At 38.1% G+C, this 144,179-nt stretch overlaps 8 protein-coding genes across 12 annotated transcripts; 4 read left to right on the forward strand and 4 right to left on the reverse strand.

Annotated features, from left to right (window-relative positions):
- The first annotated feature begins 8,998 nt into the window (after positions 1–8,998).
- On the forward strand, positions 8,999–15,546 carry LOC135082364 (zinc finger protein 845-like). The gene is made up of 5 exons (XM_063977156.1): positions 8,999–9,213; positions 9,392–9,538; positions 9,858–9,947; positions 14,519–14,644; positions 15,025–15,546. Exons 1-5 carry the CDS (start codon positions 9,094–9,096, stop codon positions 15,289–15,291), a joined length of 750 nt encoding a protein of 249 aa, XP_063833226.1. The 5' UTR covers positions 8,999–9,093; the 3' UTR covers positions 15,292–15,546.
- A 3,213-nt stretch (positions 15,547–18,759) lies between these two features.
- Positions 18,760–29,878, reverse strand: LOC135082368 (Golgi SNAP receptor complex member 1). Its single transcript, XM_063977166.1, has 6 exons — positions 29,719–29,878; positions 29,122–29,297; positions 28,795–28,884; positions 22,007–22,158; positions 20,030–20,146; positions 18,760–19,566 (listed from the first exon to the last, which is right to left on the reverse strand). Exons 1-6 carry the CDS (start codon positions 29,747–29,749, stop codon positions 19,446–19,448), a joined length of 687 nt encoding a protein of 228 aa, XP_063833236.1. The 5' UTR covers positions 29,750–29,878; the 3' UTR covers positions 18,760–19,445.
- Positions 29,879–33,367: 3,489 nt separating this feature from the next.
- LOC135082358 (zinc finger protein ZFP2-like) lies at positions 33,368–45,577 on the forward strand. Of its 4 annotated transcripts, none has more exons than XM_063977146.1 (15): positions 33,368–33,763; positions 34,935–35,096; positions 35,712–35,870; positions 36,183–36,428; positions 36,686–36,961; positions 38,471–38,660; positions 40,557–40,734; positions 41,178–41,371; positions 41,669–41,817; positions 42,491–42,649; positions 43,353–43,592; positions 44,295–44,372; positions 44,601–44,669; positions 44,867–44,950; positions 45,401–45,577. In XM_063977146.1, the coding sequence occupies exons 1-15, from the start codon at positions 33,632–33,634 to the stop codon at positions 45,533–45,535; spliced, it is 2,451 nt and encodes an 816-aa protein (XP_063833216.1). In that variant the 5' UTR covers positions 33,368–33,631; the 3' UTR covers positions 45,536–45,577. The 4 variants fall into 4 exon arrangements, with proteins under 4 accessions (XP_063833216.1, XP_063833219.1, XP_063833218.1 ...); XM_063977149.1 differs by having other exon boundaries at positions 44,295–44,363; XM_063977148.1 differs by having other exon boundaries at positions 43,353–43,586.
- Positions 37,129–38,247, reverse strand: LOC135082362 (dnaJ homolog subfamily B member 13-like). The gene has a single exon (XM_063977155.1). It carries the CDS (start codon positions 38,201–38,203, stop codon positions 37,187–37,189), a length of 1,017 nt encoding a protein of 338 aa, XP_063833225.1. The 5' UTR covers positions 38,204–38,247; the 3' UTR covers positions 37,129–37,186.
- Positions 45,578–49,415: 3,838 nt separating the features above from the next.
- LOC135082350 (cyclin-dependent kinase 1) lies at positions 49,416–53,832 on the reverse strand. Its single transcript, XM_063977137.1, has 7 exons — positions 53,437–53,832; positions 53,139–53,283; positions 52,431–52,565; positions 51,720–51,829; positions 50,915–51,028; positions 50,532–50,634; positions 49,416–50,022 (listed from the first exon to the last, which is right to left on the reverse strand). The coding sequence occupies exons 1-7, from the start codon at positions 53,583–53,585 to the stop codon at positions 49,822–49,824; spliced, it is 957 nt and encodes a 318-aa protein (XP_063833207.1). The 5' UTR covers positions 53,586–53,832; the 3' UTR covers positions 49,416–49,821.
- Positions 53,833–54,287: 455 nt separating this feature from the next.
- Positions 54,288–58,522, forward strand: LOC135082352 (aldo-keto reductase AKR2E4-like). Its single transcript, XM_063977140.1, has 6 exons — positions 54,288–54,395; positions 54,644–54,817; positions 55,185–55,301; positions 55,632–55,799; positions 56,167–56,370; positions 56,679–58,522. The coding sequence occupies exons 1-6, from the start codon at positions 54,321–54,323 to the stop codon at positions 56,856–56,858; spliced, it is 918 nt and encodes a 305-aa protein (XP_063833210.1). The 5' UTR covers positions 54,288–54,320; the 3' UTR covers positions 56,859–58,522.
- Positions 57,153–68,048, reverse strand: LOC135082351 (putative tricarboxylate transport protein, mitochondrial). Its single transcript, XM_063977139.1, has 5 exons — positions 67,762–68,048; positions 65,921–66,047; positions 61,294–61,517; positions 59,306–59,470; positions 57,153–59,043 (listed from the first exon to the last, which is right to left on the reverse strand). Exons 1-5 carry the CDS (start codon positions 67,958–67,960, stop codon positions 58,805–58,807), a joined length of 954 nt encoding a protein of 317 aa, XP_063833209.1. The 5' UTR covers positions 67,961–68,048; the 3' UTR covers positions 57,153–58,804.
- Positions 68,049–68,320: 272 nt separating this feature from the next.
- Positions 68,321–77,030, forward strand: LOC135082353 (SWI/SNF-related matrix-associated actin-dependent regulator of chromatin subfamily B member 1-A). Of its 2 annotated transcripts, XM_063977141.1 has the most exons (8): positions 68,321–68,496; positions 68,570–68,760; positions 68,866–69,028; positions 69,300–69,447; positions 69,855–70,066; positions 70,407–70,583; positions 71,232–71,370; positions 75,977–77,030. In XM_063977141.1, exons 1-8 carry the CDS (start codon positions 68,416–68,418, stop codon positions 76,066–76,068), a joined length of 1,203 nt encoding a protein of 400 aa, XP_063833211.1. In that variant the 5' UTR covers positions 68,321–68,415; the 3' UTR covers positions 76,069–77,030. The 2 variants fall into 2 exon arrangements, with proteins under 2 accessions (XP_063833211.1, XP_063833212.1); XM_063977142.1 differs by lacking the exon at positions 75,977–77,030 and having other exon boundaries at positions 71,232–75,710.
- The last annotated feature ends 67,149 nt before the right edge of the window (positions 77,031–144,179 follow it).

Genomic DNA, 144,179 nt, shown 5'->3' on the forward strand with positions numbered 1-144,179 from the left:
GATTCACGAAGAACTTATTGTCGACAGCATATTGATTGGATATGGCTACTATTAATCTGATTTTGATCATCTATCTATATAAATAAAAATGAATTGTTGTTCGTTAGTCTGATTAAAACTCGAGAACGGCTGGGCCGATTGAGCTGATTTTGGTTTTAAAATGTTTGTCGTAGTCCAGGGTAGGTCTAAACGGTGAGCAAATACGCGCGAGATATTGTTTTTCTGTGACAGACAAAATTCCACCCGGGCGAAGCAGCGGGCGGAAAGCTAGTTTTTAATAAAAGCAAGGTTTGAGTGACTGACTTTGAGGTTAACTGTAGGTAGGACTACTAAAAATAAGTTCAGTTCTATCATACTTCGGAGAACTTTAATTGCCTTTTTATACAAGGAACAAAGCTGGTGCTATGAAAGAAGCTTCCATACAGCTGTTAATTTCGAAGCATACTTTTTTTAATAAGTCAAGTCATCAAAGTCATGGTTCCCACCGCACGTTAAGTCGGTATACTCGCCGCCAAAAGTTGCTAACACTAAGCGGCTGCTATTATTATGCAAAAACACCGAAGTATGGCAGTTATCACACTGCGCCGCGCTCCTCCGCACAGTAGTTTGATTTTAAAAATAGGTGGACATACGATCGAAAGTCGTAATTTCACCGAAACAAAAATTGTTTTGAATAGCATTTTGAATGCTGATCAACATTTGTCATTATGCATTTTTCGATAAAACGAGCCTTTCATGCTTAAAAAAAATATGACAAGAACTGTAGCGGTCAAACCTTATGTAGTCGTAAGTACCTATGGTGCCTAACATTACTACATAAATACTTTTTGCGGGCACGCGCGGCCAAGCGAGTAATGGACATGCAAAATTTTAAATATTTTTATTTATTCATTATTGATTTTAATGCACTTAAAGTAATTATTAATAGATAAATATACTTAGTCTAACTTACAATAGCCCCCTATTACCTCATTTCACGCTAAAACCTTTCAAACTAGAACCTAAGTTTGTAGGTACTAGGTAGTCTAAGTTGTTTTTATTGTCATTATAATATTCACTACTGGTCTACTGGTTATCGTGTAAGATAGATTAGGTAGATATCAACCCTTTACCTAAGTATATACCTACTTCTTGGCACTATACTACAACCATACACTACCACTACAACCATATAGTAAACAATAAATTTTTATGGCTCTCCATTCAGTTAGTCAAATAATTCCATCATAAATGGAAATATCCGTAACCCTCTTCTACACATTATTCATCATCCATCATCATTTCAACCATAGAACGTCCACTGCTGAACATAGGCCTCCCCCAATGATTTCCACAATGGCCGCTTGGTGGTGCCCTGCATCCAGCGCCTTCCTGCTACCTTTATGAGGTCGTCGGTCCACCTTGTGGCTGGACGTCCTACGCTGCGCTTTCCGGTACGTGGCCTCCACTCCAGAACCTTGCTGCCCCATCGGCCATTAGTTCTGCGTACTATGTGCCCTGCCCATTGTCACTTTAGCTTGCTAATCCGTTGGGCTATGTCAACGACTTTGGTTCGTTTACGGATCTCCTCCTCATTTGTGATTCGATCTTGTAAAGAAACACCGAGCATAGCCCTATCCATAGCACGTTGTGCAATTTTGAGCTTATTTATAAGGCCTATATTGAGAGGCCACGTTTCCGAGCCGTATTGTCACACATTATTGCAGATCCATTATGTACACCTCTCCTATAGTTTTATATGCCATCTAACGTACACAAAAACTGCTGTTACATGGTGCAGATAATGTGATAACATTTTGGTGTACTGCAAACCTGCCTATTGGATTCTTTCGGAAAAAGTAAGTATGTGAGTGACTTTGATTATTTTAAACACTCTGATCAAAATAAGTGAATAGGCTAAAATATCTTTTTTTGATTGTTTTTCGAACGAAGATAATAATTGAAGACATGAATGGAAGAAGGTGATAAATAAATGTTGGATTTCAGATTTTTCTCAGTTCGATGATTGGGTAAAATGGGTAAAGGTATGCTGTATGCTTTATGTTTGAGGCTACTTATAAAGGTGTTATGTACGTTATCTTTTTAGACGAAGTGAAAGAAACTTACACCTCTTTAAAGGTGCCAAAAAAAAAGAATATTTTTGCGAAAGTATAAGACTATTCAACAGACGAACTGGAAATTACAGTTTCGCTACCTACTGTAATCGATTATGACAGTCAAAATGATTTAAGGATCTATTTAGGACTACTCTAGAAAGTTAAAAAACTTGAAGTCAAGGGTTCTTGCTTGAAGACTTTTTTTAATCATGTATGTCGGTATTATAAGTGCCAAGAAGTAGGTATATACCTAGGTAAATGGTTGATATCTACCTAATCTATCTTACACGATAACCAGTAGACCAGTAGTGAATATTATAATGACAATAAAAACAACTTAGACTACCTAGTACCTACAAACTTAGGTTCTAGTTTGAAAGGTTTTAGCGTGAAATGAGGTAATAGGGGGCTGTAGTAAGTTAGACTAAGTATATTTATCTATTAATAATTACTTTAAGTGCATTAAAATCAATAATGAATAAATAAAAATATTTAAAATTTTGCATGTCCATTACTCGCTTGGCCGCGCGTGCCCGCAAAAAGCGTTTATTCCCGATGTCCCCCACTATTTGTCCACCACTGGTGGACATCGAGAAAAAAAGTTCCAATGTCCACCAGTGGGGGACAGCGCTACTGAAATCTTCCCGTTGGGCCCTACTGGTGGACACTGAGAAGAAATGTGTTGCTCTGTCCCTCAGTGGTGGACATCGAAACCAAAAAAGTTCCGTTGTCCCCCACTATTTGTTTTGTTTTCGTAATTATTAAAAAATAAACATTTTTAATTCGTATCAAATATAATTCTCAGTTTTTTAACATAATGTGAAGGTTGACCTATTATGCTTTCTTTTTAAAGTGTATTGATGGCCTGCAAGCAAAAGAACTTTCTCACCTTTCCTATTTATGTAAACTTTTTCAATTTGTCGTGAACTAGATCCTGCAATTTCCGACATTATTACAGATAATAAGTGCAAAATAGTAACATTACATTACCGACACAATAATTTGTGATAACATGAACATTGTGGGTACTTGGAAAATTAAAAATGACAAAACCGTTCCGATTAACGCACACTTCCTAGGGGCGTCAGTATAAATTAAGGATTGTTTTAAACTATAATAAAAATGCTTTAAAAATGTGTGTAAATTATCCATACTTATAATAAATCTGTAGAGAGGTCAATTCTGTACATGAAATATATTTTCAAAATAACTATCAGGGGGTGATTAGTGATCGATACTGATGCCAAAAATGCAATCAGTAAAATTTTTGTCTGTCTGTCTGTCTGTATGTTCCTTATAGAAACAAAAACTACTCGACAGATTTTAACGAAACTTGGTACAATTATTCTTCATACTCCTGGGCAGGTTATAGGATACTTAGGAATTCCCACGGGAACGGGCATTAGCGGGAAAATCCTTTTGTATGAAAAATCTAAACCGCTTAAGTTAGAAAATTGAAATTTGGCAAGCAGGTACCTTAGTAAATTTAAAGCTTTGTTGCAACAGGATATTGCAAAATTCTCACGGGAACGGGAGTTAGCGGGAAAAAACATTTGTATGAAAAAATCTAAACCGCGTATGTTAGACGCTTAAAATTTGGCATGCAGGTACCTTAGTAAACTTAAAGCTTAGTTACAACAGGATATTGCAAAATTCCCACGGGAACTGGAATTAGCGGGAAATTCCTTTTGTATGACTGACTCACTGACATACCCACGCACAGCCTAAACGGCTAAACGTAGGCACTTGAAATTTATAAGGGACGTAGCTTAGGTACCGTAGAGGTGTACTAAGAAAGGAATTCCCGAAATTCCCACAGGAACAGGAATTACCGGGAAAATCCTTTTGTATGAAAAATCTAAACCGCTTAAGTTTGACGCTTGAAATTTGGCATGCAGGTCCCTTAGTAAACTTAAAGCTTAGTTACAACAGGTTATTGCGAAATTCCAACGGGAACGGGAGTTAGCGGTAAAAAACATTTGTATGAAAAAATCTAAACCGCGTAAGATAGATGAAGGGGGTAAAACGGGATCCACGCGTACGAAGTCGCGGGCGGCCGCTAGTAATAAATATTAGTATAAGATTTACTTAAAATGTTGGTATTCATGAACACAAATATAATAGTGGGGGACAACGGAACTTTTTTGGTTTCGATGTCCACCACTGAGGGACAGAGCAACACATTTCTTCTCAGTGTCCACCAGTAGGGCCCAACGGGAAGATTTCAGTAGCGCTGTCCCCCACTGGTGGACATTGCAACTTTTTTTCTCGATGTCCACCAGTGGTGGACAAATAGTGGGGGACATCGGGAATAAACGGCAAAAAGTATTTATGTAGTAATGTTAGGCACCATAGGTACTTACGACTACATAAGGTTTGACCGCTACAGTTTGCAACAGTAGCCAGAAAAAAAATAAAAAAGATTTTTCTCCATACAAATTTTCTTGTCATATTTTTTTTAAGCATGAAAGGCTCGTTTTATCGAAAAATGCATAATGACAAATGTTGATCAGCATTCAAAATGCTATCCAAAACAATTTTTGTTTCGGTGAAATTATGACTTTCGATCGTATGTCCACCTTTTTTTAAAATCAAACTACTGTGCTCCGCCGCGGTACGCGGTACGACAGATTTAATCATTGTATGCAAGAACCTCAGTATGTATAGAAAACTCGCGCGGCACAACACACTGACAACGCGTCTGCACTGCGCGCGGGATTTTTTATAATATGAAATCACGGCGCAGTGTGATAACCGCCTAAATGCGAATACTTGGCTACACACATTGCGATAGCGTGAATCTTTGGGTTACCGTGATGTGTGCGGCCCAGAGGTAAGGGTATTTCTCCGGAGGCAAAATTTTCGATGTCTTTGGGTATAGTTCTGTAACCAACTAACAAAATGGCATGCAATATTTTTTTTAGTATAGCTTAGGTTGATCCCTATCTGGCACAAATTACATTTTTGAAATAATTGCTGTCTTTTTACATAATAAAAATATTTGAAGTGTGATTCTCTGATTCATATGGTGTGTCCGTTAGCCATTTTCCGGAACAAAATGGTTGATGTAGCATTTTCCTTTTGATATATTAATATAAATTAAAATTATTTCGAAAGCCAATGAGTTGTCCTTCTACAAAAAAAATGTTTCATAATTTTAATTATCTTAGTGTGTTCGCAAAAAAATAAATAAGCAGTGTCCGGCGTAAAATACTGATTCATATGTCGTGAGCTGTCCTTGACCATAACTGGTCAGGTTTTAATCATAAGAGTCTGGTTTCTGGCGTGGAGGCAAGCCCATCTTGCAACGGATGAGCTAGAAGGCAGACGTGGAGCTGGTTGGCTTAGAACCCGGTGTGACGAAGGCAAATACTTGATTCATCTGTGCTTGGTTCAGGTGGCATGCTGATTACAATGCCTACTTTATAAAATTACATTATTGCATTAAAAATCTAATCTGTCTTTCTTATGATGCTTTTGGGTTATAGATTCATGTAGAAAAATGACAACGCTGTAGTCTGTATGTTTGACGAGTTTTGCTCGATTTTAGGCAAAAAACTGATTTATCTGTGCGTGATTCATATGGTCAATACCCTATATGAATCATAAAATAAATTAGTTTTTGGTCTATCAAGCACCAAAAAAGGGTTTTTTAGCTAAGAATGACATCCCAGACTGCATCTCACTTAAGACCAGGTGCGATTGCGGTCTTGTTATGAATAAAAAAAAACATTATCATTTTTATGCTAAGAATAAATTTATGTCTTTAAGCAGTAAATAAGTAGTATATCCGTTAAGCTAGAAACCATAATACAAGCATAATTTGTTGCTTATGTCGGCGCTCTATACTCGGGTAGCAGGGTTCGTAGGTTCTTATAAATAAAAGTTCACATAGACTGGTAAGACGGTAACTGTATTGTGTAAGCGCGAGGATGAGCACTTATTTTGTGGCTAAATGGCGCTGTATGAAATTGCCCAACGATTTATTTATTTTTATAATTATTTCAGCTACACTTAAGGCGTCCATAGCACATAATAATATACTGCTGAGCATAGACCTCCAATGATTTCGAGATTAACTGATTGCCATTGCCACAACCTCTATAAGCTCATCTCACCTTCTTCACCTTGTAGGTGGACGTCTTAACAACAATAGCTTGGATAAGTGATACAGCTCGGTAGAGTCATCTAAAATACCTTAGTGCCATAAGATGAAAGTCTACATCCAGTGTGTGTTATCAGTGATGACAAATTGTACTGAAAAGCGGCCTCTCACTGTAGGCTTACGAACCACAAAGTTGCATAGTGTACTATGGAGTGGACTATGCTTGTTTTTTTTTCATGCAATCGAATCTGAAATAAGGAGATCCGTAAACGATCTGAAGTCGCATGGTGGCATAGTCCGATGTTTTAGCAAGCTGAAGTGATAATGGGCAAGACACATAGTATACAGAAATGATGGCCGATGGGATAGCACGTTTCTAGAGTGGAAGCCACGTGCCGGAAAGCTCAGTGTAGAACGTCCTCCCACAGGCAACAGTCCTCATGCAGGGCGCTACCCACCGGTCATTATGGAAATCATTGGGAGAGGCTTATGTTCAGTTGAAATGATTATGATGATGACAAAATATTATGGATGTATACTAAAGTTTCAAAAAAATGTTTTTTCACGAATTATTGTGGAATCGTTGCATTTTCTCGTAACAACAGATGATTGTTTTTGTTATAATATGATTATTTTCTTAATTTAGAGCCAATTGTACATAAAGATTATAAATTTTATTTCTATTTTTGATTAATATGTAACAAATTCTGATTCATATGGGCACAAAATATTTGAACGTCGATATCATGAAAACTACTTTACAAAAACGAGTCCCTTATCCAAATATATGTTATTGGATGTACCTATTTTCATATGAGTCTATGTTACAAACCTAAAATTGAATTTGAAATTTGTCCATATGAATCAGCCGAAGAATGCGATTTCGAAGAAGTGCCCGTAACAGTTCTGATGTGCTGGCCGGAATTAACGATCTTTCTAAATATACGAGGAAACGGATTCATTATTCCGCTCGCAGTGGAAAACAGGCTTTACTGATCGTACCGTACTAAGGCTTACCTTGCCAGTCATGTTACAATTTTAATTTTTGTTGTTTATAACACTTTGAAATCCTCATTAAACTGAAATAAAACGATGGTAGTTTAAAATGTTCAGACTAGAAGAAGATTATTATTTTTAAAGCAATTTTACTATTTTTTAACTGTTTTGACTGATGATGACAACAAACTGGCATTTGGTCGCGAAATGAAAGAAAGCTATGAAAGAAAGTCATCGTTAATACAAAAAAGTTTTTAATTTATTTTTATCCGTCTATGATAGTTCTTCAAAAACCTACGCGGGCACTGCGGGCACGCGGGAGAGGCGTGAAAAAGCTTGGGTTTGGAGCACAGTTATGTGGTTTGGAGAGCGGCCGCAAGCTCGCGCGCACAAGCTCACAGACAGCGAGCCGCAAGCGCGCTGGGATGCGGACGGTGAAATGCAGCATGGTTTGTGAGCTTGTCCCGAAGCGATGTGATTACGTTACGACTCCGATAAGTGTGTATTATTTGCATTAGGGAGTTTCATACAAAAAATACTGAAAAACTCGCGCTGTTTTTATGATTATGATCCCTTTCCGAAGTGATAAGTGTGCTTCGTACTTTATTGTATTTTTTAACTAAAAGTTAAATGGCTGATTTGAAATCTTCATAGCCATAAACTGTGTAAAAGAGAACAATCTGTCAAAGTTCTCAAAGTTGTCATTTTAGTGGCTGTATGGATATATATCCAAAGCCGTAAAACCTATATAGAAAAAAAAAGAATGTCATTTTATTTAGTTGACATTGACACAGGGTATGGAAACTTCCATACAACGGTCATCGAAGTGAAACTTGCTTCCAAACAGCGACATCGGTGAATAAATTCAAATACTTTTTAACTACCCTAAAACGCTCTAGATGTCGCTGCTCCTGTTTCCTTCATATTTTCATTTTTTTCTTAATTAAAATATATTTGAGAATATTGTTAATTACAATGTGAAAACTTTTTTTAAATGAAATTAATTTGTTTTAATTTAAAACTGAACATTGACATTTTTGTTATAATTTACATAATGGAGTAGTAGAAATTACTATTTAACATATGGCAACTTTGTTTTTCCTCCAAAATGGCCGGTGTTGTTTTTGTTATGTTAAATGCACTCTTGTTTTCTTAGCCATCATTTAAGTTTTCTGTGGCCCTATTAAAGTATTGAAGAGTCGTCGAGTCAAATTCAAGTTCATTCCTTCGTACCTGCTGCTGTTCTGGTTCATCGGAGTTGTGTTCGTTCCTTCGTGAATCGCGAAGAAACTTTCTGTTATGTTGACAAGTGATCTGAGTTTTCTCAATGTGCAAATGCTTTTTTAGTGTTGTTGAAAACTTTGCGAAAAGACGCTTTTGGTGTATAATATTATGTGTGTTCATAAATAAAGTAAAATTATTAAATTCAAAAGTTTTTGTTTACTTATTTGCATTTCCATGTGCAATGTAGAATTTTTCCAAATCCATTGTTTTGAAAATAATACAATACGTACACCATAAAGATAAATATTTTCAAAATAATGGATTTGAAAAAATTCTACATTGTACATCATAAAAACAATAATTCTTTGAAGGTTATGAGGGCCTATGTGTGCGTGAACTGTGTGTATGTGTGCGTGGTCTTTATGTATGTATGTGTGCGTGTACTATGTATGCATGTGAGCGTTACGTACGTAGGTTAAGTACAGGGAATTTAACACCAGGCTGTCAATTTGTAGGCTCAAAAATTTGACAGAGAGGGTTCTCTATTTCCTATGTATTACTTTTCTCTATGCATTGACAGTTGGCATGATTTTTGCTGTTGTTTGCAAAAAATGCTATTTGCCTGTTTTCTGTTAATATTTTAAGTTTTCAAATCAAGTGTGGCTTGTAGACATGGAGTCATTTATATTGTTCTTCCAAAAATGCAGGCTTTGTCTAGATGAACCTGGCGCATACAACATATTTGCTAAAGATGAACTTCCGCAAGACATTTATTTGTGTACTGGAGTCAAAGTGAGTAAGAATCACGTTTTTTTATAGATTATGAGCATGTTCCGATAGCACTGCGAGCACTGGTCAGTGCTCCATACCCACAAGTGTGAGCACTGAGCAGTGCAGCAGTGATTTCAGTGATAAATCTGAATTCACTTAAGTCACTCATAGGTTAGAATTATACCTGTCATTGTTTCAGGTCCATCCAACAGACAACCTTCCTCAAAAAATATGTGAAAAATGTTCCAAAGTGATATCCAGTGCCAAACAACTCAGAGAAACTGCGACCCAAACAAACGAACATCTAAGGACACTCTTCCATGATGATTCTGACGATGGTGACAAAGTAAGAGCCACTTGAACTATAGTATTATCGTGTGTATCAGGCCTTTATTGTCACTTTAGCAGTAGCCTTTTCAGACAGTTCTGTTACTTTTTAAGTGAAATAAAGTAAATAATTTATTTATCTTTAAACTTGACTAGGTATAAATACTTTCATGTGTGAGCATTCTGACTGTTATTGATCTAGGTACTTATTAAAAGACTAGTGTTACAAGTTTATAATTATTATGTATTCCAATATTACCTCACTTAGGTACCATTTTATTGTTAGTACTACATTATTATTTTCTAACTTCAATATTTCATTATTTTCTCTCTTTCAGATTGATAAAAGCAATGAAAATATTATACTTGCTTCAAATAACAGTCTGTCAAGCACTAAGCAAGATGAAACTTCAGCTAAGAATAATGATGTAAGTTGTAAAATTAGAACTAAATATTTATATTTTGTACAAGCGGCCGCCCGCGACTTCGTATGCGTGGATCCCGTTTTACCCCCTTCATCTATATTACGCGGTTTAGATTTTTTCATACAAATGTTTTTTCCCGCTAACTCCCGTTCCCGTGGGAATTTTGCAATATCCTGTTGTAACTAAGCTTTAAGTTTACTAAGGTACCTGCATGCCAAATTTCAAGAGCCTAACTTAAGCGGTTTAGATTTTTCATACTAAAGGATTTTCCCGCTACTCCCGTTCCCGTGGGAATTTTGCAATATCCTGTTGTAACTAAGCTTTAAATTTACTAAGATACCTGCATGCCAAATTTCAAGCGTCTAACTTAAGCGGTTTAGATTTTTCATACTAAAGGATTTTCCCGCTAACTCCCGTTTCCGTGGGAATTCCTAAGTATACTATAACCTGCCCAGGAGTATGAAGAATAATTGTACCAAGTTTCGTTAAAATCCGTCGAGTAGTTTTTGTTTCTATAAGGAACATACAGACGGACAGACAGACAGACAGACAAAAATTTTACTGATTGCATTTTTGGCATCAGTATCGATCACTAATCACCCCCTGATAGTTATTTTGAAGATATATTTCATGTACAGAATTGACCTCTCTACAGATTTATTATAAGTATAGATTTCTTTAGGATCTCTGTTGGAGTGGCTGCATCTTTTTCTTGTTTGTAATAATAAAGTAATTTATGCCCATATTCACAAACATTACTATGAGGTCTCACAGTGTGTGTGGACACACAGGGTCACACATGAACCAATCACAGAGCTCTATTCTTTTTTTTTTTTTTTATGGCAACCAAACCTCTCTGGGAGGTTTATTTCTGCCAATGTCGAGTGAAAATTGACATAGTTATCAATAGAACGTGGGTGTTTCAGTTCTATTGATTTTTCATGGATTCCGTGGAGTTAAGTATGCCCGTAAGCAGGTTTCAAGACGCCACCGGGTCCAAAGCGGGTTGTTCATACGACAACCCACTCGACACTCGATGCGCGCTCAAACTCGAAGTATTTCAATGTTTTTTGTAATTTACCACTTCTCTGCACTTTAGAACACAAAATAACACCAAATTTGTACACTAAAGTCCATTAAATAATAAATTGAAACCATTAAAACAGATCGACCATGCTTCCCGTTCAACTACCCTCCACGGAATCCCGACCATAGACTTATTATTATAGCACATTGACAGTGTAATCAATATTCTGGCTCTACACATTATGTAAGGAAGAATTTAGTATGGGTCAATAACAAGTTATGGAGTCCTGTTTTATTAGTAACCCACTCCTTGGTTTTCAGAATACTTCAAACAAGCATGCAATAACTGTAAGAAAAGATTTGTTTGAAAGAACTGTGGTAAGAGTTACTTAATGTAAACTTATATTTAGGCTGGGTTGCACCATCTTACTTTAACTTTGACAAACGGGTATGTGAGCCGACACTAGCCCATGTTAACATGGGCATCTAAATGGTATGGTGAAGTCAGAAATTTGATATCATCATTTCATTCAGGTCAGTTCCCTACCCTGATGAAACATAGTAAAATCATACCATTATTTAAAGCAGGAGACAAAAGTGACCAATCCAACTTTAGACCTATATCGATACTACCTGCGCTCAGTAAAATATTTGAAAAAAATATTTTCAATCAACTACTGTCTCATTTTAACTTAAATAAACTGTTTCATGAAAAACAATATGGGTTCACAAAAGGGAAAAGTACGACCGATGCAGGGGTTGCTCTTATCAAACACATTTTCGATGCTTGGCAGGAGAAAAAAGATGCTACTGGTGTATTTTGTGACTTATCGAAGGCGTTTGACTGTGTTGATCATCAAACTCTGTTATTTAAGCTAGAACATTATGGCGTATCAGGCAAGGCCTTAAGCCTATTACACTCTTACCTCTCAGACAGATTACAAAAAGTAAATATTCACGGAACTAACTCTTCGGGCGCCCCCCTAAAAATGGGAGTGCCCCAAGGCTCAATACTGGGACCATTGCTCTTTCTGATTTATATAAATGATCTACCTTTCTATTCAAAGGACCTTTGTGAGATAGTATTATTTGCTGATGACACTTCTTTAATTTTTAAAACTAACAGGCGTCAGGAAATATTTGACGACGTGAATAATGGTCTTTCCAAAGTGTTAGACTGGTTTACAACTAATTATTTGCTATTAAACGCAAAAAAAACTAAATGTTTAAAATTCACTATGCCTAATGTCAAACAAGTTAATACTAATATTACAGTAAATAATGAACGTATTGAACTGATAAACTCTACTGTCTTTCTAGGTATTACCCTAGACTGTAAATTACAATGGGGCCCCCATATTGCTGCCTTGGCGGGAAGACTTAGTTCAGCTGCCTTTGCGGTGAGAAAGATCAGAAACTTGACTGATGTTGAAACAGCAAGGCTTGTATATTTTAGTTATTTTCATAGTATTATGTCTTATGACCTTTTACTGTGGGGCTCAGCAGCAGACATAGAATCAATTTTCATTTTACAGAAAAGAGCTGTTCGGGCAATATACGGTCTTAAACCACGTGACTCGCTTAGAGAAATTTTTAAAGAAATCAATATATTGACTGTGGCTTCGCAATACATATTTGATAACATTATGTATGTCCGTAAACATATACATTTATTTACTAAGAAAAGTGACGTCCACTCATTTAACACGAGACATAAGAATAAACTTGCTGTTCCATCATTTAGGTTGCATAAAATAGGTAATTCTTTCTTGGGGAAATGTATTACCATATTTAACAAAATACCACACAACCTTGTCGAATTGCCAATAAACAAATTTAAGATACATATAAAAAATACCCTTATGTCCAAAGGGTACTACCTACAAGGTTCGAGACTATATTGATGACAAGGATGCGTGGTCAGTTCAGTCTGCACATATTTGATGTACTTAAATTTGACTATTCTTACCGTTAGTAATTCCTGGCAATAAGTGGTGACTGAGTTTGTTCCGGCGTTTCTTCTCAGCACTTGCCATATGTTTGTCTCGAAGCGCTGGTAGGGCCCAAAAGATAAGGAGACATGTAAAGTGCCCCATAAGGGCTACCTTTTCTTTTTTTATTATTTTCTATTGACGTTCATAAGTGCCACTCTTGTGGTCTAAACTGAATAAATATTTATGATTTTGATTTTTTTAAATTTTCATACAAAATAAATTTATAAAATCCGATTTGTATGAACAATAAAATAATTAAAATGAAGATATCAATTTTCTGACTTCACCATACCATTTATATGACCAGGTTAACATGGGCTAGTGTCGGCTCATATACCCATTTACCTAACACCCTGTATACAGTGTGAGTCACGTTAAAGTGTACATATGAAAATAGATGAAACTAGATCTATTTTTATCGACAAAAAAGAGGTCAAAATTTTTTTGAGAATTTTTTTAATTTTTTTATAGAATTTTTTTTCTTCCAATTACTTATTGTAAAGAAAACGTAATAACTTTTAAACTAAGCGGTATATCCTGATAAAATAAAAACAGTAATAATGTTAAATAACAGGCGATACTAAAAAAATACATAAAATACACAAAAAGGCCAACAAATAATAAAAAATGATACTTTTTGAAAAAAATCTGATTTTAAATTCGTGTTTTTTTGGTTATTTGATAAATTTCTCCAAAAATGCCCCTATAACCGGTAGCTTTTATTACTTTGTATTATTCTCTATCGTATTACCTTCGTAAAACCAAAAATCGCATGTCTCTATCCCTATCACAACGTTTGCAATGATCGTTTGAACTAAGCCTCTCCGGGCGCGCCATTCAACGCTTCGTTAACAACGAAACTGAAAATGCCTCTAGATTTGTAATTTTGATAAAGACAAGTTATATTTCAAATAAAAACAAAAGATTTCGAAGTAAAATAAGCATTTTAGTTAAAATTAAAATTGTCTCTATCTGTAGCGGAGAATTATGTTGTGGCAGGCCTTTGTTCAAACGATCATAGCAAATGTTGTGATAGGGATAGAGACATGCGATTTCTGGTTTTACGAAGGTAATACGATAGAGAATAATAAAAAGTTATAAAAACTACCGGTTATAGGGGCATTTTTTGGAGAAATTTATCAAATAACCAAAAAAAACACGAATTTAAAAGCAGATTTTTTTCAAAAAGTATCATTTATTATTATTTGTTGACCTTTTTTGTTTTTTTATGTATTTTTTTAGTATTGCCTGTTATTTAACATTATTACTGTTTTTATTTTATCAGGATATACCGCTTAGTTTAAAAGTTATTACGTTTTCTTTACAATAAGTAATTATTGGAAGAAAAAAAATTCTATAAAAAATTATAAAAAAATCTCAAAAAAATTTTGACCTCTTTTTTGTCGATAAAAATAGGTCTAGTTTCATCTATTTTCATATGTACACTTTAACGTGACTCACACTGTATAGGTATTGCAATTTCAGAAAAAATATACTTGACAGGTATGTTTATTTTGTGCACCTTATTTTTATTAAGCGTTCTATTTTTTACAGATATCATCGAGCATACCTCAATTTAATTCAGAGCACAATGAATCAAGAGAAAAAAGAAAATCTACATCCAAAAGAGCTAAACTTGACAGCACTACTAGTAGCAGTGTCATAGCATTTGATTGTACTGTAAGTATTTTAAGAGTACCTATCAAGTACATAATCCTATTCCTAATAAATGTATAACAATATAAATGTGAAAGTTTGGATGTCTGGATGTTTGTTACTCTTTCACGCAAAAACTACTGAACGGATTTTGATGAAACTTTACAGTATTATTGTTTATAGCCCAGAATAACATATAGGCTATAATTATGACGATCTGTGACAAACTAAATTTCACGCGGGTGATGCCGCGGGCAAAAGCTAGTAATTATAATTTAAAATTCCATATAGCCTAACTTTCTATGAAACAGCAAACCGTACAGCGATTTTATCGAATCAAAATTGATAACGAATATTAAATTATTGTATCAATTAATAGCATTAACATTGCAATTCTGTTTCAGGAATGCTCAAAATCGTTTGAATCATGGAAAAAGTATTACCTACACAAACGCATGCACAACAAGACTATTGTGTGTCCGCTCGAAGCCTGTGGGAAAAAGTTCGCGATCAAAGGGGACCTGGAGAAACATTTCCGCACCCACACTGGAGAAAAACCTTTCAAATGCAACACTTGTTCCAGAAGCTTCTCTCAGAAATGCAGCCTTAGGAATCATATCCTCAATGTTCACGGAAGTGATGATGATGATGATGATGACGATGATGATTGACAGATAAGTGATTTATGGAACTTCAGATCTGAATCAGGAGCGATCCTAGAAAAAAGTCGAATAATATTTTTATCCGACTGCGCCAGAAGAAGTTTTTCGATTATATGTATATTTCTTTGGCACGGCCTACAGCCTAAACGGCTTGACCGATTTTAACGTGAGAGGTGTCATTTAATTCGTCTTGTGAAAGTGACACTGGCTATATTAAATTAGAAAAAATCTAAATGGTGATTTTAGGCGCATTAATCTTTGAAAACATATCAAAATAAAGGGCTTTTTAAGTAGCTTACAAAAATGTACGTTATTTAACTAAAGATTAAAATGAAATTATTATTGAATAAATGCGTAAAAATGAACTAAAAAGATAATAAAAACAAGACAACTCAGCCTTAGGTTCACAAATGCAGTCGGAGGCATCAAATACATATCACCAACAAAATAATTAGTCATTGATTTAGACGCATTTTACCAACGTGTTCTGTCAATTGAATCAAAAACTATTAATGTGACCATTAAGTTGTGAATATAAGTAAAACTTGCAATGGTAGATCAGATACAGAAGCTGAGTGAGAAATTGATATTATTTCTTTAAACCGCATCAAAATCCGTTACGTAGTTTTAAAGATCTAAGCATACAGGGACATACAGCGTAAAGCGTATACTTATAAGTTGTAAAAACAGAACGGGGGCGTGGATTCTCTTACTCTGGTTCAGTTTCTAGTATCTGTCAGAATGTATTTAGGCTGTTTATGTGATAACTGCGTCATGGACATAGTTTAAGGACAAAATATAGTTTGTACTAAAAAACCTCATGGCTGTCTAATGTGTGAAATTACTCAATGTATATTTTTATTATGTAAACGGAGTATAGGTAATTGAAGTAGGTAACTAAAGTAAAAAAAAAGTTAATTTTAGTTTGGTTTTAGCTTTTGAAAACTATCATAGCTGCATGCTAACATAATATGCCAAAAAACTACAATACGACATTGTTCTGCATGTCGTCATTACGAAATTAAATGTACAGTCATGAACAATTTTAAGCGTAGTTCCTAAATATTTTTTTTACAGTCTTATATTATTTTAGGCTTTTTTTATCTGATCATAATCACCGTCCAGTATTTCAAGTACTTAATCATCTTCTGGGTTTTGAATGAGGTTTGACTCCGATACCAGCGACAACACGCAGTAGAGACGAGAGAGCATAAAATCCAAAGGCAGATTTACCAATGGGCTATTTAAATTTAATACAATATTTTCCACTCCTAAAAAGTTACGCGTTTCACTGTCGTGCATTGCTGGTGACGGATTCAAACCTTTAGGCTTTATCATTAAACAGGAATTAAACTAGATTAGCTCTTAAGACTAGACAATAAGGTTCAAAAGGGCATGTGATAATTTCCCATTATGATTATAGTCCGTCTAGTCAGCAAAAGCTAAACCTTACTAAGGTACACTTGAATCTGTTGTGGGAAAGAGAGTTATATGTTTAACGTCTCATTTTAAGTTTTTAAATTGTCAAGCATTTTGATTATTTTGTTTAACACTAAGTAACTTCTTTATTTTTAACTTTACAGAGTGAAGTAAACGTACATCAGTACTACCTACTGTTAGATTTTTAAAGTTAAAAAACATTTTATACTTTTTAATGTGTACCAGTTTACTTAAATTTTTATGCTGATATCTGAAAAATCTAAACTTATACGAAAAACGTATATAAAAATTGTTGTATTTTAAACATGTTTAAAAATTCATATGTTTTATCAAAATATTGGTGTATCACTTTTGGACATTTGAAAATTGCATGAATTGTTCATTTTGAATATTGAAATCAAGGTACTGATAAAAATACCACCTTTAGCATAAGTTCCGTCTGATTTTATGATAGGTACTATGTATCTACCATACTCTTAAATAAAACATTTTTGTAAATAAATAAGATTTTTATTTTGGTAAATAGCAGATATAAGTATTTACAAGTTCCTTTACAATAAGTAAATTAGATAGAATTATATTACATAAATACAGGTAAGAGGAGAGGACAGTCACAATATTATTATTTATTTTTATATCTCTATCACATAACATAATATCTTAATTAAAATTTTCCTCTTCAAAATATTCTAGGTTTGTTATTGAAATCCCATCCTATGTATACGAAATAGCACAAATCGCATACGATTATATTAGATTCGTATGCGAAATGAATTCGTTTAAAAAAAATGGTCTCCGGGTGGTTTAATCTATCGTTGTCATTGCATCTCTCTCCCTCATTTCTCTGGCATACTGCCATGAGCGAGACAAACTGAGAATTAAAAATACATAACTTGCAGATGTGCCTCAAGCTAGAAATAGTGAAACGTATAAATTAGAACCTTTTGCATATTTTCACAAAATACCGTCAAATCCATTGAATAAGTAGTTGACACCATCAATATAAATAATTTCAAGGTTTTGCAAATATGTATTTAAGATTACCCCTGAAACCACAATAATTTTTCTTACCAGCTGGCGCCATTGGTGACCAAGGTCCATGTAATAAAGTAATTTATAAAAGGACTTTAATTGATTGGCGGTATCAACTACTCGATCAAACAAAATTGTTAATTTTTTGAGCTAATTTATTTTTATTCCATAACAATTTTTCTCGTCGTAATTCGTTCTATCACATTCTACCAAGTCTTTCACCGTGATTAAATAAAACTTATATTATAACTACCTACCAACTTAACATTGAAACTTTTAACAAATTAAGTTCATTACTTGGTGTTTAAAGATGAAACTGCGATTATTCTTACAGTTGAAAACATTCAAGCAAGAGCCATTTTTCTATCATTTTGTTTCTTTAAGTTGCTGTTAGCTTGAAATTGCTTCATTTGTACGAAAAAATGTTAATATATCATAGGTATTGAAAAAGTATTTTACCAAAACGACCATTTCACAGTTAAACACCTATCAAATCTATACTTATAATAAATCTGTAGAGAGGTCAATTCTGTACATGAAATATATTTTCAAAATAACTATCAGGGGGTGATTAGTGATCGATACTGATGCCAAAAATGCAATCAGTAAAATTTTTGTCTGTCTGTCTGTCTGTCTGTCTGTCTGTCTGTCTGTATGTTCCTTATAGAAACAAAAACTACTTGACGGATTTTAACGAAACTTGGTACAATTATTCTTCGTACTCCTGGGCAGGTTATAGGATACTTAGGAATTCCCACGGGCACGGGAATTAGCGGGAAAATCCTTTTGTATGAAAAATTTAAACTGCTTAAGTTAGACGCTTGAAATTTGGCATGCAGTTACCTTAGTAAACTTAAAGCTTAGTTACAACAGGATATTGCAAAATTCCCACGGGAACGGGAGTTAGCGGGAAAAAACATTTGTATGAAAAAATCTAAACCGCGTAAGATAGATGAAGGGGGTAAAACGGGATCCACGCGTACGAAGTCGCGGGCGGCCGCTAGTTATAAGTAAAAATGCAAATTATTTTAAAATTATTGAGTGTTTTTGCATTCATGAAATTCGCGAGGAATGTATTTTTCCCTTGGGTTGTCTATGACTCAAAATTATGTCAAATGAACTTAACCATGACACACTAGTAATTAATATGCAAACACTTCTGCCGTTTGACCAACCCAAAATGATTTTTCTGGATCAGCAAAAAAATTCAAATTATTGGACACAAATAGGCCACATGCACGGGCAACATATTAACAAAAAATCGGTCAAGCGCGAGTTGGATATGCGCACTAAAGGTTCCGTAACCACTCTGTTCCAGGCTTGTCTTGCAGCCTTGACTTAATCAGTTGAAAGATATTTTTTCAGTACGTCCGCGGCGACCGGACTTTAGTACTAAAAAATATATTTCTGTCGCGCTCGCACACTATACAGCGATAAGGATGGGTAGCTTGGGGTCATTGGACGAAATTCTATCTGCTCGGAATTTAACTGACTACAAAATTAAGTTTGTAATGTCAAAAATGTGGTATAACGAAAAATATTCGTCTTGGTCCTTGAGAAAAAGGGTTTTGAGAGTGCCATTTACTATTGACGTACGGACCCTTGAAATGAAGTTTAAAATCCAACATTCAAAGTTCTCCTTTATAAAAGGACCTCTTGTCGCAACTGACCAGTGTAAACCTACTTCACATCTAGTGGAAGGCGTATAGAAGGAGCAAGAAAGTACAAACTGCCACCACTATGCCGACGATCAGCGAGTCGCGCCGCTTGCGAGCGTTTATTCGGAACATCAGGCTATTCAGCATCGGGAATCTATGAACAAAATTAATTAGTTATTGAAAAACATTTACATAAACATAGGGACTTCATTACACCATATTAATTATTGTCAGTTCTTCAATCTCCAATGCATGTTGTTTTCACCTATAATTAAGTTTGCATTTAACAAGACGTGTCGTTTTTGTAAGTTTTTCTTGTGAATGCTACAATGTGACTATTATTTTGAACTCACTTTTCACTTATACAGCTAGAGGGTTTATCGGGAAAAATAAAACAATGTGCGCAAGGCACATCAAACACATAATATTCCTTTCCACATCAAAGGAGTCTACACTGCCGGCGGTAAATATTGCACATCGATGGAAAGAGACAATCGGCTAATTTTGCTTCATATACACTATTATTACCTGTGTCCACTATTATGGAAATTGGCACTCGTTTGTGTTCGGAAATTCATCATCATTATCATATTTAAAGTAAATGAATGAATGCTGACCTGTTAGTGATGTCGTTGAACCTCGTCTGCATGCGCTTGAAGGTCTGCCGCTGTGACGTGAGGTGCTCGCGCGCCTCCATGGCTATATTGATCTGCTCGTCCACGAGGATGTGAGAGCTGGAACAGATAGATATTGGTCTTTAAGTGATACAACTTTGATAGTGGTTAGTTCTTCGAACATAGCTGTACCAACACCACGCTGAACTGGAAATGTAAGTACTCATGATGGTTATTTAGTCTCCATTTTAAGGACGACCTTCTATAATATACCAGAGTGAATAGGGAGGATTTAACCTACACTTCTCTCGCTCTGGCCAGATAGGTCAGGGATTTGGTTATTTGCATATCTCTCTCTTAGTTGTCTCTTACAACATCCATGAGTAGAGTGAGGGTGGTGCCATCCTACCTCACTGAAACCACGATGAACACATACTCATGAGTATTATCATTAACATGATAATGCTAATGTAAAAAAGCTATTGTAAAAGCTAATAAAATACGTAATGCACTGTGAAAGTTAATTATGTTTCCTCTGTTTTAAACACACTCGTCTAAGTTCACAGTCACACTTAGGCAATTATCACACTACGCCGCGCTCCGCGTGATTTTATATAAAAAATCCCGCGCGCAGACGCGTTGTCAATGTGTTGTGCCGCGCGTGTATGTGGCATGTATACAAACTGAGGTACTTGCATACAATGATTAAATCTGTCGTCCCGCGTACCGCGGCGGAGCGCGGCGCAGTGTGATAATCGCCTCACCTGTGCAAGTGGTTGGCCTCCTTGGCGTACTGGTCGCGGCGGTTGAGGCCGGGCGGCGGGCTGCTGCCGCGGAGCAGCTCCTGCTGTAGTCATTGTGACTCCGCTGTAAGGACAGGCAGCCTCACCTGTGCAAGTGGTTGGCCTCCTGCTGTAGTCATTGTGGCTCGCTCCGCTGTAAGGACAGGCAGCCTCACCTGTGCAAGTGGTTGGCCTCCTGCTGTAGTCATTGTGGCTCGCTCCGCTGTAAGGACAGGCAGCCTCACCTGTGCAAGTGGTTGGCCTCCTGCTGTAGTCATTGTGACTCGCTCCGCAGTAAGGACAGGCAGCCTCACCTGTGCAAGTGGTTGGCCTCCTGCTGTAGTCATTGTGACTCGCTCCGCTGTAAGGACAGGCAGCCTCACCTGTGCAAGTGGTTGGCCTCCTTGGCGTACTGGTCGCGGCGGTTGAGGCCGGGCGGCGGGCTGCTGCCGCGGAGCAGCTCCTGCTGTAGTCATTGTGGCTCGCTCCGCTGTAAGGACAGGCAGCCTCACCTGTGCAAGTGGTTGGCCTCCTGCTGTAGTCATTGTGACTCGCTCCGCTGTAAGGACAGGCAGCCTCACCTGTGCAAGTGGTTGGCCTCCTTGGCGTACTGGTCGCGGCGGTTGAGGCCGGAGGCGGCGCCGGGCGGCGGGCTGCTGCCGCGGAGCAGCTCCTGTTGTAGTCATTGTGGCTCGCTCCGCTGTAAGGACAGGCAGCCTCACCTGTGCAAGTGGTTGGCCTCCTTGGCGTACTGGTCGCGGTGGTTGAGGCCGGGCGGCGGGCTGCTGCCGCGGAGCAGCTCCTGCTGTAGTCATTGTGACTCGCTCCGCTTTAAGGACAGGCAGCCTCACCTGTGCAAGTGGTTGGCCTCCTGCTGTAGTCATTGTGACTCGCTCCGCTGTAAGGACAGGCAGCCTCACCTGTGCAAGTGGTTGGCCTCCTTGGCGTACTGGTCGCGGCGGTTGAGGCCGGAGGCGGCGCCGGGCGGCGGGCTGCTGCCGCGGAGCAGCTCCTGCTGTAGTCATTGTGACTCCGCTGTAAGGACAGGCAGCCTCACCTGTGCAAGTGGTTGGCCTCCTTGGCGTACTGGTCGCGGCGGTTGAGGCCGGAGGCGGCGCCGGGCGGCGGGCTGCTGCCGCGGAGCAGCTCCTGCTGTAGTCATTGTGGCTCGCTCCGCTGTAAGGACAGGCAGCCTCACCTGTGCAAGTGGTTGGCCTCCTTGGCGTACTGGTCGCGGCGGTTGAGGCCGGAGGCGGCGCCGGGCGGCGGGCTGCTGCCGCGGAGCAGCTCCTCGCGCGAGCGCCGCGCCGACACCCGAGCGGAGGTCTTGGAGAACTCTTGCTGGTAGTCCTACAGTGCATGTGTGTTATAATTCTTGTATGATTTAGTTCAGTGGTTCTTAACCTTTAAGTCACGAGGGACCGTTTTACCAAATTTCTGTCTTGTCAGGGACCACTTTGCGCCGTTTGCGTTGTGTTGCTTCAACTCATCACGTCACGTCACTTGTTTATTACGATGTCTTCGCGTACCACTTGGAATGCCTCCAGGGACCACCAGTGGTCCGCGGACCACTGGTGGTCACCGGACCACCGGTTAAGAACCACTGATTTAGTTAAAGTCAAAGTCAAAGTATTTATTTGCAAAGAATAGGTACAATGGTTTAGGTGTTAAATTTAGGTAAAGTGCTACTATTCTGCTTAACAATATCAGCATGCAAATTTTGTGTCTAGGAATTCCTTTACACTATACAGGGTGTCCCGTAATGTAACGTCAAGCCGGAACTGGGTGTTGAGGCAAGTTGTGCTGGTTATCAGAAAAATATAAAAAAAAATCTATGTGGCATATTTTAAAAATAATAGGCATTTAAAAAAAATCAAAAAATTCTACACCAGGTGACGGTCCTTTTACTCGTGTTGCCACAAATCTTCACTTTTTCCAAATTTTTTTTTTGTTATGTAACCCTGAATAATGCTTCTCTAAATTGTTATCAAAATTACAAAACCAGCTGCTCCAACTTGGATGAAAAAAATACATTATTCCCAAAAAAAATATCAAAATATAAATTTTGCCTAGTTTAAACTGACTGTACTGAAAAAAAATTGTACTACGCGAGTGTGGCAAGTGACGTCATAATTTGGCGCATTTAGTAAGGATTCCAAAATGGTATAACACTTTGTAAAATCTTGCTGTAATTGTCGACAATTTTTGTTTATTGGAAATTATCCCGTTTTTAACTTTATCTACCTTGGTTAAAAATATTATTCTAATGTGCCCAAAATTCAAGTTTCTGGCTTAAGTGAGGTGGAGAAGCCATTTTAAAAGGTATGAGCGGGACGGAGAGGGCCATCTTACCAAGCAAGGATGTTATGGATATCTGTAACCGTAGCCGAAACTATCGGATATCCGAAATAAAAAAATGTCCATAACCGTAACCGAAACTGATTCAAAAGTTACGGATAGTTTCGGATTCGAAGGCCAAACTGCAAAACTCTATGAAATCTGCAGTATACACGCCGCAGCTGCAATGCCGCGCTGCCGATTTCATAGTTTTGCAGTTTGCGGTTGCAGTTTGCGGTCTGCGGCCCGTCTTGGAATTGTACCTTAAATCTTAATATTTGTTACCAACTTGTCTGGCATTCGCTGGCACCATCTAATATGCCAGCCTGTTTTACCTTTATCATACATAGGTGTCGTCTTAGTTGGTACATAAAGTAGCTATGTGGGTCACGCTCACGCAGCATCTTGCTATTTGTATTATACCTACATTTTTGAAATTCTAATAATTCCGTAACCGAAATTATCCGAGACTTTCGGATAATCTGAAATGATTTCATATCCGTGACCGTAACCGAAACCGGTATAATATTATTCTAATATCCGTAACCGTATCCATAACCGAAACTTCATATCCTTATTATCCCTGTTACCAAGTACAAGTGCAGGCAGAGCAGGTAGTAAAGGCGCGCGCACACGGGTGACTTTTATCACAGTATGTCAACTACTAATTACTGTCATGGTGACAAAAGTTTCTGTGACTGACTGTACGGTAGTCAGTCACAGAAACTTGAATTTTGGGCACATTAGAATAATAATTTTTAACCAAGGTAGATAAAGTTAAAAACGGGACTATTTCCAAAAAACCAAAAATTGTCGACAATTACAGCAAAAATTTACCAAGTGTTATACCATTTTAGAATCCTTACTAAATGCGCCAAATTATGACGTCACTTGCCACACTCGCGTAGTACATTTTTTTTTCAGTACAGTCTGTTTAAACTAGGCAAAATTTTTATTTTGAAATTTTTTTTGGGAATATATTTTTTTCATCCAAGCTGGAGCAGCTGGTTTTGTAATTTTGATAACAATTTAGAGAAGCATTATTCAGGGTTACATAACAAAAAAAAAATTTGGAAAAAGTGAAGATTTGTGGCAACACGAGCAAAAGGACCGTCACCTGGAGTAGAATTTTTTGATTTTTTTTAAATGCCTATTATTTTTAAAATATGCCACATAGATTTTTTTTTATATTTTTCTGATAACCAGCACAACTTGCCTCAACACCCAGTTCCGGCTTGACGTTACATTACGGGACACCCTGTAAATACAATTGTTTATAAGCCAGTCTTTTAAGTTCCGTGTCATGACAGTGGTTGACCCCTTCTTAAATCTATCTGGAATTTTGTTATAGATTTTTATACACATATAGTAACAGTTTTTTTTAAATAATGAAGTTTTTGGACAAAAATCTATTGCGAGTCTATCAGGGAATCTTGTGTTCCTTGGGTATATATCCTTTGCCCTCTGAAATATTTGAGGGTGTTGACTTACAAATTTAAATATTTCGAGAATGTACATGCTAGGAACAGTAAGAATACGTAATTTAGTAAAAAGTGGCCTACAAGAGTCAATCGGTCCACTTCGACAAATAGCTCGGATACATTTTTTTTGTGCAATAAATACTCTTTGGATGTCTGTGCTGTTCCCCCAAATTATAAGTCCATAATTGATGTTTGAGGCAACATATCTATACTTATAATAAATCTGTAGAGAGGTCAATTCTGTACATGAAATATATTTTCAAAATAACTATCAGGGGATGATTAGTGATCGATACTGATGCCAAAAATGCAATCAGTAAAATTTTTGTCTGTCTGTCTGTCTGTCTGTCTGTATGTTCCTTATAGAAACAAAAACTACTCGACGGATTTTAACGAAACTTGGTACAATTATTCTTCATACTCCTGGGCAGGTTATAGGATACTTAGGAATTCCCACGGGACCGGGAATTAGCGGGAAAATCTTTTTGTATGAAAAATCTAAACTGCTTTAGTTAGACGCTTGAAATTTGGCATGCAGGTACCTTAGTAAACTTTAAGCTTAGTTACAACAGGATATTGCAAAATTCCCACGGGAACGGGAGTTAGCGGGAAAAAACATTTGTATGAAAAAGTCTAAACCGCGTAAGATAGACGCTTGAAATTTGGCATGCAGGTACCTTAGTAAACTTAAAGCTTAGTTACAACAGGATATTGCAAAATTCCCACGGGAACGGGAGTTTGCGGGAAAAAACATTTGTATGAAAAAATCTTAACCGTGTAAGATAGATGAAGGGGTTAAAACGGGATCCACGCGTACGAAGTCGCGGGCGGCCGCTAGTCCGTAATATGCAGATAGCGTTACACTTAAAGAAGTTTTTACTGTCAGACGACGAAGGACGTAAGCAAATCTGTTTATCTTATTACAGACTCTTTGAACATGGCTAGAGAAATTTAAGCTCTTGTTTAAGACTATACCAAGAAATAGCATGTCATTTGATGATTTCAATATTAATATTTTGATGTCTTAACTTAAGGTTGATTTCCTTGCGTCCCTTTACATTGAATTGTACATATTTGGTTTTATTCAAGTTTATGTTTAATTTATTAGCCTCTAAGTAATCTATTGTATATTTAATTGTATTATTAATGTCAGATTCATAATTAATCACATTTTCAGATTTATTATTTATTATTATAGAAATGTCATCAGCAAACAGGATACAGTCATGTTCTATGAATTTCGGGAAGTCATTGATATATAATAGAAAAAGGATAGGGCCCAGCACGCTGCCCTGAGGGATACCTACCCCATTTATTTTGTAATTTGAACGGTAGGAAGTTTCAATGTTTCTATTGTTTACCCTATTAAGTTCAACGCATTGGCCTCTATCCGTAAGATAAGATTCGAGCCAAGAGAGTGCTGGACCACGTATCCCATATTTCTCCAGTTTTGCTAACAGAATGTCATGGGCTACACAGTCAAATGCCTTTGACATATCAAGAAAAAGTACCGTCGAGCATTGTTTTTGATCAAGGCCAAAGATTACCTTGTGCACTAGATTGAAGCATGCGAGTGTAGTGGACTTTCCCTTCTGAAACCCAAATTGTTCTGGCGCTATTAATTTAAAATTGTGACAAAAACTCATTAGTTTGTCTTTCATGGCCCTTTCAAAGACTTTTGACAAGATGGGTATTAATGTTATGGGGCGATAGTTTCCCATATCAGTTTTATCGTTTTTTTTGTAAATAGGTTTGACTACGGAGAGCTTGAGTGTTTTAGGGAAGCGACCTGTTTCGAAAGACAAGTTAATTATATGGGTCAAAACCGGGGCAATTACATGTTTGCTTAATTTTAAGATTTTAGTGCATATTTCGTCAAAGCCATATGAATTTGTATTTTTTAGTGACGTTATAATATTTATAGTTTCCGTCACAGTCAGAGGTACAAGGAATATAGAGTTTGCGGTACGATTTATTTTAGATAAGGCTTTAAGATAAATGTCGGGATCCTGAGTATTTTCTTTACTACTTACTTTAATGTAGTATTCATTAAATGCTTCTGCAATGTCTTTGGCGTTTTTTATTGTTTTGCCATTACATTGGATTTCTGAGATCACGTTTTCCTCTGTACAGCACTCTGTCTCATCTTTGATAAGTCTCCAAGAAGCCTTACAAATATTCTGGCTGCGCTGGAGGTAACGGTCATTACATAATTTTTGGGCTTTGTTTATGCACTTCCTAAGGATTTTAGAGTAGTTAATGTACCTAGTCCTATCAAGTCTTTCTTTTCCCTTGTAATATTTGAAACGTAGCAGTCTTTTTGTTTTAGTCGATATTTTCAATCCCCTAGTTATCCACTTAGGTTTTAATGAATTTGTATTTATTTTTAATTTTATTTTTGGAAAACAGGACTTAAACAATAATCCAAAGGTTTGGTGAAAATTGTCAAAAGCTTTATTTATATCATTTTCCTCCAAAACCTCTGTGAATGATAAGGATTTAAGGTAATCGCAAAACTTGTTAATATTTTCAGTACTGTATTCTCTCTTATAAACAAACTTGCAGTTTGCCTTTGGCTGTTTCTTTATTGGAAATGATAACATCTGAGCCGTGTTATGGTCAGATAAGTGCAATGGTAACAAAGTTCCTTTCGCCTTTTTTTTTGTTTCCCCGTGTCGGCTCGTCTATATGGGTGGTCAGGTTATAATTTGCAACTATGTCGTGGAGATATTGAGATGCTTTGGTCTTTTCTAAGGTATTGATGTTAAAATCCCCTGTAATAATGATTTTGTGGTTTTCAAATTTATTTGTTAGTTCATGTATTACCATTTCCAGTTTTGTCAAAAAGAAGTCGGCATACATAAAACAATGCCAGAATAACAGCTATACGTTTGATTTACCAAATCCCGTGTGGTATAACAGCAACAGGCTCATCTATCAGGAGTCAGGACTTGCCATTGCCCACAGTCAGAGAGAAAATAAAAAAACCACACACTCCGCTACAAGGATAGACTTTCAAATCATCCAAACACATCAGTCCAACAACTCATGACCATTGAAGGCTTCCTATTGCTAGTATACAGGGTGACTGGAACTGAACCCGCCATAGCTAATACGCGTATAGAGGAGGTCATTTGCTAATTATCGAACCTTACTTTCTATAACTAAAGTTTTATAGTTTAGGAGATATGTCAATTTTTATACTTTTTTCTGATTTTTCCGAAATTTGACCTAAAAACTGCTTCAATTTTTTTTCTCGCGTGATTCCAACAGTTTTTTTTATTTGATATTAATATCGAATATGTCTTTATCCAAATAAAATAAATTTCTGATCCAAATAATGATTGAATAGCTAGTTACGAGCCGCCAAAGTCTTACAAAAGTACAAACCACTATAAAAAATTCTACTTCGAATTCGATTGAAACAAAAATTAATGGTGATAATGGATTGCCAATGATCTTAAAAATATCTCTACCTTCTCTTCTTTCCAAAGGTTTATTCGATATTAGTATCAAATAAAAAAAACGGTTAAAATCATGCGAGAAAAAAAATTAAGCAGATATTAGGTCAAATTTCGGAAAATCCTAAAAAAAGTATAAAAATTGACATATCTCCTAAACTATAAAACTTTAGTCATAGAAAGTAGGGTTCAATAATTAGCAAAGACCTCCTCTATACGCGTATTAGCTATGGCGGGTTCAGTTCCAGTCACCCTGTATAAGCTAGTGTCAGGGGTCTCCTTAATAGATTCCAGGACCGTTGAGAAACAATACCGTCACTATGGACAATAGTCACTGTACTCCACCCTGCACATGACAAAGAACAGTGCAAACAGACAGGAGTGGATTATTATAGTTCCCTACAGATTTCCACTGGGACCACGGATATAAGAGAAATAAAAAATTAATAACAGCTATTGAGAACTGCTCTTATCATCATCATCATCGCCATCATGAGCCTCCTCCACATTAGTGGACGGTTTTGCCATAATCTCCACGCTTGGTAGGCAGGTTGGTGATCACAATTTAAAAGATTAATGTTTATCAGAGAGCACTTTTGCCCTTTCTCTGCTTATTGCTTTTCTAAGAATATTAGGCAAATAAAACAATATCCATAATAAGTCTTATTATTGCAAAAGAACATTTAAACCCATGCATTATTTCTTACCATTAGAATTTCTCTATGTCTCTTTATTGTGTGCATAGTGGCAGCACCTCCAGGTGCCATTTCTGCCATTTTGTCATTTATTGATGAAAGCTGAAAGACAATTTGAAAAAAGTATATGAATTAGTTATGTATAACTTTAATTAATTCCATGCAGTAACTATCTCTTCATTTTCTCTAACACTAGTTAGTGAACCTTGAACAATTAGACAACCTGATAAAAGCTCAAGGCTTTACTGCAGATCTAAAGGTCACCACCATATTTAGCTTCAATTAAAAAAATCTAACCATTCCCAATCAGATTTATTATTCTACTAAAGTGACTCTTACCTTATTCAACAACTGTTGTAACTCCATAGACATAGTATCGAACATATCTTCACTACTGATAAGTGGTGCACTCTCCGAGCTCAGGCCTGATGAGCCACTGCTCATTCCCAATTTACTGAATGCTACAAGCTTTACGTCTATGTCATTTTCCAGCATTCGAGCTTGCTTCCTCATCTCTGTAAGGATATTTTTTAGTGTTTATCATTTCAAATACATCAAGGGGTAATAATAGTAAGGACAAAGCCTATTTAACAGTGTCTTTTCTTGCAGCAATTGCTTTCTTGAGCCATATTCTCGGCTAAATTTATTTGGACAGGGGTAACAATCTATTTTGTGTGGTAGCACTATCAATAAATAAGATAGTGATCATCATGACTATTACTAATGCAATCTTGGCACTAGGTTTTGTAATTTAGAAGCAAATGTTGTTGGGTTATTACATGTGCTCTTAGGATTTAAATGAGTAAACGGGTTAAGGCGAAGTAATGGGATTATAATAAGATGTTTAGATAAATACATTAGGGAACGGTTTGAGTGTGCTACGTCATATCTTAACTCAACCGGTACTTCTTAGTTTTTACACACAAAGATACACACCTTCCCATGAAGATCCTGTAATAGACGACATGTTGATGCCTTTAACGAAAATACTGGATCGCGAATCGTTAAATTCCTTTAGCTTTTTCTCAAAACAAGAATAAAATTTACATTTCTTTCGATAAACCACCAAGCACAAAATAAAAATGACAGCATTGAATTTGACATTATTGACAGGCCATATGTTAAATTACCATTTATTTTTGTAGGAAAAGACAAAGGCGTTACACCATACAGCCAAGTTTATGAAAAGGCTATTGTTGTTAAAAAAATATTGTCTCTAAACCTTCTATAAACTAATTAAATAAAAAATGACAACCTCCTGGTCCTCCCCATGCCCATCAGTTTCAATAAAAAGATGTGGCACTTTACTACTGAGACATTGAGGCACGGACGGACGACTTGGGAGAATTTTAAAAGTGTTGTTTGTTGCACTGTATTGTTTGTCTACATTGTTATACAGGCTCACGAACACTTAATTAATGGTTTTTACTTAATCCAAAATATCCACATGAATAATAATAATTAGTTGTCGGAAAACTAGGAAATAAAACAAAACTGCTAATGCTGAATTTTCCCGCTTAAAAGTCCACGAGACCAGACGCTTTACCAGCTTTATGTTTATAGTATTTATTAGTAAAAGTTGTTAATTGAAGCTTTATAATGTAGGTATCATGTAGTAGGACATAAGGACATGAACGCATGAACCCACGACTAGAGATGTGCCGCTGAGAAAGTTCTCGTTCCCGGCAATATTCCCAGTGAGAATATTCTCGAGAACCGAGAACGCTCCCGGGAATATTCTCAGTGTTCTCGACAGAATACATTTAGTTTTAATTTTAATTTTGTTGTTTATATGTGATATTATTTGTAATGTTTCGATGTTTTATTAACTGGGCGTTAAGACTAGTCGTTATAAACAAGGCATGAAACGTGTGAGTGAGATATTGCTGTCTTGCTCACTCTTTTCGTGGCGAACGCGTACCGCGGCCTTAGGACTCGGCTACGGTATTTGAACATCAGTGTGCCTCTGAGTTTTAAGGCCCTTACCACCCTGGCGGATTGCAAGCGGATTCAAAGTGGATTTGAAGCGGAGTGGCGACGCGACGGAGAAGCAGCGTGAAAATATCGTAAAGCTTCCCAAAGGCTGCCCAGCCGAGCTGGATTCGATGATTGACCTTTTTTTCGAAGTTGGACCTACCTAACTGGACTGTTTGTCCCAGGTATATAATTATTGTCAACAACCTCGAGTGTAGAGTCTCCAACTTTTAGAGAAGTGGGTGCAACACGGTCTTTAGACATGATTTTTAAATCTTGTCCATGTTCATTTTAAGACTCACTTGTTGAGAGACTCTATTGAGGCCATCGAGCATTGTGTCTAGATCTTCCACGATCTCAGCCATGACTACGATATCGTCTGCTGTCTGGGTGATGTACTCGCCGTTGATATTTATGCTGAATCCGCTCCAGCCCAGAAGATTGAAAACATATTCCAGGGTGGTGATGATGACGTCTCCCTGTCTCACCCCTCGCTGCAACTGGATAGGTTTCGGGTTCTGATCTTAAAACGGACTGTCACTGTGGCGTGCCTTTCAACACTTTAATGTATCAATAGTCAATTTGGCACAGTTGAAGAGACTGAAGCACTGCCCATGTTTCAAACGAATCGAAGGCTTTCTCATAGTTCACAAACGCAAAGTGGCTGATTATACTCCTTGATCTTCCGTATAATCTGCTGTTGCGTATATTATTATGGTATATGGTACTAAAGCCTTTTCGGAAACCGGCTTGTTCGGGGGGCTGAAAGTCGTCGAGCCTGCTAGCGTGACAATTCGTAATGACTATCGAAAACAGCTTGTAGACATGGCTCAGAAGCGAAATGGGTCTATAATTCTTCAACAAGGTTTTGTTACCTTTTTTGAAGAGGAGTATTACCATTCTTCTAAGTGTCAGATCAATCTAGCTAGCACGTATTTTCTATAAAAATGTGTCCCTTACTAAGCGATTGTGAAATATGCCCTTAATGTCAAATAAGAATAGTTTAAAAAACTAAAAACACGCTTTTAATTATTGACACCACTAAAAAGCCAAAAATCATCAGGACCCTGGACATCATCTAGCATTAAAGTGCTCGAAAAGACAAATGCTACGAACCCAAACTCGATGAGTTTCCGCCGTTTCGTTTAGGAGTTCCTATGGCTACCTCCTGACTCCATCATTAGGACCCTGGAAATTATCTAGCACTTAAAGATCTCGAAAAGTTATCCAATGAACCCAAACTCGATGTGGTTCCGCCGTTTCGTTTAGGAGTTCTTTTGGCCACCTTCCAGTTCCATCATCAGACCAGCTGGTACCACAATATTGTATTGTCATTACTAATCTACATATAATTGCCAAGTTTCATGATGATACAAGACTTAGAAGTGCGTGTAATTCAGATTCTAAGATTCCATTACGTAGTAAGTTACATACACGACGACCTAATAAGAGCGTGTTAAAAACGAGAAAATGGACAGTTACATTATTTAATTACGTGTAAAAAGACATTTCTGTCATCTTACATATCATTAAAACGATATTTCACGACGAAAAAAATAAAATAAAATAAAGGTGCAGTTGCCAAGAATATTGCCGAGAAAGTTCCCGAGAATATTCTCGGGAACACTGAGAATATAGCCTTTCACTGCAAATAGAGTGTATTATTTAATATACACTTATCTGTTGACTTAATTTAAAACTATTTTACTTAAGAAAGTTTGTTTATTTCCATTTGATAAACATGATTCTCAACCTTTCTCACTTAGGAGAACGCTCCCGGGAACGCTCCTGAGAATATTCTCAGTTGAGAGAGCGTTCTCGGGAACGGCACATCAATACCCACGACCATACAAGTGTGAGATGAGCCGATATTGCTCTATTTCTAATTAATTTATGTTAAAATAAATAAATATTATTCTTATAAGTACGTGATTAGTAATTTATACCGAATATTTAAGTACATACTACTCGCCGTATCTACTCTCTACTTAAATACTTGGGTTCCTAAAGTTGTAGAGGTATTACTCCGGTGGTATCACTTTTAAACGCAATCAAGATAAATCGTAGTGATAGCAAGAGACTTATAGCACCTGACTAGAACTTAATTAAATACCAATGAAATTATGCAAAGCGTGGATATCGTCATGTAACTTTCTCTATCAAACAAATGAACGAAGCGAAAATGTAGAGTTCCGTGTTCGTGGCGTTAAAAAGAGAAACGAAAAATTACCTTATTGTTATTAAATTTTTATTAAATAATATTGGGTTTAAAAGTTAACTTATTACTGTAATACCCAAGTTGAAATAAGAAACCACCAATTAACTTGTAATTAAGTGCGACTGTCTCTTTTCATGGTTAATGAAATTCGGATCAATGGCCGATTATTTTTCCTCCAAATTTATTATGTAATGTTGAGATTATTAAAGTAACAAAATAATGCATGTGTTTAGCGCGAAGTTTGTTTTGATATTACATGAATAATTGCGTCTTGAGAACGTCATGCCAACTCTTTCATTTGGTATTGAGCTAACTTGTATTGAACACATTCAACAGTTATCTATCTCTGTCGCACTCGTATAATTTGCTACCTCACGCCATCGCATTCGCTCGCTCTACTCTGCAGTGAACACGGGTCACACCCCACCCATCGCATTCTTTCTTTCTTTGGTTTCGTAAGCGTACAGTGGTGTTATTATTGCTGTATTTTAGTGCTAAATACGTATTCTAAATGCCTTTAAACTGCTCAAACAAAAAACAACTTGGTGTCATTTAGTTTTCGTAAACATGTGACGTGGTAGTAATTTTATTTTGATTCTCGTAAATGTGGATCGACTAAAAACAAGGACGAAGTGAATAAGATAGCTGCAGCTCAAAATGGCTGCCCCTCGAACGCAGGTTTTGAAGTTCGACAAAATATGTCGGGCTTGTTTGCAGATAAAAAAGGACATGAGACCGCTCTTCGAGCAACTCACAGCTACCATGCTGATGGGCATATCTAAAGTGCAGGTGAGTTCCTACTGATGATCGAAATTATTTTGGGAATGCATTGTTGTCTCTCTCGCACCTACGGGAACGGCGTGTGATGCGTGTCGATAGTGAGAGACTCGCATCGCGTCATCTTTGTTTAGAATTCATCAGATTTTGAGAATTCTCGACGCAATGCGTATGTTCAAAATTGTGAAATCACTGCTATCTCTGTCTGTCGTATGTGGGGCGCTGGGATGCCGGATGTATGCACGAACTTTCGTACAATCGATGACTGACGGAGATAGTAACAAAAATGTATTAAATATTGTATACAGTCGTCCTTTACTTTAACAGAGAAATAGCGGGAAACATTTAATTAACTTTTTAAAACATAATTATCTAAACTGATCGACTTACTATACATACTAAGTTATGTGGAAATGAAAGCAATATGAAAATGCACTACATACGAAGTAAGGTTATGAGACCCAATCAGTCAACCCCCAACATAAATAGCGCGCAAAATTTGCAAAATCTTCTAAGAAACTCCATTGCATTAAGTAGGTATCATATCCACCTACATACCATCTAACTAACGTTTATGTAGAAAAAAAAAGGTTGTAGAGAGCGACATCTCTGTAATAATTTCGTACCAAGGGGTATGAAATAGAGGATGAAAGTTACGAAAGTTCGTATGGAGTAGGTACAAGTCTGAAAAGGGATAGGTAGTTAATTTAATTAGTAATGCTTAGAGTTCAAGTAATTTATAAGATAGAAAGAGACAGCTAAATAATTCTCAAAAAATACCAAAACAGTGGAAAAGACATCAACGCGTTAAAACACCTTAAATAATAATAAAGTAATAAAAGTACGTAAGTACACGTCATTTATGTTGCCATAACTTACGGTGTACGGAATTATTATAGTAGAATACATTTTATCTAAAACAGTCGCTTTCTGATCATGGAGATTGGTAAAACGGTTAATATAGTAGGAAGTATAGGTAGTTAGATATTTTTTCTTATCCAAATGAAGAAGTCACTAAGATAAATTCATTTATACTTAACAAACAATCGATTAATAGGCAGGATGATTACCTCATTTTCCACAGTGAGACTTTTCCTTAGCATCTCTTACATAAATACATAATACATATTTCGATCATGACTTGCTAGTATAGCCTCCAAGTGCACATATTCTTGGCCACCAGGTATCGATGGGCGACGGTCTGCCCAACCAGCTGTGTCTCCAGTGCGTGCACCAGATCTCTCGCTGCCACGCCTTCAAGGAGCTGGTGGAGAGAAATGACGTCACGCTGCGGGAACAGGCCAAGGCTATGGCTGAGGAAGCGCTCAAGCTCGAGAGACAGGAGGTGGGTTATCTCTAACTTGGCGCAAAGACTCTTTTTTTTATTTTATTGTCTCATAAAAGTTACATCGATTTTACTTAATACTAATCTGCCAAACTGCTTAACAGTTTGTCGGCAGTCGTTCTCGTGCTAACTGATAATTAAGTGTAACTTATTGTAGGTACATATTAACTAAGTACCTACCTAATAATACACACATGCAAAATTGGTTCCTACAGTTGCCGGCACATCAGATGATCAGACCAGACACTTCCAGTGTCTAGCCGGGTGCGCCGGTCGCCTGCACTTACTTTTTTAAAAACTAATATTACATTATAACTCGTACTTAGGCGGTGTAATAATAAAACAGTGCATATCACATTTTCTCTCGCATTAACACTGGTTACGGGGGTGACTTCACACAAAGGCAGGCAAGCGTTGTAAGCTTGTAAGAGTAAAGTTCATACATGCATGTTTTATCAAAATAACTCGGCGTTTAGATTATTGTAAAGAAGAATTAGTAAGTAGCAACTTTCCCCTGGATAACTGGAGTTTTGGGCTTAGCAGGAGTTGTAATGACTATAGGCGCCAATCCCATTATGTTCAATTTCGTGCTAATGTAAAATTGTTTCCTTTCAGAAAGAAAAGATGCTGAATCTGACCTGCACAGAGCCTTTTATGCAGTACATGGAAGTGCCGATCATCAATTCCGACAGCCAGATCTTGGAAAACTTCTTCAGCACCGAAGAGACGGTCGTGCAGGAAGAAAAGGACGCGTTTAGCGATAAAGTGTTCATGGTGAGTTTTTCTGTTCAAAATAAAGGCTAAACGAATATGAAATAAAGGGTTTGCGAGTAACAAAAACTAGTTCAACCTCAATTTCCTCCAGATTTCGATAGCTTTGTAATTAATTTCAGATTGACCAATTTGTTCCTGATCACTGTCGACAAAATAATAAGATACAAGTACTTTGGTTACTAGGTATCGACATAGCATCTATTGACCGTTTTTTCACCATTCGATCTAATTTGATCATTTTCAAGGAGTAGCCGTTAAGAGCCTATCTTCAGAGAACACGACATTCTTGATTAGTCTTAATATTCCTTTCAGCCAGAGCAACCAGCTCCAGTCCAGAAAGAAGACGAGCTCCTCAACTCGGACGAAGAATCGTACATGCAAATGGTGGTCTTCCAAGCCACGTCATCAGTGGCACCGGGCCGCCATGTTTGCAACCTCTGCCATAAGGAGTTCAAGCACGCGCGTTGGCTGAAGCAGCACATGCGATCGCACTCCAACTGGATCAAGGCCAATTGCAAGAAGCCGCCCATGTGCCCCATTTGCGATAGGACCTTCAAGGTACGTAATTAGGTCTCATATTGCTTGTTTTTAAAGCGGCATGTGTAAAATCTCTACCACAAGGAATTTGGGAGATTTATAGGACCCGCAATTGAAAATGAGAGAGAATTTTCATGGCATTACTAATTGCTTTGGCAGTTACTTTAAAGAGCTATACTCGTAGTCTTCCAATGGTCTATTAACCAGTTATTCAGCCACACTGACTGAATTTAATAAAATTAGAATAGCAGTATCAATAACTAGTACTTTATTTCCAGGGTCCAGGAATGTTGAAGATGCACATGAGAACTCACGAGCAGCGGCCGCCAAAACAACCCACATGTTCGGTCTGTCAGCGAACGTTCGCCACCAAGACGCTGCTCTATCGCCACCGACAAACGCACTTCGAACAGAAAACGCACCAGTGCACTGTGTGCGAGAAAAGATTCTTTAGCGGCTACGCTTTACGGTCACATATGGCGCGGCATAGAGGAGAGCGGCCATATGTCTGTTCGATGTGCAATAAGAGCTTCTACAACCCTACAGATTTGAAGGTCAGTTGTATAGATTTTAACCTTTAACCCTAATCATCTATTCTAGATCAACAAGTATTAAAATCCTTTGAATCAGTATTGGAGCCGCAGAGGTGCCCTTCACTGCAGATTACATAGTCGAAACACACATCCTTAGTAGTTGTCAATTAATTAAATTAAAATTACTATTGTATTTTTTTCTCAATTATGTATTCTAGCTAAAAATCGATATAAGATTTAATTAATCTAATCGTAAAGAGACGGAGTCGACAATGTTCCACACTTCAATTTCTGGAACTTCTCTTCCTCTTCTTCCTTCACCCTGAACGCATCAGCAAACGCTTTCTTAGCGCGCTTCGACAAATACTCTGGGAATTCCACCTTGAACCTTATTATGAGGTTACCCTTTGCTTTCGTTGGACAAGCGGGAACTGGCAAGCCCTCATCTTCAATAATCTTCTCGTAGGTCGGTGTTATGACATCAGATACCTTGATTCTCAAGATCCTTTCATCTAAAGTCCTCAACGTGATAGTCAAACCACACAGAGCTTCTTCCAAAGTCACATTTCTAGTCGTCAACAAGTCGCTCAAGCCAGATCTAACGTATGTCTCATGCGGTCGGTCTTCTGTAATGAATATAACGTCCGCTGGAATCCTAGTAGGACCCTGATCGCCTTCCTCTTTAAAACGAACCTCTGTATTTGGGTAAATCCCAGGCTTTATGGGAATGGACAGGACTTTTTCTCTTAACTTCAATTCAGAGCATGTCTCATCAGTGAAAACAAGGCGCTGAATCTTCATCTTCTTCAAACCTCCTTTGTAGATTTCTTCAAGAGATAAGGCTAAAGGTCTAAGAATGGTAGCGTCTTTTTCTTTGTAACCTTTTCCTAAGGGAGAATCAAACATCGGTGGAGGATTTTCATAGTAATCCAGTAGGTCTGCGTAAGGGTTCGTCGTGCCAAAGAACTCGTGGAACGTTCTCAAAGGTTCTCCATGGTAGGTGTAGGGTTGGATGTATTCTGTAGGTCCTGGGATTCCCTTCTTCATTCCTTCCTCTCCATACTGGTCGTAAACCGCTCGCCTTTTGTGATCTACTAGTACCTCGTATGCTTCTCCGATCAGAGCAAATATTCGCTTCATATTTTCGTCGTTGTCGTGTTTCTCAGGGTTGTATTTTAAGGCAAGGCGCCGATAGGCTTTCTTGATCTCTGGTTGGGTGCAGGAGCGTTTCACGCCTAATATACCGTAGTAATCGAAACCCATGTTGATATTTTAAAATTATTTGTGTAATTTGCAAAAATATTCAAAATAACTTATATAGTTACGTCAATCTTATTTTGACATGTTGACGAAAATGTTGACATACACCTTGACATACTCATCTGTCATACGTTAAAAAGGTTTAGCTAAAGATGCAGCTTCAACTAATTAAAAATTGGCCACATGGGTAAAGAAACGTTCCATTTCTTTCTTGGTGGTTCAGAAAATAGAAACTTCAAGCTCAACTAAACCTTATTCTCTACCCATTAGGTCCACTTCCGCCTGCACACGGGTGAGAAGCCCCTGAAATGTTCGGAGTGCAACAAGACCTTCCGCCGCCACTCAACTCTATGCCAGCACATGAAGAAACACCGCGGAATACGGAACCACGTGTGCTCGGTCTGCAACAAGGCATTCTACGAGGTCTCCAAGCTGAACGCACACATGCGTGTCCACACAGGTAATTACTTACTATAGTCTGGTCTGTGAGCATGTAGAATTTTGTCCAATGATCAAGCTACCCATCCTTATCGCTCGCGCGTAATTGTGTTGCTATCGCGCTCGCACACTCACTGCGGGTGCCAGTCGCACAGTCGCGACAGCAATATAATTACGATAAGTATGGGTAGCTAGGGGTCATTGGACAAAATTCTACGTGCTCACGGACCGGGCTACTCATTATTTTAATTACTTGATAACGGCAAATAAGTATTTCATTATCATCGAGTCACTACAGGAGTGCTAGACATCAAAACTAAACCCCGAGGACGAGGAAGATCCCAAATCACATGGATTTCCGTAGCAAATAAGGACGTTGAAGAAGCCCAGGTCAACAGTGAGATGACCCAGGACCGAGCAGCCTGGAGACGCTTGATACGGAGGGCCGACCCCAAATAAAATGGGAATGGGCCAGGCAAAGAAGAAAATCGGGTCACTACAGGAGTGCAACTCTTAAATTTTCCTAAGGCAAAGAGAATTTGGCCTACACCACACACTCTACGCTGGCCAGGCAGGTTGGGGTTGCCTGATGTTCCCATAATGTCTCCCTTAAGTCTTAGAATAAATCTTTTAACTAAAACTGTACGTAGCTAAAGCCTGGTCCGTGAGCACCTAGAATTTTGTCCAATGACCCCAAGCTACCCATCCTTATCGCTCGCACGTAATTATTTGCTGTCGCGCTCGCACACTCACTGCGGGCGCCCGTCGCACAGTCGCGACAGCAATATACCTAATTACGCGCGAGCGATAAGGATGGGTAGCTTGGGGTCATTAAATAAATAATAAATAAATAAATCTTTGGACAATTTCACACAGCGCCAGCTAGCCCCAAAGTAAGCAACTTAATGCTTGTGTTATGGGTGCTAGCTTGACGGATACACTACTTATATACTTTTTTTTTTTTTTAAATACGTACATATTATACATAGTATAGCCTGACCAGGAACATAAAAACCCTGGCATAGAGGCGCCTCAATTGCATTTGATAGTGCAACACTGAGTACAGTCGTACCTGTGTTAAATTAATAGGCTAACTTTATGTATCAGGATTCAGGATTACGGGCTAATTTGATATTTTCATAAATTAACGAAAAATTATTATTATAGGTAACCTGATTTAAATAAATTAAATGAAACCATCAATCGAGCTAGTAGATTTATTTTATTATTCATCAATAATCAAATTCAGAACTTGAATATTCAACTGCAATGTCTGCTCATGAACGCTTCAAACTCGGTACTTCTTTCCCAATCCCATAAAATTCAACACTTAGAAAGTGACAAATTTTTAAAATAGGTAGTTGAAACAAACCACAGCTAATTTTCATAGTGGACTGTACTATACGATAAACATGACAGTCAATTTGACAACCTTTGTCGGAAACATTATTCAATGAAAATATTGTCCGAACCCTTAGTATTTCTCTTCGACAAATACTTTAACACATTGTGAACCACTTTTCTTTCACGACTACAAAAATATTTTAGCAATTTAATTCATAAAACCAATTGCGCACATTTAAAATAAAGTTTGTTTACACTTTGACAGCAATAGACTGACATGCAAGGTGACATGTCAATGAAGTTTTCAGTTACTGTTGCCATTAAAAGAAATTAGTACCATTAGTTTTCCGCAACATGGCGAGGGTTTTTATGTTCCTGGTCAGGCTATAACACCCAGACCCGTCACAGAAATTAAAATTCATCATTTCAATTTCTGCCCGGCCGGGAATCGAACCCGGGACCTCTCGGCATAGTAGTCCGTTCTGAACCACTATTACACCAAACGGCCGACAATGGACAAAATTCTACGTGTTCACGGACCAGGCTTTAAAAGAAATCATTTGCTTGTCCCCAGGCGAGCGGCCCTTCGAGTGTCAGTTCTGCGAGCGTAAGTTCGCGCAGCAATCAGCCCTGATCTACCATCGGCGTACGCACACGGGAGAGAAGCCTTACAGCTGCAAGCTTTGTTCGGCGCGCTTCACCACGTCTTCAGCTAGAAATAACCATATGGTCACTCATACTGGACATAAGAAGTAAGTTCTTATCATCATCATGTCGTTTTAGTCTTAGCAGTAATTCGAACGAGGATAAGCAAAATGGCGCCCAACATGGGGTTACACGATCTACCTACGAGTACAAAATGTTTCTAACTGATGATTTTTTTTCCGTTTCGATATTTTTACAGGCTGTTTTACCAATGAATATAAATAACTTTCACTATGGGACCAACTCTGAAATCACAAAAAAATCAGCTGTATAATACAAAAGTTCAATACAGGTTGATAAAAATGTATGAAACAGCAGATTTTTTGGAACTTAGTGAAAATACCGAGACTGTAAAAAATCAACCAGTATTTGAACCTATGCACCTACTTGTTTAAAAATGAATCAAACAGTGTGTATAACACCCACAATAGAAGAATAAGAATAAAACATAGACATTATCACTTACCAATCAATACATAAATATTCTCAGGTTCGTCTGCCCAGTCTGTTACAAAGGCTGCACGTCTCGTTCGGAGCTGCGCGTGCATTCGACGAAACACACCGGCGAGAAGTTATTCGCGTGCGAACTCTGCTCGCAGCGGTTCAGTTCGGCGTCATATCTGGCTGTGCATCGCAGACATCATACCGGCGAAAGAAAGTATCACTGCAACGTGTGTGGGAAAGGTGCGTACTGAAACGAATGTTCACGCGTGAATTCTGCTCGCTGCAGCTCCTCAAGAAGCAGACAGCGCTTTTCTTTATTGGGTTTAACTAAATGTCGCACATCTGAACACCCTCCTACAACGCTTCAATAGCTCAAGAACTTACCCAGTTATTAACTACATTATACATGTAATTGAAATCCATTTAGTATCCAGCGCGAAACGACACCCGTCAAATACTTCTAGTATGGGGCCTCCTCAAAGAATGCATAGTTTCTCAGTTTTTTCTTAGAGTAGTTAAAAAATAATATTTTTGCAGGTTACATAGAGTCAAATTCATACAAGAAGCACATGAAGACCCACGAAGTAAAGCCAGATTCGGAAGCTTCGACCAACTCTGAGAACAGCTCGGAGACTCAAGTTGCTGCAGCTGCTAAAAACGACAACGAAGCGGTCCAGGATGTCCAGGTGAGTTGTGCCTCTCACTTATAGCAAGAGTGTGCATAGAGATAGAAAAACTAAATTAAGGAAACTGCAATGGTTGTCCAATATGAATAACGATTCTCGGGGCATATTCAACGCCTTACTGAGGAATATCTTAAATGTTACCTTGTGACAATACATCTTGATTGTAGCCAACAATGTGTGAATGAATAGCTTTTTTTAAGGCGCATACTGCCAACAACACAATTACAATCACCAAACTTGGAACCTTTGTCTCAAATGTATCTTTCCATTATCCAAGTTTTATTGTCCTGATCCGATCGTCTTTTGAGAAATAAATAACTTGAAAAAATCGAACTAATCGCCTAAGGCGGGAATTGAACCCAGCGGAAGATCGTGAGTTCAATTCCTGCCTTAGGCAGTTCGATATTTTCAAGTTATTTATAATTTTCAAATTAGTTTGAGATACGACTCTTACGCTAAAAAATTAAAGAACTACGTCTTTTGAGAGTTTGCTTCTAGAGCCTTGAATCAGGATGGCTATCTACACCTCCTAGATATCCTCCTGATACCTCCCCTCCAACTTAGAATTTGAGAACCCTAACCAATTCTTTTTTACGTTCTAACACATGTATGTAACATCTGGTAACATCTAAGTTCTACATTAAAATGAAGAATTATTTTTACACTATCCCAGGCCAATGTGACCATCGGCGAGGACCAGGAAGAATCGCAGACCCAAGAGCCTCAAACACAAGAGTCGCCTATACAGCAGAAGCGTTACAAGTGCGGCATCTGCGTCAAGACTTACATGTACCTGCACAGCCTGAAGAAACACATGATGACTCACGTTCAGGTAATTACATCATCATCAGTCATTTAATATCCACTAAATTCCACAAAGGCCCAGAACAGACGGTGAAACGCAACTGCAATTGCTAGTTACTTTTGAGTTGCATCTTTTCTGCCATAGCCGTTGAGAACTTGAGACCACACATGACGCGACCAGTTAAACTTTCAGTTTCATTCATCAGAATCATCTGAAACTTGCAGTTTCGTTGCAGTTGCGTTTCACAGTCTGTTCTGGGTCTAATTTACAGGAAAAAGATCCTCTCTAATTTGCCAGCAGCAAATAGAGGATTTGACCTGAACTCCCTACGCTGGCCAGACGGGTTGGTGAGCCCTGATAGTCGCATAATTGACATAAGGAAAAAATTGTATTTTTTCCCCACATACCAATAGAATCCTAAGATGTGGTTAATTGATGATGATGATCCATCCGACCGATTTCGGCCATGGCGACCACTCCGACTCCTAGCTGTCTTGGCGGCGCTGGTGTGCCCGAAGATGGCTTACGTAGCCCATTTTCGTGGTAAAATCCCTCGCGCATTGAGGGCATCTGAGCACGCCGCCAGCATAGTTATAGTGAATGGCGGCAGATGGACGGGCCTTCAAGTCATCGCGCTTCACGTCGATGTAGTTAATTATAATGGCTATTAAGGCGTAGTTTTTTGAAGAATGTGTATGAATACAATTCCTTATACAATATTAATTTACAGCAGCAACAACAACAGCAGCAGCAAGTGCAACAACAACAGCAGCAAGTGCAACAGCAACAACAACAACAAGTGCAACAACAACATCAACAGCAGCAACAACAACAGCACCAGCAGCATCAACAGCAGGTGCAAGTGCAGCAACAGCTGCAACAGCAGGCCGTGCTGCAGGTGGGCGGCGTGCAGCAGCTCCACGTGCCGATACACGCGCAGCACGTGCAACAGGGCATCGTGCAGGTAACTGTTCGTGTCACACATATTTTAATGTCTCAAACTAAGGTGACTGTTAATGTCACACATAACATGGCAAAATTTTAATGTCTCAAACAAAATGGCTAAGGTGACTGTTAATGTCACACATAATATGGCAAGTTACTGATAATGTCACACACAATATGGCTAAAGTAACTGTTAATGTCACACATAACATGACAAGTTACTGATAATGTCACACATAACATGGCAAGTTACTGATAATGTCACACACAATATGGCCAAGGTATCAGTTAATGTCACTTTCACTAATGCATGTCTCGCACAATATTATGGCAAAGTTAAAAGTTAACGTCACACACAATATGCCCAAAAAACAGCAAACAATGTAATACTCACTCGCAATGTTATCAAATGTTTCACACACTATGGCCAAAGAAACTGTTAATGTTATTTTTTTTTATGCATAACAAGGCAGGTATTTGACCACAATCGCACCTGATGTTAAGTGGGATGCAGTTTAGGATGGTACATATCTGCCCTGTAAGTGCCAATTCACTCTCGCCTTGAAGAGGCCCGGATTATAGTTTTCGGGAAAGACAGCAGCAGGCAACGAATTCCAGTCCCTAGCTGTTCGCATTATAAAAGAGTCATCGAAACGATTCCAAGATCTTTGGATGGTCTGATTTAGAACCAATAGAAATAGTTTTTAAATTATGTTTTTTTTTACAGAACGCTCAGCACACATACCCTGTGATATCATCGGTGCAGTCTTTACAGTTGCAGCAAACCCAGCAGCAGGTTAATACGGTAAATGTTTTACTAGATTAAGAAGCCAAGTATAATACATACATTTCTAAAAGAACAAGAGTTTAGAATTGGTATTTTATGTGATCTCTACGTCCTTGTGTTTTTTTTCTAAAGGGACATCATCCAATTTGAGTCGCATTTCTTTCAACCATCACGTTTTTTAAACTACTCAGCATTGTATGGAGGTGCTTGGTGTTTTTGGTTTTCACTATTGTTTTTATTTTACAGCAACAACCTCAGCAGCTGCAAGTCCAAACGATTCAAATACACCCGCAGCATCAACCGATCCAGATACACGTAAGTTTATTAATGGAATAATTAATTAGATTTTAGGATTTTAGTGCCAAAGTTTAGCGTATTAAGTTTCTTTTCAAATTGGATCTTCTACAAACTTGTGAAAGTTTACTTTTACTTTTACTCCTCAAAATCCTATTGTTTTAAATGCAAAGATTTTTCGCAATACATATTTTTATTAATTTTTGTAATGATTTTAGGCTGTCGGAGTGCAGCAAGTGCAACAACAGCAGCTACACGTAGCAACGTCGTCTTGCCAAACAATGCTGCCTAACATATTACAGGTGAGTTTACTAACTTTGACCTATTCTGGTTTAACTAATAAGCCAGCCTTAAGCCAGAGAGTTTTCGCGAATGAAAAATCCGCCAGATGGCAATACGTAGACGCGAGGTCCAAATGCTGCATGATTGGTTATTTTTGACATGACATTGACAGATATGTCAAAATCCACCAATCACGCAGCAGTCAGACTCCACATCCACGTCCTGCCATCTAGCGGATCTTTCATTCGCGAAAACCCTCATTGAAATAATTTATTGAATTAATGGTTCATAATTAAAAATTTAAGACAACGGGACTTCAAATATTCTGGGAGACGTCAGGACAACAGAACTGCTTCGGTTGAACTTTGCCATTCGTTTTTCAGTTTTGTTTGAATCAGAGTTGCATGTGACCAAACAATTGAAGGTAGATAAAGAAAGATAATTTTAACGCTTACCATTGTCGCTCACAGCTGCAGCCAGCCGTAGCCGTGTCTGGCCTGGGCGGGCAGGACCTCGGCGGCGTCGCGCACCGCATCATCCTGCAGCCGCCAGGGACTCATGTGCAGCCACACCCTCACTCCGCCGTCTACACCATCCACCATTAACTTTACACCAGTGATACTGGGTGATACACAAGTGATACGGGGTGATACACAAGTGATGAGAAGTGATACACGATGATACGGAGTGATACACGATGATACGGAGTGATACATCATTTATAAAGCTATAAAGAAGTGATATTAATGATACGAGACTACATATTTCACTTATCATAACTTCAATCATTACGGACATCAGCTACATTGTTAACGGCTACATAATGTTGCCACTGTAACCAAACTATTTGAAAACGAGATATAAAAGCACTTACCGTTATTCTTCATTCTCAATGACACCAAAATACTTCACAAACAAGTTTAGTGGCAGCAATTACCACTAATATCATCAAAAATGACACAAAAATAAAATATCACTTTGATACATAATTTTACCGCGCGCAGGCCGCTTATGTACGTATCGTACATCTTTATAATGTAGTTTTATAATTTAAGTTTTTTAGTTTTTGTTTTTCATTTCATAGTCTTCTAGTTTTTAATTGAAGATGTTTACATATTGTTATAGTTACATAAATATAGTAAGACTTGATTTAAACTTTTTCATTAAAATTTTGTATTTTTAAGTATTTACAGCCATTTTTTACACAACTCATTTGTACATTTCTTATGATCACATAGTGTCTTATTAATCTTATTATTGTAAACATTATTATAAGATTACACGAAGCAATAATCATAATAAAACTGCACAATATTGTAAACAGTACATTAGAGTTTAATGTTTCTTTGTTATTTTGTTGTATACTTTTACAAAAGCAATAAACGTACTAAAGTATATTAAAATAATTTGCGCATTTCCTTTACACCTTTATTTTTGGCAGGCTTATAAAAATAAATCAAAAAGATGACGATTTATAAAAAAAAATGTCAATAAAACTGTCGTCGCTGATATTTAATATTAACCAAGTTGTGAGAATGAAATAAAACTGCAGTGTACTAAAAATAATCGTTATATTTTTACACATTAATGAATACCTAAATCAAACATTCGCATCTTAAACATAAATTCATTATAGACATAAAGATAATACACAGTGATCAATTTGTCTATTTGACTATTTCAAGCACGAGGAGCATATACCAACTGTATTTAAAAGCGCATATTAAGGATTTCTCGAATAATATTGTGATACCATACTGTCATCTTTAATACTCTGATACAAACCCAGTATTTAGCTGAGTAGACCTTACGAACCACAATGATTGCACCTAACCAGGCGTGCCCTTCGTATAGGATTTTTTTTTGTGACAGGTGGCAAACGAGCAGACTTATCACCTGATGGTAAGTGATTACCGTCGCCCATAGACACCCGCAGTACAGAATAAGTAAAGCAACAGCAACAGCACACCGCTAACTGCGCACCTCGCTGGAATGCGACTCTCCCTCCCACCTCCCTGCGTTCGCCCCGTCCATATCAGAGCGTCGATGTGACGTCACAGCCGCCACGTAAGCAGTTAACTCGACCGGGTTGTACATTTAAGAAGTCAAGTCGCATCTATTACAATTCAATAAGATGCGACACTGTTTGACGTACCATATGCAAAATTGACGCACATTTATAGCACAAACATTGGGGTAAAAATGTAGTCTAGTAAAATTGTCGATATCTGACTTTGTTATTTGAAAAATCATGTTCTTTCTGACGAAGCGCGGTACATTGACTAGATGGAAAAGCACCCAATACAAACCAGCTAGCGATATGTGCGGTTACATTTTGACTTATCAAACATTTCTTTATTGCTATTTTTTTAAGAATATTTTTTTTTCTGGTTTGTCATGCCTTGGACTAAACATTGTCTAATAAATTAACCATATCATACGCGGTTAGTTTTGGCACAAGGATATTTACAATTTGCGAATCATTGATCACTGCGAAACGAACTAAATAAAACCTCGCGTGCCGGACACGAGAGCCTAGCGATAAATTAAATTAAGTGTACTTGTATAAAAACTAAATATAAGATAAAACATTTCAGGCTCATTTACACTCTTACGCCGTCCTTTTATTTGAATTTGTATACCTGGTAGTAAATTTTTTAAGAGCTTTGCTAAGGGTGTAAATGAGCCTTAACGTGAGACTCGAAAAATATCGAAACGATAAGTTACGCAAGAAATAAGATAAGAAAGGTTAAACATATTCAGTCAATCTGAATGAATCAAGTCTTAGGCCTACTAAAATTACTTATTTGTTCAATTCAATCAATGGAAATAATTCATGAACATTGTAGTTCGAAGACCAACCAAACAATCAAAACATAAAGGTAAAGTTACACGTGCTCATAAAATGTCATGCTTGAAACAAGCGTGCTCGAAATGAACATGCTTATTATTAGCAATGCTGCAATCTTTCGACACACATGCTACTAATTGCTCAACAGTGGCATGCTTTGTGCTAGTAATGAGCACGTGTAACTGTACCTTTAGATTCCCAAAAATCCATACAACAAGATGCGTTATCTTTCGTACAAAAGAGTTACCAAACTATAAATTACCACCCCAAAGTATTTACAATACAATCGTTCCTAAGGCCACGAGTTACTATACGATCATCATACGACATACGAATCATTCGATAATACAATTATATTCCCTGAAAAGCTTATTTGATGTTATGTAATACAATAATTAAATATGATTTTATTTTTATCCAGACGGCAGGGGGAAAATAGCATATTTTGATTCTGTCACACATATTAATTTTATTTTCCTGTAATTCAGCACCCAAGATATACAATTTTCATATTAAATATCATTCATATCTGTCATCATGTTGTAATAACATTATTTTATTTAGAAGATTCGAGAAAGTAAATACATAAATATAAAAAAAATGATCTAATTTTGGTAATGAAGTAGAAGGCCTTTTACACATCGCGACTTATTGCAGTGTTTTTAATAAAATAAATTATTTTACATTATTCGAACCCATTGGCGTAAGGTTATTTTTTTTTTTCAGGGAGGGCCTAGCCCCTGACATGCCAAGTCACAGGGTGGTATAACTCGCATGTTCGAACCAGTTGTTTAGTTCAGCGTGTTCAACCAAATAAACAACTCTTCAGTTTTATAATAGGTAGTAAGTATAGATAGAATCGTTGGTAGATCCAGGCTTAGTACTCATTTTTATTGCAGTTTTTGTCATGTGTAACAGTCTAACACAGTGGTTCTTAACCAGTGGTCCGCGGACCACTGGTGGTCCCTGGAAGCAGTCCAAGTGGTCCACGAAGTGCACTTGCACACCTTGGTCAAAACCACTTTTAACTGATTTTTGCAGTCAAACTGGTTTTGACCGATTATTAGGTGGTCCCTGACAAGACAGAAATTTGGTAAAATGGTCCCTCATGACTTAAAGGTTAAGAACCACTGCTCTAACAGATAAACTTTAGATGCAGTGTGCATAACTTTGTATGCATCGGGTAAATAGAAAACAAACGCTAGTATATTATTTCAACTTGTATGTTTATAACGCTGCAAAAAGTCGTAGTGTGTCACCGGCCGTAGAATCGCATGGCCCAATATAAAATGTCAACACAGACAAATCAAAATAGGTCGTAAGCATAATCCACTTGAATTAGAAAGTTATAATAATGAGACAAGAAATTTATATTGTCAATTACAATGACGAACAGATCATGTGAAGTGAAGCAATAGCAGGCGTACTGACCTCTCTTAACATAAAAGACATTTAGCACAAAATATACTATTTTACATCTACATATTGCTTAGTTATTAAGGCATAAAATTCTGATGTCTATCAATTTTCTCTCACACACATGACCATAGCCATTAACATGGTACTTTATGAGTTCTGAGCACATTCATCTGATAAATAGAATTAACAAAACTCACACCCATCTCAATGCATTAAGCTTATTCAAGTGGACAATCCTCAAGAATCCATCAATGGGCTCGATTCTTAAGTCAGTGCATGCATTAAGGCCAATACAAATACTGGTAGAATGCATGTTGTAACACACATTACGGTTTAAAGTATGTAGCGTAGTTGTTTTCATAGACAGATCCTCATGTGGCTCATTGAAAGAAAAAGGAAAGAATAAGAGATAATAAAGGATACTTTTCAGTAGTCTCAGAATCAAGCCCATTGCGGCTGACGTCAACACATTGAAAGAAAACGTTGACCGTTACGGACTAAATATCAAAATATCAAGGGTCTGACGTCACAACATTGCTGTGACAACGTCGACCTTAAGGACTTAACATCAAGGTCCAATCTGGATGTCTAATATCACCTAAAATATAACTAAAGTTACCTCTACACGCACTGCGCGTTGTCTGTATCGTTCTCGTGTCCCGTGTAGCGTATGTAGGCCGAGTGTAGCGTGAGGCCGGGCGGTAGCTTGACGTCACGGAAGTACCGGTGGCGGCGCGCGTCTTTAGCGGAGATGCGCTTCACCGGGTCATAGACAAGCATCTTTTGGAGCAAGTCCATGCCCACTTCGTCAAGGTTTTGGACCTGGAAGAGTAAAAGGTTATTTATTAGGAAAAGAAATAAATAAAGCCTGGTCCGTGAGCACGTAGAATCCCGTTTAATGACCCCAAGCTACCCATCCCTATCGCTCGCGCGTAATTATGTTGCTGTCGCGCTCGCACACTCACTGCGGGCGCCCGTCACACAGTAGCGACAGCAACATAATTACGCGCGAGGGATAGGGATGGGTAGCTTGGGGTCATTGGACGGGATTCTACGTGCTCACGGACCAGGCTTTCACAATCCATTGAATCCATAGACTAACTAATAAAACTACATTATTTGTCAAAAGAGGTTTTACAAATAGATTTTACTTTATTTAAGGATTAATTCATCCACCATGGTCTAATGGAATCGAAATATCTTTTTTCATTACATAGTTCAAGTACAAAATTCATAACCAAGAGACATTTTATTTCTCTCTTTTTCCAGGCAGTTTGAGTGATAAAGACAGACAGCTCTACCAAGAAATAGATATCAAAATTATAACTTACATGGTTGTGCAAGTTAAAGGTGTTCCAATTGGGGAAGGTAGGCTTGTAGTCAGGTAGGGAAGAGACACCAGGCCAAATCTCTTCAGTAGGAGTGCGAAGCATCCTGCAATATACAACACAGTTTGTATCAGTAAAGAACAAAAATTACCAACAACAGATGTATCATAACTTTTTAGCCATAAGAGTCGCATCTCGATCAAAATGTTTAATAACTTTTTTTTTTATGTGACAGGAGGCAAACCAGCAGACGGATCACCTGATGGTAAGTGATTACCGTCGCCCATAGACACCCGCAGACCCAGGGGCGTTACAGGTGCGTTGCCGGCCTTTAAGGTGAAGATACGCTCTCTTGAAAAAAAATATTCTAAATGTGCAAAAATTACCTGAAGATTCGGAAGAGTTGGTCAATCTCCGAGTCTCCCTGGAAAAGGGGTTTCTTGGACGACATCTCCGAGAAAATGCAGCCCACAGACCAGATGTCGATCGGGCAGGAATACCTGAGGGCAAACAGAATGTGTTATCCAAGTAATTCAGTGGTTACATAGAGGTGAAAACTATAGGCTTTGTAAGCTGTTTGTTTTCTGAATAAAACAAAATAAAAAAGAGTAGGTAATACAGCGATCGCGATGTTTTTATTTCAAACAGAATGTGTTATCCAAGTAATTCAGTGCTTACATAGAGGTGAAAATAAAAAAAGTAGGTATACAGCGATCGCGATGTTTTTATTTAAAAGACTTTGGAACTAGTTTACTGACCTAGATTTCAGTCTGATATACTTTTTATCACATATTGAACATAATTATTTTTACTTAAGAACATTAAACTTTATTTATAAATCACAAACATGAGTAGAGAGACAAAAAGTCTTAATGCTGATGATGAGACTACCAATCCAGAAAATAACACACCATACAGTTTAAATAAAAGGTAGGTATCAATCATGCGTGTATATATGTATAGCAGGGCCGGAGGGCCGTTGGGATTTTGGGCTATCGATTCGAAAATGACCGTTTGTAATCCAGGTTCAGGCTCCGCCTAAAAATTAGCCTACATACGACAATGGTATAATCAATATAACAGTAGTTTTCTGGCTACACAGGAGTTGTAGAAGTGAGAACGAGAGGTGGGAATAGTCCCATATAAGTGCAGAACGGCCACATAGTTACATTGACATAAAATGTTACGTACCTCTGGCTGCCGAGCAGCACCTCGGGCGCGCGGTACCACAGCGTGACGACTTCGTGTGTGTACACGCGTACCGGCACGCCAAACGCGCGCCCCAGCCCGAAGTCCGCCACCTGGGGAACAAGGACAGACATGTCTCATCAAGTCAAGTCACCAGTCGTTAGAGTAAGAGCCAACATGGAAAGGACCTTAATTAAAATAAGAAAAATAAGTTTTTTTTTCTCTTTTGCAATCTGCAATCAGCCAGCAGCTTTTAACAGATTGGATTGTAATAACAAGTGACAGAATACCTAGTAGCTGGTGCACTGACACAAGCCCTAATTTTATGTGGCATTGGGCAGGATACCTTTCCCGCTAGTGATATAATCAGTGGCCTACTAGTAAACTACTTGTGGAAATAATCAGATACTTACATATTTACCCTTAGATAAGTTAAACCAAATAACAAAATGACCCCATGCTACCCAGACTATGGAAGCTCATAAAGTCTGCCACAAGTGATGTTATAGCTCTCATAAAAAAGACTACAAACTTTTTGGAGCAATCTGGGTTGGTTGAAAGAAAAATACAAGTCATACAGAGGCCTAAGTCAGTCAATAAGCTAAGAAAGTAAAATGCCCAGCCAAACTAAACTATGCTTACGTTTTCTAAATAGAATGCTAAAACCAATTACACTATTCACACAAATTAACTGAATCAAAAACACCTGAATACCTTAATGATGCCAGTCTTGTCGATGAGCAGGTTCTGTGGCTTGAGGTCTCGGTGCAGAATGCGGCGCTGGTGGCAGTACAAGATGGCGCTGTTGATCTGGTACAGGTAGCTTTTCACCACCGCCGGGTCCATAAACTAGAGGAAATAGAATTGTTGTTGTTAATTGACAGACAAAGATAAAGAACACATTAACTGTTAACTCGCTGAATGCCAGACAATCTGAAAGTAATTGTGTTGTGCCTGGATTTGTAACATATGCAGACAAAAGGTTAATCATGGTTTGTAATTAGAAGTAAAACATATGATATTTCAGAAGTTTGTCTTGAAAGATTGTATTTGCAAAACATTTTATCTCAATAATTTATCATGAATCTTGTTGGCATCAGCTAACATCTATAATATAATTTGTTGTTATTTTCATTGGAAGTCATAGCAGTATCTCCAAAACAGAATTCCTATCAGCATCATCATTATAACATCTGCAGCTTTATGCCTATTCTCCTCTGTCCTGTGTAAATATTAAGATATCACTATGAATGAATGAAGTAAGATTAGGGTCAAACGCAGACTTAAATTACAAGTAGAAAAAGCTACTCTGAGAACTCCCTCACTCATGTAATGTGGTGCAACATTACAGCATTATGTAGAACTAAATATACCACTGTTTCTTTGGTACACATAAGTAATCACAACAAAAATGTCACTCACTTTTCCATTTCCAAGAGAGTCCATATATTTCTTCAGGTCCATAGAGAGGAACTCGAAAATGAGGTATAGTCGCGACTCTTCCATCAGCACATCCTCCAGCTTCACTATATTTGGGTGGTTTAGCTCTTTCAAGAGTGAGATCTCGCTGAAAGAAAGCACGCGTAAACAATTATGTATAGGTTAGAAATCAAGCAAAACATTACAGAAATCCAATATTATTTTCTCTACAAGTTGATGCCTTATTAATACGGAAAATGATAGTGATATTTATGTTGGGAAACCACCAAACCACACCTACCGAATAGCAGTGGACGGAATGCCTTCATCTTCAGACTCCAAACGAATTTTCTTCATAGCCACAAACTGGCCGGTTATTTTATTTTTCCCCTTGTAAACAACACCGTAAGTACCTTCACCGATCTTCTCAATTTTGAGAAAATCATCCATTTTGTAGTACGGAATTTTGTTAGCTTTTCGATAAAACGCGGCGAGAACGCGAGAGTGGGGCTGTACAAAAACTACCGCGTGCGGTTAGTACAGACACAACGGTAGATTGATAATTAGTAGGGCACTGCAAAATATCGTTTTATTGCATTGAAAACCAGAAAATCATTCAGTTCTTGCAATATTTTACAAAACAACGCAATCGTTTCCTTGCAGTAACGACTTTCAAACGTAAACTTTTTAAATTTGTGAACTGTCAAACATTACACTACAATCCTTTTTTTTATTAACAGCATTGCTACTGAATGTGGGCGTAGCTCACTTAATAGCTCACTTAATTTGCGATGTAAAAGAATGGCGACGACTAAAAAAACGTTTTATTGATGCATAACATAAGACCACGTTTCCACACAGCAAACGTGTAATCTTTTATGGAAGGAGAGGAGCATCAAAGGAGCGGTAAAAGTATTACTAAAACATGATTGATGAACGTGCTCTATAGCTTTGTGACATTATCTTTGGTTGACATTGTGCCGGCCGTGTAATGTCATCCATGTCAGTCATTTTTGTTTTGACTTTTTTGCTATTTTGTAGATTACTTTTATAGTTCGTTTGCGGGACTTTTCTTTTCGTATTTAAATAAAGGTTGACTTGGTCTTGTAATAAAACAATATCATATTCTTAAAATTAAAAGTAAACAATATTATAATTAAATTTTTTCTAGGTTGCTTTTGCAGAATGGTCTCCAAAGTTACTACTGTAAAACTTTCCAGTGGGCATGAAATGCCTATGATTGGACTTGGGACGTATGCTGTAAGTTTGTTAAGTTTCATGTAATCCATACCTGACCTTTGAACTTCATTATTAGTAAAAATAAAGGAATTTCAAATTTTCATTAAGTACTGAGTGTTAGTTATCTTACACGAGTGTGTAAGTGCAAAAAGGCGCTTTGTGCGTGCAGTTTAGAAGTAATCAATTCACAAATATTAAAATAAGACCAAACTGGATTATGTGTTAAATCATTTTTCTAATTAAAAATACACATCATTACTTATTTACAGCGTAAAGCCGATCCTGGGCAGTTCTGCCAAGCAGTTGAATGTGCGATAGACGCAGGCTACCGGCACATAGATACGGCTTCATGCTACAAAAATGAGGTGGAGATTGGACAAGCTATTGCCAATAAAATCAAACAAGGAGTGGTGACTAGACAGGATCTTTTTGTGACAACTAAGGTGAGTTATTTTAGATTGAATGATAGGTATTTGAATTATTAAGAATATAATTCAGTACTACAATTCAATAAGCATCTTACCTACAATCCTGGTAATTATTAGATTTCCATTCCTTATTAAGTTTCAGATACCAAGTTTTCTAGCACATAAAGTTATTACTTACCAAACTATGCCCTACCCTTATCCTTAATCTTTATCTGAGTTTTTGTCTTGTTTGATTGACCAATTCTCTTTTTCTCTTAAAGATTTTCTTGTTAGACTGTTTGTTTATCTGACAGATAAGTTTCTAATAGGCTATCAAAGACTAAGAATAAGGTGAATAGGCTTTGATAAACTAATAACACAATAATATGCTTTGACTTTTCAGTTATGGAATGATTCACATGCAGAGGCTGATGTTATACCAGCTCTCAAAGAGTCACTGAACAAACTAAAACTCGACTATGTTGATCTGTATCTGGTCCACTGGCCAGTTTCTGTTAATGTGAGTGTTTATTATATTATTTACTGGTTATTAATTACTCTCCATCCAGTTGTGTCTCCTTCCTAGCACATAGACACACATAGATATAACAGAAACTACAATCCTAAATTCTCAATCTGATGAATGTCATAATAATCAAATGAATCTGAAATACCTACTTATCAAATCAATGTCATAATTCACTAGAAGTTCAATGCATGGACACTGCCAACAAGTCCAATAAAATATCACAGCAAGCAGCAAAAATCCTTTATTCAGTATCTAATGTGAATTTCAGAATATTAATTTGTGACCTCTTAGTTCTGTTAACAGTAGGTTTTTTTTACACAGAGTCAAGGTGAAGACACAGCAGTAGACCACTCTGAAACATGGAGAGGAATGGAGCAGGCTGTGGCGCTGGGCCTGGCGAAGTCCATAGGGGTGTCTAACTTCAACGAAGAACAGCTGGAGAGGCTGCTGAAAAGTGCCAAGATAAAGCCTGTAGTCAATCAGTTTGAGGTGAGCACCAGAAAAGTATTTTGAATACTGAAAACACTAAATTTCTTTAAGTTGGCTTGTTGTAATTTTCAGTAATAATTGCAGTCTTATATTTTATTTATTTTTATTTATTCAGAAACCTACAATCTATACTATTTTAAAATTTTCTATCTAATTTATAGACTCGATTTTAAGGCGCGCATTAATTTTCTTGAAAATTGAAATAGCTGAAAGTTTTAAAAATGTGTCATTGAATTTTTAGCAGTCACATTTTGAGTAAACATCGCAAAACTAATTTTATGGATAGACTGTATCTCACTTAAAATCAGGTGCGATGGCGGTCAAATACCTGCCTTGTTCTACATAAAAAAATATATTTTTCTTCCAGATAAATCCAACCCTTACTCAGCATAAGCTAGTAAACTTTTGCAAAGAGCCCTCTGTAGTGCCTATGGCCTACACGCCGCTTGGTCTCATCTCCGAAGCGAGGCCGGAGTTCATTGGGAAAGACGCCATCAAAACTGACCCAAAGCTGGGCGAGCTAGCGCAGAAGTATGGGAAGACGCGGGCGCAAATCGCTTTGCGGTACCTGGTAAGAGTTCAAGTCGTTTATTTTAAATTATCATAGTTGGGGCTTTTTAACAGGACTGTAACCAGTTACGGATTTAGGGGGCCCAAGTGGGGTGCCAAATAGAAAGGGGGCACTTTGTAAAAAAAAAAATGTTTCTCAATGCGCAAATTATTCTACCGAGTTAATTTTAAATGCCCACTTGGTTTATTGAACACATCTACTTCTTTCATTGTATGGTCTTTGGTGTTTACTTATTGTCATGTCTCTTCTTATCCACATAAAATGTTGGCATTGGAAGCTGCAGTTGTAATAGCTGTGTTTTGTTTCAGATCCAACGCGGCATACCTGTTCTGCCGAAATCATTCACCAAGTCTCGTATAGAAGAAAACTTGAACATATTCGATTTTGAACTAACTGACAAAGAAATGGATATAGTAGATAGTTTTAATATCGATCACAGATGTGTTCCTGGTACCATATTTGCCAAGTGCACACATTATCCCTTTTAAACAGATGTTTAAAATTGAGTTTACATATTGTGTAAACACATTATGTAGGTAGACAAATACTAACTTACTAGTGGGAATATGATAATGGTAGATTAATTATAACTTGAAAGCATAATAACTGTAATATACAAAGTATAATTACGTAATAATTGTGATATTTTTATACAAATGCATTGTTATGTATATTTGGGTACAAATAAAATTTGTTTTGTTACAACAACTTGCTTTTAGTTGGAAGGGTCCTAGGAGGGTTTAGTGAAGTCTTTAGAGGTCTTGTTGAAGAAAACAAAATACTTTTATAACCACCATTTTATTAAATCAAAAACAATAAATATAAATCATGTCCATATTCAATGCGAAACAGAAAATATCAAAAATAAAATTGCAGCAAATAAATGTAACAAATGTCGTAGATTCTGAGGTATAAATAGTGGAATGATAAGACCTTGGCTTAGCAAAGGGCTTATGGGATCTTTATAAGAGGAGTATAAAACGAAATGCACAGTAATAACGTAAAATATGCCCGTTTCATTTGAAATGCATGAAATGGTACCGCTTATTTGGAGGCAAGTTAATTGTGACCGTTTATTTGGTATTTAGTAAACAATTATCAACACTAATGATAGATTTTTTTGTATGTTGTACCTAATTAACTTAAGATTAGATAGACGTTAATTAGTACTGAATTGTGCTTACTAAACTATCTCATTGCTCTTGCTATCTCCATCTAGACTACTAGCAAATTACACAATGTACCATTTCTTTACAGAAGTTACAAATAAATATTAACCTTATTGTAAAAACAACAAGGATTACATTTGCGTCCAGTATTTCATAGTATTCACTCTTTATCACAAATCACACAGTTTTCATAAAATGAAAAATAACAGTGACATATTTGGTTCCGTTCAAAAACATGTTTGAAATAATAATAGTTTGTACTAAGAACTAATTAGGCAAACTGAGAGAATCACGTAACCTTAGAATTACACAATAAATATTTATTTACAAATGATGATTGCGAGAGCCATTTCATTGTAAATAACATTTGTTCATGTCAATATTCTTCTGAAGAATCAAAGCAAAGTACCTTGTACTGTCAAAAATTAAACGTAAATCCAAAAACATAAACAATTTGTGACCAATAAATTTGTAGAAATAGAAAAACAGAAATACTTTTCAAAATCACTCCAACTGCAAAAGCAGCAAATAAAAAATTGATATTAAAAAGTGATCGAAACATTTTTAACAACACAAAACAATACATTACATTTCATCCACAACTGTTCTACAAAAATATACTTTCGATGTATCAAACACTTAAAAGTTTAAAACAGTTCTACTTACAACTACGGTGACATTGACTGAAGCTTACTTTGTACATTTACATTATATCCTATAGTATAAAATGTAAAAAGACAGGGGCGTATTCAGGAATATAATTTGGGGCCCGCATAACAAGCGTGGGGGTCACTGACCTCTATTTATACGAGTACATCGACTATTTATGATTTTTTAGTCATTTTAGCACTGATCGTATTGGTTCTCAAGACACGATGTCTATAAAGCCGAAATTGGCGCGAAAATAACGACGAATATAGTGCAGCACATTAGAGGCCAGTAGACTAAATACCAAAGAGTTTTACTAGTGGCAGATAATCACAGATACGCACAGGCCCCGGGCCTCCGCTTGGCTACGATAAGTGTAGGCCGATACCTACCGAACAATTACAATAAAGGAGGGTTATTCGTGTCCAAGTGAATGGTTCAACTTTATAACAAATATTTTGATAAATCTGTGTTAAAATTTGTTGAAAAGTACATCATATAGAAATTAGAATCACAACTATTTGGTCCTAAAGTTGGGGCTTAAAAACTCTGATCAAATCAGTTGTTCCATTTCCTTGGACACATACATCCTGAAATCCTCCTGGGATCTATAAATATTACTTCCAGACCATGTTAAATACATCCATGATGCTGTCGTAGATCGTGAAGGTAATGGCTACATCGAATACTACGCGGCTGAGACGCGGCACGGTACCTTTGTAGAAGGCTAGTGGACCTTCAGCCTTCCACGTCTTGATGAAGCAGTCCCATGTGTTCTTGTACTTGGCCGCTTCGAGCCCTTGCATCCTTGTTTTGACGACGTCGATCGGGGTATTTCCGAAGACGGAGGCGGCACCTGAAGTTGGATTAGTTTTATTAGAATTAGAATCAGATTGAAGTAGATATGCATAAGCATATCAAACAAGTCAGTGACGAATGCAATTACTATAATTATTACAGTAATTAATTACTAAAGTTGGTGTGCAGTAAGTAACCATTGAGCCAATCTGTTGTGAGATGACTGTATCGCTATCATGAGTCTCACAATAAATTTCGTTACAAGAAGAATATCAACTGATTGGTAGTTGATTTGACAGTCAAATATTTTATCAACTTACCAGCAACACCACCAAACAGCGCGACGATGTATTTGGGCACGTGCTTGTCCCTGTCTCCTCCCTTGTACCAGTCTCTGAGAGATTCCATCACGAAGAACCTGATCGCCTGATTACTGCCCTGCTTCATGACCGTCGCCGTGACACCTTTGTACACTCCTCCAACACCTGAAATGAAAGGCATAAGTCCATTTAAACCTTGGATCAAATGTAGCACACTATTAGCTGTGTGAATATACGCCCTTTGGTAAAAATATCACGATTTAAAGACTACGCTTGTTGCAGCAATTAGTTTAAGCCTAGGCGCAGACCTTCGATTTTTCGTCGGCCGATAGTTTAGTCGGGCAGTTGATCAGTATGGGCATGTATGCAAGTGCGCACATTACACCGATTTGGTATCGGCCGATTCTTCATACAAATTAAAACCGGGCCCAACTATCGGTCAACTAAAAATCTGTGGTCTGTGCCTAGGCTAAGTACATTTATGTAATGATTATTTTAAAGCTTATGTGCGTGATGTGTCGTTTCTAATAAACAGTGGTTACATTTGCATACACTAGGGTCAAACATTTCTGTGTGTAGATAAATCTTGGCGCCACGTTAAGTCATCATTAGTGGCCAATACTAACAAAGTGCGCCTAAAAGTAAATTAATAAGTAATTCAAAAATTAGTCAATCGGTTGCCCAAAATATATTATTATGAAGAGCGAGCCCTCAGCAACTCATTTCTCTTATCGGACAAACAAATTTATCAACGTCAGTTTAGATCTGATTAGGTTTTTATCGAGTGAACTCTCGAAACTCATATTTATTTGCCATTCTCGAGATAATAATCATCTGACGGTATATTTTTGGCGGCGCGCTATCTTAATATTCTTTCTATGCAGCAAATAAAACACTCATTGCGTTGACCTTCGTTGTCAGTGAGCATTTCTACCAGTGGCACACGCGTGATCAGTAGCTGCGATATCAGTGTCATGGCCGCGTCCACACGAAGGCATGACTTTAAAGGGGTCGCACGAGATAACAACCAGACGATCATGATATAATTACACGCCGGTTATAAGTTTAATGTAATGAAAACGTAATGATTTGATACGAGTATTCTACCTACTACACCACTACCAGAGGAAATTTAGTAAAATGTGGATTCGCCCCAATAAACTAAAGCTTGTGATCACTGCGCCAATGAAAGGTCGCGCGTCCTGTCATTGGCCTATGATCGCCATCGTCGACGCGATCTGCACGCGTTGGTTTGGCTGAAGCTTAACAATCTTGTACACTAACAAGGTTCACTAAGGCGTGAACATGCCCTAATAATATGATGATGATGATACTTAATCACAGAATAAGTAATAGTAATACAAAATTCGCAGACATGCAGATATCACATCGCCAAACTAATAAAAAATGCCGGTAACATTTAGATAATCAATTTAACTTCGTTGTTGGTTGGGTGGGACCTTGCTAATGTGGTAAATTGATCGTGTATTTATAGTACGCATTGAAAAGACTTCTCCGTCATGGTTTCACGGTAGAATGTACCATAATTAAAAGATGACATTGAACATTTGCATTATTGGTCGGCTCTAATTTGTGTAGGAGGTTTATGACAGGGCAGATGAAATTAGTGTTGGAGTTGGTGAAAAGTTTCCGTTATTGACATTATAACATGCAAATTAGGTAACTAATTTACACGTACTCGGACTTATTTTATTTACATATCTCATCGGCACTTCGCTACTTTTTGACACATTACCAAGTATACAAATATGGTGTGGCATAAAATCAGAACAGTCAGCATCTCCCGAAAGGAGATAACTTGAAATAATTTCGACTGGTTAGGCGGGTCATTGAATGGTAAGGTAAATCCTCTATTTGCCTATGGCACCCTATGGTCAGGGTTCGTTTTCCTGCAATGGAGACTAAATGACCTGTCGATGGTGGAGAAATGATTAATTCCATAGATAAACTCCAGTTTCCCCACTCACCTTCTTCCCTCACGATGGTCCTGACGCCGTGGAAGAAACCCTTGAACCGTGGCTTCTCCAGACGCATGTCGTTGATGAACTTGACCTTCACGGTTTCCATGGGAGTGACCGCGAAGATCGCCTCCGCCACACCAGCGGCGAGACCGCACGCCAGCTTGCCAGTCGTGGATAGGGTGCCATTGTCGTTTACCATGTACAGTTTCGCTTGTTCGAACACGCCAAATCTGAAATAATATCAGTACCTTGAAGCATAGTACCATACATGACAGTTAAGATTTTGAAATCGCTTTACAGAGTGAAGTAACATACAAGAAACGCCGGAGCGAAACATTTCGGAACTACTACAACCGTCACGTTTGTTACTTTGTCCAGGGAAGCTGGGCTTCTAACTTCTAATTCATTTGCTCTTTTACGATCGCATCATTACGTCACAAGTTACCTCCAAAACTGTAAATAATTTGTAGACTAATCGCAATTGTCTAAAATGGTACTGGTCTACATACTGCTTAAAAGTCGTTTGACGTGGCTCAATCGGGCATGAAGTAGGGAACTATCTTTTTCAATTAGGTCAAACTATGAACCTCTACAAGTGTTATTCCTGTGTGTGTGTGGAAATCGATAAAAGTAACGACGTGTGATATCAATAGATGTATATCTGATAGATAGTCTACTTTGAATGGGTACACTACACCGCGGAGATGGCATCTAACGATAGAACTACTATCAATCAAATCAAGCTACTCGTTGTATATCCATGAATTAAATAATTAGAGAATTAGAGGCTAATTTTATTAGCCCAGGGCACGCTACAAAATTTTAAACGGATCCGTATTTTTATATCGGTTTAACCAGGTAAATATTTAATTCTCGCTGATTTTCCTTTTGGAATGGCATTGAATTATACAACGACGTGTTTCTAAAACGCAGCAGCAATAGATAAATTACTGATTTGCGAATTGTTTAGACCAAAAATACGAAACAAGTTTTGTTGTTATGTGAAAATCGGGTAGATAATGTTGAGCGTTGTGTTATGAACTAATGATTGCGGATAAGATATCGATTGAAAAACAAATCTTGTGGATTTCCAGCCAAAATAAGTTGTGAGTTTCAAATATAATAAAAATGTCTATTTCACAGTGACCTTTTGAGTTTCATCCTCCCGCAGTGTCATAGTAAGTTATGTATGTAATATTATGCAAATTGAAGAAATGATGGGTGTGTCCGCAACGCATTTTGGCGCTAAAATACCTGTATATTTACCTGTATATTTTTAGCTACTGCTGTCAACTGTTTTTTAAAATGCTCTAGTTTATTTTTTATTTTTTGGCGCCATTTTTCCAAAGGATAGAAAAAAGAGACAAGCTGTTGGCATCACGTGTAGGTTCGCTTGGCGTGTTCAATGACATGCATACGTAAGAGCACACAATTTGACAATGAAAACACTTATTTGTTTTTTAAATAACTCGGTTCAAAGTCCATGTGCGCTTTTTATTTACACGAAAATATTGTATTGGCAATCATATTATTATGTAAAGATGACAGCAAAATTCATGGTCATTTCATCTCATGAGTTCACTGCTGTGCTGTGTACTCGTAAGCACAGTCGATAGCACATCAGCAGACTAAAGATAAGCAAAGTGGCACTCACTAAAACTACATTAAGTTGCTAATGTACTGCTTGAACTTGAAAATAATCACCTAAACCGGATATCTTCAGCATTTTGATATTCAGAAATTTTTCCTAACAATATCATAAATATTCAGTTTTATTAATTGGCACGCTTTATCGCTCTTACTCTGTCAATTCATAATGAATACACTTACATAATATAATCTTTCAATTAATAACGGCTATCTCTGTAAAACTACAAACGCCGAAAATGATTCCTGCGTGATGACTGAAGCTATAGGGACACATGAAAAGAAAATGCAACGCCCTTTATGGAATCCTAACAGTACCTAATCCCTAACTAACGAACTAACATTGAAAAAGACAGGACTCTTTATGAAAATACCTTTTCCCTATAGGATCGAATTTATGCGTCAAAGCTCGTGGGTTGTGTGGGGTTTCCCACAGTCCTACTTTGGGCGGGCGTTTGGATTGTCAGGATTCATTTACAGAGTACATAATATAGGATATCAAAAACACTGTGGCTTCTTATGACGTTGTAATAAGTATCATTTGGAACAGAAATATAGTCTGATACGCGGTCGACTGTACAAGCGCAAACACATCTCAATTTTCCAGTGCATTTCAAAGACGTCAGTAAATTATGTCGTTTTTATTTACGTATCTCGAGGTTGCAAGGAAATGAAAAACTTAATTTAGTTTCTGAATAATACGCGTGGGATGATCCAGATCTGGAATCTGGATTCTTAATCTTTAAATAGGTACCAGATACCCAATGGTATCGATTGTAAGCATATTTTAGTTTCAAGCTAGATAATGGAACATTTACGATAAATACTATATCTTTATCGCTTCGCTACGACCCTAAGTAGATAAATCATTTAAATCTATTGTTAGGTACATCGAAACGCATTCGTTTCAGCCAAATGATGTCCACTGCTGGACAATTTCCATAAAACGCATCGAAACGCATAAAGTAAGGTAAATGGTCACCTACGCAGCATGACATTATAATTCTACTAAATAATCACTTACCAAGGTAAGCAAGCGTCACTGACTTTTACACCTTATCAGAATAGTAACTAATTTACATACATACATTGTACAAGCGTGTGTTTATCGAAAAACTGCAAAATAAAGTATTTTCTAGAATCTGGCTTCTACTTCTCCATGTGAATGTCATAAAGGAGTAGAAAGGATGATGATACTGGAATTCTCAACTACCTATTTGACAGAATTTATTTTCTGATAATTCTTAGAGGGGTTGGTGGCCCCTTGTGACCCTGAGTACGGCCCTGGACGGAATGATGAACTGTTATCAGTCATTATTGCCACGTTCCACTTTACAGAAACGTGAGACGTGCAACGGATACTTCGTTTAGCTGCAGTGTTTCCACGCGTTACATAACAGAGGTGGTACGTACTGTGACTTGTAAGTAACACTACGTCCAATGAAATAATACGTAGACGGTTATTCAGGTCATGGGCAGTGTATGACAGAAAAACTTGTGAAAATAAAATAGTATGTAAGTATAGTGGCTAGTCACTATCTTCGCCTGTCACGCGGGAGACCGGGGTTCGATTCCCCGCCGGAGAGCCATAACCATGAATTAAATAAATAGTAACTTTAATTATTTTGAACAACTTCATTATGTTGTTCCTATTATGTCAACGAGTCTAGTTGTAATTTTAGAGAATTTACATTTATTATTACCTACTCGTGTATAATGCATGCCGTATAGCAGTCTTTCCCAAAGTGGGCAATAACGCCCCCTTGTGGGCGCTGCAGGCTTAAAGGGGGGCGGTAAGAGACCCCGGAAAAAAATCGGGGCATTGTGTAGAGGCTTGGGAGGCGATTTATAATTTCATCTACTAGGAGGACTCTTAGACACCGACTGAGCACTCGACTCTTGACTACAAAAAGGGGGGCGCTAAAAAAGAATTTATTCTCAAAGTGGGCATTAGACAAAATAAGTTTGGGAACCGCTGCCGTATAGTAACTAGGCGGGAATGCGGTATGTTAAACCTATTTGAGGTTTATTAGCGACTAGCTGTGCCCCGCGGTGTTACCCGCGGTAAAACGTAGCCTATGCGTTAGTCCAGCAGGCAGGGTGTCAGTTAACTCCATACCAAATTTTATTAAAATCGCTCGAGCCATTTAGACGTGAAGAAGTAACAAACATACACACTCACAAACTCGCCTTTATAATATTAGTGAGATTGTTCGCGTAAATTTCGTTGTAGATAAACGTTTAACCGGACGTTATCTACTGACCTACGGCCTACTGCATAACTGATGTAAAACGGTATTTTAAACTGCAGCTCTTTAAGATAGTTTTAATATGGACCACTTTAAAACAAACATGTATCGTTTGATGATCTGTCGACAATAGGTAGGTATATGTATTTTCTCGATGAAAACTGAATTGTTTCGCCTCTTAGGCTTTAGTTTGTGCTTTACTCTTTCACGCAGTTTCCGTATTTCCGAAAATACGGAAACGAAATATTGGGAATAGAGATCAGTCCTGATGAATTTTGGGGTGACTGAATGAATAAAATGCAGCCCCGAGTACATACGGATGTAATTATAGTCAATTAGGCAAGTGCTTTGAAAATCATCACTGAGAGTGAGGAAGTCACGATAGTCGAACGGTGAAGAGGTCGAAGTGGCCGACTTGTGATCCGGGGAACGCGGGTTCGAATCGCGCCGCCGGCTACTGTGGTGAGCCCACTCGTGACACGTTTAGGAGAGAAGATATTTTTCGCAACTTAATAATTGCAATGCTACCTACTAATCCTGTTAGTTTATGAAAATTATTCTCTTTTGTGCATCATAACAGGTAGGAAATTTTAGCCTAACTTATCCCTCCTTGCCACCCGACTTATCTCTCCTTGGGAGGTCTATTAAATACAGAAAGATGTAAATGGTGCTACTAGTTGTGTGTGGAATGTACCTACTAAGCCAAGTCTTCTCTTAAATTGTAAGATGACACATACCTGACAGCAGACTTGGGTATGGACCCATAGAGGAGCACACTAAGGCCTCTGTAGAGTCCGAAGAATCCATGCCCTTTGACAGTCTTTTTAACACAGTCGACGATGCCAGTGTATTGTTTAGTGCCACCTGAAAAATTATGCCAAGATGAGGTTAAATTATGTCAAAATGATGTTAAATTACGTCAACATAAGGTTTGATGAATTTGCATAGAGATAGTGATAAGATGCAGACAAACCACTGCAGTGATAAGATGCAGACAGAACACTGCACAGTGATAAGATATAATGTGGACGCAACATCTAAAATTAGAAAAAATATAGCAATCTACTTTTCCCATTTTGATGGTACAGAAAGTTTTAATATTTTTTCATTGACTCAATGAAAAGAATAAAGATCATTAATAATTGTCATCTGTTAATAATGTTTTACGAATAAAATGGAAACTGCATATTCTGTGTATTATTTGCATTCAATGGACTCATTACTACAAATGAATCTGCTGTAGAAGATAGCACATAATCACACTCATTATCACTTGGGAAATATTAATAATGCCCGCGGCTTTACCCGTGTGAAATTTAGTTTGTCACAGATCGTCAAAAATTATAGCCTATATGTTATTCTGGGTTATAAACAATAATACTGTAAAGTTTCATCAAAATCCGTTCAGTAGATTTTGCGTGAAAGAGTAACAAACATCCAGACATACTAACTTTCACATTTATAATATTAGTAGGATTATTAGAACTACACTGCTTAATGAAGCAAGTCTAATACTTATCTGTGTATGACAATTTAAGTTATCTATACTATAAGACAATTAAAAGAACATTAGCACACACAAAACAAAGTTACAAATCTCAAAAATAAACTGATGACAACATATTTTTAAAGAACAAATTAGACTTTTTATTCTAAATGTCTGCAGTGTGTGAATACAAGTTAATCCTACCAAAAGTACTGTTGCCTTGGGTGTAATATTGCATGATATTGACATGATAAGGCTTATCATGACATAGTTAAGCTAAAGGATATCATAACATGTTTTTGATCTTTGAGCTACATTAGTTAAATTAATGTTTGACAATAGGTTTTAGAACTTTAGTTAGTCAAACAGTATTTATTTTTTCCACAAATCATTGGTCTCATTATGATGGAAATTATGACAAACATTGATAAAATAATTATATGAAAATTCCAATAGTACAATTATTAATAAAATGCAAAGAAAATATTATTAGTTTGTGTCTTAATAGGATTCTTATTAGAATGAAAAGTAAAATATAATTTGTGTAACTTGTTAAAGTAGCATGTTTGTTAGGTAGTAAAAGTTGTAATATGGATTTTATTGTATAATTAAGTTAATGATCTAGTAAATATACAGCTCAGGGCTCTGGCTCAGGTTACCAGACAAAAAAAATTGCTGACAAACTAAAAGTAAATACTAACTACAACTTTATGCCGACTTGACTATCGTAACGCATGTATTGTTTCCTCATGTAACACTTCAAGGTGACCAAAGTCCACTACTTACTGTAGTTCTATCGAATTTTTATCGCGTTTTGCGTAGATACAACTAAATTACGACATCGCAAATAACCTCCATTCTAATGGCTTCATTCAAACAGGTAAACATTTGCAAACCGGAATATAACTCAAGGAAATAGTTATGACCAAAGATCAAATCAATCCGAATCGAAGTAAACCAAGAATGACGTAAAACATCCGTATTTTTAGCAAAATAAAAATAGTACCAATGTGATCGGCGTTTTTCCTTGCCGCTAGCGATCTATAGCTGAATGAAAGTGTAATTAATTGAACATCTCTCATATTTACTAACCTTTCTCGTCTAATTGGAGCTGTGTTTTTACGTATTCGGTGGGGAATGTGATACAAATTTCAATGCCACCAGTTATTCCGCCGGCCACAACACCTTTCAAACCCACTGATCCTGAACCCCCAGCCGCAGCCGCTGCGCCAGTTTCGGTCATCCATGGTCTTGAGAATGGATTTATAAAACCTCCCGGCCTTGCAGACATGGTTTTTATTTATTAGGCACTTGCCGTTGGCTACAACGACTGCGAGCGACGACCTTCCCCGACGACGGTAGTTTTGCGACTGAATGAAATGAATGATGATAAACGAGTGAAGAAATAGAAACGAATGATTGACTGAATGAATGGTTTTGATAAAAATGAACGATTTTAATTTGACCACAATAATTGGGGGTCTACTCTCAAATCACGGAGATGATTAGTTCGTTTTATCATGTTGCCTTTCTGATTTTTCTGTGAGCTCCGGTGAGCTCAGGACAAATTGATATTGTTCCAAGGTCTAAACTTTTGTTTAAAAAAAAAACTTTGACAACTCGAAGACGCTATTTTTGACAGTTCAAAAAATTCACTCAACCATTTTGTGTTGTGCGATTTTGTAATGAATAATTTCTCAAATTAGATTGTATTTACAGAAAGTAGATAAATTAAACTAAGCAAAAATGGCTCTTAGAACTTATGGCGATAAGCCGATTAGTTTTCAAATAGAGGAAGGTGGAGAATTTTACTGTGTTGGATCGGAGGTGATTACACGTTTACGGTTTGCTTGTTGTGTGCTTCGTGTGCGGTGAAATTTATGATGATTGTACATTTTAGGTTGGTAATTACCTGCGGTTATTCCGTGGGTCCCTCTACAAGAAGTACCCTGGCATGGTCAGGAGGACCCTGACGAATGATGAGAGGAAACGATTAGTTGACAATGGCTTGGGTTCCCATGTCCTTTCTAGTTCGGTGTCGCTGCTCAAAGCTTCCGAAGTTGAGGACGTTATTGAGGGCAATGATGACAAGTTAGTATCTTTTTTATACACTAAAATTCATTGTTGAGGCTGCAATCTGCATCCTCTGTTACAGATTTAGAAAAATAACATCTGCTTATTAATGAAATTTTGTAGATATAAAGCAGTATCGGTCAGCCAAGAGCTGGCCACTCCCCGGGAGAGTAAGAGCAAGAAGCCGCACAATCCAGCGTGGCTGCCCGTCATGCCCAACTCCTCACATTTGGACGCTGTGCCTCAAGCAACTCCTATTAGTAGGACTAGAGTCCATAATAAAAAGGTATACAATGAAAAACAGGACTTATTTTATGTAAAATTTAAAAGCAGGACTTGTTTAAAAATTTTTTTGTTGTCAACATTCATATTTTTAATACATTACAATAAGATGTGGTATGAACTTTTTTATCAAACATGATTATCTGATGATTATCACAATTAAAATTGAGAGTAGCAAGAAATCACTTATTCTTGTTTATGAGTTAGTAAAATCATCTCTGAAATGTTTTACTTACTGACTGAGAAACCCAGTGTTACGTCATAGTCTATTTCAGGTGCGCACTTTCCCGCTGTGTTTTGATGACACCGACATGACAGCAATGCTGGAGAACTCTTCGCAGAAGCAGATTCTCGTACCCATCAGATTGGACATGGAGATTGAGGGACAAAAACTCAGAGACACTTTCACTTGGAATAAAAATGGTAGGTCTAACTATTTTGTACCTTTAGTAAAATTAAAATTATTGCCTGTTTTCATTTATTTTGTCTTCTTTTAAGGTACTAAAATGTGACCAATTTGACACTTTAGCTACTTCTTCAGTCTTGTTTCTATCTGTAGTTCTTCTTCTTCTTTGGTTTATGGCTATGATTTTGCGTTTTTTCGCCTCTGAGGGCACACTATTCCGCCAATGTCACGTGCGCAGCTTTTACACTGTGGTTGAATAAAAATTCCAGTACAATGAATAGATTTTCACTTAAAAGGAAATCAATCCTTATGAGAAATTAGACAAAACCATAATTCCTCCCAAAAAAAGGATTCTGTTAAAAACATACATGTCTCCAAAAACATTAAAATTTATCTTAATTTATATTTGCTATGTTCCTTCCAGAGTCAATAATAACTCCCGAACAGTTTGCCGAGGTGTTGTGTGATGACTTGGAGCTGAACACATCCACGTTCATCCCGGCCATAGCCACGTCCATCAGGCAGCAAATAGAAGCATTCCCGAGCGAACCACCAGCAATCCTCGAGGAGCAGTCTGATCAGAGAGTGGTTATTAAACTTAACATACACGTTGGGAATACATCTTTGGTTGATCAAGTAAGTCCCTAACTTATCTATGTTATTTGTTTGTTCGTTTCAGCCAAATTGGATGATGACTGGGTAATGAAATCGAAATTCTATTTAGTCCGTCAGACAGATAATAAAAAAATATTGGACACATGTTTTTTAATTTTTTTCATAATCAAATCATTACAGTATTATATTGAGTTGAAATGCCGCGTGACGTCTCTTTTGAGTTAAAAAAATCTGGAAAGTAAAAAACCTGAACATCCTTTTTACAGGATTTAATCCCAAAACTTGAAATTTCTGTGACTTAACCTCATTTTAAATACGTAATCTAACCTTATTTTGCATAAGTAATTTCTGTATCCTCTAGGTGGAATGGGACATGTCAGAAAAAGAGAATAACCCAGAGCAGTTCGCTATGAAGCTGTGTGCTGAGCTTGGACTGGGCGGAGAGTTTGTGACAGGCATCGCGTACAGCGTCCGCGGGCAGCTGGGCTGGCACCAGCGCACCTACGCCTTCAGCGAAGCCCCGCTGCCTGTCATTGAGGTATATCCTTCATTTTGTATATTTTTCCACGGAAGATCAGATTCGAGGCATGCCCATGTCAAGGCACGATCATGTCAAGATAAATGCTGCCTTTCCTTGAGACACCTAACGCATACTGCTTCAAAGAATTTGAGGTGATATCACAATGTTTTGTTTCATTATCTACATAGATGCATCATGAACTCTTAATAGTAGATCGACGGGCAAAACCCTGAGCTCTTGCTGTAAAAACGAATTTTGGCCAACAGTGCTCAAGGACGACGAATGTTTCTTTATATTGATAAACTAGCGGCCGCCCGCGACTTCTTACGCGTGGATCCCGTTTTACCCCCTTAGGGATGGAGTTTCGTAAAATCCTTTTTAGCGGATGGCTACGTCATAACATCTACCTGCATGCCAAATTTCAGCCCGATCCATCCATTTGGGCTGTGCGTTGATAGATTGACTGACTGACATAGTGAATGTCAGTCAGTCAGTCACCTTTGAGATAAATATATTTAGATAGATTTCAATTTCGCGTGCAGAAAGGAGGTAACGAAGAGTAGAGGAGTTCCTAAACCTAAATTGATTTTTGTCAGGGTGAACCTCTGCACGCTAGCCCTATAATTCATTCTATACTCTAACCGAAGTCCAACAAACATCTCTCAGACGCCGTACCGCCAGCCGTCCGAGGCGGAGCAGTGGGCGCCGCACCTCGAGACACTCACCAACGCGGAAATGGAGAAGAAAATCCGCGACCAGGACCGCAACACGCGCCGCATGCGACGCCTCGCCAACACCACGCCCGGTTGGTAACACAAGCTCACACACAAACACATACAATAGGGATGTTATAAAAAAAAAAGTTTGAATTAGTCCGTCAGTTAACTTATCAAAAAATACATCCCTTACAACTTGTTTGATTGTGTCCAATATTCGCCAACACCACGCCCGGTTGGTAACCACACAAACTCGCACACAAACACATACAATAGGGATATTTTCTGAATAAAAAAGCAAGTTTGAATTAGTCCGTCAGTTAACTTATCAAAAAATAATCGACACGTATTTTTGGCTATTTCAAAATAATGATTTAAACAGATAAAGCGCGCCAAAGTTCATAAGAGGCCCATGGTGTCAAGGAGTGCCTAGTGTTGAACGCATCATAACTCCCTAATTACTTGTTTGATTGACAAATAAAAAAATACGTGTCCAATATTCGCCAACACCACGCCCGGTTTGTAACCACACAAACTCGCACACAACCACATACAATAGGGTTGTTTCCTGGGTAAAAAAAAGTTTAAATTAGTCCGTCAGTTAACTTATCAAAAAATAATCGACACGTATTTTTCGCCTTTTCAAAATAGTGAAAATTTAAAGAGATAAAACGCGCCAAAGTTCATAAGAGGCACATGGTGACAAGGAGTGCCTAGTGACGTCACGCGAAAGTTCAAAGCATTATATCTTCCTAAATACTTGTTTGATTGACAAATAAAAAAATACTTGTCCAATATTCGCCAACACCACGCCCGGTTGGTAACCACACACGCTCACACACAAACACATACAATAGGGATGTCATAAAAAAAAGTTTGAATTAGTCCGTCAGTTAACTTATCAAAAAATAATCGACACGTATTTTTCACTTTTTCAAAATAATGAAAATTTAAAGAGGTAAAGCGCGTCAAACTTCGGAAGAGGCCCATGGTCTCTAGAGGAGTGCCTAGTGACGTCACGCGACACTTAACGCATCATAACTTCCTAATTACTTGTTTGATTGACAATTAAAAAAATACGTGCCCAATATTTTTTAATAATTTAATTGACGGACTAGATTATTTTTTAGGAAACTAACCTATTATACTGACTGACGTCTAAGGTGCAGTTATTCATCTGCGGTTTTACACTTGTACACAGTCACGAGAGACTAAGGCCCGGTTTCCACCAAAGCGGAGCGGAGAATTTTTTTGGGGAACCAACAACCCACCACCACCCATGGTTCTTCCTGCCTCACGGCGTACGAATCGAATCTCGGGAGAGCGCGCGGGTACTTGCTCTGGGCTCTTTTCCCCGGGCGCTTTGCTTGACTCCCTACAAATTTATGTTTTTTGGGGAACCAATCAGATTTCATTATTTCCCCATCTCCTATTCGCTCCGTACCGCGCGTCGCCGCCGCTGTCAAATTCTATAGAAAAATTCGTCCGCCAGACACATCTCTCTTTTCCGCTCCGCTTTATTGGAAACCGGGCCTAATACACAACACACATTATTATACGAAACATTCATTGACACTCACACGCACTAACAGTCACTAATATTCTTCCAAACCAAACGAATTCTTCCATAATCAAAATACAGGTCAATATCAAACTTCGCTCCTCAATATTTTTAACAGTATAAAAGATTAATCTACTATCGTCACACAAAAAAAAAGATTCAGCAATTCACAAATATTTAGATTGTGTTGTTACTTTGCATGAGACAACGCGAATTCGCAGACGTTACTTTACCTTTTATTGTAACCTGCAGTTGGTTTACAATAATCTACCACATCACAATGGACCTGATTCTGTTTTTTTTAACTGTATCTCTTTTTTAACCGACTTCAAAAAAAGGCGTCCAGGAGGTTTTCAAATCGACTGTATGTTTTTCCTCTAAAAAAATAATGAAAGGAAAAATTTTCTAAAGAGGTTGAAAATACGCAGAAATAATGCTTTAATTTCATAATTTTAATATTTTGGTTTATCTTTATTGTTGAATCAGGCCCACTGATTAATTTAAAGGGCAAATATATTTGTCTATTCTTTGCGAGAATTTTGAATGTGTTCATATTAAATTATTCATATTTATTAAAAATTCAAATATTAAATGCAAGCAGCATTGGGACGGAATTGAATGATAATTACTTAACATGTAAGATTTTATGTAATTTTTCATGAATAATGTCTTGCAACCTAATTTTATTATTGTCAGTTATGAATGATTTTGCATCCGTTTTTAACATTATTTTACTATAGTATTTTAATTATGCGACTTATAAAATCTAGTCCCCATTCTTATGGTTTTAAATCTTTGTCAGCGCTTTAAATTAATGAAGCTTTGTTTTAACTTGTGTTATCGTCTAAATGCAAGTCTTACTTTTTGACGTATCTTAAGAAAAAAAAAAACAAAGTTAAGTAAAATTATAATAATAAATTAAATAGGCTTGAGAGGTGCAAATATGGCAGTTCACGAGTGCGCTTATTTCTACAGTTCTGCTTCAATTAAACAAGCTTCAAGTAGCCAAAAGAAAAGAGAAAAAAAGGTTTTAAGAGAACTTGCCATCTTTTTTACCCGACTGCGCTAGAAACAGAGTTGTGTTTAATTATCACAGGCATATTCTTGAGTTTCAATCAAATTTTGAACGTCGTTTTTAGAGTACGAAGCGTTAATGTTAGTTTTATTATTAACGCTGACAAGACTGGCAAAATATTGCTCATTATAAAATAATATTTATTGAAATACGTGCTCGTGAACTGATTTTAATAAATGTGTTATTTAAAATTGTAATGGGTTATGGTACTGATAATTTATTTAGTATTAATTGACTTGAGGCAACAGTACAATAATATACCGCAGTACTTAAGGGTTAAGGTACCTTTTGTTATTGTGTAGGTCTATATTATAAGGTTGCCTTTGGAATTAGATAATTGCAAGTGTAGAAATGATTTTATTATTATAGTTTGATAGCAAATGAGTCTGTAAAAAAATATCCGAAATATGTCGTGTTTCCTTAGGAATAAAAAATAATAATACAATATTTGCTATCAAGTTATACGTTTAATTATCTTAGGTTTGAAAGACTTAAGTTCTTTGCTATTTAAAAAAATAATTTAGAAGTATGCAATAGCAATGCTTTATAATTTGACTGTTTATTTCTGTTTCAGTATTTTTTCGATTCATAATTTATGCTTTTCATTTTTAATAGTTTTAAAAACTTTGGATATCTTGATAATGATTTTAGTATTTTTGGAACGTTTTATAATAAGGATGCCTTTTCATAAGTACAATTTCATAATAGCTGCTATGAATATGTATAGCCTGACCAGGAACATAAAAACCCTGGCATAGAGGCGCGTCAATTGCATTTGATAGTGCAACACTGAGTACAGTCGTACCTGTGTTAAATTAATAGGCTAACTTTATGTATCAGGATTCAGGATTACGGGCTAATTTGATATTTTCATAAATTAACGAAAAGATATTATTATAGGTAACCTGGTTTAAATAACTTAAATGAAACCATCAATCGAGCTAGTACGATTTATTTTATTATTCATCAATAATCAAATTCAGAACATGAATATTCAACTGCAATGTCTGCTCATGAACGCTTCAAACTCGGTACTTCTTTCCCAATTCCATAAAATTCAACACTTAGAAAGTGACATTTTTTTTTAAAATAGGTAGTTGAAACAAACCACAGCTAATTCTCATAGTGGACTGTACTATACGATAAACATGTCAGTCAATTTGACAACCTTTGCCGGAAACATTATTCAATGAAAATATTGTCCGAACCTTAGTATTTCTCTTCGACAAATACTTTAATACATTGTGAACCACTTTTCTTTCACCACTATAAAAAGATTTTAGCAATTTAATTCACAAAATCAATTGCGCACATTTAAAATAAAGTTTGTTTACACTTTGACAGCAGAGACTGACATGCAAGGTGACATGTCAATGAAGTTTTCAGTTACTGTTGCCATTAAAAGAAATTAGTACCATTAGTTTTCCGCAACATGGCGAGGGTTTTTATGTTCCTGGTCGGGCTATAAATAGTTATACAAACTTAAGTAAAATATGCACAAAAAGGCTAAGATTAAAAGTGGCAGATAAATTGATAAACTTAAAATAAATAATGTATGGATTCTCAAAACTAAGACTGCTCAAACACTGCCTAAGAAAGTAATAATTTATAAACTAAAACAAATTAATAGTCAAACCGTTTGACATGATCTCTGAAATATTAGAACTTTTCGAGCGTTTATTTCGAACTGAAAATTATCTTTTTGTGTATATTTTACTGTTTTACAAAATCTAGTAAAATGTAAGTGGACTGTTAAAATTCTATCACATTAAAAAGAATTTTCCAAAAATTTATTTTATTGTTTCATTTTATAACCGTTCATCTTAACTAACAAGCTTGCAATGGGTGATTAAATTTACACAATCTGCTTACGTGATCGTATATTTAAATCTTTATGTTAGAGCAATACTCTTAGATATTTTATTAAACGTTTTGCTGTCTAAAAGTTATTAGAACTAATGAGTTGAATAGTTTGAGAAAAATATAATAATATCGTCGATGTAAATCAAAGTAATGTCGGTTGAGTTTAGTTGATTATTTGTCTGCTTTCTGGTGACAGATGTGTCGTTGAGCCGCGCTGTCAACCGTCTCATCCGCGCTGACGAAGCCATCTTCCAAACGACGCCAGAAAAGAGGAGGAAAAAAATTTAATCACCCAACGTTACCTGTCAAGATCCATTAGACATATCAACTAGCAATTTAGAACTGTATTTTTTGTTAATAGAAGTAATCGATTTCTAAATAAAAATTTCGGTACTTTGATGTTATTTGGTACAGTTTGTTTATTCTTTTAACTAGTTATGTAATTTCTTGCGCTAAAATATGGCGCTCTCATCAATGGTCCGTATTATTAAGTTGTAATTCAGTTTGCATTCATTCAAATCAATTATAATTGTTTTTTTTTGTAAATACAGTTATTATATTGCTAGATGAAATTTCTTCTAAATGAACTTGTGTTATTGTCTATTATTCGTAGTTGGAAAAAGATCTGCTACACATATCGCTTAGCGTAAGGAATGAAACTGAACGTTTCATCAGGTATACAGTGTTTATTTCGGGTAAACAATGAATAGTATTTTAGAACATTCCTAATTCATGATGATATTATGAGATTTAAACGATTAAGGAATTCTTTTAGGTTTTTATACAGGTACAGCTATGGCCATATTTGAGACCCTGGGTCCAATTTAACTAAGTTCCGTGATAGCGGTCCCTATTTTAATCTCATTTTGTTACTTTTTAAGTCGATGATAATTTTCTATTGTCCGTTACTTGAGATCTATGTTTTTTATTAGTTGAGTATAAACATAATGTAATGTATAGAGGTAGATTTAAAACGATCTGGCTAGAAATAAATATAATAAACAAGAAATAGATTTTTTTGATAAAAAAATACCATTATTTTTTCCTTGTTTGATCTAGTTAAAAAATAAATTTTATGGAAAATAATGTATCAAAATTCCTTAGCAAGTAAATTTTTAAGCCTTTGTTGAACAAAGAATTGACGCCAGTCGTTGCCAATATTAAAAAAATATGCTATACCTATACCTATTACAACATATTAAGCTATAGATGTTTTAATTGATATTAATAAATGACAACAATTTCAATTATCTACTTAGTTTTATTTTAAGGACCCGTTGGACGGACGGCAGATTTGCCACTGGGCCCCATTTTGAATGATTTCCTTAAGACATTAATGTTGATGGGGAAAATAAAGTCTAAAAACCATTCTTGAAAATGGCGCCCAACGTGGTGGATAATAACTTCAAATTGAAATAGGTTCAATAACTTGCAGACAAAGAGAGTCTAAAGAGGCGCCAGATGGAACAAAGTAAATATAAGTTCGGAGCCATAGATTAAAACTTTTCTGAGAAGGTTGCGGAAAAATATGTTACGTTTTGCTACTTCGCCTACAGCAGCCTACGGACCAAACCGTCGAAGGTAGAGAGATGGGCTTTGTATCCAGGGTGATTATTACAGTTTACAGTAGTTATGTATATCTGTTGGCTGAAATTAGCCATTTGGATGTATGATTATGATCATTATCATCCATGCCATCCAGCCAAGTAAGTAAGACCAGTAAGACGTCCACTGCTGGACAATGTGGACCAACAACCTCATAAAGGTAGCAGGAAGGCGCTGTATGCAGGCTGCTAGCGCTACCAATCGGTCATAATGGAAATCATTGGGTGAGGACATGTTCAGCAGTGTATGAGTATACAAAATGTTAAAAAATTTAACGCAAGGGTAAGTAGTATTAGGTAGTTTACGTATGTAATGATAGTAAAAGACCCATAAAACATTTTATAAGCATGTTAGCACAGCGGGCGTGTGTTTTGTGAGCTTTGCGCCGTAAATCAAATCGCTGAAGGGGAATTTATCGCGCGACGTCGCTTCCAGCTTGTGCCATTTGTTTGGCGATCACTTCGCGGCCTGTTGAAGGCGCTATCGTCCGTTTATATGTAACTACAGTTTTAATAATTCATGTGTCTCAATCTCAAAGCACTCTCCCCTAAATACTTTGCAATGGAGGGAAGTCGAACCTTAACTTCGAACTCCTCCTATGTTCTTCTGATTAATTTCGTTGCGGGTCCAATGCAATTTTCCCCCGGGACAAACTTGACATTCACTGATTAGGTTTTTATTGGCGGCCAAGCTGTAGATCCTGGCTACACAGGAGTTACGAGTCCCGTGTCCCCTACCCATTTGCCTACCAGTACCACAGATGTCAGATATTAACCCTCTATGTAGAGACAGCATGGAGTCAGACTACCGCTCATGCTTATGGGATGCAGGAGCATGGCAAATCAACTTGCGCAGATTCATCAATTTCCAGCATCATTACAGAGGGTAGCCTTCTGGGATTGCCTGGGTTGTTTAAGTCAGAAGAAAATATTTATTACTACACCTAGGTACCCAAGTCATGCATAATGACACAGAGGAAAAAGGTCAGCTAAAGTGTAAAAACTACGAAATATTTGGGGCAGTTAGCGCTTGAGCAATCGTTGTTTCTTACGAGAGTTAAGTACCTACTTGTGTAATGAGGATCAGTACTGTTGTAGAAAATTCAGTAAAACTAGTATCTACGTTAATCTTTAAGACATAAGAAAGATATATCTTTTTGAATTATCCAAATCGGACCATTACTTCCGAAGATATTAAGTAATAAACATAGGCCGTTTTTGCCGCTAAAAGACAACGTACGCAGGGACGCGTGACGTCACTATATCCGAATCGAGCGCAGCCGGCGTACTATTGGGATGGAAAATATTTTTTTCCAGCTAAACTATCAGTTTTAGAAAAAAACTTTTAATAACATTTATTCATCAAAATAAAGTAACCTATCGACCAGTAATTTTTAAAAATAAAAATTGTGAAAAATAAGTATCGCTATGTTCAAAAACCACATTTTTCGATGGAATGCGGAGACGCGGTTGGGGTGAGTGTAACTTTATGATTCTTTGTATTGAACATTTTAATACATAAATATGAGTGCTAATACCCAGTTTCTGGCCTAGGGGGGGGGGATAAGTCATACCCAGCTTATAGCCTGGGGGGAAGACTTACCCAGCTTCTGGCCTGGGGGGGGGGGGGTAAATCATACCCGACTTCTGGCCGAGGGGGAAGTCATGCCCAGCTTATGACCTGGAGAAGAGAGGGACGGGGGAGTCATACCCAGCTTCTAGGCTAAGATTAAATAGATTTCCAGGAGGGAGCAGCTGGCCCGCCCATGGGAACGGCGAATAGATAGGTAGGTACGTAGGTTTAACTCAGAAAAACTAAATAACAGGTATGTATTGCGTGTAGGCACATCGAAATGATCTTCATAGCAATGTCTTGTAGCCTAGGCAGAGTGTATCTGCCTCAGCTATACTTATTGTTAGAAGTAAATAAATTAATATTTATACATTTTTATATTTTACTTGGACGAAGATACGACTCTAACAACACTTATGAACACTTTATTTGAATAAATCGCCAAATATACTACCGCGGAGACCCTAATCGCGTCTCCGCGTTCCATTGAATCGTATGAGCGTATGGATTTTTTGCGATATTTTTCACAATTTCTATTTTAAAAAATTACCTATCGATAGCTTACTTTATTCTGATGAATAAATGTCATAACAAGTTTTTCTCTAAAACTGATAGTTTGGCTAGAAAAAAATATTTTCTATCCACGCAGTACGCCGGCAGCGTTCGGATCGGATATAGTGACGTCATCGGTCCCGCGCCGGGCGGTCAGTGAACTTTTTTAGTAATTTGGCCATAACTTCGTCAATTTTTGTCGTAGAACAAAAATTTTTGGACTGTATATTAAGGATTTCTTAGACCTATAAATCTGCATTCACAGCTAAAAATCGAAATGATCCTCATTGGACGGCCATTCACTTCCGGGGTGATTCCAGACGCTACTTACTTATCCTTGTAACGTTATGTAACACTTTCACTCTTGATTTGATTTTCACTTTAATTATTGCTCAGATGTGATCATTGTCAACTGGATTCGTCTGCAATCGCAGCTGGTCTTGTAGTATAAAGTACCACCAGGTCAGGTGGCCGTCCAAGTAATAAATTATGCAATTCGATTGAAGTTAGTTAACCCTTTGAGACCTCTCAGGGGGCCGGGGAGTGATAGGTGGCCATTTTGAAATTATTTTGTGTCCAACTTCGTACTTCGGAAGGCACGATGAAAGTTGCCCCCTTGGAGATGATTATCGCTATTTATTACCTACTAAGTAATTAAGTTAGATACTTTAGGACTGTTTAATTACATAGAGCAATGTGATTTCTGCGTGTTTTCTCCGATTGCCGCTTAGTAACATATCAATTTTCCCCTTCAGCTAATCTCATGCCCGGTATTTCTCACAAGCGCCTATGTGGCGCCATAACAATACTTGAAAGACAAGAGATGATACTTAGTTACAACTTAGAATGTACCGAGTAGGTGGCGAAACTTGTCCTATCTTATAGCAATATTTTCAGATTTGACTACGACGTAGTCTCCCGTAATTGTGGAGGATAAATTGATGTAGGCAAGTGCTAAGTAAGTACCTACAGACACTAAGTACATTATACATTTGGCAAAATTGCCCCTATTACAAGTAGGTACTTACTTAGGTAGGGACATAAGACGCAGTGTTTAGCTTGAGAAGCTGTTGTTGTAAATACCTATTCTTACGCACCTTAATAGAATCGAATGTGCGATTGCGCCTTCGGGACGTGTTCTTAAGCTACAAAGTAAGTACATCCAGATAGAAACCTCGTTTTGTAAGCATTTTTGTACAAAACAAGCGCAGATTTTGTGAGGTTGTTTGAGTCGTTAATCAAATTTTACGCGCTTGTCACTTTCAGGAGGTGGCATCTCTCTTGTTTACGATTTGTGGGCTCCCGGTGGAAACGTTCTTTGCCATTTCAGTGTCAAAAAAGAAAACGTTAAAGACACAATTCTATGTTGATAATAAAACATATTCTGAAGTAAGATGCTTAATTTACCTAAGTAGGTATTTCATCTTGCTAGTAAGCACATACTGCTCTCTAAAAAGCACCTCTAAAGGCTCTACTTATCTACCTACTAAGGTATTTAGTAGCTAACTACCTGCACGGGGCACTAAATGCAACACTTATGCCCGTTTGCCGATAGTTGTGCCCGATTTTAAATTGTATGAAGAATCGGCCAAATCCAATCGGCGTAGTGTGTGCACTCCCATACATGCCCATACTGATCACCTGCCCGACTAAACTATCGGCCGACGAAAAATCAACGGTGTGCGCCTACTCTTAGTCAGATAAGTAAATATTGGCACATTTTGCTCGTCGGAAGCATCGAATCGAAGGCATGAGAGTAAACAGCTAATTCTATCATGCCCAGGTCATTTACCCGGATTGAATCGATTTGCGAGAAATAAAATTGGTTTCAAGAACTCGTAGAAACTTACCGTTTAAGTAAGTTCCGTTTAGGTATTTTTTAGATTGTCTAAAGCATTGGTTCCCAAACTTATTTGAGACGCGCCCCCTTTCGATCATACAAAATTCCTCTATGTACATATACGTATCTCTATACCTACGCAGCTACGGGGATAGTTCGTTTCATCCACGAAGACGCGCCCCACCAATTTTTGGTCGAGGGAAGCGCTGGATGCGGGGAGTTTGATCTGAGCAATCTGAGAGTCATTATTGTAGTGTGCGTGTAAACTCATGGATAATGTAGCGTGTACCGATAACACTCAAACATTAGCGGAAGAATGGTGGGGCGCGTCTTTGTAGATGAAACGATCTAGATATCTTTGGACTCACAACGACAACGAAATGAATCTTAATAGGACGAGTTCGACTACGAAGCTAAGGATCGGTTTTCCTCCAGGTAGTGACGCAATAAAACTTTCATAATCATAATAGAAGCAGCAGCGAATCGTTCGATCTTTTTTACAACTTAGTAATCTACCTACGCAAGGAACTGGAATGTTCTATCTTCTGAAACTTTCTTTAGGAATGCTCGCTTCGGTGAAAATACTTACTTAGTTATCTAGGTACCTGCCAATCCCATTCCCCATTGATTAAGGCAAATGAAAGCAATGGAAAAACCACTCCATCTTGTTAGGAGTTCAATGATATAATCCCTACTAATCCCTACCTCCTTTCTCTAACCCAACTAATATTATGAGTATTTAACAGCTCTGTTATTATTTTTTCACGCTAAATCCACTGAACTGATTTTGACGGAATCGGATATAGAAATATTTTGAGAGTAAGGCCTCATTCGCACGAGAGTTTAAACAGCGTTGCGTTATAAACCGGCGTCAGCGCTTTTATAACGTCCTCAATGTGATCATTCATACGAACGCTTTTAAATCACTTTCGTCTCGTCCCTCGCTTTAGTAAGACGTGGGAATGGTTTCTGCAAAATTACTAGCAATAGCGATTTGTGTTGCTAGAAGACGAAGAAAGAAACAAAGGACATTCTGGGTACATCCTCTGAATGAACAGAGATACTTAAGACAAATGTATACCATGATTGATATTTTTGGAGTCGGTGCCGGTAAATTTAGAACATTTCTTGAGCTTGGCACTGAGCAGGCTGGCACCGACTCCAAGAATACCTTGAAATTACGATTATTCTGTCAAACTCTTTGTTTAACTGACTTTATCGTACGTTATGAACTGTCAAATGATTACGATTGCTTTACACAATTCCACCTCTGGTTACAAAAACTGTTGTTTGGGTTCTGGAAGTTCTGGAAACCCGAATCCAGTACCTACTTTTTGGTAAATAGTAGGTACTGGATTAACGGACTAAGGATAATTTAACGGAACTTAACGAGTCCGTTAACATTTTTGAAAGTTAACTTAAAAGTTAATCCGTTAATAGAAATGTTAACTTCGTTAATTAACGATTAACGGATTAACGAGTTAATGCCCAGCTATGGTTTTTGCGTATAGAAGTGGCCGAGATTCAACTTCTAAAATAAGGACTTCAGGATCCCACCCACGACATCGTTTCGACGTTCTCGACAAGCACGCCCAAAAAACAAAACAGAACAAACACGTCCGACCACTAAGAGAGCGCGCGGCGTACTGATCGCAGCGCCGGCGCTTTTTTAACGCTCGTGTGAATAATAATATAAAGTTTCATACGGCCTATTCCCAACGCTCTGCGTTGAAAATGCAACACTGCTCGATAAAAAAGCGTCGCGTTTTAAAAGCGCCGACGTGTGAACACGTACTTGGATATGCATATGTTCTATTTGAACGCTTTTTTAACGGACGTTAAAAAAGCTCTCGTGTGAATTAGGCCTAAGAAAAACAACTTTGGACAATTCTACACAGCGCCAGCTAGCCCCAAAGTAAGCAACTTAATGCTTGTGTTATGGGTGCTAGCTTAACGGATATACTAGGTACTTATACTTTTTTTTTAATACATAAATATTATACATAGTCACACCCAGACCCGTCACAGAAATTAAAATTCATCATTTCAATTTCTGCCCGGCCGGGAATCGAACCCAGGACCTCTCGGCATAGTAGTCCGTTCTGAACCACTACACCAAACGGCCGACGCCTAAGGCCCTACTTTTTTCATATTAAGTTCATTATAATACATACAATTATGCACAATAAATTATTTGATTTGATTTGATTTACATCAAATAACCTAGACTCTAGTACGTAATCTATGCTCTAGGTCCTAGAGCATAACACATGCCGAGTGGTTGCCATTTTAGTTTAAAATTAAAATTAATTTCATGTAGATACGGATCTGATCTGTACTTATTTATAAGGATTTTGGACTAAATAATAAATTTTTCTTCCTTTCATATGTAGGTATTCTGCAAGAAGAGTTTATAAGCTAAAAATAGCGATTCAGAAACCAGTAGTTACAAGTACCTATCTGAGGATAAAAATTCATACATAGTAACTCCTTCAGAGTTCATCCAGCAGTCTCCAGAGTTCCTGCGATGCAATGAGGTCGTTCAAGAGTGCACTTGTTCGGAGGGCTCCGCTTCGGCAACTTCGGCTGACTTCGAGTGCCTCTACCTATGTTACAAATCTTAGTCACGTTTCCATTCACTCGGGATTGTTTCCCGTTTGCAATTGAAAACAAGTTTCTAGCAAATACTTACTTATCAGTTTTGAATAAGTTTTTTTCTATAAACCTTCTTTGCGCTTTATCATATCATACATAGCTAGCTATGAATTCACTTCGTATTGTCACTCAAGTATAGCCGATTTACACGTTTATTAAGTAGTTAAGTAGGTAACTAAATTTTAACTTCATTTTAAGTGATAAAATTGCATGTAAACTCAGAATTTAATTCTAGGGCATGCCCGGGAGCCGATCCACCTACCTCTCTATCGTCTCAGAGGCAGTGGGACGAGCCGCTCTGTTTGCGTTTTCAGAGTGATTTATTGGCTTCCTCCGAAAATGCTGCAGAGCGTGCTCGCCTACTAGCGGTCTTTCAGGCAGAGTCCGGTTATTGGCTACATGCTCTTCCTTCGGCCAATATCGGGACTCTGCTTGACAGGAGTACACTGTCCCTTGCCATTTCCCTTAGACTTGGCGTCAAGACAAACCATCCCCATCGCTGTCGTTGCGGTACTCGCGTCGGTGAGTTAGGACACCATGGTCTCTCATGCCAAATGAGCGCTGGTCGAGTCTCCCGACACGCCTGCATCAATGACGTCATCCGCAGAGCTCTTGTCGCCGTCAATGTGCCAGCAGTTTTAGAGCCTAACGGCATATTCCGTGACGACGGCAAGAGACCTGACGGCATGACGCTCATTCCCTGGAAGCAGGGACGTCCTCTTGTGTGGGACGCAACATGCGCGGATACGCTTGCTCCGTCTCATACAGGAGGTACCTCCCTTGCCGCAGGCGCGGCGGCGGCCTCGGCTGAGTGCTCCAAGCGGCGCAAATATGCAGCTCTCAATGAGAGTTATATATTTGTGCCGTTTGGGGTTGAGACTATGGGACCATGGGGTCCAAGCGCTCGTTCCTTTTATAAGGAACTGGCAAAGAGGCTCACCGAGGTGACCGGTGATCAAAAGGCTGGCAGCTATTTCGGCCAGAGAATTAGCCTGGCCATTCAACGTGGCAATGCTGCCAGCCTTTTGGGCACCATCCCTGACTGCGGCGCTGGGGGTGAAGTATTTTTTATTTTGTAAATAGTTTTTATCATTAGTAATTTTAAAATTTTAGTTTTTAAGTCATTTTAAGTTAATATATTATTGTAAAATTTATTCTCTAATAAAAATTTGAATTATCAAAAAAAGAAAAAAAAAATTTAGTTACCTACTTATCAACTTAACACGTTTAAATCAGCCTTAAGTAATGTAGACTCACCAGTATTCTATAGCAGACTGCAATGCAACCAAACGCCCTTTGAGCTCAGAGCATTTTACGCCGAAGTTCAACAAACTGTGAGCACAATAATAAGTGCCAGAGAAAAAAAAAGTCTCCCAGAAGTACTTATTTACAAAGCGTTTAAAATTTAGTTAAATCGTATCACTTACTTCATGGAAATGTATGGAAATAGATGAAAATTCATAAATTCAATTTTAATTTTAATTATTTCGATGGTAATAAATGAAATCAAATACCTAAATAGTTTAATTACTTTCCCCGGGGTAATCACTAACCAATCGTGATCCGTCTGCTCGTTGCCTCCTGTCCCATAAAAATATAAATTTATCAATAAACGTTGTCAACTGAAAGGTTTCAAATCTCAAATTGGAGCTTACAGCATAAAATATTCTGTGTGACTTCTTATAACATTTAAAATGCACTGTAATACCCAATCAGACAACCATTTTTCTTTGAGTTTGAGCAGAATATAAAACCGGGCTATTATACGGTTTCTGTTGCTCTTAGGAGAATTTAGCCCCAGGTATTTTCACTCCCAAGTTATGTAAATGCAGAAATATCATGCCGACGTTGCTCCTTGTCTGTCAACGTTATGTTGACTTTTAACTTTAGAGACATTTTTATAAGTTAAGATGAGAATTAACTCTGTCTTACATAGATTAGCTTTGCCCGCGACTTCGTACGCGTAAAAAGTTTGAATAATATTTCCCGTTTTTGCAACATTTTTCTTTACTACTCCGCCCCTATTGGCTGTAGGGTGATGTTTAGCCATATAGCCTTCCTTGATAAAATAGGCTTTACAACACAAAAATAATTTTAAAAATTGCCAGTAGTTACTGAGACTAGCGCGGTCAAGCAAACAAAGTCTTCAGCTTTTTAATATTAGTGAAGTATACTCGTAGATAGGTAGGTACAGTTACGATAGACCATCGGATTATCTATTACGTTTTGTAGCAAAGTCATCCCTATTACGAGTAAGATGCTACGGCTTAGCTTGTCAAATTAAAATTCAAATAGTTTATTCAGTACATAGGCCCTTTCCAGGGCACTTATACACGTCTCAAATATGTATAGCTTGCCCTACCACCACTTGACGTGCCATCCTCTGTAGTATGCATTTAGCTTGTGACTACGGTCGGTGTAGCGTTTGTAGTCAGGCGATTATTCGTAGCGTCGTAGTGTCGTAGTCTCGTAGCATCCATTAACTAGTAATTTAAACTACTAGCGGCCCGCCCTGGCTTCTCACGGTTGCAATAGAATTTCCCGGCTTTTCTCTTCTATAATATGCATGTTTTATACATAAACCTTCCTCTTGAGTCACTCTAGAAACCGCATCAAAATTGGTTGTGTAGTTCTAAAGATCTAAGCATACGAGTACATAGGGACAGACAGCGAAAAGCGACTTTGTTTTATACTATGTAGTGGTGTAATTTGACAATGGCTTACAGTCAGGTTCGAATATATCCATTATTCTTTTGACTATCCGTTTTTTAAAACTGTCCGTAAATTTAAATGGATAAAGCAACAATGCAAACTCCGTCAATCTCGCAAATTCGGAATGCAGAGCAATATTGCTGACTACACATTGGATATCTTGGATGTTTTTCGCAAGACTTCACAAATGCTCGGTCCCCCACAAGATTTATTTCTAACACAGATGTATCTACAAGAGTACCAGTCAAGTGAAGATTTTAAGTTTGCGTGAAAAACACGTTCCGCGCATGCGTGCCGCCGACCAATGTTGTTGGCCGTACGGACGATGCGTGGCGGGCTGGCTTAGTGAGGCGCCGTGGCAATTCTCGATGTCGATAGATTTTGACGTTTTGCCTACTTTTTATTGTGACTATCGATGTGAAAATTGTTGAAATGAGTACAGAGAAGTAAGTCGAAGAATTGCTTCAATATGTGTTCCAAATTATGCTGTTTTAGTTAGAACATAATAAATAGAAAGCTATTTAGTCGGTGTTCTTAGTAGAAATAAATACACAAAACAAAATAAATCCACGAAAAAACCACAAAGGTAAACGAATCCTTTCAACATGCAGGCAGAACAGGTTTTTATAACCACACTAAATGAAGAAAATGGCGATTTCCAGTCTGGTTAGAAAATTGCTGGCTGATTATACTAAGTAAAAGTAAAGGATGTTCGGAGGACACTCTAACCCATCTGCATTCGATGGAGATATCTCTCTCTATTAGTTTATAAATTCGAACACCAGGTTCTTTCCTCCTCATTCGATAGAGAAAGAACACCATACAAGAGAACATTGTTAAGATTAGAAAACTTGGGTAATAACTACAAGTTGAGCATAGATTACAATGCACTGATAACGACTCCATCTTGCTTGGCAATAAAAATAATACGTGCAGCATAGTCGATTTGCGGGACGTCCCTAATGGCAGATTTCACCAACATTCAGTGTGATAAAATGTTTGGAACAAGCGGAGGGAACCGCGCGGGCTCCCGGCACACTCCCGCCATCGCGAAATTCAAATTTGGAATCGCCAACCGCAGATTAAAAATTTAAAAAGTAAAAGTGCCATAGATAATTTTTAGTTTTAGTGAAAATTTAAATGTCGCGACTTTGTATTGAAATTATATTTGTCATTAACTCGTGCAAGTTTTTAAGACGCAAAACTGTGTAAATTAATTCAAATATGTGAGTGACGGTGCTGGGATAAGAAGTGCGATTGAGAGATTGATGGGGTATTTTCATAAGGTAAGTTTAACTTTTTTCAGGAACCTTTTTGAAGGTCATTTAAAAAGTTTGTTTATTTTAAATTTGGAACTTTTTAAAGGAGGTTGTAATGCATTGTTTAGATTGTTTTTGCGATCTGAAAAATATCCATCTTGCATAAAATTATTTCGCTTTCTTTTGTTCTTCTTCCATGTTTTTTAATTAATACTTTTAATTAACTACTAGTTTATGTATCTGTATCTCCATAGTACCTATTTGGAATGTGAATTGTAGTTACCTAACCTGCCTCTAAATAAAAAATACCATTGAATACAACTAATACATAATAAGATAAGTAATATCGTTACGTAATTTCCTTCTGCGAGTTTCATTCATACGAGATTTTATGAGATTGACCTGACCATTAAATTGATTACTTACTTATTTTTGTTAACTGTTTTTATTATAGCATGATGGTATAGCAGTAGGTCCAGTAAAGATGCTAATAAATAGTTAAACTGTTGGGAAATCAAGTAATCCTTAAACTTGTCAGATTTCGATAGAGTTCACACTCAGAATGGTAGATGAAATCACTTGCAATTCGTGGTACGATCACCCTGTCTATGTGGCGTTGTCATTTGGTGGTAAAACAAATGACAATGCCGTTATGAACCTTGAAGCAAAGATATAAAGTTCAAATCCACGTGGATATCGCTAATGGTGGTAGATACTTGCTAAGCCATGGCTTCTGTGTGAAGAGAGAGACAGATAGAGCTAGATATCTCTATATTATACGCAAATATGTTTTTAACATCTTAATTAAAAGATAATAATGTATTTACCTAAGCTGTCTCTCATTAATTAGGCAGGTCTTGATAATTGTATTTCTTAGTTAGACTAAACTTAGCTTACAGGTAACCTTTATGTCTATAAAGGTTACCGGAAGTCTCTGGATACAGGCAGCTTGAAATCATTGAGGAGGAATATCTTCAGCAGTGGACGTCCTGTGACTGATACTCGTATCATGATAATGAAAAAGATTGTAAATTAAAGGATGACGATGACTCACATCTTCGAACTCCAAGGTCCAAAGTCAGTTAAACTTTCCCCTGGGACAAACTTGACCTTCACTAGTTGGGGTTTTATGGGCGGTCAAGCTGTAGATCCTGGCTGCACAGGAGTTGAAGCGGTGGGAATAGTCTTGATTAATGTTTCTCATCATTTGCCATAGAAGTAGTCTCAGTGCAAGTCAAAATATTCTTCTATCACGTGGGTTGTTTATTTGTCATATTTATTTACATCACAATTTTGGTGTCAGACAGACTTAATGAGTCGCTAGAGACATCTGACACGGCTTAATTGGACTATATTAGATTCTTGAATAGAAAAAATATTGACAAAAAAATACAATAAACATAGACAGACAACAATTAGGGACCCAGTGTCGTGCCAAAAAGGCGCCCACTCTATAAAAATCGAAACATACACGTGTACAGCCCTGAAACTGATTTTCAGTAGGTGGGCCCGTGGGCACCTACTGACGTTACGAATCTATAGATTTGTACAGTTTAAAGTTCAATAGACTATTTTAAATGAAAATACTTAGTTATTGTGTTAAAGACAAAGTACGATCGCCGCCAACACTCAGGCTACATAAATATTGTCTATTTTCAGTGAGACACGTGGGCGTCAGAATGTAGGCGTTTCCGACGAAGATAATACATAGATAGATACGCGAGCTAAGATGTAAATAAGTATTACGTAACTATTTTCATTTAAACTAAACACAGCCCTTCGTTCTTGGATGCAAATTAACGATCTACTTCGACAAAATAATGCATGGAGCGGGGATTCCCCTACTGAATTGATGTGGAATTCGTAAGAGTTAGTCGTTCGTAGTTTCCTAAGTAAAGTGTAGCCTACCTGCAGTAGTTTTGCCCATCGTCAGAGTTTTCATGCTATGCAAATTTAAATGTAGTTTTAATAAAATTGCTTGCGTTGAAAGAAATGTTCCAGCTTTGGATTTGCATATTGGAGGTACGAGCAGTTACAGGAAGTTCTTGAACGAGATTTTATGTAGCAACTAAGTATTTTTTAGTATTTTTATTGTAACGTATTTTTTGCCACCTAATTTGGGAATGACAATACTTTGTAATACATTTATTGTTCTGTTGTTGTATAACAAATGTTCTCTAAAATGAACGTATGTTCTCTAAAATCTGAGTTATGTTTCTTTTGTTTGCCGACCTTTTTGGTCAACAGTAAATATTTATTTCCTGATTCCTATATCTGACAGCAACCAGCTATGGTGAAAGTATTAATTTAAGGACTATTGTCTGCCCTCGCAGTATTGACTTTTTGAAAGGGCGGATTAATTCTATCCATCGTCGAACGCGCGGAAAATTCTTCAGTACAGTCACGCTCCATCGATGTTTCAAATTCAAATTCAAATTCAAATTCAAATTCTTTATTGCTCCAATGTTGGTATATAAATGGTTGGTTGTTTCATTACTTTCCTATCGCTCTTACCTTACATTTGTTCCATAAGGGCCAAGGACCATGGAAAGACACTAAAATATTATGAACCTTCACGATAAGATTCACACTTGTAATTAGAATCAAAACAATAACAAAAAATATTTTGTTTACAAGGTTTTTCTTAATTAATTAACTATTTTTAGAACCTCCATTTAATCAAAAAATTCCTGTGTTAGGAGGGTCCGCTCTTCTATCCTAATAGTCCTACTTCCTACTAATATTATAAATGCGAAAGTTTGTGTGGATGTCTGGATGTCTGGATATTTGTTATTCTTTCACGCAAAAACTACTGAACGGATTTTGATGAAACTTTACAGTATTATTGTTTATAACAGGCTATAATTTATAACGATCTATGACAAACTAAATTTCATGATACTATCCAGCTTTTAGCGTTGCGTAGGTGCTAATAAACACAAAACTTTAATACTGCGGAAAGCTGTTAGGTACACACCTATGTTTTAAAATATTTTTTCTCTAGTTGAGATTATGATTCACATTTTGACACAGATATACGATTACGTTTGAAATCGATATTAATTTGAGGTTTAGTTCGGTCTTCTTTTATTGCTCAACGCAATACGGCTAGGTCAGTTCAAATCAATAAGTCTTTGCTGGCAATCTAAGGTGTTCATTACAAAGAAAGATGGAGCATTTAATTGCACACTGCAAATCGGCTGTCTCTTTCACAATTTATTGAATTTCATGAAAGGGGGGATAAATCAAGCTCCATTATCCGACGAGCGTCGAATCCTTTGCGAGTACGGTCACGCTCGATGCTACATTAGCTCTAGATCTTAATGCGTCTGCACATGCAGGGAATAGTGGGATGTGAAAGTCTTGATCAAGCATACGGGAACTTTAGCAAGGGATATGGATTCAAACCCTGCTCAAAATCCCTTGGTTAAACTGGCTACCACTTTGAGCAGACAAGCTTCTTTTGTTATTGGGCGATTTGTGTTTTAATGATAAGAATAAAGGGTACAATGATCTATAGAAAACAGGTGTAAAATAATAATAATAATAATAATAAATCTTTATTTCATTACCAGCGGTTTGCTTATAATAATAGTGATCGATGCCTCCTTTTAAGCTTAAAGAAGCCTGTGCCAGGAGACATCGCTCTTCCTTGGAATATTATGTGTGCGTAAATACAATTCAATAGGTAGGTACTTATACAAAAATAAAAGTAAGCACTAATACTACATAACATCAACTAGGTATACTAAGTATCATAATATCTGTAGTAACAAAGTAAGGGGGATGGCGCGCGCGGAGTGAGTGAGTGTATGTGTGAGTGAGTGTGTGTGTGTGTGTGTGTGTGTGTGTGTGTGTGTGTGTGTGTGTGTTTGTGTGTGTGTGTGTGTTTGTGTGTGTGTGTGTGTGTGTGAGTGTGTGTGTGAATGTGTACATGTGTGTTTTATTTTTATTTATTTTTTAATAGTTTAGCTTAAGATTGACTCAATGTCGTCATAAGATTTTGGCTTCAGCCATTTCATTAAAAGTTTCTTGCACTCGAAGTAATTTTTGTCATAAATATTAATCTCCTTATTAAGTAAATTATAGAGATACACAGAACGCCTATCATATTGCTTTTTTGCAAAGAAGGTTTTAAATCTAGGAGCATGTGCAACAATATCTTTCCTCCTCCTATTGGTGAAGTCAGGGTTAGAAGGCATGGATTTGTGCTTTCTCAAAACTGTGTGAATCACATACAACTTCCTAACTGAAAGAAGGCCACTAATTTGATAAAGAATTTGTGTTGGAAATCTAATCTTTTTAAAATACATAACCTTAATTAGGCTACGTTGGGCCCGTTCTACATCAATGAAGCGGGTTTTAGCTGCACCACCCCATATTGGTACACAATATGTTAAGACAGACTGAACCAGCGAAATATCTGTGAAAAGATCTCTGTTTGAGCTCAGTAGATCAACAGCCGTTCCAGGCACCACATATCTCAAGGTCTTAAATATCCATGTCAGTTTCCTGACTCTTGAGATGACATGTTCTAGATGCGGATACCAAGACAGACGCTGATCCACATAAACACCTAAGTATTTCGTCTGCTCGACCCTTTGAATTTTCGGGCAGCTGCAGTTCAGCCTATCAGCATCAACAGCATTGCAGTTGTGAATTTTTATGCTTAGATTGTCAGAAGGCTGTTTATTGCTGTAGATGCTATAACAGATATAGTTGGTTTTTGCGGTGTTTAATGTCAATAGATTATTACGTAACCACCTACTTATTAGTTCAAGTCCACTCTCAGCATTAGACTTAAAAAAAATATAAGCATTAAATCGAGTAAGGGTGTATGTAAGTAAATACTTGAGACTGGTTTCGTCGAGAATTTCCGATCATGCTAGGGCGCACATTTTTAATGATTATGAATCTCATTAATCAAATTAAAATGAATTGATATTAGGTTGAAATGATATTATGAGTAAGTTAACGAGAAACGAAGATGGAAAAATAGGTCATGAAAAGTTTAATTTTAGGTTCATTGAGAAGAATACTTTTTACTACGAATCTTTAAAATTATTATGACTCTTCTGTTTGAGTTTAAATCAAGTTTACGTGATAAAAACAGGCCTAAGGTCCGTATACAATTTCAAACATGATAAAGGCTTTTTTATTTGGCTGAAATTCGTTTAGACCAACTAAAGGACAGAATCTAGAACTGAATAAAGAAGTAATTTAGTGTCAAAGGCCAGGTTTCCACCAAGTCGGAGTGGAGCGACGAAGCTGGCAGGTTATTTCCACCAAAGCGGAGCGGAGAAGAATAAAAAATGGAGAGGAGACGAGAGGAGAGAAGATGTGGAAATAATGTAAATATGATTGGTTATTCAAAACACATATTTCTTGGTGGAAATCAAACCAAAGTCTTGTCAGTGTCACGGTTTCGATGCTACATGGTGACTTAAGGCAACATGTCTTTACTCTATTCAGTGATGGTGAACGTAGCCTTAACCAGGTAACAAAGGTCAAATAGGAACACATAGTTATGGCAAATAACAAGTAATCAAGTTCCAGACTCGTCATGTAGCGAGTAATTGGCTTACTCCATGTTTTTCAACGTCGTTAGAGAAAACCTAGATAAATCGCCTTGTTTTGGACGGAAAATATTAAATTAAGGCACTTCTCAATAAGCAATCTAAGTTCAAGGGTATGGATTGTTTGGTAACTCGACGAGAAATATAATTGTTAACATTTTGATTAATGTGCCTTACTTGTATAGCTGTATCTTTTGATTGCACAGCTTTAGGTATTTACAATTTCCAAGTGTCTTACGATTCATCATCATCATAATTTCAGCCGCAGGATGTCCACATAGGCCTTCTCCAATGATTTCCTCACTGACCGGTTGGTAGCGACCTGCATCCAGCGCCTTCCTGCTACCTTTATGAGGTCTTCAGTCCACTTTGTCGGTGGACGTCCCACGCTGCGCTTTCTGGTACGTGGCCTCCACTCCAGAACTTAACGAGTGAAGTCTGACGATTGTTTCAATCTTTTAAACTTGAGACCTCGTATCCTTGAGAAAAACGGACTTAAATTCTAAGATTTCCTTTCTTGTAATTCGGATTGTTTGGAACTCTAGCTAGAGCAGTAGCTTTTGTAGGTTTCAGCAAGATGTCCCGTCGTCCGTATGAGCCAAAGTAAGATACTGCACGCTCGACATATTTAGAAGCGGATTCTAGTGAAATTCTACCCCTATATTGTGGTTCTAGTGGGGTTCGATACATAGTTATATGCGATAGTGCATTTCGCTGAAGTCGTAGGTGGCTGATAGCTGGAAGGGCACTTGACAAATGGGAATAGTAATGGATAGCCGGTGATACTGGGAAACCGTGAGTGTTTCATAATATTGGTATGCAATTTCATGATAAAATTACCTTAACGAATCGAATCAGGGATGAGTAGGTATCGATCAAAACCAGTTGCCAATAGTGGAAAGTAACTACATATATCTGTAGAGGTTTAAGGCTGGGTTGCACCACGGTAATAATATCATACAGTATTGTAACTTCATATAAACTGACGAAACGAGAACTTTCTTTCGAAATTCAAATCTTGGTATGCGCTCGGTATGCAAAAGTCGGGGGTGTCGCGAATGTGCCGAATGGACGTCGGTGGCCAAGTGTTAAAAATGACAAAACTGATTGAATTTGACTGACCGTCATTTACGGTCAAATTGGTCAAAAACTAGTCAAATTGTCATTTTCAGTCAGTTTGATTTGAAATGAAAATTATATTGTATCAAACCAGCTTCTGTCCACGACTTCGCCCGCCCGAAATTAAAGTAACAGATCATTATGATTATTAAAGTTTCGAAATTATTTAAATAGTTTTTACTAAATTAAATCTACTAATCACAAAACAACACACATTTTTAGCCTATTCCATTCCCAAAGTATTTTGTTTGTCTAACTAAATAAAAAAATACAATCACAAAACTATATAGAAATTCTAAGTAGGCAGATGTAATTAAACTGGGTACTGTGTACCTACCATGAGTTTACGTTAGGTGTGCTCGCTAGCGAGTACGTCAAAAATCTCTATGAAGATTTTGTTTCTTGAAAGTAGCCGCTAGGGGCGCTGCACATTATGTCATACAATTAATGTCATTTTTTTACGTAGTCGCTAGCGAGCACATCTAACGTAAACTCATGGTAAGCACACTGTAGGTGGGAAACCCTATCGCATGTTGTCATACTGTGACGTACCGCGCGACTGTTGACATTTATTTCAAAAATATGGCCGAGTTGGAATACTGTATAGATAGTATTACCGTGGTTGCACCATCTTACTTTAACTTTGACAAACGCAAAAATCTGTCAAACTCTATACAAAAAACACCGGTTATCGTCATAGTTACGGTCAAAGCAACTCAGCCTTAACAACATCAAATATCTTAAATCTTGTTTAATGTACTTTAATTAGGTTAATGCCCTGCCTTTACATACGTTAATACTCGTAGTAGAGATGTAGGTACTAACACATGGAGACTAGTTACTCTAGTTACTTTTGTAGGTATTATTTCGACCAGTCAGTCGATATTTCTAAGGACCATCTCTATACCTATTGAAAACTGCAATATTGTGTTCTCAAAAATGCTAATGAATTTTAATAGAAAAGATAAATATAAATAACCCACTCATAAGAACGGTTCTGTTTAGAGTGCGATAACACAATCATATACCTTTTTCTAGCTTCACGCCTGGTCAATGGTCAAGTGACTAGTCAAATCAACTACATATTTGACAAGTCAAATAAGTTCATAGTCCGCCCATAAACTAGTCTCAACTACAGAGCTCGTGTAACCTCATGTAACTTACGTCATTCCCTTTAAATAGAACGTCGCGATTCAAGAGTTTCAAAATGTAGATTCAAGCAGACTCTTGAATGGTTAACCGAGCTCTGGCACTTAATTTGAATGTAACTTGTAAGATTACATTACTTACTACTTACCTATTTCAGAAGTTAGATCGGAGTATTCAACAATTACGACGGAATTTCTCGGAATCATGTATGAATTGAGTATTTTGAGCGTAGTTAGGTAGGTAGTTAATGCTAAGCCAAACACTGTGGCATCTCAATAACTTAATAATGTTTATATAGAAACCAACAACGATACATAGATAATATTAGTTATTAATAATAAAGACTGATTGTATAGCCAATAACAGTAACAACAACATTTTATCACCAGGTAGTTTTTCTGGTCTCTACTGCGGGACGACTCTTTCTAATTTACCAGAGTCAAATGCAGGTTTTGGACACTCTCGACACCCACGTTGGTCAGACGGGTTAGGATAGCCCTAGCTAGGTATCTATTCTTTTAAAATATAAAAGCTAAAGGTCACTGACTCTCTCACTCACTCATCACGAAATCTCAGAAACTAAAGGTACTAGGAGTCTCAAATTTTGCATGGGGGTTCCTTTTGGAACATAGGTGTTCACAAAGACGGGATTTTGCAAAATTCAGCCAATATTAAGGGGGTAAAACGGGATCCAAGACGAAGAACGACGAAGATGTGGGCGGCCGCTAGTTTAATTATCTAACTGTTTAGGTATGCGAAATCACGGACTAAGTAAGCCGACTCCCAACCTAAAGTTGAAACCTACTTCTAATACACTATGGTCCCCGTATCGGCCGATAATACCAAAAGGTACTACACAAAGGTACTAAAAGGTGCGGAAAGGTACTAAACATGGAAGGTCCGAGTGGTTACGAGTCCTTTATGGGGTCCCACAGTTTGATCTTCTGAAAGGGTCACTGGGATTGGATATAGGACGTGTTTCGTCATATAAATAAAATCAATCAGTGGGACAAACACTATCTTATCCAACTTATAGTAAATTGAAAGTTTGTGAGTAGAGTGTTTGTTACTATTTCATTGAAAAACTAATGAACGGATTTTGATTAAACTTTACAGTATTATTGTTTATACGTCAGAATAGAATAACATTATAGGCAAATTATGGCGATAAGTAAAGTAAGTCGGTTTTTCAGTGACAAATTCAATTTAATGCGGGCGAGGATGCGAGTTAAAGCTTTTTCTTTAACGCTAGAATAATGCGGTCAAAAATTTTATTAAGTTTTTAATGGTTACTTAAAACGAGTAGTAAAAGTGACTAAACGATTTAGCTCGTAATTTCAGCATCGGATATCTTCGACAAGTAATTAAATCAAGGTTAATAAAACACTGATAGAACTGAAATGGCAAAAATAATCCTTACCCATTCGGGCTGTCAGTGACGGGAATTGCCAGACAAAATTAAGTCCAGCCCATTAAAGCGACACGACTGCTGAGTTCCCACTTCCCCCCATTCAGGGTATTGGCTTTCCATCCGGATTTTATCTGGCTTTTTGTCATAGCTGGGAAAAACAATCTCGGACACACCTTCCTAAATAACGATCAATTTTTAGGACTAAGTTGTTGGCTTTGTCGGGACTTCTTTTCAACCGACTTCAAAAAAGGAGGAGGTTCTCAATTCGACCCGTATGTTTTTTTTTTTTTTTTTTTTTCTATGTTTGTTACGCGATAACTCCGCCAATTATGAACCGATTTGAACAAATCTTTTTTCAGCGTATAGGTAATACCTCAAGGGTGGTCCCATTTAAATTTAATAATAAAAAAAACAACCCCCAAGGGTGGAAAATTGGGGATGAACTTTTTTATACGCAATATCTCCGCCGATTATAAACCAATTAGAACGATTACTTTTTTGTTGAATAGGTATTATCAAAAGGGTGGTTTCATGCGAATTTGAAGAAAATATTTCACCCCCAAGGGTGGAAAATTGGGGATGAACTTTTTTATAATATACATTAAGAATGTGGTCTCAATGTACTGCCTACCTTCAGTGGTAACATCAAGGTAATAATTAGTTAACTAAAAAGCAAGAAATAAGTTAAATTTTATAAAAAAAAATAAAACCGACTCCAAAAAACCTACACTAAAAAGTAGAATAATAATTACTAATTACCTACTTATTTATTAGGACGAATTATTAATATTTATGTAGGTATACCATGATTGATACTTTTGGAGTCGGTGCAGGCAAACTTTACATGTTTCATAATCTTGGCACCGACTCCAGAAGTATCAATCATGGTATACCTACATAAATATTAATAATTCGTCCTAATAAATAAGTAGGTAATTAGTAATTATTATTCTACTTTTTAGTGTAGGTTTTTTGGAGTCGGTTTTATTTTTTTTTATAATTGTAGATGGCAACTCGACCCCTGTAGAGTTTGTTTTGAAATCTTATAGCCGCAATTTCTTACTTTGCGCTAGAGAGTATTGTTTTTATTTGTTTATCTAAATCTATAATATATATTAAATCGCACCATTTCGGTACTTTTGGATTTAATTTTACTGTGAAAGAAGTAGATGGGAATTATAATTTTAACATTTTTTAACCATCCAAAGATGAAGCTCTTTATTTTAAAATAGCAATAAAATGTTATATTTTTTTAAGTTTTTCATTATATTATTATGTATGTATTAAATTGTAGTATAAGCTAGAGCAGGTTCCTAAGTAAAATTCAACAGCAATGTTTTCATTCACAGTGTGCTTTACAACGCGATATTATTTTGTAATTTTCTCTTCTGTCACTAGCTTACATTTTGACATTACCTACACAGCTCTTGTACTCGCGTTCACCTCAATTAACTGTAACGCGATCTAATGATCCTACACAAACACTCAGGACTGCTTAATTACACCGCGAGTCGAGCGCCTTACATTTGTAAAGTACATTTACCGAATCATTAAGTTTGCAAATATAATTTGAGCAGGCGCTGCCTATTCCGATCAGAAAATGAAGTAGGTTAGACAAATTATTGGGCCGGATTGTACTCAAGACGTGTTTCGTTGAACGTTGATCAAACAAGAATAGAATAATGAAATGATACGGCCAATAAATATATGCCATTTCTTGATCCTACAATCAGGATAACCTACCTACCATTTCTTATAAATTGTAATATCTTTCTTACTACTTTCGACCGCCGATTTTATGAGTTATGTATCTTACGATATTGTTGATGAATAAGCACATAACGCCTGAATTAACATATTTTTAGAGGTTGCTTAAAAAGAAAAGGGAAAATATAATAGGCCCCTTAAACTCTCTAAATTTAGAGTTAAAAGAATATTCAAGGCAATTGGCCCTTCCGAGACGCGTAATCCCCGGCTGTCTAATAAACATAGTATTAGCCTGGCCCCTTTTTATTGTCCACCATAAAGGCTCACAACTAATTGCATTCTTACCAATTACGTCTTGACTCTTGTACCATAGTGCGAACAAGTCAGCCAGACCAATGTAGGTATACGAGTAGTTACTTATTTAAAACAGCGTCGCCTTTAGAGCGTAAGCCTACCAAGTAATTACAAGTCTTATTTTCAGGTTTGAGTTTTTAGCAGGCTGACTCTTTAAAGAGTTGCATACATATTATTTTTTTCATTAATCTTGTGTCTTACATGTGTGTAGGTTCTAACTAAACTATCTGTATTAAAATGTTATTTTAACTTAAAACTATGTGCTATAAGTTTCTTCTTAGTCGGGCACTCTTGTCAGAGTGGTCGTGGTTGCGCTGATGAGGTAGGTACATGGTGGGGTGTTCGATGTCATCTCCGAGGGTAGCTCTCCTGGCGATGTGCTTCCATTTCTGAAGGTTAGAGGCGTCGCGAGTACACTGGACCATAGTGGACTCAGTGGCCTTTGTGATGGCATCTATCAAGCGGGTTGGCGATCGACCGCGTGCTCTCTTGCCTTCCACCTGGCCCTGAACTACCAATCTCGCCATCGCCATCTTTTAAGCTTTATTACTATTATTATTTAAAATTCTACTCCATCTTCTCCTTTTCTGCACATCTTCATCTGCACTATTTATATGATTTAGTACTTTAACCCATCATTAATGTGATGGGTGTTCAATTTGGGCTATGATAAAGCTCCTCGGTCGCTTCGAGGCAACACGGAATGTGTTCATTTGAAGTAATCCTTTATCATCAAACCACCAAAAATATGTAGAAAAGATGGAACAATTTCATTTGGTAAATCTTGTAAAAGGTACCCATTTGAATTCAAAATAGGCACTGAAAATAAGATGACAGATTTTCGGTACCCTTTTCATGGACGAAAATAAAAAAATATGCCAAGCTAGATATTTTACAAAACAAACTTGATCAAAAACGTTTTCTTATTCCTAAACAACAGCTTATGTTTGGTCACATTTTTATCTAATGTTAATGTGAATAAGAAATAGGAGACAAAACAGTGTTTAGTCTTAACAGTGTTATAGGACTGTCTGTTTTATGTAAAGTGCTGCTGAAATATTGTTATGACACTGTTTTAATTTTTATAAAGTGCTAGTAAAGAAGCTGTTTCGAATGTTAGACTTATGACTTGTTGAGTGTGACTATTTTGTGAAAAGTTGGCAAACCTCGCCACATTTGCCACTGTGAATTTGTTAGTTGGATATTTTGTTGGAATAAGTTAATATGGATACGATCTTTTTGATTTATACAGGGTTTCCCAAAAAGAGCGTGCCAAACTAAAGAAGATGAGAAAGACTTACTCTTCCTTGAAAAAATGCTCATTTGTACACATAGGAACAACAATCCCTTGTTCCTCAAAATTGAGGACTAAAAAAAATATTTAAAAAAATCGTATCTCTGAAATGGTGATATTTTTACAAAAGTTTTTTTTGTATACCTAGATTTTTATCCATTTATCTATCATCTCCTTAAAATTGGCACGTTATTTTGGGGTCACCCTGCATATTAAAATATACTCAACATCAAATAAACCGCACCTTCCGCGACGCGAACTTTAACGATTTTCTTCTGACACAATCATGGTGCCCCAATAATATTGGTGTTATTTGAAAGCCCAATAAATATCCTTAAAGAAAAACACATTTAATTTCTTAATAAATGATTAACATATACCATAAATGTGACTTGAAAAAATACCTCACTTTGGGCCCACCTATGGGCTCAATTAGACCAATTTTTATGGTTATAAAACCAAATAATGATCTCACGTGTCCTCTTTAACAGATGGATAGCGATTAATCCCAACTTAACAGTTTTATAGCCATAAAAGTTGGCTCTAGCGTAACTACCTATTTTTTGAAGAAGTGACTCTGGATCCTTCTAAAGACACATTTTTGGGGTAAAAACCTTTCCTTTAATGAAATGAAGGTTAGAACTAGGCTTTCAAATGGTGCCAATATTGGTGGGAAGTGGGGAAGCATACGTTTGAAAATGCTTGTCGCGGGAGGTGCGATTTATTTGATGTCGAGTGTAGTAACGCCTACTAGTAGTGTAGACCTCGCCTCTACCTCTTAAATCTTTTCCCCTATATTATTCACTTTTTGCGCCATTTTCAGAAGAGATTGAACCTACGTAATTCCAATCAATAACGAAGAGTGGGGGCTAAAGTATCGCAAGTCTCGTCCCACACTAATTATAAAAATAATTAATATCTTTTTCTAGACGGATTACGCACCTACATAGTTTTTCAGGCTTGGGTATTTCATCCGTACTAATAATAGAAATGCGAACAACTCTCTCTGTCATACTTTCATAATGACTGAAAGAATCTTGGTAAATTTTGGAATAGAGCTAAGTTTAGGAGAAGAAGAGAAGCTAACTTTGGCTCTAAACTAAACCTTAACGTAGATGAAATAAGGAATGATACTGAAACAAGTTTTGATCGGGAGACGCGTGCGCCTAAATAATTTATGTGGCTGACCAAAACCCACGTGAGCAAAGAAGCTATAGTTCTAGCCTTAACTCAGTCAGTGCCTGAGGTATGGGAGCGGCACGGGAGGGGTGACATTGACATATTGACGTCAAAAGCATACATATCAATGTTTTTATTTTTTTTATCCTTTTATTCTGAAATCCAAACATCACACCTTCGTCTTTCTATTTCCTGTTGTCTAGAAGCTTTCTATCCTCGCCATGCGCCAGCTAGCACATCTTGTTTTATTTTGTGCTTTTTTTTTATTTGCATTATTGTGTATTTTTGTAACCTAAAATAACAAATTACATTATTTATTCTGTTGTTCCTACACACTTAAATTAGCTGTGAGACTCTGTAATTGGCTAGAGTTATATAATGTACTACTCTGTAACATGTAAATTGTCGACCAAGCTGTTGAGTTTCCAAATAAATAAATAAATCAGTGGGTCTAGACAAAGTGCAAATTATTATCGCAAACCAGTCGAAAAGTGGTCGAAATGCCCCTTTTTTGTATGGAGTTTTGACGGATTCGATTTTTGATTCGATCAAAAAGTGCGTTTTGTCTAGGGGGGCTGAAACATATTATTATCTGAAGTCTGGCTGACGTTTAACGTGTCAAAAACACCTTCCCGCGCGCTCCCATACCTCAGGCACTGAATGAGTTAAGCAGTAGACCTATAAAATACTGTTTCCCACCTCTCGTTCCCACCACTGCGACTACTGTGTAGCCAGGATCTACAGCTTGACCGCCAATAAATCCATCCAGGGAAGGTAATAAATAAATAATAATAATAAATAAATAAATAATAACTTTATTTCTCTCTTTACAAAATACATAAAGTCACAATTTGTAACGGGTAATTATAACAACAAGGAACAAAAATAAGTATTTCGTAGAGACTGGTGTCCGTACTAGGATACCCTGTGCTACAGCACACCAGGCCTACACCGGCTAATCGACCTAAGGTAGACCTATAGTAACAATATGGATACAATCTGTAGAGTTTTACAGACTTTTTCTTCTATCCTGTGGGCTGTATAATCCTAGCATCAGCTTTACGGGCTGCTGTCAGCGTCAGACATAACTCGATGAACGATGAACATTTATATTAGTTATTTCAGGTTTTTAGCTTGTAACCTAAAAAGCTTCCTGTGTTCAGTTGGGATAAGCGATGGGCGAACGATGAACAAAATCAGCCTAGTTATTTCAGGTTGTTTTAAGCCTGTAACCTAAAAACTGTGCTCGAAAATTTTTGTAGCTAAACTTTTTGCTATTTTGAAGTGAACTATAAACTTTGAGTGGAAAAAGGAAACCTGCATTTGTATGTTACCTGACAGTCAAAACTTTTATTCAGTCAAAACCACTTTCGGCTGCAAAAATCAGTCAAAAGTGTTTTTGACCAAGTGCGTTAGTTAAAACCAATTTTGACGGCAAACAATCAGTCAAAATTGGTTCCGCCTGAAAAAAAATTTACCAATCAGTCAAAATTAATACAAAGATACGATTAGTGAAAATTACTAGAATATTTCGAAGTATAACGTTTCAACAGTTAAACCAAAAATAAAAAAAAAACAAAAATAAAAAGTCTCCAAACGCTGGTATAAATTGAAAACATAGCTTTAGCAGTTTTCTTCGATAATAGTTAGCCAAGGATAAGATCCCCGCGGATATCTGAGCCAGCCTCATTGAGTTACGAGTTAGGCAAGTTTATTTATTAACTTCTCCCCAGTATTTGTTTGGTTTCATCATTTCAGGGGCCGACTTGGAAAAGCTGTAATGACATTTCTATCCTCTTTCACTTCTGTCATAACTTGAGAGTTTGAAAGAGAGAGAAGATATCGCGCCATTTTGGGCAGATTGTTTTATCGTGTTCATAAGCTAAGCTGACCCGGCGAACTTCGTACCGCATATGTTTATCAGAAATAATGTATGATTTTAATGTTGTAAGAGTTTTTCAAATCGGTTTAGTAGTTACAGAGCTTATTCAATACAAAAAATAATCAAATCTTTCTCTTACAATATTAGTGTATAAAATAACTAAACCAAAGTAAATCTACCTGTAACTACCGTAACTGTGTAACCTTTGAATATCTTAGTGCTAATGTCACATATTTACTTTGTCAAAGTTCGAGTTATATAGGCTTTGTTTAACAAAGTACATAAAAGATGTTTACAAAACATGAGGAGAATAATTCTGAGAATATATCTATAAAGGTCTTTCGCTTAACTCAGTGCCTGAGGTATAGAATGTCACAATGTCATTTTATGACGTGACAGAGTCTAAAGCCTGGTCCGTGAGCACGTAGAATTTTGTCCAATGACCCCAAGCTACCCATCCTTATCGCTCGCGCGTAATTATATTGCTGTCGCGACTGTGCGACGGGCGTCCGCAGTGAGTGTGCGAGCGCAACAGCAACATAATAAATTACGCGCGAGCGATAAGGATGGGTAGCTTGGGGTCATTGGACAAAATTCTACGTGCTCACGGACCAGGCTTTATAAATCAGTGTGCTTACCATGAGTTTACGTTAGGTGTGTTCGCTAGCGACTGCGTAAAAAAATGACATTTAAATGTATGACATATTGCGCAGCGCCCCAGCGGCTACTTTCAAGAAATTAAATCTTCATAGATTTTTTTGACGTACTCGCTAGCGAGCATACCTAACGTAAACTCATGGTAGGCGCACTGAAGGAGATCAGTGTGCTTACCATGAGTTTACGTTAGGTGTGTTCGCTAGCGACTGCGTAAAAAAGGGACATTAAATGTATGGCATATTGCGCAGCGCCCCAGCGGCTACTTTCAAGAAATTAAATCTTCATAGATTTTTATGACGTACTCGCTAGCGAGCACACCTAACGTAAACTCATGGTAGGCGCACTGAAGGAGATCTGTGGGTCTAGTAAAAACGCACTTTAAAATCGCAAACCCATCGCAAACCAGTCGCAAACAAATAAACAAATCGCAAAAGAGGTCGATAACAAAAAAGGCTTAGCCAAACGGCAAAAAATCGAATAGTAAAGCCCTACCTATCGATAATCGAAAGACTGGATTGAAAGAAGAACGGTCACGCCCCATACAAAAAAAACCCAGACCCGACAGAAACGAGACATACCTCAGTTTTTTTGTCATGTCTTAATTAGTTTAATTATATATTTTTTATATTCGAAATCTATGTATAACACCAAAATATTACCCCTTGTTTTTGTTCAGGCGTTATACAAAAACTAATACAAAATGCCTATTTATTACCAAAATTGGTAAATGTATGTACCTAAATGTCTATTACAGCTGCTATGGAATGTATCTAGGTGACCTGGAGATACAGCCGGATTGGTGACGCGTCGACTGACATTAGCGAAAACTTCCTATTGGTTTGCGATGGCATTTTGACTAGACCCACTGAAGTCTCGCTGACGTGACGTTACAAAAACACCCCTTTCGTGTCGCTCTTATACCTCAGGCATTAGGTAACTAAGTTAAGCGCTGGACTTAGTTTTCCGCAGATTTTCCTATGAGTCTTATGCCCGTTTTCACCATCAATCCCTAATTTTTAAGTGACCCCTATGTAAACAAAATTCCTGTCATTTGTAACCATAGGGGTCACTTAAAAATTAGGGATTGATGGTGAAAATGGGCATCAGCTACTTATTTAACTTAAGGCGGAGAGGCCACGTCCAAGTCGCAATCTAGAAGCACGACGAATGACATAACCACAATTTGTGGCAGTCACAATTGTGAGACTGCTTATGTAAGGGTAGTTCGACCAAATGTCATTGCTATACCAGCCAGAACAACTAAATCTTGATGAATAAACTTGAAACTATCGTCTCTTAACTAAGTAACTCTTACATATTAAGTAACTTCGTCTGTGTTTTTTTATCGCAGACTAGACTACCTATTTAATACTGGAAATTAAGTTCTAAACTTTATATTACTTATTATTATCGGATTTAGTATATATCTATTAAAATACGCCATAAAATGAATTGGCTTTTAAAATACCTATAGCAGCAGCTATTAAAAATTTCAGGTCTAACTTGTTTATTCTAAAAACATTGGAGACATTATTCTACAACAGATACCTACATTCTTTCGGCTACATAGTGAAATTGCTAATCGGTAATTTGGTTAATTGAAAAGTGTTTTTATTGAAATTGTTTCTCGAAAGTCATTGGATTGAAAATTCATTGATCTTACTAAGTTGGATGGAATTCGCCATTAGTAATCGTTTAAGTATTCCAATTTCCAGATTCTAGAGTCTAGAAAATGTATACCTACTTTCTGTAATCCCTCGCAGTTTACAGGATTTCTTCATGCCATGTTGCGTGCCAAAATTATATGATACACGAATTGTTATTCTCGCTTAAATAGTAATTTAGTCATTGTTTTAACAAACTTCTTCGTGCCTCTACGTAACTTTTTTAACATAGTTACTTTGTTATGAAGTCTGTAATAAATTTATTAGACGTATTTTTCTGGCTTTGTGTGCAAAAATCTATATCACAAGCCACGTTAGTTATTATTAATCACCATCACATATCAGACCACACTTTTATTGGAAAATTAGCGACCGACCCCGTTTTACTCCATAGGGAGTTGAATTTTACAAAATCCCGTCTTAGTGAGCACCTACGTTGTAAAAGGCACTCCCATGCAAAATTTAAGACTCCTAGAACTTGTAGTTTTTGAGATTTCATGATGAATGAGTCAGTGACTTTTCGCTTTTAATATACGTTAGATAGATCACACGTTTACAACTAAATTATCGTAAGATACTACGTGTTAAAGCTTGATGGGCGTTCGTCTTTACTTCCACAAGTAGACCAAAATAAAATAATCCCGTAATATTCTTTACAACCTTTTCCAAGTAGTAGCATTGGAAAATTTCTGTGCTATAACAATATACTTCGAGTTAAGGATAATAAGTACACAAAGCAAAACAACACGACCCTTTCAAAAAGACTTAGGACATTCAATACCTCAATATAACATTATATGTTTAATAACAGATTTTTCCTGGAAAACAGAGTACGCACTCCATTCCGAATGTACGAACAGAATTTGCATTTAAATGGGAAAACAGGGCCGCACTTAGCGGAGGCTTAGGTTATATTTATGTATGCCTACTTTATCTTACAGATATGGCTGCATTAGCTTTGACGTCTATTTCGCTGTGAATCCAGGAATAAATAAGGCCTTCGCGGAAAGATTCGTATCGGCTTATGAACTTCGATGTTGTGTAGTTGCGAAGTTCGACTATACTATAGAGAATCGATCATAGAGAGACTATGATTTTAATACTAGGAAAGGCAACATTTCTTCATCTCAGCACTTTAATTATTATTATTGACGGGATTGCTCTATCATTTACCTTAATTTCGAGGGACCGATGTTACGGCTCTATTGCAAGCGCCATGATCACGGAGTAACTGGCGGTTATGATGTTTTGGGCAGATATGTCGGTCCACCCTCATTCGCAGTATTTTATTATGATATCTCAGCACTTATACTTTTAAATAAGTTTTTCATGAATCATACAGACAAAAAAGATGATGAGATTTTTAAAAGGTGCGAGCAATATTTTTTATCAGAGCTTATTTTGCTCAGATGTTAAATTAATCCAAACAAATTAGCACGGCATTTTCCTTCGGAAAATATTGTTGTTCTCTAAGCCTATAATCCCCTTATTACCTTACTTAACATAAATATCCCTGAAAGTTTTTGTGTTACGAACCGAAACTAGGACTCTTAGCTCGAAATCTATAACAACCATTTTATGATTCATATACAACTATTATGACTCTAGTATGATTGATGATTCCCGATTTTACGACGTATTTCCAAGACTTTTCTGGATGTTTCACAATACATTCGCGAGTGAAACAGCACAACCGTTAGGCCTATTTCATAGTGGAGGCGGTGCTAACGCGGGCGCGTATAAATCAAAATGTATGTGGACGCCAGTTGCGTTCATAGTGCTCCCGCGCTCCACGTCTACATGTGACGGACGCGGACGCGGATGGTGCGGACGTTTCGCATTGAACCATTTTAATTCACCTGTCTGCTCTTAGCTCGTCACCTTTTCGTAGCTCGTAGCTCTTCACCCGTTCGTAAATCGTAGCTCGTAACTCGTTCGTAGCTCGTCACTCTTTCGTAGCTCGTGGACCACCCGTAGCTCGTAGCTTATCACCCATTCATAGGTCGTAGCTCGTCGCCCGCTCGTAACTAGTCAACCACTCGTAGCTAGCCTCCCACTCGTAGCTCGTCACCTGCTCGTAGCTCGTAACTCGTCACTCGCTCGTAGCTCGTTCGTCACTGTGAACACGCAGACACCAAAACCCGAGCACCGCGCCCGCGCCCGCTCTCGCTAATGCAGTCTGCGGCCTTAGTAAGGAGGCCAAGAGGGCAGTGATTAGGGACCGCTCGTTACGTCACGATCATTAGCCTGCCCCGGGCACTCCACTGGATCGCACTAATTACTGTGATAGAACTAATCATTTTTAGGGTTCCAGTCCATTTAGAAAACCTCTATAGAATCGTGCATTTGGCTGGCTATCAGTCACTAAGTGGGTAGTTAGTTAACACAACCAATTCATTTATATACTTTTGAAAAGTTTTCGCAATATCGTTACGAATCTTTTCTGATGTAACGTATAAGATTTTGCCTTTATGTAACGTTAGCAACGATTTATGTATTGCCTTGTTTGTTAGGTTCCTCTTGTTAGAGGAACTATGGCTTTTTTCAGATCGCATTCAGCCAGTCATTATAGTAAGCCAACTACAAAATTGCAGTTTTGATCAGTTAACAGCAGTTGATCTAACTACTGGTTAGTGGTAACTGCATCGAAACTGCAAACCAACTGAGCAGTCCACTTGCAGTTCTAACGACTGCAAGTACACATTGGCTGCAAGGTAAATGCATGAAACTGAATAACATTGGACACATTCCAAACTGCAATTTGCAGTACAAATTCAAATTCAGCGCGTCTTTTTGGACCCTAAGATGATATTATAAAGAACTTTAATTTTTTTTATTAGTAATTTGCACAACTCTATACAAACATATGTATAAAAGCGAAAAGTCACTGACTAACTCACTCATTCATCACGAAATTTCAGAAACTACAAGTGCTAGGAGTCTCTAATTTTGGGTGTTCATTTTAGAACGTAAGTGCTCACTATGACGGGATTTTGCAAAATTCAACCCCTTAGGGGTTAAAACGGGATCCATGCGTACGAAGTCGCGGGCGGCCGCTAGTTACTAAAATACTCCCGTTAGCCTCTCGTGGTAATTACTTTTTAAGACCCCAGTCTTGATTCAAATGCTATTTCTCCTACTAAGAACACGCGGCGGCTACCCTCGTCAGTTCGTATATTGTAACATCTTATGTCGTTGTAATAGTTGCCATATTTCAACAAATATCTATAGTCTGATGCTGTAGGTACGTAACGTACAAAATAATAGCATTACCGCCGTCACTGCAAACGAGATTCGGCCGGGGCATGCTCTGACTTGAGCCCATTACCTTAAATATGTTAGTCACAGTGACTCAAAGCCAGTTAAATGTTACTATGCTTCTATAAAACATCATATTCAGTTAAAATTCGCTATGTCGATAATTTAAGCAACTGTAAAACAGTAAAAATGTCACTCAATAAGTTAAGCACCACTTAAAATTTTCAGCCACTGCTGAACATAGGCCTCCCTCAATGATTTCCACATCGCCTGGTTGGTCGCGGCTTGCATCCAGCGCCTTCCTGCTACCTTTATGAGGTCGTCTTAGAACGAAGTTAGTGATAAAACCATTCAAAATTAAATACACCTTTTAACTGTTTCAAAATCTATTCTCTAGAATCATAAGATAGGGTTAAAAATTTATATAATCTATACTAATAATAAATCTGTAGAGAGGTCAATTCTGTACATGAAATATATTTTCAAAATAACTATCAGGGGGTGATTAGTGATCGATACTGATGCCAAAAATGCAATCAGTAAAATTTTTGTCTGTCCGTCTGTATGTTCCTTATAGAAACAAAAACCACTTGACGGATTTTAACTAAATTTGGTACAATTATTCTTCGTACTCCTGGGCAGGTTATAGTATACTTATGAATTCCCACGGGAACAGGAATTAGTGGGAAAATCCTTTTGTTTGACTTTTAGAAAGTTTTATCATAATCGTTTTTTTTTGTTAAAGTTGCTTAATAAATTAACTGCTTGTCAGGCCCAAAGTCACAGTGATAACTCTAGGGTTAAAAGAACCCAAGTGATTATAAAACTTCATGACTCAGTGATCATTAGTCGACACTCGGGCACTCATTTAATGTTCAATCTAGTTTAATAAAGGCTTGAAATTTTTGTTCAAAGTTTTCTTAAAAATGCTTTTGAAAAGTTCACGATTGCGCTCTAGATAATTACTGTATTTTTTACTGAAAACCTGAATACTATTTTTTGTTATTCAAAAAAGGACAATGGGCCATTCTGGCCTATCAGCGCTCATTAGAGAAACTAGTATCATTTAACTAGAAGCTAAACAGAAACATAGTAATTAGTTCTGTATCAGATTATAAATATAAATAGGTCAGCAACTCACTTTTTACTACTTGTTACTAAAAGTTAAATTAATAACCGCTACAATTTTTTCAGTTATACATTGTTCATCACAGTTAACTGAAGACAGGTAGACAGCCAGGTGAGTAGAAGGTAGGTACGTAGGTTTGAATTTTCGAGGTTTCTAATTCCCACAGGATTCACAGTAAGATTAGTGTCTCAATGTTTTTAACCATTTTTTATCCAAGTGGACAATTCCAAACCACATTTTTGGTAATTTTTTTTGGTTTACTCCGAAATTGTTTACTCTCGGCTTCTTTATCCCAGCAATCTCCGTGATTTTTTATCGCATACATTCTGTTGACAACGACATAAACAAACACATCAATCACTTGGAAATAGGGAGAATTCACAACGAAATAATATCTTAAAAACGGCCAGGCAGGGTTGACAAAAAGTCTACAATAAATCTGCTGTGCAGGAAATTTTCATTCATTGAATAAATGACGATGAACATCATTAAGCAGGTTTTTGATTAAATTGTTCATATTTATTGGAAGACTAGCGGCCGCCCGCGACTTCATACGCATGGATCCCGTTTTACCCCCTTAGGGGTAGAGTTTCGTAAAATCCTTTCTTAGCGGATGCCTACGTCACAACATCTACCAGGATGCCAAATTTCAGGCCGATCCGTACAGTGGTTTAGGCAGTGCGTTGATAGATTACTATGTCAGTCAGTCAGTAGAGTTTGAAGTGTAATGTAAAATCTGTTCGTTTCGAAATACATGTCATCATCTATGTAGATTGTAGATAGATGATGACATGTATTTCGAAACGAAATTTTTGTTATGTAGATAATACAGTACATTTACCTTACCTAATGTGAGGCAGATTTTCACGCAATTAATGGTGAAGAATGAACCATTAAATAGCATAAATTCCACAACATTCTTGGGAATCACTTTAGATGCTAAACTTCAATGGGGTCCTCATATTGAAACTTTGTCAAAAAGGCTCAGTTCGGCTGCTTTTGCAGTGAGAAAGATAAGGCAATTAACTGACATTGAAACGGCAAGGCTAGTATATTTTAGCTATTTTCATAGTATAATGTCATACGGCATATTGTTGTGGGGCTCAGCCGCGGACATTGAAACTGTGTTTGTTCTGCAGAAGAGAGCAGTGCGGGCCATTTATAACCTTGGACCCCGATTTTCCTTGAAAGATTTTTTTAAGGAAATTAACATACTGACAGTAGCTTCACAGTTCATTTATGAAAACCTTTTAAATGTCCGCAAAAATATAGAGCAATTCACGAAAAAGAGCGATTTGCATAACTTTAATACAAGAAACAAAAATAAACTTGCCGTTCCAAATTTCAGATTGCATAAGATTGGTAATTCATTTATGGGAAAATGTATTAAATTCTTTAATAAATTACCACAAACTGTTGTAGAACTACCTATTCATAAATTCAAAGCACAAAGGGCTACTATAAAGTCGATGATTATTTAAAAGATAAAAATGTTTGGGATACCTACGTTACTGCCTAGCTCGCATAAATATTTATGACTTTGTACATTTTAAAGCATGTAAACCTTTGAAAAAGAGGCTGACAATAGTGACTGAGTTTCTTGCGCTGCTTCTTCTCAGCACTGGCCCATTTATTGTCCTAAAGCAGTGGTAGGGTTAATACTGGGACGTGTAAAAGTGCTTTTTTTAAGCCTATTTACAGAAATAAATGAGTTTTAATGAGTTTTTTTTTTAATGAATATGACTCACTTCTTGCGTAATTAAACCTAATATTAGCAAAAGTTTAATTTTACAGATGAAGCAGCCCTGCCTCCAAGTATCAGTGCCAAGGGCAGGGGCGAGGTATTCCAATCGAGTGCGGAACCACTCGTCTCCAGAACGCTCAGAACGCCCGCCATTTGCAATAAACCCGTTCGCACCTCGATCGATGTAAGAGAAACAAGACTTAATAGGATTATCTACATATTCCTCTCCAAGTTATCTCCTATAAATAAAATTGAAATCTATCTCAAGATGTTTTATACTACTACCAGCGGAATAGCTCGTGTTCAACTTCAAACACCCGTTTCATCCCCTGAGGTGGTGAATTTTAGAAAATCTTCTTAATAATTATTATTATTGACGTGATTGCTAATTATTATGATAATAATTATTATGTTAGTGACCATGAAAGTTTAAAACAATATAATCTTCTTAATTCTTACCGGATCGATGCCGGTAACTGGAATTCGCTGCCTGCTGCTGTCTTTCCCAAAGATATTATAATCCGGCCCGGATTTTCAAGGCGAGAGTGAATAGGCACTTACAGGGCAGATATGTACCATCCTAGACTGCATCCCACTTAACACCAGGTGCGATTCTGGTCAAATACCTGCCTTGTTATACATAACCTTTCAGTGGTTTAATTAAACTACACAGCTACCAATGTTGATAGATCAGTCAGTCACTTAACGAGAATTTAAATCAAAACTTTATTAGTGTCAAGGCCAGAGCGAGAGTACCAATCGACTTCGACGGAACCTCTTCTACGTTTAGCGCGCCATTTCCAATAAAACCACTTCGCACTTTGTATCGATACGAAAATACAGACAACGCCACATCAAGCGAAACTTTGTCATCTTATTCTGTAGCCTCTATGTAGTTGCAATTGGTGTTATTTTGCAATGAAAAAATGTAATCTTACAGGCACTGTAACTTTGATCTTCTATATCTATAAAAGCGAAAAGTCACTCACTCACTCACTCATCACGAAATCTCAGAAACTACAAGTGCTAAAAGTCTCAAATTTTGCATGGAGGATTCTTTTAGAACGTAGGTGCTCACTAAGACGGGATTTTAAAAATTCAACCCCTAAGGAGGTAAAACGGCATCCACGCGTACGAAGTCGCGGGCGGCCGCTAGTATTTGATATTTTCGATCCAAAAGATAAGTAAAAAGATATTAAGTAAGTTATATTCAAACTGTGTTATGTAGATAGATCATGACATATTGAAACGAACATATTTTTTATTACACTCCAAACTCTTTTGTAATCTCGTTTCTCGTAACTTTTAAACAGCTATTTTCATCTTGGCGCCATATACGTAACACGAGGGCCTATTCTTAGAAACTCCTCATAACTTCGTTTTAGCTAACTTTATTTATTTTATTTTTATTTTAACTTATCCATCTCCTTCTTATGGCGTCCTTATTTGTGTCATTTTTGTCATTATTTTGTGCGGCCATTTTGATGCATTTTTTTAATAAATAGAGTGATGCATGAGGAAGGTTTATATGTATACTTAGCACCAATTGAGTGCAAAGCCGGGGCGGGTCGCTAGTTTACAATAAAGAAGCAATTTCATAGAAACCTATTTATTAATTGACTCCGTTCCACCGTTTCAATTTATCTGCCAAAAACTTAAACAAATTCGTACAATATTAAGAAGCCGTCCATTAAGCATTCAACTCCATTCGCATCCAGAATTAACTGAATTTTTAATAGACTCCTCCAAAGAGTGGTTCCCAATCGGTGGTCCGTAGGAGCCAAGAAGGATCCACGAACTTTAACCAATAATTGGCTTAAGTCCTATTGAGTCCTAGGATTGTCGAATTTGTAGAAGATATATTAACTTTTTTTTTTATGTGACTGGAGGCAAACGAGCAAACGGATCACCTGATGGTAAGTGATTACCGTCGCCCATAGCTTAATTTTTTTTTTCCCAAAATGGAGGCTCTTGGCTTCCATCTCACCAGATGGAAAGTGATGATCAGGCCGAAAATAGAAGCCAGTTTCACCCAGAATCATCAAGCGTAGAGTAAATTGCTATCTTGCCTCTAACTGCCGAAACACAACAACTCGTTAATTATTTCATCATCATCATCATCATTTCAGCCATAGGGCGTCCACTGCTGAATCTAGACCTCCCCTAATGCTTTCCACGTTAATCGATTGTTAGCGACCTGCGTCTAGCGCTTCCCTGCTACCTTTACGATGTCGTCAGTCCACCTTGTAGGTGGACGTCCCACGCTGCGTTTTCCGGTACGCGGCCTCCATTCCAGAACCTTGCTGCCCCATCGTCCGTCAGTTTTGCGTACTATGTGCCCTGCCCATTGCCACTTCAGCTTGCTAATCCGTCGGGCTATGTCATCGATTCGATCTCGCAAAGAAACACCAAGCATAGCCCTCTCCATAGCACGAAAATTATTTGTTTTAGTTTATTTTTCTTGTAGATCATCTTCCCTGCGAACAATAAAGAAATCAAAGCGGTCCGTGATCCAGGAAAGGTTGACAACCACTGCCTTAAAAGGTAAGCATTCCGGCAATCAAGGAATTATGAATATTTTATTTCGCAAATTAACCATTCTTTTAATATTAAATCTTAACGAGCTGAAAATTAAAGTAATTAGCAAGTTAAGCATTACTTTTGTGCGTTGCGAATGCAATTAAGAGTCAGGGAAATGAAAAATAATTAGCATTTTTATTTTAAAAAAGTATAAAACTCTTTGCTTGTCTCTGATAATTTACAGAGGTCGTGTACCCCCAGTGAAGACTATTATACCTACCTAAATAATACGATGCAGATTACTTATTTTACTGGGAAACTACCTAAGCACTATTTAATAGATAGACTTGAATGCCATACACCATTTTGTTTAGTAACACAAACTAGAGTTTATATATCGTTATTGTTCATATCAAGTATTTTACATTTATCTAAGAAGGCCAGACCAAACCGAATCAAAAAATTATCTTTAAAAAATGTCGCAAGTCCCAAATACACCTTTTGATGTAAAAATAAAACCCGGAACACAACATATTTACAAGCAGGGCCAAGTACGTGTCAATGCGCAGTTCACTAAGCGATACCGAGGGCCTTTCATGCGTCGAGGAGGTTTCAGAGGGTTTCACTCCGTCGGCAAAGAGTACTGGAGCTTGCAAATAAAGCCGATACACAGGGTATCGACATCAATGAGAAATAAGACCAATACTGTAAAAAAAATAACATTTTTAACAGTCACCTGGAAAGAAATCTTGCTAGAAACATTTGACCCACCTCCCGGTTTTCAATTGAGCTGGCATGCATGTGCAAAACGATATGACCTCGTCGAATTTGGGCTCGTTTAGTTTGTATTGATTCGATTTTGTTTGATGAAAAAGTTTTTAAAACAATAGCCCAATTTTTGTATCAGAGTGCCTATGTGATCTTCATTCCCACTGGAATATTTGGTAATTTTACTGACCAAAATAATTGTGGTGAACCTACAAAATCCTAACCATAATAGTCCAGTGGTGGCGCTAAGAGTGGCTCACCATATATGTATGTATGTGTATTTAGCTTAGCTGAAATGTCAGTGATTTGTAACTTTAAACAATGTTACGTTTACAAGCTCATACAGGGTGTAATCAATAACTCAATGTGGGCAGACCTCTGACAAGTTAGACCGACGATATAATGAAGGTCGCGGGAACCACCTGGATGCGAAGAGCGCAGCACCGGTGGTTATGGAAAGTTTAAAGATGTAAGAAGTTATCGGATACTTACAAACAAATAAAAGAAGACAGTTGTTATTGTTGAGATTACCTGAAACAATAAAAATACAGGATGTACACGACAGTTAAAAAACACAATGTCCCCAAATCTAAACCGTTAAGGGTTGCCGTTGACGTAAGTTGCCCGAAACGTTTTGGGCACTGTAGTTTCACGGGACTTTGAAGTACCTAACTAAACGTCCAAGAATCTACGTATGAATGTGGGCTATTCTCAAACATACATTTAGAATTCTAAACGTTAGAGTTAGAGTCTAACGTAAACAATATTCGACTTTGTAGCGCGCCTAATAACGCCAGCTATCGCCAATCCAGGTAGTCTGGCCGATTCGCCTCGTTCCCGCCGCGCTCACTCTCGTTCGCGCCATATGCGACAACCAACCAACGAACACCACTCCAGTTCGCGCCCTAAGCGTCGGCCAATCAAACGGCCCAAAAGATACCACGACTAGGGGCTGCGGTGTTTCTATTGTTTTTATTGCTTTGTATTGTATTAGTTTGTATTGTTTTTGCCTTACTGCGTCTTCGCAGTAACAAGCCAGTTGATTGTGAGCTTCGAAGCGAAATACACACTTGCCAACATACTCCTGCGTCGTGTTCTTCATTTTACAAAGAACCCAAACCCTGAGAAGAGCCCAACACTGAAGAGTCTCACGCTAAATTGGCGCCCAACGTGAGTCAAGTTGAAGAACGCTGCCACGCACAAACTGGCAGCTCAACGACCAAGTTAAAAGAACACGACCTCCGCGGTATTTATAAAATTTTAAGAAAATGCCACGCCCTGTGACACGCCGCAACACAAATCGCCGCCAGACCGACTTTTTCGACGTGGAAGACGATGGACGCGACAACAACGTTGCAAGAACGCCGACGCCAACGCCAGCGACGACGCCCATCACCGTGAACGACCTCACCGCCATGATGGTGTCCCTGCAACAGTCGCAAGCAGAAAACTTCGAGCGCCTGCTATCAAGAGTGCTCGAGTGCCGCTCGCCATCTTCACAGCCCGCGCCGGCCCACGCCGCGCAGTGTTCACCCACGCCGCCGCCCGCTCAACTTGCATCTGGAACGTTCGCCACGTGCAAATCGACCTACAGCGGAGCGCCCACCGAGTCCCTCGACGGTTTTATCGATGCTTTGGAGTCATTTAAAGATTGCGCTGATGTTAGTGATGCTAACGCCTTACGTGGTTTGTCGATGCTTCTCACGCACGACGCAGCCACGTGGTGGCAGGGAGTTAAGTCCACGATCACCTCGTGGAGCAAAGCCCTGCAGCACCTCCGCAGCGCCTTCGGCGACAGTAGGCCTCCACACCGGATCTACAGGGAGTTGTTCTCGAAGCCGCAACAACTCCGGGAGAGAACTGAGCTTTATATAGCCAAAGCACGCGCTCAGCTAGCACGCCTCCCGAAAGAAGACCTCAGCGCAAAGGTGCAACTCGACATGATTTACGGCCTTCTCCATGTGCGAGTTCGGGAACGTTTACGAAGGGAAGAAGTGGAAACATTCGAAACGCTGCTACGAAAAGCACGCGAAATAGAAGAGGTTGCTGAGGAAAACACATGTGACGCTGCGCCCGCGAGTGCCTACAATCAGCGAAAACGCGCGCCTCCACTCGCGTCTCCGCGCACGTGCATCGATGCCTCAGCCCGTTCACCGTCACCCACGCGCACGAATTCGTCCACGACCGCAGCCAGCGTGATCGCGCCGCCGCCGCGACGCGCCACGTGCGACGAGCCTGCCGCTGCCGCGACGCCGCCGACAAGGGAAAATAATCGTTTTTGTGTATACTGTAAACGACACGGACATACACGTGAGAATTGTCGTCGGCTGGCAATGAAGAAAGACGGTGTTGGTGAAGTTTCCTGCTATGGATGCGGAGAGAAAGGAGTCGTACGGGCCAACTGTGCTAAGTGTAATACGCAGTTCAACGCCATATCATGTGAATACATACATAAGGCGTCGCCAACCTCCCTCTCCAATCGTAAGTCGCCCGCACAAGTAAGTAAAGCTACTGATTGTTTTGGGGCCGAAAACGTCAAATTACGTTCCTCACATAATCCTAGATCTGTTCCTAAAAACAAATTTCACCTCGCTGAGCGTAATAATCGTAGAAAATACCATGCTGTCATGCCTAAAGATAATTGTAAAAACAATTTAAGGTCAGTTGATGGCACTGATTTTCATTTGTCAGATTTTTTTCCCATACTTCCCTCAGACTTTACGACCTCTAGTATTTTGAACAATGATGGTTCACGTGTAGCGTCCCCAGATGGTGTTTCTAACAACCCGGCTGTGCTATCCGTAGATAATAAAATTCCTTTGTATGATTCCGATCGTCGTCAAACAAAGCGGTCAAACCCATCCAAAAGCACCACGAAACCTTTTAACAAGTATACGGGGTTCAGTGGGAGTAGTAGGGTGACCTTGAGCTCTAATTGCGATCGCGGATTTTCTTCAGATGTCGACGAAGTGACGTACGAGCTTGATATATTAGAACTTTTTTCTACGTCTTCGCATTCTCGTCACACATCTGCGTCACAACCACGGCCTCTTTTAAGTGTTAGAATATTAGACCTGCAAGGGACAGCGCTAATAGATTCAGGTGCTAAAAGGAGTGTTGCAGGAAGTTCTTTATATAAACTGCTTCAAGAGCGTCGACACCCGACTATCGAGATGACCATGCGAGTCAAACTCGCTGATGGCTCAGCGCAGTGGCGCCAAGTTTTAACCACTACGCTGCAAGTAGATGTCGGTCGAAATAAAAGTGTTAAACTAGATTTTGTCATAATTCCCGACGCTATAGGTAATGAAACCATATTAGGTATCGACTTCCTGTTAGCAGCTGGAATCGTATTAAACTTCGGGAATTCGACTTGGAAGTTTTCTGATGATAGCCAAGTTTTCGCTATTCAATATGAGCATCCCAGTCCATCCTCTTCTTGTTATGCTGCAAAAATGCCACGAGAGAATGAAAGCAAGATGTTGACGCCCGCCGAGCGCGAAAAACTCTCTTCTCTGCAACAGGAATTGGATGATATCTTCAGGCTCGGGGGAGCTCCGACGCTTTACTTAAAGAAATTTATGGAAAATTGGAAACCAAGAAAAGAAACGACTGATCATCATCGTCGATCAGCAATAACGTATCAAGTGGGTGATGAAGTTCTAGTTACCACGCCCTTACTTAGTAAATATGCGAAAGGACGTACCAATCAGTTTATGCCTAAGCGGGACGGACCATACCAAATCAGCAGGGTTGTTAGCGACACCACCTACGACGTAGTTCAATTAAGCTCTAACGAGCATGTAGGTAGGTTCCACAGTAATTACCTAACCCCTTTTCATAAATTCAATCGGTCCTCGGCCCCAATACAATCACGTAGGCATCGCGGTCGTCCGCGACTTCATCGGGAATCAGCGCTTGTAAAGTCCAAGTCACCAACGGGACGTTCTTATGACTTGGAGGGGGAGCATGTAGCGCGCCTAATAACGCCAGCTATCGCCAATCCAGGTAGTCTGGCCGATTCGCCTCGTTCCCGCCGCGCTCACTCTCGTTCGCGCCATATGCGACAACCAACCAACGAACACCACTCCAGTTCGCGCCCTAAGCGTCGGCCAATCAAACGGCCCAAAAGATACCACGACTAGGGGCTGCGGTGTTTCTATTGTTTTTATTGCTTTGTATTGTATTAGTTTGTATTGTTTTTGCCTTACTGCGTCTTCGCAGTAACAAGCCAGTTGATTGTGAGCTTCGAAGCGAAATACACACTTGCCAACATACTCCTGCGTCGTGTTCTTCATTTTACAAAGAACCCAAACCCTGAGAAGAGCCCAACACTGAAGAGTCTCACGCTAAAACTTGGCATTCACAGACAATAATCGTCTAAATGGACAATGTTGTCCATAGACAATCTATTGTGAGACTTACAGAGAAATATTCTCTTTGAGCCACATAAAATAAACTCACTTTTCATTGTTCAACTAAGTAAACTGTTTATCTTACCGCCGCTACTCTGGAATCGGTGTTATTTTAGTAGTAGGTAATACGTATTCAAATGATGTAAAATAGATCTTTAAATAATATGAACGAGGTAATTCAATGAAACAGTACAAAGAGACATTAAAAATATAATATAATAAACATAAAATCTGTTCTAAGCGGATGTCAACACCCTATAAGGAATCTAGGTACCTGCGATTTCGTGATTAATCAATGAGTGGTAAGTGTTTCGTGTTTCGCGTCACCTACGTGAGCTAAGCTAAATCAGCTTGCTCAGCTTTTGATCCACAGCCCGCATCAAGATTTCGCGTTGCCTTCAGACTAGTTCAGACGTAATAAGTATGCATTAGCTATAGATATGTAGGTAGGCAAGTTATTCGCTATTTCGCAGATATTGGCGAGAAGTTTTCCAATCATTGGCAGATTCAATCTTCAAAGGGTCCGTGTGAAGAAACTTTCCAACGAATTTCAAAATATTACGCCTGTTTGGATTTGATTAAGTTGGAATGTAATCCATCCACGAGTACGTAAAAATAGTAGGGATGTTTGATTCTGTTATGTATAAGCCTTGAAAAAAATATGAGGTTTCAATGCGGGAAATGAGATGACGAAGTTTGAAAATCAATACCTATACGTATTTGTTTGGTTCATGGGATCGCTAATTGCGAAAACAATACGAGAAAACTTTTTCTGACCGAACGAAATTCACGCGGGCGAAACCACGAGCAAATGCTAGTTAAACATAAAAATATCCTAATAACAAAAGTAGACAATGGGAATAATTTACTGAATTTGCAGGAATTCTGGTTTGCTGGTCACTTTACCATACATTATCATCATCATCTCAGCCATAAGACGTCCACTGCTGAACATAGGCCAATGCTTTCCATGTTGCCCGGTTGGTAGCGGCCTGCGTCCAGCGCCTTCCTGCTACCTTTACGATGTCGTCGGTCCACCTTGTGGGTGGACGTTACCCACGCTGCGTTTTCCGGTACGCGGCCTCCACTACCTACCATACAAAACAATTGTTTAAAATGCCCATTGAAGTCACCAAAAGCACGTCAATCGATCGGTGGTGTAGAGTGCCCTAATATCTAAACAAGTTAAGTGCTTTTAACCCTAGTCGAGGAAACTTCAGCGTCCATCTTTGGTCCTGTATAAACATGCCTTGATGGCCTAAATCGCTTTGTAACCAAATACGTTTAGGACAAAGTCTCGTTAAGTCCATGGAAGTTCCAACTACCTATAGGTAGGTACTATAAATCTGTGAACGCTAAAGACAATAGGAGACTGGACTCTATGCACAAATAATTCCATGAAGTTGCATAGAAACATGCATGTAAATTATATTTAAGAACTCTTATAATTTAACTAGCTGGCCTTATCCTTCTTACCGTTGTTTTTTTTTTTCAATCGATCAAGTTTTTTCGGATCTTATTCAATACAAACAATCTTTCCTCTTTAAAATTTGTAGAAGGCTTACTGAAATCATATCTTATCAAAAATTTATTAAAAAATCCAGCACTGATACGTTTCATTCGTGAAAAATATTTTATTTCACATAAAACGCTTTTGTTCTGTGGTTAAATTATTATAGTCGGTTTGAAATAACTAGCATCGTAAAATAAACTACCAAAACCATATGAAAACTGAACGAGTATTTGGAATGATGAACTTTATTGTGGCTGCGATATGTGTGTTGAGTAGGGTGACCATCTCATGGATCAGAAATCCGGATCGGTTCAATTAAATATTTGGTTGTCAAACCTGATAATTTTCCAGTTGTGCCAACTTTAGAGTCTAAAACTTCAGTAAAACAAGCTATACAGGGTGGAAACGATAAGTGATCTCACTCGATTATTTCTAAACTATACAAGATATCGAAAATCTGGTTATTGATCCTGAAAGTGCTTCACGAGCTCTTTCAAATGGTATCAGTAATACGTTGCAAAATTAACTGGATCTATCCGAAAATTCAATGTTTTCAGGCTCCATACTAAATGTATGCCAGGCATACAATATTAGAATAGTTATTTTTTTTACTCAATAATAAACACTTAAATTGAACTCCAAATTGCATTCTTATTTAAAAATTATTCATGGAAAACATTGGTTTTAGGCTTTACTTGCTATAATATTATCAAGACATGAGTGCCATGACTGTGGCAGACGTGGCAGTACTAAATGTATGGAAGCTGGAAACATTGAATTTTCGAATAGATCCAGTTTATTTTGTAACCTATTATTGGTACCGTTGGATAGAGCTTGTGAAGCACTTTCAGGATCAGTAGCCAGTTTTTGGATATCTTGTATAGTTTTTAATGTTATGTGGTTTTACTAAATGTATGGAAGGCGGAAACATTGAATTTTCGGATAGATCTAATTTATTTGGTAACCTATTATTGGTACCCTTGGATAGAGCTCGTAGGGCACTTTCAGGATCAGTAACCAGTTTTTGGATATCTTGAATAGTTTAGAAATAATCGAGTGAGATCACTTATCGTTTCCACCCTGTATACCACCTTATTTTGTCCATAACAAACGTCAAAAAAGCCTGACTATGTCCTGCTTTATCCTAACGTGTGGTAACCCGAGCTGCAACTGTTGTGGTCCCGATATTGGCTATGATATCAGACGTTCGGCCGTTATTTTGACTGCGAACGCAACTCAAAATTGGAACGTTCATACACCTCCAGGCTGTGACCATGGAATACATGAATTCACCTGAAAACCGTATTTTTGCATTGATTTTTAGAAAATACGGTTCAATTTTGAAAATGGAGGTTAATATTGTCCATTCATCGAAATGGCCAGCATAAAATGATAAAATTAATGTTTTACATTTTTGAATACTATTTTTTAAACTAACAGACTTTGACATGTTCTCCTCGCCTAAAAAGTGATTATTAGGCGTAAAGTGAAAGCAAATAATAAATTAATCGTGAAAATAATAATAATGCAAAAAGCGCTGTGTGAAATTGTCCAAAGATAGTCAGTCCGCTAAGCTCCAAAATCGGTAATCAAATCCCAAGTTCCAAGTGCAGACCCAATAAAAAGTTGTCTTCAAAGTGCACACTGAAATAGCCTCTATCACCAGCACTTGCCTGCTATCGTGAGTGCAATTCAATAAAGTGCAAGACAATGGTACGATGTGGTTCCATTGTGCGAATGACAAAGAGATTGTGCATTCTGGAATGTTCCAGAAGTCACTTTGGATGGTATTGCTGGCGCATTTTTAGCCACACCACTGCGAAAGATAATTCACGTAAATTGATACGGAACGGTGGCATATCAATCGAAATATTGTGTTTTAGACCTTGTGCAATTTTTATAAGGGTGATTTTGCTTGGCATGGTTACTGTAATTATGTTATGCATATACTTTAATATGAAAACCGTGAATTTTAATGTGTGCCTTGTTTATAGCTCATTAATATAAAGAACTTTTTATGTACACCCAACAACATCCAGCTACCGCAAAATTATGGATTTCCCTGCTGATTTTTATCGTATTTTTTTTTATCCACAACGAGGAAGCTCTTGGCCTATGTCTCACCTGATTTTAAGTGGCGATCAGGCCGAAGGTGGTTATATGGTATAGGGAAGAGAAATCCACCTTAATCTAGTGACACACAATACAAGCAAAGATAAAAAATATAATAATCAATAAAACACCATTTACGTTTTTTTGTGTACCTTTTCATCACCACACCTAGGTACAAATATGTGGCACTGAGATAAACACACAGAAAACCTTAAACTAAATTAAATTAACTTACAAGCATTTTTTAGAGTCGTTAAGAGTTTTTTACCATAAATAACACCATAGAACTAATGAAAAGTTATGAGCTGGCCTTAACAGCAGTTCTCTAGCAATAAATCAGAATAAATATGCGATACCATAATTAATAATATAACTTTTTAAATAGTCCGTAAAGTTTCTCGTACGTTTAAGACTTAAATGTATGTTGGTAACTTAATTTGTAAATCTTAATTACTACGCAGTGGAATATAATTTTGTTTACTTCGTAGGTTATAAGGTGATCCTTAAGGTCATAGAGAGATTAAGATGTTAAAGGCTTCTAATAAAATTCCGTCGGCCATCTAAAGTTTCGAAAATCGATTCAATGTATTATGATCTTCAAGCCCTAGGCTGTTGGGCTGAATACTTTGCCGAAAAGTATAGTTATTTTTGCTCTATCTAATTCTAAACTATGTTACATTAGCTGTAAGTTTTCCAAAGAACTGTCAAATAAAATAAAAATACTAAAAAACGCCCAATAACTTTGCAGTATTTTAAGTGCACAGCGAGCACACGTTTTTCGAAGTCACAATTATTATTAGGCGGTTATCACACTGCGCCGCGCTCCGCCGCGGAGCGCGGAGCGCGGAGCGACAGATTTAATCATTGTATGCAAGTACCTCAGTTTGTATAGAAAACACGCGCGGCACTTCACACTGACAACGCGTCCGCGCGGCACTTCACACTGACAACGCTTTTTTTTTTTTTTTTTGAAGGGACGCGCGCTGGTAGCTTGAGGAGCTTTTCCAGCTTCACCGGGCAGAGTGGCGAGTACAGAAGGTACTCTAGCCGTTTGGCGATCGTCGGTGCGCGTGCCGACGAGGCCGAGTGTGGGCTTCGCGAAGCGAAGCCCAGGCTCGTCCGCGTCGGGCCGTATCGAGCGCATAAGGCGCCCGATCAGTGGCGAACCCAACTAGAGGGTTGCCCACCGCGGTGTTGGACCAAAGTCCAGCCTACGGCGGGCTCACTCTAGTGGGCCCGATCGAGGGGACTACGGACGCGGCCTGAGGGCGCCACGGTAGGCTCGGACCTCGGCTCAGGCCGTGTCCGGGGGACGGATAGGGGAGAACCGGCCCGGTACATGTCTGTACCGTCCGAAATGGAAAGCAGGGCCTCGTACTCGCCGGTGTAACGAGCTACTGTGTTGTGGAGTAGTTGGCGTGCTTAAGGCAGTGATGTCTGTGTTCAGAAATTCGGTAATAGGATCGTCCGGGTCGTCTAGGACATGCCTAGGTCGTCGGTATTGGGCAGCGACATCTTTCTGGGGTGTATACGTGGCGGCGCTAACGATAAGAGGGTTCTTGTGGTTGATCGCTTTATCAAAGTAGCGGCGAGAGGCTTCTTTCATAAAGTGATCAATCGATGGGATCTCGAAATCTCTATGGAGATTCGTATTACGCACGAACCACGGGGCATCCGCGGCTCGGCGTAAGAATTTGTTTTGGAGGGTCTGGAATTTCTTAAGGTCTGTGCAGGAAGTGTGAGCAAACACCGGACTGGCGTAAGTCAACACTGGACGGATGCAGGTTTTGTAAATTGTCAACTTATTTCTAAGTGACAATTTACTTTTCCTTCCAACTAGGTGGTAGAGTCGGTGGATGTAGTGGTTCGCACGGCTCAAGACGCGTCTGAGGTGCGGAGCGAACGATAATCTCTGGTCGAGAGTGACACCTAAGTACTTGGCCTCACTTTTCCAAGGAATAGTTTGGTCAAATAAGGTGAGATGGGTGGGGACATTAGGACGAGTGCGAACCGGAGGACGTTTCGCAGACAAAGCCCTAGAAAAGTACACTGCTGCACTTTTTTCGGGATTTACCTCGATACGCCACTTCCTGAACCATTCGCCTAATTGTGTGACTGCGCGTTGGAGCGCCAAGATGACGTAATTCCGATTACGTCCGGACTTGTAGAATGCGGTGTCGTCCGCAAACAGGGCTAAATCCGTATTCGGATATTTGGGGATGTCATTGACGTACAATGAAAAGAGGATGGGCGAGAGCACGGAGCCCTGGGGGACTCCGGCTCTTATGGGGCGGGGGGAGGAGAGGGAGCCATCTACTCGGTAACGAAAGGTGCGATTCGATAAAAAGTCACGTAAGATGTGCACGAGACTGTCCGGCACACCGAGTTCGTAAAGCTTGTAAATCAAGCCATTGTGCCAGACTTTATCGAATGCCTTCGCTACGTCGAAGAATAGCACTCCTGTCCCTACGGGTGGCTTAGCAGTGAGGCCGCTAAGTATGTGCTCCCTTAAGCGGTGCACCTGTTGTACGCAGGAATGTGAGGCGCGGAAGCCAAACTGTTCGTTTATTAAGAGATTATTAGAAAAAACATAATCTCTTAATCGAGAGACAATTATACGTTCGTATAACTTACCCATGGTCTTTAAGAGACTGATGGGTCTGTAGCTTGTGGGGTCAGCCAGTTTCTTACCGGGCTTCGGGATGCCAATGACTTCTGCCTCTTTCCACGCGTCGGGAAAGATGCAGTGAGACATGGCCGCGTTGAAAATAGCAACCAAGAGGTATACTAGGGGGGCGGGCAGGGCGCGTAAGACTCTATTAGAGATACGGTCCGGGCCGGGGGCTTTGTTGGGACGGAAACCTTTGATTATCGTTCGCACCTCGTCGACGTTGGTCGGGTCTAGGGTTGTGGTCGGAGGGAGGGCGGCTCTACGTTCGACTTCGCTGTCCACCATGCGGAGGTGGGCAGAGTCTACTGGGAGGGTACTGGGGGAGCACTGTGCTTCTAGACTGTCGGCTAGACATTCGGCTTTGGCGTCGTCGTCAAACGCAAGCGTTTGATCGGGACGTAAAAGCGGTGGCGTGGACGCTACGGTGTCGGACTTAAAGGCTCTCGTCAACTTCCAATAGGCTTGGTGAGATGGCGAGATTTCTTTAAGTAGATCATCCCACTGATTGTTACGGAGTTCCGCGATACGAGCCTTGACACCGCGCTGTAAGGAACGTAGGCGGGCTCTGTTTTCCTCGGTTGGATAAGCGTCATAATCGCGAGTGGCTGCGTTCTTTGCCCTCAATAGCTCTCGCGCGTCGTCAGGCAACCTGAGACGGTGGTTAGCCATCGCAGGCACTTGCCTAGACGAGTCGCCGATGGCGACCGAGATGTGACTAGTGAGGGCATCGATCGCGTGAATAGTTTCGTGAGGCGAAACTATATCGTCGGGGATTGAGGACAGTTGTGGGCTCTGACAGTTCCCAAGTTTTACCTTGAGTTTGTTCCAGTCCACAACTGTCTTCATAGTGGGTGTAGACTCAGGAGAGCCTAGTTGGAGTACGACCGGGCGATGGTCAGAAGTGAGCGCGTGCATGGTTTCTATAGAGTGTAGGCGGAGGCCTATATTCTTTAGAATTGCCATGTCAAGAATGTCGGGCCGATGCTCGACATTGTAAGGATAGTGAGTGGGCGTCATAGGGACTAAGATGTCAAAAATGAGTTCCTCAGAGAGTTCGCTTAGCATCATGCCGTTGGCAGTGGATGTTACGCAACCCCAATGAGTGTGTTTGCTATTAAAGTCGCCGCCAAGAATGACTGCACTATTCATAGCAAAGAGGGCCTGAAAGTCGCTCCTTAAGGGAGTCTTGTTCGGGGAGAGGTAAACCGAGCCGATGAGGATGGGCTCGTGTCCGGTCATGGCTAGCCGACAGAGTGAGACTTCTAGGTTAGAGAGAGAAGGGGGATCGACTAAAGCACAGTGCAGAGAACGCTTATAATAAATAAGCGTGCCGCCGCCACGTGTGGGCCTATCGTGTCTAATGATATTGTAGTTCGCTATCCTAGGATTGCGAATAGAGGGTGTTAGGAGGGTCTCTTGAACCAGAAAGATGTCGACCTGGTGGTCGGTAAGGAACTGAGTAACCTCGTCCTTCTGCTGTCTAAGACCGTTAGCGTTGAAAAATGCTAAGGTGATTGACCGGGGTTTGATCCTAGCGGTGGGATTAGCCATTACGGAGCGTGGAAAGAGGAGATAGCGTAGCAAAAGTCTACGTGTTCGGCGAGGATAGATAACCTATCCATGATGTTGCCTTCGCCATTAGTCGCGCGCAGTTTTGCGGCGATCACAAACATCTCGCCGACATTAATTTGGCCAAAGAAGTCTCTGACCAACTTAATGTCAGCCGCAGGTGAATGTGAAGGCTGGGGCTTGGCCTAAGGGGGCCGGGACTTTGTGGGCTGGTGCCTTAGGGGCAGGGGGACTTGGGTTAGGCGCCTGTTGGGTAGGTGCCTTTGGCGTAGCTTTAGGGGCTGGGTGGGGTCGAGGAGCCTGCTGGAGCGCGGGTGGGGCCACAGCTGTTTGGGTGGGTGTGGGAGTAAGGCTGGCAGCCTGGGTGTAGGCCAGAGGCCTAGCCCAAGCATTGGGCCTGTTGGGGCGGAGGCTAGGAGCCTCACTTGCTACCGCAAAGTTGCGAGTAGCATTGATCTGCCTGGGGGCAGAGGGGATGGGGGCACGCGGCTGAGTGCGTGGAGCCCGGGGACAACCGCGATAATTCGCAGGATGACCCTGGCTACCACACAGTATGCAGCTCGGTGGTTCGGTGGCTGTGGCCTTGTCACGGACACAGTCGGCTGTGCCGTGATCGCCTAGGCACTTGACGCACGTGCCCGTAATGTTGACAGCGGTGGCACTGGCCGGGAGCGCCGCGCTTTCGGGGTGGCTCAACTTTGAGCCCGGAGATGAAGCAAACCGTTTTCAAATTGAAAATCGATTTCGCTTCATCGGAATAGTCCAAGACTACTTGGACAAGGTCAAATGGTTCACGAGTACGAGTCCTGTACAGACGATGAACCTGTTTGACAGGGAAGTTTTGGGCCTTGAGGTCGGCCAAGATGGAGGCGGAGTCTAGCTCCTTGGGAAGGCCACGGATAACAACCCGCAGCTCCCTTTCCTCCTCGCGGGGGAAAGTATGATAACCGATACGGTTTTCATCTAGGAATCGTGTTAGGGCTCGGTGCTCGTCCGAGGTGGACAAGGACACCTTAATACCTACGTTGCACGACTTAGCGTGCGAGAAGTTGATGTGACGCTCCTTGAGCGCGCCGGAAATCTTGTTCCAGGACGCCTTGTCCTGGACAAAGACTGGGGGGACTCTGACAGTCCGCCCGGTGCTCGACTGCGAGCCGGAGGGCTGGGAAGATTGCGAGGGCTGAGAGAGGCCTGAGTTGGCCTTCAGGGCCTTCGCAGGGGGGGAAGGAGGGGGAGAGGCCGCGGATTTGCGGGTCCTCTTCGGACGACTGACGGTGGTGAAGCCACCGTCATCGGCGTCTGAGACAGAGTCACATTCCATGTCCCTATTGGTGATCTATCACAATAGAGTGCTCGTTCGTGAGCGGGATTGGTAGAGGGGCCGAGTTCGGATCGCACATGGCGTCCTCGGGACATGACGGGGAAGCAGGCTCCTCATACACAGAGCTTGCGAGGGTCTTTGCCCGTATGTGAGCTTTAAACCCGGAGAGGACCTCCGGGTGAGTGGCCCGGAGGAACTTTAAGAGTTCCTCCGTATCCATGGCATGGAGTTGAGTTTCGCGACGCGTGAATCTACGCCGGTTCGCAAGTCGCAACCACCGAGAAGAGCCGGCAAGAAACTCGGTGGTTATAGCGGTGTGTAAGTCCCGCACAGTCGGTGTAAACCGTGCGGGGTGAGTGGGAAAAGTGTGCCCTAACCAATGTAACTACGCCGCAACGTAGCAACGCCGCGACGTAGGGTGAGTACCTACTCCTAGCAGTCCTTCAGGAGGGCCCCGGTCGCAAAAACAACCAGGGATACGCTCCTTCAGGGATGGAAAGTAGGGAGGGGTAGGGGGGGTCACGCCCGGCAGTGAAAAGACTGTGAAACCGAGTGTCTCAAGGGCGAGGAGGAACGCCTCACCCTCTCAAACGTGCCTTCCAGGAGGCCAAGGTTCACAGCCTAATATACCGGCGGCGGCAGGAAATTTCAGCGCCTTGAAAAAGGCACTGTCGGTCGCTCCCAATCGAACCGAACCGCCTTTAGAAAGGCGTTTAACTACGCTTGTTCGTTATCACCGTTAGGTATCCCAAGCGCAGCCGCGGGCAAGCCACGTAATTGTGACAAAACACCACAGAAACAAGACTCGCAGAGCGAGGGACTGACAACGCGTCCGCGCGCGTGATTTTTTATATGAAAATCACGCGCTCCGCGGCGGAGCGCGGCGCAGTGTGATAACCGCCTTACACTAGCCTGGCACCGGCCAAATTTTGACATTTCACTGACAATTTCTACTGGGCTAATCATGACCAAATGGAAATCAATAACATAAAATTATTAGCCAGTTTGTTTTCCTCTCTCCAATCACTATTGGATTTCAAAGTGTGTATTGTCTATTTCAATTTCTCGGCAGAAGCTTATGCAATCCTCAGCGCAGTCTGTTTACCTTGAAGGCTTAGCACAATTCAATCACTATCAAATAATCTATTTCTACTGCATTGGGTGGGTCCTGAGGGACGCGGGGAAATGAGAATTTCTCCCGCCCTACTGACGGCATTGGCTGTATTACTTGCGCTCATAGTCACTATTTTATCGGCCTGTATTTTGAAGTGTTAGTTACAGTTTCAATTGTTTTTATTTACATGGACATCTACTTATAATATACATAATATTATTACTTCGTTCGTCATAATGTTTACCATAAATACTTAATGTAGAATTCTAATGGTGAAATAATTTTTCAAATCGGTCCTGTGATTTCGGAGCCCAGTCAATACAAACAAACAATCAAATCTTCCTCTTTATGAGTGAGTAATATAATGTCATCATTCACAAAAGTTAATGATAAGAAAATCTTTATTGCAACTCATAAAACTGTTATCAATTACACGAAATACAAAAATTGCCAGCTATTTAGATGTTCTTATTGCTAGAGCATTACTCGTATGTATATCACTCCCAGACAGCTCGAGAAACGGAGTTGTTTGTAATAAAAAGGGGAAATAAACATCAAAAGAAATGACGATGAAAATTGAAGTTTTACTCACAAAACAATTTTAAATCTTCCTTGAAATTTTGATCCATTTAAGTCCTAATAAAGTGAAATGTATTTGATTTTGTTCGTTAATTGTTTCCTGTTTGCCGAATTCCGCAATTTTTCTTTTTGTCAAATGAATTTTTCTTTTATACGTAATTTTGGGATCACTTTAATTAACGAAATCAGTTGTTCTAAACAAAATTTTCCTTTATTCAGAACATGTGGTCATGTTACGAAGTAAGTCATCAAAAACGCATTATCGGGATGAAAAAGGCGCCAAAACCGGATGGAATAAAATCCCATGAAAGGGCATCGCTTTGCAAAATCGCAGAAAGGTCATTTTGTTTATTTCAGTTTGGTTATCTACTCGTCTCGACCAGGACGGATATTTCATTTGTTTAGAAATGTTTGAGGAAAATCAACGCAAACATGTCCATAATGCTCAATACTGTTGTGCATTATAGTCTACTAATGCAGGAGGATTTCTTCTCAAATTTTTTTGCGCTGTTGCGCTCAGTGAGTCAGTCATATTTCCCATACTGAAACTGTTAATGTGTCAGTTATTCCAGGAGTTATTCTCGGATAAAAGTTTGGTCGAATCGGGCCTATAATGGTGTCAATCCACTTCAGATGTAATAACTTACATCTATACTTATAATAAAATCTGTAGAGAGGTCAATTCTGTACATGAAATATATTTTCAAAATAACTATCAGGGGGTGATAGATAAGTGATCGATACTGATGCCAAAAATGCAATCAGTAAAATTTTTGTCTGTCTGTCTGTATGTTCCTTATAGAAACAAAAACTACTAGACGGATTTTAACGATACTTGGTACAATTATTCTTTAGACTCCTAGGCAGGTTATAGTATACTTAGGAATTCCCACGGGAACAAGAATTAGCGGAAAAATCCTTTTGTATGAAAAATCTAAACCGCTTAAGTGAGACGCTTGAAATTTGGCATGCAGGTACCTTAGTAAACTTAAATCTTAGTTACAACAGGATAATGCAAAATTCCGACGGGAACGGGAGTTAGCGGGAAAAACATTTGTATGAAAAAATCTAAACCGCGTAAGATAGATGAAGGGGGTAAAACGGGATCCACGCGTACGAAGTCGCGGGCGGCCGCTAAGGTAATAAGTTACCTATACTTAAGAACGATTGACTTTTTGGCACTGTCTGATTGTGCTGAGTAAGTCTGTCTCTAAGCTAGAGACAACTACACACAAATAGAGCCACGTCCGACCTTAGCTAATATTTTAAGGAGAGTTTGCGACGATGAAGAAAACAAGTCTAAGAATAAACTTTCTAAGAATACGATAATCAATAGGAATAACATAAATATTGAAGCTAATTTGCCGTCTGAGCACTGGCTGTGACGTCACCTGACCTGAGTCCATAAAAGTGATCTACGTATAGATTACAAGTCGACACACTGCCCTAATGAACGCTGCATGACAAAACGGGGATTCATTGCTGGAAAGGTTTTAGATTTTCAATCAAATTCACTGGAAAAAAATATCAGCCGACTATTTTTGTTATTTTAAACGTTAACTAAACTTTAGTTATTCCTAGTGAGCTAAATCTGTATAGGTAAACACTCAGTTCGCAAGTCACTTTTAGATGTAAGTGCAATAACCAAACATTTTGCAATAAAGAATAGAGTATTGAGTATTTTTTTTAGTGTTCGTGAGCAAACATTAGAATCTTTTAGAGTAGTAGTAGTTGGTAGTAGTTAGGTTATTCAGCGTTGCCCTACGTTGTTACCTACGTTACAAAATAATTACTAGGTAATTTAAATTTGCACATTTGAAGCCGTAAGAAGTACCCATTTAAGTTCCGAACTTTCTTTATCCCATAATTTTGTCAATACTAGCTCATAAACTATTTGAGTATACTCAGACATTGGTATCTCATGCACTCGTTTGTCTAAAAATCCCAAGCAATATATTGGCCGACCCCCGCAGCGGTGTGTGCCATGGAGTAGCAAAGTTCCTCGGGTTCCCCGGTAAAACTTGTCGTCGGTTCGAGTCCCAAACTAGGCGGCACAGCGGAACCGGCGCGAAGTACCTTTTAAGACTTCGAAAGAGGTGAGCAAACTCCGAAATTCAACGAACATTTCAATATAACACAGCGGGAATACAATCCATTTCGAAGATAAATGGAAAATGGAAACAATAGCATTAAAATTTTGGAAAATCCCTCCAACTTTATCTGGAAGTTTTAATAACTGGAGCTCTGGAATGGATATTTATTTATTTATTTATTTATATGGCATAACAACAACATACAGTGTGAGTCACGTTAAAGTGTACATATGAAAATAGATGAAACTAGACCTATTTTTATCGACAAAAAAGAGGTCAAAAAATTTTTGAGATTTTTTTTAAATTTTTTATAGAATTTTTTTTCTTCCAATTACTTATTGTAAAGAAAACGTAATAATTTTTAAACTAAGCGGTATATCCTGATAAAATAAAAACAGTAATAATGCTAAATAACCGGCGATACTAAAAAAATACATAAAATACACAAAAAATGCCAACAAATAATAAAAAATGATACTTTTTGAAAAAAATCTGCTTAAAAATTCGTGTTTTTTTGTTTATTTGATAAATTTCTCCAAAAAATGCCCCTATAACAGGTGGTTTTTATTGTTTTGTATTATTTTCTATCGTATTACCTTTGTAAAACCAAAAATTGCATGTCTCTATCCCTATCACAACATTTGCTATGATAGTTTGAACAAAGGCATACCACAACATTATTCTCCTCTACAGGTAGGGACAATTTTAATTTTAACTAAAATGCTTATTTTTCTTCGAAATCTTTTGTTTTTACTTGAAATCTAACTTGTCTTTATCAAAATTACAAATCTAGAGCCATTTTCAGTTTCGTTGTTAACGAAGCGTTGAATGGCGCGCCCGGAGAGGCTTAGTTCAAACGAACATAGCAAATGCTGTGATAGGGATAGAGACATGCGATTTTTGGTTTTACAAAGGTAATACGATAGAGAATAATTCAAAGTAATAAAAACCACCTTTTATAGGGGCATTTTTTGGAGAAATTTATCAAATAACCAAAAAAAACACGAATTTTTAAGCAGATTTTTTTCAAAAAGTATCATTTTTTATTATTTGTTGGCATTTTCTGAGTATTTTATGTATTTTTTTAGTATTGTCTATTATTTAGCATTATTACTGTTTTTATTTTATCAGGATATACCTCTTAGTTTAAAAGTTATTACGTTTTCTTTACAATAAGTACTTGAAAGAAAAAAAAATCTATAAAAAATTTAAAAAAAATCTAAAAAAAATTTTGACCACTTTTTTGTCGATAAAATTAGGTCTAGTTTCATCTATTTTCATATGTACACTTTAACGTGACTCACACTGTATATACAGTGTGAGTCACGTAGTCTCTATCGTATTACCTTCGTAAAACCAAAAATCGCATGTCTCTATCCCTATCACAACGCTTGCAATGATCGTTTAAACTAAGCCTCTCCGGGCGCGCCATTCAACGCTTCGTTAACAACGAAACTGAAAATGGCTCTAGATTTGTTATTTTGATAAAGACAAGTTAGATTTCAAATAAAAACAAAAGATTTCGAAGTAAAATAAGCATTTTAGTTAAAATTAAAATTGTCTCTTACTGTAGCGAAGAATAATGTTGTGGCAGGCCTTTGTTCAAACGATCATAGCAAATGTTGTGATAGGGATAGAGACATGCGATTTTTGGTTTTACAAAGATAATACGATAGAGAATAATACAAAGTAATAAAAACCACCTGTTATAGGGGCATTTTTTGGAGAAATTTATCAAATAACCAAAAAAAAACACGAATTTTAAAGCAGATTTTTTTCAAAAAGTATTATACTCTTATGATTAACATTTAATCTGATATGATTGAATCTGATAGAGTTCTGTCATACAGTATACGAGCACAGTGGCGAATATTAGTTTTATTTCCAAGAAAACGCTGCTGTTATGCACAAAGCTTTAAACAGAGTTATTTTGAATTACAATTTTTATTCAGTCATAGCCAGATATTCAATATTTAAATTACCTACCTGGATGTTATCATGGATTTGTGGAAACTTTATTACAAAATTTTTTGTTGGCTTCAGAGCAACGCGATATCATATTGCGTTAAAACAATTTATACAGAACTACCTTTCCGCCCGCGGCTTCGCCCGCGTGGAATTTTGTCTGTCACAGAAAAACTTTATCGCGCGCGTCCCTGTTTCAAAAACCGGGATAAAAACTATCCTATGTTCTTTCCCGGGACTCAAACTATCTCTATGCCAAATTTCATCAAAATCGGTTGCGAGGTTTAAGCGGGAAAGCGTAACAGACAGACAGACAGACAGACAGACAGAGTTACTTTCGCATTTATAATATTAGTTGGGATTCTTGTGTCTTGAAAAAGAAAAATAAGCGTTAAAATTCCGCTAGAAAAACTCTTGAGGAACCAAATTGGTCGGTAAAAAACTGAAAACATTCTAACCGGCCAGGCGCAACGACCAATGAATTTAGTGGTATGTAGGATTATGGTAACTTCAAACAAGTTACATAGTATGCTCACCCGTATATTTTTATTCACTCTTGAGACCCAAGAAAATAAAAAGACACTTGCAAGATATTCTTTGTGACAGGCGATAGAGGGGAAAAAGTGCAATACATTTCTTCTAGTAAAATACTAACCAAAAAAACTAATCCACTTTCACTTTTTCATTAGAGCAATTTTTATGAGCAAAGATAGAAATAAAAGTAGATACTTTTCGCTTTCTCCTGCCGCCTTCAGCAAATATATGAAGTAACGTGAACAAATACCGATTTTAATACCTTGAAGATGGCGCGAGCTCGAGACAAAATTGATTTTCTCTTTCTTACACGAAGCCTGGAGTATTAATATCTTAGACAGTATTGTCGGCTCCGGCGCTAAGTACGCCACTATATTAATTCAATGTCTTAGCAGATTGGAGAAACTTCGGCGACTATTAATTTGGTTCTGATTGGTTTCGACACGGCATCCGACAGCCGGCTGCGACACTAACTTTATTAATCGCCTTGATTAGGGGTCACACAGTTAATCCGAACACATTCACTTTGCACTGTGATGTACTCGTACAGTCACGGAATGAAAAGGTTCGTCAGTTTTTTATTGATTCCTTCAACGAATCGCGAGCACATATTACCTTTTGAAACTATGTTACAGAATAATCTCGAGTTAGAGAAAATAATCTTTAACTGTTCGTCAGTAAAGTTCAAAATTATTCTGGTCTAAGTTGTTTGACGATTTATCTTGTCAAGATTATTATGATTGATAAACTAAAACCTTCTTGTTGGTTCAACCTGCCATTATTATTTCTATTAAATAAAAAAAAACTACATTTTGTAACTTTGCATGGGATAGAAAATTAAACAAGCAAAACCTTATTTGTTAGCAAACGTCATATTTATTTAAATGTTAGCAGCACTGTTTCTTGCACTGTTATGTTGGCAGGTTTGACTCTTACAGTACCTAGTGCAAGCGAAAACCGACACTAAGGTGACGAACCTTTTCATTCCGCGACTGTACATCTATATTTATTAAGTATCAAGTAGTAGAGTAATGCTTCAACCACACCAACGCGTGCAGATCGTCATCACCGGCTCGATCACTACGCAATCGTAGGGAAATGACAGGTCGCGTGTTCACGCGTTCTATCATGGGTCGCGCGACCTGTTATTGGGCTTTGACATAACATAACTGAGGACCGGTTATTGTGGAAATCGTTGGGAGACGCTTTTATCCATCAGTAGGTAGCCATTTTTTGGTTAAAACGATAGTCTATGGATTGTCAGTCTGCACAGGACCGGGGAAAAATTCTTCGGGGAAGCCTTTATCTAGCAGTTGCCGTCTTTTGGTTGAAAAGAACGATTGTCTATGCGCTGTCAATGTAACTATTTCCTTTTGCTATGCTACCGGCTTACAACCGTGCCTGTTTCCAGACACCACCAATAATTATCGCCTTCTATGGCTTCGGCCAGCGTCTAATCGTGTTAACGCGTTCAACATGCTGTAATTTACGATCATATTTAGAAGAAACTATGTTTACAATGTTTGTTGTACTAGCTTTTGCTTCCGGCTTCGCCCGAATTAATTTTCGGTAGTCACAGAAATATTTTATCGTCAAAATATGTATAATTGCTGTACTTAGGTTGAGTTACACCACCTTACTTTAACCGTAACCAATATAACCATAACCAGTGTTGTTTTAGTTAAAGCACAGAATAATAATAAGTACTACGTACAGAAGTTTTACTTCGCGAAGGTATTTAAAAAAATGTATGCTCAATGTCATTAACAATATGGTGTAATTTAGCCTGTCTCAAGAGTCAAGCACCATTTTGTTGACAAACGTCAGTGATCACACTACGCCGAAGCTATAGGGCTGACTTCGGTAAAATGATGTGACGTGAGGTGCCAAACTTCGGAAAATGGCGGAGGAAATACGTGATTTAGCATGAATTATCATGAAAATATTAACTACTTATTTACCTCTCAGTGTCTTGAGGCAACTTAAAAAAGTACATTCTGTGTTTTTATTATTATTTAGGCAGTTAAAATTAAATACTGCACAGTATTTAGCCATTTTCTTTATTTTCTTCCATCATACACAAGAATACGCGTGCGTTAGTTCGCTCGTATGTGAGGCCTTGTCGAATAGTATCCTGTAGGTGGGCCATCGTGCGTGTTTTGTTTTCGATGTAAACTCGCGGAGATGAACAGGCCTGGTTAACCCTTATTCAAATAAAGGTAGATATATTACCACTTCGTTTACTTTTAAAAAAGGATCCTAATTTTCGATATGGTGATACTTAAAGATATCGTGGTCACTTATTTCTATTTTTAAATATATTTTTTTACTTATCTATGCCATCTTACAACTTTTCAACGTCATTTGTCACTGTCATGTAATGTCAAAGTCAACCAAACGGTTTTGGTGTGAAAAATTTCAAGTTTTTAGCGCGCGTTTTTGGTATTTTTGAAACTTTGTTCAACGAAAATTCTGATAAGTGTTTTTTCGATTCAAAATCCTAAACTATAACATTTATTGTATAGTCTCACTTATAGGCGGCGTCTGCAATTGATTTATTCATATAGTTTAGACATTTTAAAGAAGTGGTAAATAGTTTACCACTGTCCGATCCTGTCTTGACAAAAGTTTGATGATATATAAAAATAACTGTTGTTTTTTGTATGTGCACAAATAAAACTAAATAAATATTTGGAGAAATTTTAAGTTATTTTTATAACTGTTTACGTAACGTTTTGACATTACGTAATTAGTGAATTTATTGTTAGTTTCAGACTCAAGGTAAGCATAATAATTGTAAGCATAATGACCAATATTAATGAATATTATTTTTATAAAAACAATATTATTTCATACCCAAAATATTTAATAAAATATAGGTAGAACCAAGAGGAAGTCACTAGTCAAGAACCAAAAATAAACCAAAACGGACAATGGTAACTATTTTACCACCAACATTGAATAATTTGTAGTCATGAATGGATAATGGTAAATTATTTACCACCCAAAAAACTACCCCTTCCCCTATTTTTTAATAAATTTTGATCAAAAATATGAAATAAGTGACCCACAATTACCCAAAATCCACTTCAACTTTGTAAAAAAAATGCATACCAGCTCGCATTTGAATAAGGGTTAAAGTAAGAAGGTGTAAGGGGGCGTCCATAAATTACGTGAGACTTTTAGGGGGGGGAGGGGGTCAACAAAAACCTCACTAAATCTCACGTGGGGGAGAGGGGGGGTCTCAGGAAATATCACGTAATTTTTTCCGCAAGAAATAGAGAAATAGAGTTTGCCAGAAAACTGGGTTTAAATCTTAAGTAAAAAAATTGGCCAAGTGCGTGTTGTGCCACGCGCAGTGTAGGGTTCCGTAGTTGTCCGTCGTTAACAAAATATAATTCAGAAGCAAGCAATTACTTCATCTAAAGTCGCTTTTAATATTTTCTTCTAAGGATTTTTTATTAGATATGAAATTTTATAATAAATGAGTTAAATGACTATTACTCTTAAACTAACTGACTTTTTTTTTTTTTTTTTTTCTTTTTTTTTTTTTTTTTCGGGGAAAAAATGCATTGAATTGCATACCTATCCTGCGGGGACAGGGTAGGTTATGTGGGGCTCACCAAGTCAGAAGGACAAAGGCATACCCACTAAAAAGACCCCGGTGCTCCGTCATTCGCCTTAAGTGGGAAGGAACTGTGGGATTCCGGACAAAGCCTTCACTACCACAGTCCCTCCCGGCGATTGCCCGCCTACACGGCGGGCCCTACAGGCCCCCCAGGACGGGGGGCGACGGGAGCAGCTAGGAGCACACAGCTGTTCCCGTCCGACGGTGGTGGTGGCCTGTGCAATGACCCTAACCGTTATAGTTTTCTTGAAAGTTCATAAAAAGCAGTATTATTATGAATTTTTCCAGATTTTTCAAGCCAACAGTCTAGTTTTTAGAGGACGCCCTGCTCGAACAAAAATTGGCACTTTAAATTTTAATAGTTTGCAAACGGATCCCTAAATCGAAAAATAGTCTTTGAAACCCCCAATTAAGTCATCCAACGATATCCTACACGATGGTGTAGAAGATGAAAAAAATTCATCCCCACTTTACATGTAGGGGAGCTACCCTAAAAAAATGATTTTTCAAAATTTTATTCTACCGTTTTGTCGGCGTGATTAATATACATACCTCCACAAAATTACAGCTCTCTAATGCCAATAGTTTCCAAGCAAAACCTCGGACAGACAGACATATCGAAACTATAAGGGTTCCTTGTCAGGACTACGGGACCCTAGAAAATTATATTTTCTATGATGATAATGACATTTTATTCTATACCGTCTAAACAAATAAAACTAACAATGCTTCCGTCTGCATGTGTGAATACTAAAATGCAGAATAAATGACGAAATTAAGAAAATTTCGGATTTTTTTTAAATATCACGTGAGATTAGGGGGTGGGGGAGGAGGTCAGGCAAAATCTCACCAAATCTCACCAAGGGCGGCGGGGGGGTTGAAAAATAGCCAAAATTGTCTCACGTAATTTATGGACGCCCCCTAACCCAGCCTTATATTTTTTGTGAAATAATTGCAATAATCCAGTTTTCAAGTAATAATAATGAAACATAAACCTATAACAACAAATAATTTAATCTATGTCACTATTTTAGACACTTCAGTGTTAATAACTTCCAATCAATAATCAGAAACATGATGGGCACTAATTCCCCAATGCCTTAAAGTAATTTAAGCCAATTTGCGCCTAAAAGCCTTACCCTTAACTACGATTACGTAAAATTTCTCACCATCAAAATATCGGCCACGAAGATTTCAAAACTTCAGAGATATTTTCGGTAAGCCAATAATAATTTTATTCGAACGCTTCAGGGCAAATTGAACTGAAATTCAATATGAGGCGTCGACTCCGAGAGGCGAAAATTATGTGATTTAAACTGAACTCGATCCGATGCAATTGTTTGCCGTCGTGTTATGTACTGTTATTTTTGTCCGCGATAGCTCGTTGGAAATGGTTTGTGACCGAAATTATTTAGTATCTTGGAAAAACTAAAATCCGTTAACCATAAATCGCCTTTTTTATCGTGGTTTCATGTGGCTAGCACAGCGTTAAAAAGTTTGAGCAAATAATAATCCTCTTGTCGTGTCGACAACAAACTTAACAGTGTCAGCCCAAAACTCAGCTGCAAGAGTGGCGTTGTCAGTAGCATTGATTAAATCTTCCAGCGTGGAGTCGTTTGGGCACGCAGGGCACGACATCGTGTGCCAAATCATGTCAAATAATAACGAAATGATAGTTAATATCCACAACACGTTGAGATCTCACGGGGAAATCTGGTATAAAAATATAACAAATCACTGCACTGCACGTGTCTCGATAGTTAGATGGTATTATGAAGCACTGCGTGGGGGGATTGTTTCAGAAGTATCGATAGTCGTCGTTGTCATTGATAGAAACGTTATTTATGGAAGAATCTTAACATAAAATATGCCCTTAACATATAATAGATGGAAATAACTGACAAATATTTCAGTTTTCATTTAATTTCCTCTTCTTCTTCTCCTATGTACTTTTAATATAACAGAAAAATCACATTGCGAGAAGTAGTTTTATAGTCTCTTTTAAAGTCCCCAGCAAGAACCCTTATGAATTAATACATTATCAAATACATATCTGCAATAAAGGGTTAAAATTATCTAACTGAATGTAATGCTTAAATTCACTGTGCACTGTCCAGTAATCAGGAAGTAAATTAGAACAATGAAAGGGTCAACGCCACACGAGCGCAGTATTCAGATTACTGTGAATTCCATTGTTAATTTATGTATTCGCATGTAATTTGCCACCGTTATAGCACAAGTAAAACTGCCACAACATGCCACTTGAAAGTTACAAAATATGCAAGAGGTAAATTGCAAGTTTTTGGATTGCATATCCCTCAGATGTCGCGAGGGAGACGAAAGAGAAGATTAACATATTTCCAGTTCAAATTAGTCAAAAATCTTTATTAATATCTTATAGAGAAGATCTGTATTTTTCTATGTTCGAAAACCAATTTTAAAATTCTTTCACCATTCTTGCACATATCAGTGATCTGTTACTTCAACAGATATTTAATCAATTTCCAACCCTATTAACTTTTCCATAGAATATCAGTTCGTAGCCACATCTAAATGTTCACTTCCATCTAAATTGCCTCACAGAACACTGTGCCTAATAATTACGCGTAACTAGCCAATAATTAGGTAGCTAATTAGAACAATGAAAGGGTCAGTCCCACTCTGTGGTTTCACTGCACAGCGCACAGAGTTCAGATTACGTGGATAGCGTTGTCCATTTGTCTGTTCCACGTAATTTGCTATAATTATAGCACAAATAGAGCTGGTAACGGAAACCCATCATAGCTTTGACAACATCTTACTAATATTATAAACTAGCGGCCGCCCGCGACTTCGTACGCGTGGATTCCGTTTTACCCCCTTCATCTATCTTACGTGGTTTAGATTTTTTTATACAAATGTTTTTTCCCGCTAACTCCCGTTCCCGTGGGAATTTTGCAATATCCTGTTGTAACTAAGCTTTAAGTTTACTAAGGTACCTGCATGCCAAATTTCAAGCGTCTAACTTAAGCGGCTTAGGTTTTTTATACAAAAGGATTTTACCGCTAATTCCCGTTCCCGTGGGAATTCCTAAGTATACTATAACCTGCCCAGGAGTATGAAGAATAATTGTACCAAGTTTCGTTAAAATCCGTCAAGTAGTTTTTGTTTCTATAAGGAACATACAGACAGACAGACAGACAGACAGACAGACAGACAGACAGACAAAAATTTTACTGATTGCATTTTTAGCATCAGTATCGATCACTAATCACCCCCTGATAGTTATTTTGAAAATATGTATATTTCAGGTACAGAATTGACCTCTCTACAGATTTATTATAAGTATAGATGTGAAAGTTTGTATGGATGTCTGGATGTTAACATGTTTGTTACTCTTTCACGCAAAAACTACTAAACGGATTTTGATGAAACTTTACAGTATTGTTGTTTATGCCCCAGAATAACATATAGGCTATAATTTATGACGATCTGTGACATACTAAATTTCACGTGAGTGAAGCCGCGGGAATAAGCTAGTTTATAATATTGGAGAGAGCTGGTAATACTAAAGCTCTTCGCAATGTCCTTTAGAGTCCTCCATTCCTAAAGGAAAGGGGGAAAACTAAACTCACTAAGCTATTTAGAATCTACCAGACATAAGAGGAGCCTATTCGCGACATTTGTCAGCAGTAATAATGCTAAAATTGCTGTTAAATATAAGTTGTATTTCTCGAACTCCATTGTCAATTTTCCTTGTTTTGGCAGCATGTCAATTGCTTGGCGTGTCAACTAGCCCTTACAAACGTGTGTCCTAAAAAGGCCCTACATAGTAACAAAGAAATGGAATTTGAAAAGAAGGCAAATTTTATCTGTCACTTGTGTCTAAATTAGCCCTGACAGCCGGTGTGTCACTGAAAGGCTTTGGATCTCATCATATTCCCAAAGGAAAGTGTACATCAGCTTTTTTCCTTTAAGAAACTCTTTTGAAATCTTTGTAAAAACCACAACAGACACTCTATCTTGAAGAGAAATAAGAACAAAAAGTAAGTAGGTACTTACATTCATAATCCAGTATTAGTTCGTTGGAATTTAAAAACAAATATTACCTAAATGCTAAAGCTCAGTGAAATTATCTGCCTTCGCTGAGTATTTTAGCGAAATTGCGAACTACATACACGTTTTAAATGCTTAATCCTTAACTTGATATAAAACTAATCACTATGTTGCAATTTGCAAAAAGGGAATTTAAAAATCAAATCCCACAGTAACAAAGGTACAGCGGTATCAAAAAATAGCATTGCGCATACTACAAAACTCATGAATCAAGTAAATATTATTCTGAGTGCTGTATTTTACGAGTACTCTTCTAATTACCACGATCACTCTGGCAAGAGTGTAGTGACGAAGAAGAAAAATATCTTAATGTCGACTACAAATACTTGTCTAACTATACACGCTGTTAGGCTAAGTTGCAGCACCTTACTTTAACCGGAAGAAGAATATCTTAATATCGACTAAAAAGACTTCAAGTCTAACTATACACGCTGTTAGGCTGAGTTGCAGTACCTTACTTTAACCGTAACCGGTGTTATTGTATGAAGTTTGACAAACTTTGAAGACTAAGATGGTGCAACCCAGCCTTAGTGAGCAATATCTCAATTCCAGACAAGATGTCTAGATGTAAAAGGCCTTTGCACGACGTACAAGGCTGTATTGCTTTCACTATAACATTTTACCTTTGACAAAAGCACCGGGGATGTTCGTTCATGCCAACCATGATCAATACATCGTAAGTCACTTCTTTTGGGGCAAATGTCACACCTATATCCCGGTTATTGAGTCCAAAATCGCTTGTAAAGTTCACTTATCAATTATTTTACTGGATTTCACACGTTTTGTGCGAAGCTCGTTGATGGACAAAGTGGGACTTTGGCTTCTGGGGAAAGTAGATTATGCACTTTGTTGTATGATGAAGGCCAATTCAGGCTGAGGCGATATTCAATCACGTAACGGAGGCGGTAAGCAGGTATTACGGTATTACACCGACAATGGAGGAGAGTTTGAAGCTTTTCGGGATAATATCGGCTGTTTAGTCGGTTAAGATGGTCTTAATAAGTAAATAGGATAAGCGATCTATAGGTGAAATAGATTGAGCTACTAATCTACTACGTTATTGCGTATATCGACATGTAAATATAAATAAAGTTAAATATTGAATAGTCTAGGTACGTAGATTGTATTCTAATATGGCCTGCCATATAAAGTGCAAGTGTAGCAGCACTACACGTTTCTTTTGC

The sequence above is a fragment of the Ostrinia nubilalis genome, chromosome 21, assembly GCF_963855985.1.
Source record: "Ostrinia nubilalis chromosome 21, ilOstNubi1.1, whole genome shotgun sequence".
Taxonomy (NCBI): domain Eukaryota; kingdom Metazoa; phylum Arthropoda; class Insecta; order Lepidoptera; family Crambidae; genus Ostrinia; species Ostrinia nubilalis.

Bases quoted from the DNA above. Each gene is read 5' to 3' on its own strand.
- LOC135082350 (XM_063977137.1), bottom strand. From the start codon at position 53,585: ATGGATGATTTTCTCAAAATTGAGAAGATCGGTGAAGGTACTTACGGT. The intron at 51,029-51,719 runs GTACGTAACATT...GTTTGCCCTCAG, and splicing joins GTGCTGCTCGGCAGCCAGAG to GTATTCCTGCCCGATCGACA. The intron at 50,023-50,531 runs GTAAGTTATAAT...TTACTCTTCCAG, and splicing joins CCTTTAACTTGCACAACCAT to GTCCAAAACCTTGACGAAGT.
- LOC135082364 (XM_063977156.1), top strand. From the start codon at position 9,094: ATGGAGTCATTTATATTGTTCTTCCAAAAATGCAGGCTTTGTCTAGAT. The intron at 9,539-9,857 runs GTAAGAGCCACT...TCTCTCTTTCAG, and splicing joins ATTCTGACGATGGTGACAAA to ATTGATAAAAGCAATGAAAA. The intron at 9,948-14,518 runs GTAAGTTGTAAA...TATTTTTTACAG, and splicing joins CTTCAGCTAAGAATAATGAT to ATATCATCGAGCATACCTCA.
- LOC135082353 (XM_063977141.1), top strand. From the start codon at position 68,416: ATGGCTCTTAGAACTTATGGCGATAAGCCGATTAGTTTTCAAATAGAG. The intron at 70,584-71,231 runs GTATATCCTTCA...AACATCTCTCAG, and splicing joins CCCCGCTGCCTGTCATTGAG to ACGCCGTACCGCCAGCCGTC. The intron at 71,371-75,976 runs GTTGGTAACACA...TTCTGGTGACAG, and splicing joins CCTCGCCAACACCACGCCCG to ATGTGTCGTTGAGCCGCGCT.
- LOC135082352 (XM_063977140.1), top strand. From the start codon at position 54,321: ATGGTCTCCAAAGTTACTACTGTAAAACTTTCCAGTGGGCATGAAATG. The intron at 54,818-55,184 runs GTGAGTTATTTT...TTGACTTTTCAG, and splicing joins ATCTTTTTGTGACAACTAAG to TTATGGAATGATTCACATGC. The intron at 56,371-56,678 runs GTAAGAGTTCAA...GTTTTGTTTCAG, and splicing joins AAATCGCTTTGCGGTACCTG to ATCCAACGCGGCATACCTGT.
- LOC135082358 (XM_063977146.1), top strand. From the start codon at position 33,632: ATGGCTGCCCCTCGAACGCAGGTTTTGAAGTTCGACAAAATATGTCGG. The intron at 33,764-34,934 runs GTGAGTTCCTAC...CTTGGCCACCAG, and splicing joins TGGGCATATCTAAAGTGCAG to GTATCGATGGGCGACGGTCT. The intron at 44,373-44,600 runs GTAAATGTTTTA...TTTATTTTACAG, and splicing joins CCCAGCAGCAGGTTAATACG to CAACAACCTCAGCAGCTGCA.
- LOC135082368 (XM_063977166.1), bottom strand. From the start codon at position 29,749: ATGTCGTCTATTACAGGATCTTCATGGGAAG. The intron at 29,298-29,718 runs GTGTGTATCTTT...ATATCCTTACAG, and splicing joins TACAGGATCTTCATGGGAAG to AGATGAGGAAGCAAGCTCGA. The intron at 20,147-22,006 runs GTGAGGCTGCCT...TATCTGTTCCAG, and splicing joins GAGGCCAACCACTTGCACAG to CTCTCACATCCTCGTGGACG.
- LOC135082351 (XM_063977139.1), bottom strand. From the start codon at position 67,960: ATGTCTGCAAGGCCGGGAGGTTTTATAAATCCATTCTCAAGACCATGG. The intron at 66,048-67,761 runs GTTAGTAAATAT...ATAATTTTTCAG, and splicing joins GCTCCAATTAGACGAGAAAG to GTGGCACTAAACAATACACT. The intron at 59,471-61,293 runs GTGAGTGGGGAA...CTTTCATTTCAG, and splicing joins GACCATCGTGAGGGAAGAAG to GTGTTGGAGGAGTGTACAAA.
- LOC135082362 (XM_063977155.1), bottom strand. From the start codon at position 38,203: ATGGGTTTCGATTACTACGGTATATTAGGCGTGAAACGCTCCTGCACC.